This window comes from Rhinatrema bivittatum, chromosome 2, assembly GCF_901001135.1.
Source record: "Rhinatrema bivittatum chromosome 2, aRhiBiv1.1, whole genome shotgun sequence".
Classification (NCBI taxonomy): domain Eukaryota; kingdom Metazoa; phylum Chordata; class Amphibia; order Gymnophiona; family Rhinatrematidae; genus Rhinatrema; species Rhinatrema bivittatum.
The window spans coordinates 448,182,351-448,326,529 of NC_042616.1; positions in this window are offsets into that span (position 1 = coordinate 448,182,351).

Below are 144,179 nucleotides of genomic sequence, written 5' to 3' on the forward strand. Positions count from 1 at the left end.
CCAGGAGAAAGCAAACCCTTGCTAACTCGTCTTGTTAGCGAAAACTGAGACCTTTAATATCTGGAGCTGGTCATCAGGAATAGATGGTGGCAAAGGTTTTGTGAGGGCCGAGATGTAGGAAAAAAGAGCTTTAGAATCGAAAATGAAGTGGTGAATTTTTTTTTGCGACAAATTCTCTCTTTGTTTTGAAAATAGAGTTCCTGTAGGTATTGAGGGTGGATTTATAGCTTGCTAAAGTTGAGGGAGACGGATTTCTACGCCAGATATGTTCTTTATTTCTGAGTTGAAGTTTGATTGCTTTCAGTTCAGGCGTGAACCAAGGTTTTCTATTGTCTTGGGCTTTGTGAATCACCTTAGTGGTTAGGGGGCAGGTTTGGTCTGCGACTTTGTTGATGATAGAATGCCAAGAGTTAATGGCGGAGATCGCATTTGAGAGGTCTAGCTGTGGTAGTTCCTTTTCAAGGTGATTAGTTAGGACTTCTGTAGAACATGGTTTTCTGAAATGAACCGTAGTTTTAGGGAAGGATGGGGGAAGAGTATTAGCTATTTCGAGGGATGTGGTAATAATTTGGTGGTCCGACCAGGGTACTGGATTACATGTCGGAGTAGATGCTTCTGGAGGTAAAAAATTAAGGCACAACTAATGGAAAAAAAAATAGGAAGGGAGAGGAGCAAAGGAGCTAAGCAGCTATTTTGAAACAGGCAAACTAACGCCCCCCACAGCCGTGAATTTTTATTACATTAAGAAAATAATTTTCAAAGAGACTTCTGAGGATAAAACAGTGGTTAGGTTATTAAACTACGAATCTGGAAAACTCCTGGGCGCAAATACAAATCCTTCCTTCTTCTGACTCTTTGTGTAACCCTGGGTAAATCATTTTATAATTCTGGGCTTTGTTTACTCAAATTCATAGGCCAATGTTATAAGGAGCTGTGAGCACATATTAACGGGTGGTTTTGCGGATAACTGTACTCCCAATTTAACAAGGAATTTAACATTCTAACAGGCGATTTGAACGCCCTATGAGTGCCACAGCCTGGAGATATGTGAATATCTCAGGCCAGCGCGTGCCGCGCAGATTTAAGAGGTGCCCGAGTACGCGTGTATCTCCCAGTACGCACACTAATCGGAGAGTCAAAAAAGGGGCAGGGAGTGGTGGATTCTGGGCGGAGCCTGGGCTTTCCGGGTCTATAACTTGAAGTATGCGCACAAGTATTTTTTATGTGCACAAGCACGCAGCAGATTCCCCTGCTGCGTAACTTTACTTCTGCTATAGAGGGCATGTGAGTTCTAAAATTAAAAAAAAAATCAGAGCTCGTCAGCTGGGTTTGAAGGGTTATCGCTTATAGGGTAAAAGGGAGGCTGTCTAGTCAGGGGGGGTTAGGAAGTCCTATCTTTTACGGGGGCAAACTGGGAACGAACTGGGGAAAAAGGTATTTGCTTCGGCACTCATACCTAGCAAAATCCCCCCCCCCCCCACTTACATGGTACATGTAGCATTTGCACGCACATGTACGCGTGTACTGCCGATTTTATAACATGCACGCATAAAGGCAAGTATGTTATATGAAATGGCCGCATCCATTTGCGCGAGCTGGCATACACGCATACATGTATGCCCGCATGGGCTGTTTAAAAGTTACAGTCAAAATGTGTGCATACAAATTAGCATTCCTCCATGCAAATCCCATGTAAATCAAGGCATTATTTATTTCTCCTGTAACCCCCCCCCCCCCATTGTGGGGCATACTGGATTAAGGGGGGTCACATAGTTCCCGGGCAGCCCCTCAATATCCCAGACCTCCCTTCTTTTCACACTTTGTCCATTCTAGCCTCTGAGAATGGCGTGGCTCATTCAGCAGGGCATAGGTACAACCTCCTGGGAAGTAGTGGGTAATACAGTCTTAGTCTTGACCTCACATCCCAACTCTCTCTCTCTCTCTCTCTGGTTGGCAGATACTCACAGTAGAAGAGTTGTCGTGGAGGAAAGGCACTCTTGAATAAAGCACAGAATAGCAGGATGGTGTTCAACTGAGATTTACTTTCAGTTATTTACAGTATTTATTTTTCACTTATGCCTAAGCCCTAAGCGATGTACAGCATATGTACATAATGAAAAGGTGAAATAGATAAGACAAACACAGAATACACAACATTCAAAATAAATTATGCACCAAGCAGCAAATAGATTATATCACACCTATATGACCTTCTGTAATAGATTATATACATAACAACCACAGGACCGCACCTGTATAAACCACATTGTCAAACACTAAAGTTTAAGCTCTAGTGCGGCCCATAGGCCATATATCACGATGCGTCATCTGCCGGTGCTTGCTCAAACATAAAGGTCTTAAGCATCACTCTAAATGTTTTAAGGCAGTCCATTAGCCTAGAGCCACAGGTAAAGAGTTCCACATCATCAGAGCTGCCACAGAGAAGACGCAATCCCTAGTTTCTGTTACTGATTTCGTAGAGGGAATGTCTACAAGGCCTGTTTGAGATGATCTCAGTGACCACGTTGGATTATATATGAAGACGTACATTAGCCCATGGCAAAGAGCCTAATTTTGGTAAGTTATGAATAGTCATCATGACTTTATGTTTGATTGGGTAATGAGATAAGATAGGTGACATATGGTCTCTGTTTTTCCCTGAAATTAGCCAAGCTGGGCATTTTATTGTAACTGTAAAGCCATGGGGGCAGATTTAAAAAAAATATGTGAGCGCGTACTTTTGTTCGCACACCTGGCGCAAACAAGAGTACGCCGGATTTTAATAGATATGCGCGTAGCCGCGTGTATCTTTTAAAATTCGGAGTTGGCGCACGCAAGGGGGTGAACATTTGTGCACCTTGTGCGTGCCGAGCCCTGCACGCGCTGCCCGTTCCCTCTGAGGCCTCTCCGAAATCGGAGCGCCTCGGAGGGAACTTTCCTTCTGCCTCCCCCCACATTCCCCTCCCTTCCTCTACCTAACCCACCCCCCAGCCCTATCTAACCTCCCCCTACCTTTATTATAAAAGTTACGCCTGCCTGAGGCAGGCTTAACTCAAGCACACCGGCCAGCTGCTGGCGCAGAATTCCCCGGCCCGGGAGCAGTTTCGGAGGCCTCGACCATGCCCCCGAAATGCCCCCGGGCCGGAACCACGCCTGTGGCCCAGCCCTCGGATGATGCACTGCCACGACACGCCCCCTAGGAAAGCCCCGGGACTTACGCGCTTCCCGGGGCTTGCGCGCGCCGCCAAGCCTATGCAACATAGGCTTGGTGCGCGCAGGGGGTGGAAGGGGCAGCTTTTCGGGGGTTATGCGCATATCCTACGCGCGTACCCCTTTGAAAATCTGCCCCTTATGGTGTAACTGGGAAGGCCAGCAGCATGAATGTCATTATAATATTCTATCAGTGGCAGAACATGATTATAAAATCCAAGCTAGGATCGCAAAAATAAAAACTATAACAGCAAAAGCAGTTTTCTCCTCGTCCATAGCACCTCCTCTATTCACTCTTCTTTCTCTAACCAAAGCAGTTTCCAAAATCCCTTCGCTGTGGAGGGTGGGAAATGTCTCTTCAGCAACCAGCATAGGGGAAGGAAAGAGGTAGGATGGAAAAAAAACCCTTGTTCCAATAATGACATGTCTACAAATATTCTTCAAAAGTCTTTATAAATGTCTTTATAAAAATCAGCAGCCTTTACCCACTGTTTACTGATTGTGGGATAAAACAGCCAACCTCCAATTACTATAGCAAGGTGATACTGGCCTTACTGCAAAACTGGTCACAAACATTTCTAAATCCCTATCTTCAATTCCAAAATCTATGCCTTGATGTTTATTGGATGCAAGCAAAACCCCCAGTTCTTCTAGAGATGGGGGAAACTAACCTTTCTAATAGAAACAGGGCAAAAATATCTCCAAAGCGCTTTAACAAATTCCTTCCAAAAACTCACAACTCTCAAACATCTCTGGATCAACCCACCGGGTAGCAGAAAGACCCTTTGCTCACGTTCATGGGGCAATTTATACCCCTAAGACCCATCCCAAAAAAGGAAAGCATAAAAGCAAAGAGAGGATCCAAAAAATGGGGGAAAAAAATCCCCCTTCTATAGCTGGAAAAACAGGGACCCACTGCTACACTCCTCAGTGCAGAGCGGGGCAAGGCTTATGTGGGCTTAACTCATCTTTTCTTAAAGCTTGAAATGTAACTCCTGGTCAAAGTTGGAGTACAGTTTCTGGTGCCAGTAGTAGTTTATGGAATGGAACCTAGCGTTCATGGTGTGGGGGGGGGGGGGGGGGGGTCTTGTGTTCGGGATTTATATGCAGAATACACGATTTGCGCACCAAACGGATCGAGTGCCGGCAGGCTGCCAGCACCTGCAACCTACTTCAGGTTGGGCCCTGAAGTAAGTTGTGAAATAAAAGAAAAAGAAGGAGAAAGGTAGGAATCAGGGGTTGGGGAGGAGAAGGGAAGGGGAAGGGAGGTTAGGGTAGGGAGTAGGGGAAGTTCCCTCCCAGTCCTCTCCTTAATTGGAGCGGACTGGGAAGGAACTGGGGAAGGCTGCAGTGCGTCACTGTACGAAAAAACTGCTTTATTCCACCGCCCCTTGAGCCCGCATGTTATAAAATCGCACGTCCATGTGCACGCGCGTATGTTTAAAAATCTATCCCAAATTCTGTTTTCAACTCATAAATCATCTTTTTTTGTGCTGAAAGCACAAGTTGTGTGCATAAATATGTTCTCGATGCAAAAATCGTGTTTTATGCACCCTGGGGTAGATTTTCAAACTATGCGAATAGGCCTACTTTTGCTGGCGCATCAGGCGCAAGCAAAAGTACGCTGGATTTTAGTAGATACGTGCGGACGCGCGTATCCACTAAAATCCTGGATCGGCACGCGCAAGGCTATCAATTCTGTATAGCCGGCGCGCGCCGAGCCGCGCAGCCTACCCCCGTTCCCTCCGAGGCCACTCCGAAATCGGAGCGGCCTCGGAGGGAACTTCCTTTTGCCCTCCCCTCACCTTCCCCTCCCTTCCCCTACCTAACCCACCCACCCGGCCCTGTCTAAGCCCCCCCCCTTACCTTTGTCGGGGGATTTACGCCTGCCAGAGGGAGGCGTAAATCCCCGCGCGTCAGCGGGCCTCCTGCACGCCGGGACGCGACCTGGGGCGGATCCGGAGGGCGCGGCCACGCCCCCGGGCCGCCCCGGGCCGTAACCACGCCTCCGGGTCCACCCCCGAAACGCTCCCGGCACGCCCCCTAAACGCCGCGCGGTTCGGGCACGCCCCCCGACACGCCCCCCTCGGAGAACCCCGGGACTTACGCGAGTCCCGGGGTCTGCGCGCCGGTGAGCCTATGTAAAATAGGCGGATTTAGGCGAGCAGGGCCCTGCGCGCCGGTGAGCCTATTTTACATAGGCTCACCGGCGCGCAGGGCCCTGCTCGCCTAAATCCGCCCGGATTTGGGCGGATTTAGGCGAGCAGGGCTCTGAAAATCCGCCCCATTAAACATATTTTCATGTTCACATTTTCAGACTAGTGTGGTTTTCTTTTTTTTTTTTTTTAAATTCCTGATACATAGCATACTATTAAATTACTGGGAGTTAACTCTTTTTTTATTTTGCACATGAGTAAAGAAAACGTGTGCTTAAAGTTCACCACACATTATTTACTCACTTCTTATTCCTTGCTGTTTTTTTCTAGAAAGGAAATGGCTGTTCTCATTTTCAGGGCCAACCCTGGGGGAAAATCGGGCCAATCATCCAACTGGCCGCAGGTTTCAATCACGTCATGATTCTCCCCCACCTCCCATGAGTAGGAGGCACATTTTTTACTGTTGTACCTCCTCTGCCACCGCCATGCTACAGGAAAGACACCCGCGAGGGAAGGAGTTTGAAAGAGAGAGAGGCACTAGCAGTGCTCTGCTCAGATTTTGATTTGGGGAAACTTTACTGAAATTGCAAAATTTGTATATGTGTTGCCAAAATAAGACATAAAGGGGTGGATTTTAAAAGGGTTACGTGCGTATGTTACGTACGTAACAGCGAAAACCCGTTCCTGTGCGCACCGAGCCTATTTTGCATAGGCCCAGCGACGCGCACAGGCCCCGGGATGCGCATATGTCCCGGGGCTTGAAAAAAGGGGCAGGGAGTGGGTGGTGCAGGGCGGGGTGGGGGTGGGACCAAGGCCTCCGGCACAGCGGCTGTGTTGGAGCATCGCGCGCCGGCACTTGGCCGGCGCGCGCAACCTACGCCTGCCGAGAGGCAGGTGCAAATTATTTAACAAAGGTCGAAGGGGTTAGATAGGGCTGGGGGGCAGGTTAGGTAGGGGAAGGCAGAGGAAGGTGGGTGGGCAGAGGGAATGGGGAAAGCCATCGGGGCTCCCCAAATAGATTTGTGTGCGCCGGGTTGCGCGCACAAATCTACGCTAGCGCGTACCTCTTAAAATCCGGCCCAAAGTGATTAAAAGGAGAAAAAAGAAGAACAAATACAAAGTAGTATTAATAGTAATAACAGTAATTCAAATTGCAGGGTACAGAATGGTTAACAGTGTGGACAATTACCAGGTTCTGGTTTTGTTCTAAATTATCCTCGATCAAGGTAGATCAGGGTCTGCCGTGCTTAGTCTTCCCTCTATTGGCATTAGGTGCCCTAAATGATCCTTACCTTATAGCCATGAGCTGCCTCCCGCCTCCCCCCCAGCCCCTCCCTCCCTGCACACAATTAAAATGTACATATTCGTAATAGATTTTACATTGGCTAGGGCATTTAAGGTCCAGTTTTCTGAGGTAAAAATATCACTCAGAAAGCCCTGCAAAAAGTGAAAAAGACCTTTGAAACCCATATGGTATTAGGTCTATTGTAATGCATGTTGAGTGTCGGCTGTACCCTCAGAAAGCCATGAGTAAACAAAATTACAATTAGAATATAGTAAACCTCCCATACCAAAACAGTACTAACTGCCAACAACCCTACCTATGAAAAGGAAACATTACCAAGCATTAGGAAAACAGTCCAAACCAAGCTATTATAGATCCCTATGCAGAAGGTACATGCAAGCAGAATACTTCACCTCGGTCATACTTACAGAACCCAGATGGTCTCTCCCCAAATGCAGAATAGTTACTATAAAGTATAAATAAAAATATGCAGACAAAAACTGAAGTGTTAACTGCAGCATGCCAGTCTCTATGTAGTGCAACACTGGAGAAATAGCAAAATTACCATTCCTCATAAAACAAACAATTAAATCAAGAAATATAAAACAGTCATAATAGTGAAAACCATACTAATAAAACTATTTCAAAACAGCTGATGAATACAATAACATCCAATAATTAAAAACGCATGTAATTTTAAAAAAAATTTCCAACTTCCAATAAAATATTTCAAAGCAATAGACACATTAAATAACACCCAATAATTACAAATAATAGGGATTAAAAAATGCCTCTACTCTCTAAACCTGGGAACTTTTGATTTCCAGGTGCCCTGTGACTGTCAAGGATTAGTGGGGGGAGAAAAGGGGTTATTATACACATACTCTCTCTCCCTCCCAATAGTTCATTCACATACACACATAAAATCTCCCTCTCTCCCACATGCTTATTTATTCACATACACATGCACACACATACACACACTCCCTCTCTCCCACATGCTCATTCACACACACAAACACACACTCTACCTCTCTCCACCATGTTCATTTACACATACACATTTTCCCCCTTTCCTACATGCTCAATCATACAAATATATGCTCTTTTTTACACATGCTCAGGCACACACTCACATACACCCTCATGTTTTGCCTCTCTCTCACATGCTCAGTATCTCTCACACACCCATACATACACACACAGACACACACATTCACACACTCTCTCTCTCTCTTTCACACATGCTGGCCCACACTTCCTCTCCCACATGTTCCATCACACACACACACAGTTTCCTGCATGCTAAATCTCTCTCACACACACACACACTCTCTCTCTCTCACCTGCATGCTCAATCTCTTTCTTTCTCTCTCACATACACACACACACACACACACACACTCTCTCTCTCTCTCTTTCCCTCTCACCTGCATACTCAATCTCTTTCTCTCTCTCTCTCTCTCTCTCTCTCTCTCTCTCTCTCCCTCTCTCTCTCTCTCTCTCTCTCTCTCTCTCTCTCTCACACACACACACACACACACACACACACACACACACACACTCTCTCTCTCTCTCTCTTTCCCTCTCACCTGCATACTCAATCTCTTTCTCTCTCTCACACACACACACACACACACACATATACACATGCTCTCCCTCTCTCCCTCATGCTGTAGCACACACATACACACATTTACATGTTCTCTTTCTTTCACATCGGCTGGCCCACACTTCTCACACATGCTCAGTCACACACATACACTCTCTCTTTGTAACCTTACTAACTGCCCCTCAGGAAGCACAAGGGCAGCAGCAGCTTTCTTATTCAGTACCTGGATAACAGGAGGAATCCTTCGGGTGCAGGGACCCAAAATGCTCTGCCTTGTGATTTCTTCTGACTTTGCTCTACTTAAGCTCCCCTCCTTCTTTATTCTCCTCCACTTCCTGCTCTTTTTGGTCAATGTTGCTCTGGGGCCTCCTCCTTTTAGCTCATGTGGCCAATGCTGCTACACTTCCTGCTCTTCTCGGCCCCTGCAGCTAATGCTGCTCTGGGACCTTCTCATTTAGGCCCGCGTGGATGACCCAACTCCGCCTCCTGCTGTTCTTGGTCCCTTGGCAGCCAATGATATTCTTTCCATTGCACGGACCATGTGGTAGCCTGCTCCTTCCAGCAACAGCGTAATCTTCCCACCCGTGCCAGGGAAGAAGGAGATGCCATTGCCGCCACTACCCCCAGAACCATGGTGCTCCAGGAGGCTGCTTAGTCTGCCTAGCGTTTCCACTGGCCCTGTCTATTGGACAGTGCCCTGCAGAGAACATCTCTCTGCTTCCTGCTCCATCCAGCCCCTTCCCTCCAAGACAGCAGCCTACAGAGATCAGGAGAGAAGGAATGGGACTGGTACTCTGCTCTCTAATCCAGTCCCTCCCCTTCTTTCATTTTCCAGGGGCTAATTCAGAGGGAAAAAAAGATGCTGGTGCTAAGTATCATCAAGTACTGGCAGTAAAAATGCCTTGGTTGTATTTTATCAAGTTCAATGTGGGTAATTACTAATATTTATGCTAAAGTTTTCCTTGACTCCTATCACCTTTGGGGCTACATGTAATTCAGGAACTACAAATATACAGCCAGATTGTTCACCCCAGAGCGTGACATATGTATTATACTGCACCCTAGTTCCCTTTTAGGGAGCTTCTTCGACTTTAGTACACCCTTGTATGGGAAATGTGTTCCCCCAGTGAACCCCAGTATGTTTGGAACACTCTGCAAGATTATGGATGCCATCTGCAAGACATCTTAAAACCCTTGCCAATCCAAGAAGCGAAAGCTGGCAACCGAGCTCAGCCTGTGAGACACACTGAGATTTTATAATACAAAACACAAATACATAGTTTAAAAATAAGCACTGAAAAGAATCCACTTGCATTAATTTTGTTACTCTGCAACAAATATACTGGAAAGTATCTAGTGATTTCACAATATTTATCGTACCTATTTGTTACCCGACTTTAGATTTGTTTTGTTGCATTAATTAATGCACATAATTTTTTTATGCATGGAAAATCTCATTTACATGCATAAAATTGATTTTATGTGTGTAGGCAAACACATATGCATTTTATGCATATAAGTAATAAATGAAACAAAACAAATTTAAAAACGCAACAAGTAAAAAGCAAAACAAGAAAAACGAAACAACTTTTTTCCGTGCACACCCTTAGTTTAGATTTCATGGAAAATCTGCTATGTTATGCTGCCCTCTGGTGGCAGGTATGGGTAATTTTTTTCAGTAACAAATTTAAAACTAGTTGAACAAAATATTGTGGTTGCAGTCATTTTATTGGACTGACTTAATATATTTGAGACTAGTTTTTGAGACTTTTATCCTTTCATCAAGGTGTAAAAGGAGAATATGGTTGGACTTTCAGGATGGTGTCAGTTAACTTTACAATCTACACCCAGTGTGCCTGGCTCTTGTCCATTACATCTTCTTGAGAGGAAGAGATGCAAGAGTAGAGGGGAGAACATAGCATAACAGTTGTTTTTGTCTGTAAGCAGAATTAAAGAGTGAAGCAAAATCAATTGTAAACTACCTTATTTTCCAAAATTGTGACCAGTAAAATGTTTCTTTACCCATTTCTGTAAAGTCATGTAATAGGCAACAAAGGTTTTATATAAGCAATTAATTCTCCTTGTAAAATGGCTGAAGAAAATTAAAAATTGATTTGTCATACAGCATGTTGGGAATGTGTCAGAATTCTTTGATGTAGGATGTAGTCTTCCTATATCACGTGGTGGTGAACAATGCTAAAAAGAGTTTGACAATGGTTGATGACATCACAATGTGTTCTGGTCTCGCTGAACTTTGAAGGGAGGCAAGTGAACAAATCAAATAAACAAAGAGTTGGAGAGTGCCTGCCAACTGCATTGCACAAGTGGGCTTAGTAACATTAACATCTGTATATTCAGTTATTACAAATTGATGCATGTCTTGGATTTATATGAACCGCAGGGATTATTATACTCAATATTCTCAGGTTGTTAAAAATAAGTTAATTTTATAAACATGTTAGTAGATTGAAAACAGGATTGGAAGAAGGAGAAGATTCAAGAAATAAGCAGGAAGGCAAATGTAAGTAAGATATTAAAAGAAAAGAAAACTATAATGCGAAAAGAGTAAAAGCAATAAGAAAAAGAAGAGGCAGAAAACTGGAGAAAAGAGGCCAGCCCTGTGTGTCCAAAGTCAGGCCTTAGGTTTTGTTTCATGTGTCTGTTAGAGGTACTGAAAATATTTGAGAATACCTCAATATCTCAGAAGAATGGTCTATCATCATCAATCAATCTTATGTGATAAAGGGATAGAGTCGCAAAAGGCTGCTAACAGTGTGCAGGCTAACTAGCACCTACTCACTAAAGGGTACATTTTCAAAGGCTTCGGTACCTATTATGTGGGTAAAAATAGAGGAGCCAGTGGGTAGCAAAATTACTTAGGTAACACTACCCAGATAATCAGCAGAACTCAGTGGGGTAGGTCTGCCACTGAATATACTCCGATAACTTTACCAAGACAAAGTTATTCAGCTCTAGGGATGTGAATCGTGTCCTCGATCGTCTTAACGATCGATTTCGGCTGGGAGGGGGAGGGAATCGTATTGTTGCCGTTTGGGGGGGTAAAATATCGTGAAAAATCGTGAAAAATCGTTAAAAAATCGAAAAATCGAAAAACCGGCACATTAAAACCCCCGAAAACCCACCCCCGACCCTTTAAATTAAATCCCCCACCCTCCCGAACCCCCCCCCAAATAACTTAAATAACCTGCGGGTCCAGCGGCGGTCCGGAACGGCAGCGGTCCGGAACGGGCTCCTGCTCCTGCATCTTGTCGTCTTCGGCCGGCGCCATTTTCCAAAATGGCGCCGAAAAATGGCGGCGGCCATAGACGAAAAAGATTGGACGGCAGGAGGTCCTTCCGGACCCCCGCTGGACTTTTGGCAAGTCTCGTGGGGGTCAGGAGGCCCCCCACAAGCTGGCCAAAAGTTCCTGGAGGTCCAGCGGGGGTCAGGGAGCGATTTCCCGCCGCGAATCGTTTCCGTACGGAAAATGGCGCCGGCAGGAGATCGACTGCAGGAGGTCGTTCAGCGAGGCGCCGGAACCCTCGCTGAACGACCTCCTGCAGTCGATCTCCTGCCGGCGCCATTTTCCGTACGAAAACGATTCGCGGCGGGAAATCGCTCCCTGACCCCCGCTGGACCTCCAGGAACTTTTGGCCAGCTTGTGGGGGGCCTCCTGACCCCCACGAGACTTGCCAAAAGTCCAGCGGGGGTCCGGAAGGACCTCCTGCCGTCCAATCTTTTTCGTCTATGGCCGCCGCCATTTTTCGGCGCCATTTTGGAAAATGGCGCCGGCCGAAGACGACAAGATGCAGGAGCAGGAGCCCGTTCCGGACCGCTGCCGTTCCGGACCGCCGCTGGACCCGCAGGTTATTTAAGTTATTTGGGGGGGGTTCGGGAGGGTGGGGGATTTAATTTAAAGGGTCGGGGGTGGGTTTTAGGGGGTTTTAGTGTGCCGGCTCACGATTCTAACGATTTATAACGATAAATCGTTAGAATCTGTATTGTATTGTGTTCCATAACGGTTTAAGACGATATTAAAATTATCGGACGATAATTTTAATCGTCCTAAAACGATTCACATCCCTATTCAGCTCTATCTAGGACAACGTTTTCCCTGACCAGACTTATCCTGTTTCCAACAGTGGCCAATCCAGGCCATAAGAACCTGGCAAGTACCCAAAAACTAAGTTTATTCCATGCTACTGTTGCTAGTAATAGCAGTGGCTATTTTCTAAGTCAATTTAATTAATAGCAGGTAATGGACTTCTCCTACAAGAACTTATCCAATCCTTTTTTAAACCCAGCTCTACTAACTGCACTAACCACATCCTCTGGCAACAAATTCCAGAATTTAATTGTGCGTTGAGAAAAAAATAACTTTCTCCGATTCGTTTTAAATGTGCCACATGCTAACTTCATGGAGTGCCCCCTAGTCTTTCTATTATCCGAAAGAGTAAATAACCGATTCACATCTACCCATTCTAGACCTCTCATGATTTTAAACACCTTTATCATATCCCCCGTCAGCCGTCTCGTCTCCAAGCTGAAAAGTCCTAACCTTTTTAGTCTTTCCTCATAGGGGAGCTGTTCCATTCCCCTTCTCTGTACCTGCTCCATAGCAATTATATCTTTTTTGAGATGTGGCGACCAGAATTGTACACAGTATTCAAGGTGCGGTCTAACCATGGAGCGATACTGAGGCATTATGACATTTTCCGTTTTATTCACCATTCCCTTTCTAATAATTCCCAATATTCTGTTTGCTTTTTTGACTGCCACAGCACACTGAACTGACAATTTCAATGTGTTATCCTCTATGACGCCTGGATCTCTTTCTTGGGTTGTAGCACCTAATATGGAACCTATAACATTGTGTAACTATAGCATGGGTTATTTTTCCCTATATGCATCATCTTGCACTTATCCACATTAAATTTCATCTGCCATTTTGATGCCCAATTTTCCAGTCTCACAAAGTCTTCCTGCAATTTATCACAATCTGCTTGTGATTTAACTACTCTGAACAATTTTGTGTCATCTGCAAATCTGATTATCTCACTCGTTGTATTTCTTTCCAGATCATTTATAAATATATTGAAAAGTAAGGGTCCCAATACAGATCCCTGAGGCACTCCATTGCCCACTCCCTTCCCTGAGAAAATTGTCCATTTAATCCTACTCTCTGTTTCCTGTCTTTTAACCAGTTTGCAATCCACGAAAGGACATTGCCACCTATCCCATGACTTTTTACTTTTCCTAGAAGCCTCTCATGAGGAACTTTGTCAAACGCCTTCTGAAACTCCAAGTATACTATATCTACCGGTTCACCTTTATCCACATGTTTATTAACTCCTTCAAAAAAGTGAAGCAGATTTGTGAGGCAAGACTTGCCCTGGGTAAAGCCATGCTGACTTTGTTCCATTAAACCATGTCTTTCTATATGTTCTGTGATTTTGATGTTTAGAACACTTTCCACTATTTTTCCTGGCACTGAAGTCAGGCTAACCAGTCTGTAGTTTACTGGATCGCCCCTGGAGCCCTTTTTAAATATTGGGGTTACATTTGCTATCCTCCAGTCTTCAGGTACAATGGATGATTTTAATGATAGGTTACAAATTTTTACTAATAGGTCTGAAATTTCATTTTTTAGTTCCTTCAGAACGCTGGGGTGTATACCATCCGGACCAGGTGATTTACTACTCTTCAGTTTGTCAATCAGGTCTCCCACATCTTCTAGGTTCACCGTGATTTGATTCAGTCTATCTGAATCATTACCCATGAAAACCTTCTCCAGTACGGGTACCTCCCCAACATCCTCTTCAGTAAACACCGAAGTAAAGAAATCATTTAATCTTTCTGTGATGGCCTTATCTTCTCTAAGTGCCCCTCTAACCCCTCGATCATCTAACGGTCCAACTGACTCCCTCACTGGCTTTCTGCTTCGGATAAATTTAAAAAAGTTTTTACTGTGAGTTTTTGCCTCTATGGCCAACTTATTTTCAAATTCTCTCTTAGCCTGTCTTATCAATGTCTTATATTTAACTTGCCAACGTTTATGCATTATCCTATTTTCTTCTGTTTGATCATTCTTCCAATTTTTGAATGAAGATCTTTTGGCTAAAATAGCTTCTTTCACCTCCCCTTTTAACCATGCCGGTAATCATTTTGCCTTCTTTCCACCTTTCTTAATGTGTGGAATACATCTGGACTGTGCTTCTAGAATAGTATTTTTTAACAATGACCACGCCTCTTGCACATTTTTTACTTTTGTAGCTGCTATTTCAGTTTTTTTCTAACAATTTTTCTCATTTTCTCAGTTTTCCTTTTCAAAGTTTAGCACGAGAGCCTTGGATTTGCACACTGTTCCTCTTCCAGTCATTAAATCAAATTTGATCATATTATGATCACTATTGCCAAGCGGCCCCACCACCGTTACCTCTCTCACCAAGTCCTGTGCTCCACTGAGAATTAGATCTAAAATTGCTCCCTCTCTCATCAGTTCCTGAACCAATTACTCCATAAAGCTATCATTTATTCCATCCAGGAACGTTATCTCTCTAGCGTGACCCGATGATACATTTACCCAGTCAATATTGGGGTAATTGAAGTCTCCCATTATTACTGCACTACCAATTTGGTTAGCTTCCCTAATTTCTCTTAGCATTTCACTGTCCGTCTCACCATCTTGACCAGGTGGACGGTAGTATACCCCTATCACTATAGTCTTCCCCAACACACAAGGGATTTCTACCCATAAAGATTCAATTTTGTATTTAGTCTCATGCAGGATGTTTATCCTGTTGGACTCTATGCCATCCCGGACATAAAGCGCCACACCTCCTCCCGAGTGCTCCTCTCTGTCATTGCGATATAATTTGTACCCCGGTATAGCTGTGTCCCATTGGTTATCCTCTTTCCACCATGTCTCTGAGATGCCAGTTAAGTCTATGTCATCATTCACTGCTATACATTCTAATTCTCCTATCTTCTTAGACTTCTGGTATTAGCATACAAACATTTCAAAGTTTTTTTTTGTTTGTATTTTCATTCTGCTTTTTAATTGATAGGGATAAGTTAGAATTTTTTAGCTCAGGTGAGTTTTTAGTTACAGGCACTTGGACTACTTTTCTAATTATTGAAACCTCACTGTCGGGATGCCCTAATTCTAATGCATCATTAGTATCCTTTAAGGATACCTCTCTCCAAACCATGTGCTGCTGAGCGACTGTCGGCTTTCCCCTTTGTTCTAGTTTAAAAGCTGCTCTATCTCCTTTTTAAAGGATATAAATTTGTAAAACTTTTATCAAACATTTTAAAGATTTAAAACATAGAAAAAAACTTTTTATAATTTAAATAAAATAAAATGGGAAAGGGTGGGACAATCTAGGGATCTAACTATATATATTTTAAAAAAGGCCCAGGGAGGGCAGGTCCAGAAGTCCTAGGAGTCTGGTTCTGTAGTTGTGGCCTCATACTGACAAGCTCAAGTGCTGCTGTGAGACACTTTTTCATGAGTTGCCACACCACTGTGACGAGACTCCTGAGGTCAACTTGGATCCCTCTCAAATACTCCACCATCTTCTGCATGCCCTGCCCAAAAGCTTCCTCAGACACTGGCTCACAGCTGGAGTAGGTGCTCCAGCCACTAAGCCAGGCTCAGGAGCTACTAGCAGATTAGCAGATGATGATGGCAGGGGTAGAGAGGAGTCTGGGCCTGCCTCAGCCAGCAAGGGCTGGCCAGCTTGAGTCGAGTACCGGTGTCCCTAGATCCTGGGGCATAAGGGGGAGGAGACCCTACCAGGAAGAATATAGGAATGGCTACAGCAATTGGCCTGGGGACTTCTGTGTGGGGAGAAGGATCTGGACTGCCATTACTGGGTCTAATGGTGCTGGCTACTGCTTCTCATCGGTAGCTTTTGCTGCAGTAGCATTAGGAGGGGGCCAGGTCTTTCTGGTTGTCCTCATCAACTTCCTCCTCCTCTGAAGATAACAAGGATATGTCATCTGTGAATAGAACACAATCATACAGGCAGTTAGAGGGCATTCTATTTCTGGGAGGGAAGTGCTCCTAGCTGTAGGACTCTCACATCATATAGGTGTGATAAGGCTATATAATGGTTACTTAATATATAGATGCTTCAGTTCAACAGAATTTTACTAGATGGTGCCTCACTTGTGATATGGGCTCAGAGGTAGACTATGTGTCAGGCTGGTTAGGGTTAGGTTGGGGTCGGTATGGGTGTTTCTAGAATGGAAGTATATATTTTCAGTGGTAAGAAATTTAGGAGTGAGTTCGAACATCAGCTAAGCCTGTAGATGTCTTCCAAGTAACGCTTCATGATAGTGCTGCCCATGACCCAAAGAAATGCCAAAGTCAACGTATGTTTGCATGAGGGTTTGTTTAAGCTCAAGGAAGAGACAGGGTTGTGCTGAGTGATAGGCCAATAGTGTGACTGGTGATGGAATCAGAACATAGAGAGATCATGTAAAAATCTCCCTGATGGCCATATAATGAACTGACCTCTGGCCCCAGCTTAGTTCGATGTAAACCGAGTTGATTTGATCTGTATCAAGAAAGTCGGTATATAAAAGCCTTAAATAAATAAATAAATAAATCCCACCTGGCATGCAGCTGGTTCAGCCACCTCCTCCATTTCTGGTGCAGGTCCAGGGCCTTCTTCTTCAGGCCCTCAATCTATACAGAGAAAAAGGACTACAAAGTTTAGTGTGCACTGTAGCTGCTACCAAGACCTCCATACTTTATGTTTTTTACTGACATCTAGCGTGAGTAGCATGACTCTTTGCACTCCCTTAATGCATCTAGAATTGGTGTGCTGCCACCAGGCCCTAAAGTACCCTAAAACAGGGATACTCCATGAACTGGCATGGTACCCCATTTCATGAGGGAGAAAGCTGGGCAGTCCAGCCAATGAGAATATCCCTTTCTGGTAATAGCTAATTAAAGAGAGATAGCTCAGATACATCAGAGAGCACACAGCTTTGGGGATTAACAGGAACTGTACAACATGGCCAAATCTGTCCATTCTGATAAAAGGACATTGCTTTGCTCTGCTATTGGGGGGCCAACATTCTAATTACATGTCTCAGAGGAAGTTCTATTTCATAAATGAATCTTTACTAGGGATGTGAATCGTGTCCTCGATCGTCTTAACGATCGATTTCGGCTGGGAGGGGGAGGGAATCGTATTGTTTGCCGTTTGGGGGGGTAATAAATATCGTGAAAAATCGTGAATGGGAAATGAAAATCTAAAATCGCAAAACCGGCACATTAAAACCCCCTAAAACCCACCCCCGACCCTTTAAATTAAATCCCCCACCCTCCCGAACCCCCCCAAATGAGTTAAATAACCTGCGGGTCCGGCAGCGGTCCGGAACGGGCTCCTGCTCCTGAATCTTGTTGTCTTCAGCCGGCGCCATTTTCCAAAATGGCGCCGAAAAATGGCGGCGGCCATAGACGAACACGATTGGACGGCAGGAGGTCCTTCCGGACCCCCGCTGGACTTTTGGCAAGTCTCGTGGGGGTCAGGAGGCCCCCCACAAGCTGGCCAAAAGTTCCTGGAGGTCCAGCGGGGGTCAGGGAGCGATTTCCCGCCGCGAATCGTTTTCATACGGAAAATGGCGCCGGCAGGAGATCGACTGCAGGAGGTCGTTCAGCGAGGGTTCCGGCGCCTCGCTGAACGACCTCCTGCAGTCGATCTCCTGCCGGCGCCATTTTCCGTACGAAAACGATTCGCGGCGGGAAATCGCTCCCTGACCCCCGCTGGACCTCCAGGAACTTTTGGCCAGCTTGTGGGGGGCCTCCTGACCCCCACGAGACTTGCCAAAAGTCCAGCGGGGGTCCGGAAGGACCTCCTGCCGTCCAATCGTGTTCGTCTATGGCCGCTGCCATTTTTCGGCACCATTTTGGAAAATGGCGCCGGCTGAAGACAACAAGATTCAGGAGCAGGAGCCCGTTCCGGACCGCTGCCGTTCCGGACCGCCGCTGGACCCGCAGGTTATTTAACTCATTTGGGGGGGGGGTTCGGGAGGGTGGGGGATTTAATTTAAAGGGTCGGGGTGGGTTTTAGGGGGTTTTAGTGTGCCGGCTCACGATTCTAACGATTTATAACGATAAATCGTTAGAATCTCTATTGTATTGTGTTCCATAACGGTTTAAGACGATATTAAAATTATCGGACGATAATTTTAATCGTCCTAAAACGATTCACATCCCTAATCTTTACTATACTTGTGACTATTGGTTTAAGACATTCCTTACCAACAAATTCACTCTTGCATTATATTACTTTGGCAACACATATACATTGATAATATTATTAATGTAATGTACATCTATTACTGTATCCATAAATACCTGTTGACTATTGCCCTACTTGTAGGCCATATTGGGGCCCTTCTAGTGAATAATCCCATGCACACTCTAAACAGCCCCCACCCCATTCCCACTGTATGCTGTTAACACCATGTAAGCTTTTAGCCGCACTACAAGTTGATCTTCAAATATAATGCACATGATTCCCATGCATTTAAAAATCATCTGGGTTTGTACAGACTGAAAAGTACATGTGTACTTCCCATTTATAGGCCCAATTGAAATGTAATTATAAAGGCATAATATGCATGACAAAGTGTCAGTAAATGCATTAGTACACACAAGGTAAAACTTAGCATGTACGCATGTAAATAGGGAAAACTGCATGCAAGGAAAAGAAAATATAATAACATCAATTTAATTTCCAAATTCAAAACAATATCATTGTTACAGAGCTTAAGCAAATCCCAAAGATTACAAATAAAGGGGAATTCCCAAATCAAAATATAAGTAAAAAATTGTAATGTTATGTGATATGATTAGTTTGCTGATCCATCCCATATCAGAAAGTAACAGAAGCCGATAAGTCTCCGAGTCTAAGAAAATTAATATCTCTATAATGATGAAAAATAGTTACTAGAAATCATCACTTCAAACATTTGTACCAACTGAAAGGAAAAAAATAGGTATTCTATCTAAACTCAGTTATTTTTAATTGAAAAAATAGCATCAGAGATGAGCTTGTACTGTACATATTCATGCTTGCAAGGTTAGACTGGTTATCTCAATAGGTCCCTAGGATGGAGATCAAGAAAGAGAATGGGTTTCGAACATCTCCTAATACAGGTGCTGTAGGTTTCTTCATCAGGGAAATCTTAAAAACTTTAGCCAGGTGAGCTCACAAAATTTGACAGAAAGATACAGAATTAGTCCAAATCATTTTGAGTTCTATTGGGCTAATTAAGATGAATTTTCAAGTGCATCTTAATATGTTGTCTGTTAAGATTACATCTTATGAACTCCAGAAGGAGGCTCTCTTTGGTACAATGCAAGTACTAAGAAAGGTATTAGCAGTAAATTTGAGAGATTGAGATCATCTCCAACATGCCCTGGTTTACAAATGAGGGTCATTCCTGTTAAGGTATGTGAAAAATAAGCCCATTTGCAGAAACTGCCATGAGAGTTGGTGGCAAGGGTGCTGTGCTTAAGTGGAGAACAGTAATATAGTAATATATAGTAAATGAGAAGAAATAAAGACTAAAATGGTCCATCCAGACTACCGAGTTGAGGTTCATTCACTTTAGATAAATGAACACATACATTTTCATATGTAATCCAACCCCAACTCCCCCCTTGCCCATGTTTTTTAACTGTCCTCTCAACCCTTTTGCCACCACTGCCTTCTATATCCATCCCAATCATGTCCAAAATCAGATGCAGTGATGGCCTCCACCATCTCCGCTAGTAGGCCATTTCAGCCCTTGCCATCTTCAACTTTTTTTCTTACAAAACCAATACTTAAGCCAACATCTAGGCCCCATTTCCATATCTTTTTACCAAGTTTTGTAATAATCCTACAACTACTAAGGTTAGTAATGTAGTTAAAAAAGAGAAAGATCCAGTCTTCCTATGCTCATTGAAGTTTGAGCTTTAACCATGATACCTTCATGTAGGTTACCCCAGCTATCTTGGAAGCCTGTGCCCATTCTAGCCAGCACTTCTTTACTGGCTATTAGCCAAAGTCTCTTGAAATTTTAATGTTGGGGCTATTAGCCCCTCTTCATGGCCTTTGGTGAAACTGGGCCACGCCAAAGAGTCGGCAATGATCCATCAGGCTGGTAGTATATGGTGTGCGGCATGCCAGTTTTAGTTCTGAAGCTTCTCCCTAGTCTACCCAAGGCCTGCTCCACGGTAGACATTATCAAAAGTTTTGGTGAAATCCAATTAAACCACATATAGTGCATGCCCTTGATTTAATTTGCAAGTCATCAGTAAAGGCAATACCTCCCCCACCCCAAGAAATCAATGATAGAAGTATATGAGCTATTTTTCTTTTTAACTGCTTGCCTGGATGCATGAGCAGCTCACACTTGTAGAGCTGGTCGTGAATCAGAGCATTTTTGTAAAAAATAGTCTGCATGACTAGCATATTAGCTTTATTTTTCTCCCACCAGTGGTAATACTAGGCCAACTAGGCAGCCACCTAGAGCAGTGCAAGTTTTGGGCCAAAGACACAGCAGGAATAAGACTGCTGTTATTCTGCCCCCTTGTTCTTTCTACTTGTGTGGCCCAGAAGATGAAGTCCTGTCACATAGGCCTGCAAAGATAGGAAGAAAGCTCAATTGCTGCGACTGACTGGAAGGAGCAGGAGTGGCATCGGTGGGCACATAGGACTAGAAGAAAGGATTAGCCTCAACTTCTGTGGGTAGCTAGAAAACGTAGGAGCAGCATCGGTGTTCCTGCAGGGTCAGAAGAAAGGATCAGTGTCAGCCCCCTCTCCCCCCCTCCATCCACACCAGAAGAGAATATCACAAGCAGTGTTGACTCGTATGGCCAGCTGAAAAAGGGGGAGACCCATTAGCTGTGCAATCCAAAGGAGGAGGCTGCTGCTGCTTTGTGCATTCAGCAGGGGGAGAAGACTGAGTATGTGAGAGAGAACGAAAACAAGTGATCATGTGTATATTTGTGAGCACATGTGTGCGTTTTGGACTGAGCATATGTGCGAGAGTGTCCCTTTAATACAACATGCTCACTCCAGATTTGTTAGAGCAAAACCCTGGCAGGGGCTTGAATAGGAATTGTAACCCTCAAACCAGCTGGGGACCTGAAGCAAGGGGAAGCAGCTGGAAAGATGACTGCTTCAGGTAGCCTGCAAGGCAACACCTTCAAGTGTCAGGGATTGGCTGGAGCTTAGTCAAAAGGGGTTCCAGAAGAACAGGAAGTTGTTCCTTGCAACCTGAAAGCTGATTCACTGTATTGCCATTGCTGCACACCGAATCTCAAATCTCCAGACTCTTTGTGCCAAGACTTTGGTTCCAGTCTATCACTGCAATATTATAGCCTCTACATCTATAAGATATGGCATAATGTAAGAAAAGGTTGAAGACAAACCTATTTCAAGAGGGCTTTGGATCAGGAGCAGTTCTATCATGAGGCAGAGTGAGGTGACCATCTCACGCAGCAACATTTTGGGAGTGGCAAAAAGTGCCCCCCAAAACATGCCCGTGGCGATCACTTTACCTTGCTATAAGACAAGAACCCACTAGGTTCAGATGCTGCAGATTGGAAGAAGTGTCCTGGTTTAGAACTCGCAGACTGGAAGAGTCCCAAGGGTGATGTGCAGCAAGTTCACATCTTTTATGGACCTGTAGAGGAGCCTCATGGTGGTGCAGCTCAATGACATGCCCACAGGGGTTACCCCCCCCCTCTCATGGGCCTGCAGAGAAACCTCGCATGGTGCAGCTTGATGATGCACCCACGGGAGTTCCCACCCCCTGTAGACCTATAGAGGAGCAGGGTTCCCACCACCTTCGGGCCAGCAGAAGAATCTCAGAGAGTTGTCAATGGTGTTGGGTCAATGGGGTTTCCATTCCACTGACAGAAATAAAATGGAGACTTATTCAGGGAGAGGAAGGGAAGTGGGCTGAGCTGGAGGAAAGGGCCTGAGGGAGAAAGAAGGGGTGAGTGTGAAAGATCAGAGGGAAAGGATGAGAGGGAGGGTGAGAAGAGGATCAATGAGTGGGGAGAGAAGAGGAATGAGAAGAGGGGTGAATGAGGAGGGAAAGGGTAGAAGGGGTGGATAAGCAGGAAGGGGTGAATGAGCAGGAAGGGGTGAGAAGAGAGCTGGGAGAGGAGGGAGGGGTGAGTGAAGGAAGGTGGTTGAGTGAGAAAGAAGAGAAAGAAAAGAGAGAGGAGATTGAAGGGAAAGAGGTCGAGAGAGGAGATTGAAGGGAAAGGGATCAAGAGAGAAAGGAAGATAAAGGCGTGAGTAAGAAGGGAAGAAAAGGAAAGGGATATGCGTGAGGAGAAGAGGTGAATGAGAGGAAAAGACGGGAAAGGGTAGGAATTAGAGAGAGAGCAATAATGTATGGGGTGTGTGAGTGGAATAGACTACAGGGCTGCCTAGGATGCTACAGTTTTGGGGGCAGCACTGTTAAGTGAGGACTGTGACAATTGTGCCTCCTTGTTCTTCCTGCCTGTGTGTTGGGCCTTTTAAAGGAAATTATGTTGGATGGGCTTGCCCAGGTGGGAAGAAGGAGGCACAACCGATGCAGCCTTAAGGAGTAGGAGTAGTGCTGGAATGCATGACTAAAAGAAAGGAGCGGGAGCTGCATCAGCCCACGCCCTAGGAAGAAAGAGGAGTCTCATCAGCTGTGTGGGCGGAAGTGGAAACTGCTGCTGCTGCTGCTTGTGAGCTCCTCAGGGGGAGAAGAGAAAGTGAGTGAGAGTGTGTGTGAGGAAACATCTGAGAGACTGCAAGCCTGTGTGTGCGTGTGTGTATGAAAATGTACATATGTGTTTTAGAGAGTGTAATGCCCCCTGGACCGTTTACCTCGTGGGGCATTCCTGGGTCTGGAACCAAGCTGGCGGGATCTCCCCTAGGGCAGACTCCTTCAATCCTCATGTTCTTGGCGCCTGGTGCCTCCACCTGGGGAAGAAGGTGTTAGTGGGTGGGATTTCCCTCTCTTCACCCCAGGAAAATAAATGGGACTGTGAGCAAGGTTGGCAGTATGTACAAAGATATTAGCCACTGTCCCGGGGAAGCTGGCATGCGGAGCAGTAAGTATGCAAATAAACCTAAATCTAGCCTAGCATGGGGCTAGCTAGGCTAGATTTAGGGGTCAGGGTGGAAAGGGAAAAAGGGAGGAAGGTTAGGTAGGCGGGTAGGGAAGTTCCCTCCTAGTCCACTCCTTAATTAGAGCAGACTGTGAGGGAACTGGGAAGAAGGCCGATCGCGTCACCACACATAATTTTAAAAATCTCCCTCTCTGCGTGCAGAGGAGGCCGCCCACCCATACATGCATGTGCGGACATTAAAATTTGGCACACATGTACGTGCGGGAAATGTATTTTATAACATGTGCGCTACTTACCCCTCTCTACCTTGAGAGGGGGGTTTCAAGAGTTTGTATATTTGAGAAGGGACAAAGTTTGTATGTAGCCCGTTTCCCCCCTAATCAACAATCAAAGTTCCAAGGTATGGAGAACTTTTAACATTTGTTTATGAATTTATTGAGTAATTATTATTTGTCAGCTGTTTTGAAATATGTATTCTTTTTTAGTGGTATGTTTTTACTATTTTGATTGATGTGTTATATTTCTTGATTTTATTATTATGTTTTATGAGGAAGGGTATTGTTTCTGTTTTTCCATTGTTGCACTGCATAGAGTCTGGCTTCTTGTGGTTTTCAATTCAGGTTTTGTCTGAATGTGTCTGTCTACACTTTATGATCACTTTATTGAATATTTGGTGAATGTCTGTATTCTCATGTGTGACCGAGGTGAGGTTTCTGCAGTTTCTTTAGATGTGTTTAGTTTCTGTATAAGGATCTATAGAAGTTTAGCTTGTTGTGTTTTCCTAATGAAAATGTATTGGCAGGGCTGGTGCAAGGGTATTAGGTGCCCTAGGTGACCCTTCTGCCTTGCACCTGCCCTGTCTTCCCTCCCCAGTCCAGGCCCCGGCTCTGGCCCAGACCTCATTCACTCAGACACACACTTAGGTTCCTTGTTTCATTCACACTTGCACCCTTACACAGGCTCCCTCCCTCTCTCTCACTAACACCATTGCTCTCTCATACACACAAAATCCCTCTCACTCTCACACACACACACACACACAGGCACCGCATGTGCCCCACCAAAATTGCTTCTCTTAGCCACAAGCAGGATGGTCACTGCTTACGTCCTGCCAAGTGTCTGCATTTCTTGGCTGTGAGCAGGATGGGTGCTATTCACAACCCGCCAAGTCTCTGCTGCTTGCGGCCCACTGAGTTTCTACTCCTTTCAGCCATGAGTGGGATGGGCTCTGCTCATGGTCCCATATGACTGCTGTTTGCTGTCCCTAATGGCTGGCGCTCTAGTCGACCATCTAGTTTGCCTATTGGGATGCGCCGGCCCTGTGTATTGGAGTTTTAGGGCCTGGTGTAATATTTGCAGTGTTGCCTTTTCATAGGTAGGGTTGTTACTGTGTGCATGTTGGCAGTTAGTGCTGTTATGGTATGAGAGCTTTACTATATTATAATTGAGTTTACTTATAGCTTTCTGATGAACAAGCCTACATCAAACATGCTTTACAATATGAGAAATACCATACGGGTTCCAAATGTAATTTCTGCATGCACTACTGTGGTTGTCACCATAGCAGTGCATGAAAAAATAATATACATGTTGTGGTGATATTTTTACTTCAGAAAACTATGCTCTGAAGGCCCTTTTTTCATGTAAAATCTGTTATAAATGCATAATTTTTAATTGTGTGGGGTGAGGGTCAGGAGGAGGGGAGTTGCAAGACTGTAAGGATCGCACAGGGCACCTAACACCCTTGGACTGGCCCAGAAAGTGCGCCACACACAGACTCCCATCATTCACACATCTCCTCCAGGGGGCAAATGCTGGGGGAAAGGTGGGAGGCAGGTCTTAGGGCTCCAGGGATTATGGCAGGTTTGCTAGCTTCCTAGAAATATTATCACTGACACTCTAACTGAACTCCTCTGGAACCCCGGCTTTCCGCCTTCTGCAGCATCATCGAAAGAGCCAAACTACAAAGAGACCCTGCCACCCCCGCCCTCGGCCCTCTTGATGATTTGATCTGTGCTGTGCCTTTTTTGTATGTGGGGGGGTCGGGGGGGAGCGGCAGGGGAATGCCATCTCATCCTTTGCCTCAGGCAGCAGTTTGTCTTGAGCCACCCCTGCTTTGGATGCAGGAGCTGATGTTTTCCCTTCCTTTTTTCTTCAAATATTTGTTTTAGGTTGTTCAGTCAATTTCCGAGTTTACCACCCTGCGATGTTGTTAATTTCTGTGTTATTCAATTTCATCAGATTTCTTTCAGCTATCAGCTATCGGCAGATTCATGTCGTTTATGTTGTTTTTGTTTTGTGTAAATGTGGTTTTATTTTATGAACGTTTTATTTATATCTCACTTCGATCATTATATGTAGATGTGATTAATACATCAATACATCAAGTAAAAAAAAGTCTTTCAGTGCCTTCCTGCATTTCTACTAGTTCTGGTATTGCATAACCTGGTTTCCTGACCCTGGTTTCTGACCTGCAAGTCCAGCCTGCTTGCAGTGCCTGGCCCAGCCTTCCAACCTGCTTGCTGATTCCAGTTCCTGGCCTGCAGCCAAACTCTGGATCCAGTTCCACTCCAGCTCTTGTTTCTGCTGACTCCGGGATCCAGGCCTCTGTCCACCTGAGTGGAACTCCTGACTCCTCGCTTATGATTGGCCTAGAATGTGCCAATGCCCAGGACTTGACCCAGCCTGAGCACTGGAATTACCTGAATGGCGAGAACCTGTAACAGCTCAAATCATCCAAATTATAGCTCCATATTTTGGCAAAGAACATTGTGTCACTCAGTGCTTGAGTCCTCTAGTATCTGTTCCTCCCAGAGCACTATGATGTTGAATCGCTATACCTCCATTAGCATTTACAATCGGGTCATGTATTTATCCATCGAGGCATTTTTCCCTGAGTATCTTGGGTCTCTTTAAATCCTTCCTTCCTCTGTGTGGTATTTTCTTTCAACAAAATAAAGAGCTCTTTTCAATACAACAGACCAAAGCTGTTTAAGTCCATTAAATATAACCACCAGCATCAAACAGATCGGGATAGAAAAAAAAGATAAGTAACATCAGCTTAGCTCCACAACGACTTTTTCAACACCCAATCGATGCAATTCTTTGCCCACCCTCTACAGCCAAAAAACATTTCAGTCATAAAAACTAAACCACACTGAGGTCACTTTTTTTTTTTTTTTTTAATATTTGCATGCTGAGGTTGTTTGTTCATTCATTAACAGCTGTAGAGTGAGAATTTTTTTTAATATCTAAAACTATGTCAAATATAATTTTTATCAGCTTTTTCCTTTTCAAATATTTTTATTCAGTTTTCCTTTTATCATATACAGTTAAAACACATTATACATTGATGAATTAAGGTTACAATAGTATTATTTTTAAAATATAATATGAACATTATATTTTATCATCTTAAACCATTTACAAGTGCCTGATTGTGCTTACAACTATGAAACAGAACTAAATTATGAAAGAAAAAAAACTACTTTTTAATGAAGTAAATTTACAATTTCCTATAATTCTCATGTATGGAAATAAAGGTCAATCAATAAAATAATAAACACAATAATATAATGACCATTTATGCAAATAGGAATACATTTTATAGTCTGGCAACAAGAATGTAATACTTTTATTGGCCAATAGATGTCCTCCATTCTCAACAATGCACTGTAATTAAAACATATTGCTTTACCATTTTGTATGGAATCAGTTTTCACTTAGGTACCTGTTAAGAGGGTTACGCTCACATTTCTTTTTTTCAGTTTCTGGGTTTTATTGCTTATAAATGTTCTGTGCTTCTGGTCTAAACCGTCAACAAATCAAGCATATTAATTCTATATCTATAATCAAAATGCAGTTTCTCTCACATAGCGCTAAGAATAATTTTCATCCTTTTATTTCTTAATAATTATTCTACTTTATAGACTATAGATTTTGACCAAACACAATTTCCGTGGATAAAAAGCATTTTACCTGCATGAAACCGCCCACCCTTTCAGCCACATTGAGAGGGGACATTACCAGGAATATGTTTAGCTGGAGGAGGAAAATATTGGGACTGATTAATTTTAAAATGGGTTTTAAAGGTGTAAATGCACTTTACCTGTGTAAGTGGGCTTTTGAAAATTGCTGCAATATATGCCATTGAATTGTCTATAGGCTATACATGTGTAAGTGTACTTTATGTGTGCAAATGGCTTTTTGAAATAGCTATGATAGTATGTTACATTTACATATGTAAATTCTTTCACAGATTCTATTTTTTTTCAAATCTGTTTGTGCACATTTCCAGCAAAATTGTACGTGCACAAAAAGCAGTGTGCACTTTGTAAACGTGGCAAGTTTCAAAATGAAAGTCCTCACACATCTTCCCTTTGAAAATTGGCGAAAACACCACGGGTAAAGAGGACGCGCAGAGTTTGCACCAACGCGGGCAGTTTGAATATTGGCCCCCGTTCCCCTAAGTTAGCAAGCTGCCAATGAATTCCAGTTACTCCTTGTTACTCCTTGTTCCAGTACATGCAAATATGCAGACATTTTCTGTAGAAGGGCCTGCACTCGGAAAGTATCATCGTGCTTTACGCCATATTTCTCAGAAGGAGCACATAAATATATTGAAGCAGCTCCTCTGTGGAAGTCTTAAACAAAGTGATTTTTAGCTGCTAAAGGAAGGTTTCCCAAACCCCTCCTGGTGACCCCCACAGCCAGGGGGTCACCGTTCATCTACAATAAATATGTGTGAGATCAGTTTGCATTAGCTAAGAGGGCAGGTTCGGAACTCCTCATGGATCTTGCAGACAGGATCTGCAAGTTAATTTTCCAAAGGCAAGCTCCTCCTGGAGTTTGCCTTTGAAAATCCTATCGACATGCACATCAAAGCAGGTGGAAAATATATATATAAGAAAGTGCATGTGAAGATTTAAAATGCAATCTCAGCACAAACATTGCTTTCTCAGGACTGTCTGCCCACTTTTTTATGCAGGAAAAGTATGCATCCTGTGAATAAGATACATACGTTTACCTGCCTTGGGGGGAGGATAAATAATCAAAACAGGATTTTACACGGGCAAACACGCATTTACCCTGGTAAAATGTTTTGATTTTTGTCCCCCCTCCCCAAGTCTCCAAGGTATGCAAACTGATCTCATGCATATTCATTGTGGATAGCCTGAAAACTCAGCTGGCAGTAGAGGATACAAGGACAGGAGTGGGAAGTCCTGTATGAAAATGAATAGCTATATCCTGAACATCATAGAAGAGTTACAGTTCAGTTTTGCAAATTAACTTTTATTGCCAGCACGCGGCCCCTTTTTAAAAAAAATAAAGTCTTGTGCCTTGATGTCTTTGAATTCCTTGTTATTTCCTAGCAGACATACAGGAAGATGCAAACATTTTACAGAGTCACCATGGTTGCATGGTAGTTACATTAATCAACCATTTTCTCAGGATAAAATGAGCAAAATGCTACATCTCTTATTCCAAATGTTTGCAAATAACTATGTTATGAATCAAGGCATTTTAGAGTTCAGTTCTAGCAGCTGTGTTTATCTACCTATTGACTTTCCAAATAACTCAACTCATATCTTGAGGGTAACATCAGTATTTTATGGCAGCTTCCTTTCTCCTGGTATTTCTCTCATTAACAACACTTATGAAATGAAATCCCAAAAGTGAAAATATGAACACTCGTATATACAAGATTCACTTAATATTTCGCTGACCCAAAAGAACACCTAAAAGTGGTGAATGTGGCCATCATTTAACAAGCACAGAAGGCACATATATCATGTGTCTATTGTCTTTATGGTGAATTTTAAAAGCCCAGCATGTGCATCAATTAGGGGATGCGCAAAGAAGTTTTTAAAATGCGCCCATATACATGTGTAAATGCTGCAGTGTGTATATCTCCAAATGTTCCAAAAAGGAGAGGGGCATGGGCATGGTCTGGGCAGAGCATACACTTATATCATGTGTCTATTGTCTTAGTGCATGCTTAGGTCACTGTTTCAGATATTTTTCAAGAATTGTTTGAAAGCTAATAAAAACTTGGTGAGACTTACCTTTAAATTGCTTTGGTTTACAAAGGTCTCTCTTGTGAACCAACAGTGACTCAGTGTTACGAGTACATTGTTTGATATGGTGGAAGCCATTACATAGAAAGAAGTGTCAGTTTTGTTATGGTTTTGAGGTGTTTGAGTGGATTCTTGGGTACTGCGGTGATGGCCACTCCCAAGGGGAGGAGCCCCGTGAGGAACCGCAGTACTAGGCTAGACTCGGGACACCAAACACAGAAGATATTGTCTTTATTATACAGCTGGAAGATACTACCAGAGGTGGCAGTAGTGAGGTGATCTGGTAGAGGCAGTCCAGGGAGCCTCGGCAGAGGGAACCCGTCCCACAATGGTAGATGGTAGCAGCACACAATATTTATTTATTTTTATTTAAAAGTATTTATATACCGCTTTTTAAAATAAAATTTTATCAAAACGGTTTACAATATGTTAAAATAAAGTAAAAATAAAATATAGTAGAGGGAGTCCCAGGTGCAGGTTCCCAGTGCTGAGCTGTAGATGAGACAGACTGACAAAAGTTAGATTACTCACTAAGTTGATAGTTGTATAGATGGAGATCCCAGCAGGCAGAAGTAGTTGGATTACAGACACCAAGGCAGGGAGAGCAGGCCCTCGAGGAGCGAGTACCTGGTATCCCAGTTAGGCACCTGAAAGAAAGCAAAGGGCTCCCGAGGAGTGGGTACCCAGGTTAGATGAATGACCCCGAAGGGCAGAGAGAGCTTCCAGCGGCAGCAAGGAAGCAGCAGAGCAGCTTAGACCGGAGGCATTCCAATCCTTGCTAACTCAATTTGTTAGCAAATGAAGGGCAGGCTAAATACCCGGATGGCATGTCGTCACTCGAGGGGGATGCCCCCGAGGTTCCCACCATGACGTGAATAAAGATGTGGGTGGTGTGCGCGCGGACCCTAGGAGGCCCTCAGGAGAAACATGGCGGATAGCCTTGCCATTGCTGTTCCGGGGATGCCGGAGAGAGCAACATGAAGACGCGGCAGTAGCCATCTTCCCAAGGCTAGTAGAGAGAGCAGGAAGAAAGGTGAGGCACAGAGGCTGAAGCCGTCTGAGACCGACGGACGCAACAGTGCCCCCCTTTAAAGGGCCCCCTCCAGACCCCCACCTGGTCTTGGTTTTTGCAGATGCAATCGGTGGAATTGACAAAGCATCTCTTTGTCCATGATATCAGCCAAAGGTTCCCAAGAGATTTCTTCAGGTCCGTATCCCTCCCATGACAGGAGGTATTCCCAAACTCTTCCTCTCTTTCTTACATCAAGGATGGCATCAACCTTGTACTCAATGTCTTCTTCTGCATCAACAGGTGTTGATCCAGCAGATGATGCTGGATGTGAGTTGATGGCGAATTCAGCCCAGGGCAACAGTTCAGCCCAGTCATTCTGACATGAACCAAAATAGGCATGAAGGAACTGCTTGAGAGTTCTATTCATTCTCTCAGTTTGGCCATTCAACTGAGGATGGTTTGTAGAGGTGAAATCGAGAGTGATGTCAAACTTCTTACACAAAGCTTTCCAGAACTTTGCTGTATATTGAGCTCCTCTGTCAGACACAATGTGTTTAGGCATGCCATATAGGCGAAAGATGTGGGTGATGAATAGTTTAGCAAGCTCCATGGCTGAAGGTAAGCCAGGGAGAGCCATGAAGTGAGCCATCTTCGAGAAACGATTCACTGGAAACCAGATGGTATTGTTACCTCCAGAAAGTGGTAAGTCCACCACAAAGTTTGTGGCAATGTGGGTTCAGGGCTTATCTGGTACTGGTAAGGGATGAAGCAGGCCCCAAGGACATCCGGGCGGAGGTTTTTGTCTGACACAATTGGAACAAGAAGCTAAGTACGCAGAAGTATCTTCCTCCATGGTGGGCCACCAGTAGTACTTCTGTAGCTTACCCAGAGTTCTTCGTTGACCAGGATGTCCAGCCAGTTTCGAATCGTGAGCCCATGCTAACAATTTCTTTCTTATATTGCAGGGTACAATGGTCTTACCCAGAGGTACTGGATGTGTAGCTGTCAGAATAACTCTCTTCAGGTCAATGATATGCTGGGGTTCATCAGGTACTTCTTCAGAGAGAAAAGAGTGAGATAGGGCATCTGCTCTGATGTTCTTATCTCAAGGGCGATATTTCAGCACAAAGTCAAATCTGTTGAAGAACAGGGACCACCTCGCCTGTCTATGGTTAAGGCGCTGGGCGTGACGGAGGTACTCCAGATTTTTGTGATCAGTGTAAACAGTGATCTGATGTTGTGCACCCTCAAGCCAGGGGCACCACGCTTCAAATGCTATCTTTATTGCCAGTAGTTCTTTATCCCCAATGCCGTAGTTCATCTCTGCTGGCGAGAAACAACAGGAGAAGAAGGAACATGGATGGAAGATCTTAGAGTCACTGGTCTGGCTTAGCACGGCCCTTATGCCTACGTCCAAGGCATCGACCCCTACAATGAAGGGCCGAGTAGGGTCCGAGTGACGGAGGCATGGCTTACTTGAGAAGGCGTCTTTTAGCTTCTGAAATGCTGTCACAGCTTCCGTAGACCAATTGGCGATGTTGGCACCTTTCTTAGTCATTGCTGTTAATGGAACAGTCAGTGAAGAGTAATTAACACAATTTGTTTTTCTTTTGTTAGAGCTAACAATTACTTTAGGAGACAACTGGTTCTCCTAACTTTACCATAAACGGTCAGATAAGTATGGTTTGAGTGTTAACCGCTATACTTTCTATATCAAGGGTTTAGCAATTAATGCTACTATGAAGAAAGTGAACCTTTGAGTCCAATTCTGTCTTGCAGGTGCAGCAGGACAAAATCAACACTCTCTAATTGCAGGTAAGTAGATAACAAGTGTTTTAGGTTTTTCTTTTCTGTGTTGTTCGACTCCCTATGTCTATTTAACCTTTTTTCTTTCTCTCTGTTTCTTTCCAGTGAACTCTCCAGTCCCTATGGATTCTGAGGCATTTGTACTTTGTCTTCTTCACTTATATCTCTCACACAATTACTTAAATACTTAAAAATAGTTAGAAAAAAACTGAAAGGAGCACCAGGCGCAAACAAAAGTACGCTGGATTTTATAAGATATGTGTGTAGCCGCACGTATCTTATAAAATCCGGGGTCGGCGCGCGCAAGGGGGTGCACATTTGTGCAACCTGCGCACGCCGAGCCCAGCGCGCGCTGCCTGTTCCCTCCGAGGCCGCTCCGATTTCAGAGCGGCCTCGGAGGGAACTTTCCTTCACCCTCCCCCCACCTTCCCCTCCCTTCCCCTACCTAACCCACCCCCCCGGCCCTATCTAAACCCCCCCTTACCTTTATCGCACGATTTATGCCTGCGAAAAGCAGACGTAAATCTGCGCACGTCGGCCGGCTGCCCCGTCCGTGTTCCGGTCCCGGTGGCTGGTCCGGAGGCCGTGGCCACGCCCCCGGAATGCCCCCGGGCCGAAACCACGCCCGCGTCACCGCCCCCAAAACGCCGCGTCACGCCCCCGAAATGCCCCTTTTAAAAAACCCCGGGACGCGTGTAAGTCCACTGGCGGCCTATGCAAAATAGGCGCACCAGCGCGCGAGGGCCCTGCGCGCGTAAATCCGCCCGGATTTACGCGCGCAGGGTATTTAAAATCCGCCCCACAATGAGCCAAAATAGTGAAAAGAAACAACCAGGACAGTTGATCAAATGCTTTCTCAATATCAAAGCTATTGGTCAGCATCCACTGGCTTTGGACTATACCAGCCAACATACGTCGAACAGTCCAGGCAGCTATATGTCACTGGACAAATCCCACTTGTTCCGGAGAGACTAGATGTGGGAGTAAACCTGACATCCGATTTGCTAAAATCTTAGCATAGACTTTTACATCTGTGTTAAGAAGGGAGATTGGTTGGTAGGCAGTTAGTTTGGTGAGGTCATGACCCTTTTTTGGTAAGACAATAATAACAGAATCGCACATTGAATGAGGGATAGTGCCTGACTGTGCCATGTCATTATATAGATCCCTTAGGGGTTGAGTCACTTGATACTGTAGAATTTTGAAAAATTCAGAAGTGAAGCCAGCTGGCCTAGCAGCCTTATGGCATTTTAACTCTTTAATGACCTGAAAGACTTCTTCCGCCCGAATAGGCTGAGATAACTGCGCCTTAGAATCTTCACTAACTTGATGGAGCCTCACCTCACCGCAAAATTCCTCCCAGGTAAAAGAGACTGGATTCCCCTTAGCATATAATTTGGCATAAAATTGTCTGAGAATTTCACAGATCTCCTTATTTGATTGAGATAGATGCCCATTATCATCCCTCAAGCACGGTATAAAGTGAGAACCCCTTTGCAGTTTTAATAAGCCTGGCCAGACTCTTCCCTATCTTATTCCCAAAATGAAAAAACTAATGCTTCTGATACAATAAGGAGTGCATTGTCCTTTAATGGATTAGAATGGCCACCTGATTTTGGATAGTCAAAAAGGCTGATCTTTTTGCCTCAGTCAATTCCTTGGCCAACCTCTTGTGTGCCCCATCTAACTGCTTAGTTAAACATATCAGGTCTTTTTTCAGCTGATGTTTCTTATAAGTCTTGCCTCTCATAATTGCTTTTGCAGACTCCCAATAAAGCTGAAGTGTGTGTAAGTGTTATTAAAAGCATAGGCTTCCCATTTATCATGTATATAGCCTTTAAATTCCTCAGAGCCCACAAGATGGGATGGCATATGCCATCTATAGGTAGAGTCTTTCCTAGCAAATACATAGTACAAGATGACAGGAGCATGGTCTGAGATAATAAAATCCTCGATATCTATCTGCCGAGTTTTGGAAAAAGATTTTTCAGAGAGTAGCATATAGTCAATTCTACTTTGACATAGGTGGGCTCTGGAAATATGTGTATATGTGCATTCCCCAGGATGTAACACATGCCATACATCTAATAACTCCAACATATTGGTCAGGAAGGGGATACCCTTTTGCTTTCCCAGTGGCGTACCTGAAACTTTGCTGTCCCTATCTAACAGTGGAACAGCAATACAATTAAAGTTACCCCCTACAATCAACGGAATGTCACCTAATTCCAACAAGAGATTCACCAATGCAGAAAACAATTTGTGATTGTAGGTATTTGGTGCATACACCAAACATAGCCCAATAGTTTCTCCCAAAATTTGACCCACCCAAACAACATACCTACCATCCTCATCCATCAACACCTTTTGTGTCGTAAAAGCCAATGATCTATGGAAAAGGATGGACACCCCGGCTTTCCTAGTATTAGAGGCAGAGGCTGCAAAACATGCACCTACCCAATCCCTTTTTAGATTATTATGTTCTTCAGGGGACAAATACGTCTCTTGAAGTAATGCTATGGAGGCATGTACTTGTCACAATGAAGACAAAACTTTTTTCTGTTTAATAGGAGAACCAATACCTGCCCTGTTCCAAGAAATTATTACATCAGCCATAAAAGAAATGATAAAGCCACTCACACCAATTAGCTGAAATGAAATAAAGAAGGAGTGTTCCCCAGCTTAAACACTACTCCATACTGTTCGGTAGAATCTGCATTTCACAGTCAGTCTTTATCCCCTATAATCCCCCCTCTCCCACCCGACAGTTCTTACCTTCCCCCCTCTCTCCCATCCCCCCAACCATTTATAACCCTGGAACAGATTACCCAAGCTTCCTTTAAGAGGCTCACATTCTCCTGCCAAACACTCATCTCACACTCTTCCCACTCACTCTCCACACCGACAGCATACATACCAATGCAATCGGGTGCCACCCCCCAAATCACACGGACTTTGGATAGCTGGGAGAACGAGAGAGATGTGGAACAACAGTGGGCCAAACTAAAAGAAGCAATTACTAAGGCAACTAATCTATATGTTAGAAAAGTAAAGAAAAGCAAAAGAAAAATGAAACCTATCTGGTTCTCAAAGGAGGTGGCTGACAAAATAAAGGCTAAAAGAACAGTGTTCAAGAAATATAAAGGATCCCAAAGGGAGGAGCACAAAGAAGAATATCTGGTAGAACTGAGGGAGACAAAGAAAGTAATCAAGAAGGTAAAAAGTCAAGCAGAAGAAAGAATTGCCAAAGAGATAACACGAGGTGACAAAACATTTTTCAGATACATCAGAGAAAGGAGGAAAGTCCAAAGTGGTATAGTGAAATTGAAAGGTGGAAAAGATCAATGTGTGGAGAGAGACGAAGAAATGGCAGAAATATTAAACAAATACTTCAGTTCAGTGTTCACTAAAGAGGACCCTGGAGAAGGACCGTCACTAGTTAACAAGAAACCGGAGGGGAATGGAGTAGTTGTAACTCCATTTACAGTAGAGATGAGAATGTATGGGAAGAGCTGGGGAAACTGAAAGTGGAAAAAGCCATGGGCCCAGATGATGTTCATCCCAGGATACTGAAAGAGCTCAGAGATGTGCTGGCGGCTCCGCTGAGTGACCTGTTTAATAGATCCCTGGAAACGGGAGTGCTGCCGAGTGATTGGAGAAGAGCGGTGGTGTTCCCGCTTCACAAGAGTGGGAGCAGAGAGAAGGTTGGTAACTACAGACTAAACATGTGGTTCGTTTATCACCAGAATTAGGAAATCACAACGAAATTTCCTAATTCGTTGTGGTTTCGGAGACCCCGAAACCCGAAAAGAATTTTCCCCGAATTTCGGGGAAATTTCGTTTTTCGGGTTTGCACGGGGAGAGGGACACTTTTTTTTTTTTTAAATTAAAAACCACCACAAACCACCCCAAACATTTAAATAAACTATAATACAACACCCCCCCCTGATCCCGATCCCTCCCCAAGACTTACTAAGTACATCCCTGGTGGTCCAGCGAGGTCCCGGGTTCCATTTGCCCTCCGTGCCCGTGCTAGTCCAAGCCGTGCTCTTTAAAATGGTGCCGAATAGCCTCTGAACTACCATGTCACAGGGGCTACCGGCGCCATTGGTCAGCCCCTGTCACATGGCCATCGGCGCCATCTTGTGCTCCTGTCATGTGACTGGAGCTGACCAATGGCGCCGAAAGCCTCTGTGACATAGTATGGGCAAAGGCTATCGGCGCCATTTTGATTACTGGCAGCCGACAACGAAATCGCTTTCGGACCCCCGCTGGACCCCCAGGGATTATTGGCAAGCCTTGGGGGGGTCAAGAGCCCCCTCCTGACCCCCCAAGGCTTGCCAATAATCCCTGGGGGTCCAGCGGGGGTCTGAAAGCAATTTGGTTGTCGGCTGCCAGTAATCAAAATGGCGCCGATAGCCTTTGCCCATACTATGTCACAGAGGCTTTCGGCGCCATTGGTCAGCTCCAGTCACATGACAGGAGCACAAGATGGCGCCGATGGCCATGTGACAGGGGCTGACCAATGGCGCCGGTAGCCCCTGTGACATGGTAGTTCAGAGGCTATTCGGCACCATTTTAAAGAGCACGGCTTGGACTAGCACGGGCACGGAGGGCAAATGGAACCCGGGACCTCACTGGACCACCAGGGATGTACTTAGTAAGTCTTGGGGAGGGATCGGGATGGGGGGGTAGTTTGTATTTATGTAGAAAACTGATTTTAAATGCTTGGGGTGGGTTTTTTTTTAAGCTTCCTTTGCCGTTTCGTTTTTTGGCCCGGTTTCGGGTTTCCTCGTTTCGTTTTTCAGAAAACGAAATGAGAAAACCAGAAATTTACCACGAGGTATCCGAGTCAAAAAACGACCCGGCAGAAAAAAACGAACCACATCTCTACTACAGACCGGTTAGCCTCACCTCGGTGGTGGGAAAAGTAATGGAGTCACTGCTGAAAGAAAGAATAGTGAACTATCTACAGTCAGGAGAATTGCTGGACCAGAGGCAGCATGGATTCACCAGGGGAAGATCCTGTCAGACAAATCTGATCAACTTTTTTGACTGGGTGAATAGGGAATTGGATAGAGGAAGAGCATTCGATGTCATCTACTTGGATTTCAGCAAAGCTTTTGATACAGTCCCACACAGGAGGCTGGTGAGTAAAATGAGAAGCTTAGGAATGAGTGCCGAGGTGGTGGCCTGGATTGCAAACTGGTTGATGGACAGAAGACAATGTGTGATGGTAAATGGAACTTACTCTGAAGAGAGAGCAGTGTTGAGCGGAGTGCCACAAGGATCGGTGTTGGGACCAGTCCTGTTCAATATCTATGTGAGCGACATAGCGGATGGAATAGAAGGTAAGGTTTGTCTTTTTGCGGATGACACTAAGATCTGCAACAGAGTGGACATGCTGGAAGGAGTGGAGAGAATGAGATGGGATTTGAGGAAGCTGGAAGAGTGGTTGAATATATGGCAGCTGAGATTCAATGCCAAGAAGTGCAGTGTCATCCATATGGGGTGCAGAAATCCGAAAGAACTGTATTCAATGGGGGGTGAAGGGCTGATGTGCACGGAGCATTAAAGAGACCTTGGGGTAATAGTGTCAAATGATCTGAAGTTGGGGAAACAATGTGACAAGGCGATAGCTAAAGCCAGAAGAATGCTGGGCTGCATAGAGAGAGGAATATTGAGTGAAAAAGGGGAAGCGATTATCCCCTTGTACAGGGCCTTGGTAAGGCCTCACCTGGAGTACTGTGCTCAGTTCTGGGGACCGTATTTCCAAAGGGACAGAGACAGGATGGAGGTGGTCCAGAGAAGGGCGACCAAAAAGGTGGAGGGTCTTCATCGAATGACTTATGAGGAGAAATTGAAGAATCTAAATATGTACACCCTGGAGGAAAGGAGGAACAGAGGTGATATGATACAGACTTTCAGATACTGGAAAGGTTTTAATGATCCAGAGACAACGACAAACCTTTTCCGTCGGAAAAAAATCAGCAGAACCAGGAGTCACTATTTGAAGCTCCAAGGAGGAAGACTCAGAACCAATATCAGGAAGCATTTGTTCACAGAGAGGGTGGTGGATGCCTGGAACGCCCTTCCAGAGGAAGTGGTGAAGACCAAAACTGTGAAGAACTTCAAAGGGGCATGGGATAAACACTAAAGTCTAAAGGATGTGAAGGAAGAGAGGGAGGCTTGCAGGGAAGACTGCTACTACCTGGAGATAATACCCTTATTCAATAGACATACACACGGTAAATGCGACTCCGACAGTGCTCTATGCTTCAACGGCAAGAGGAAATGTGAAAAAAGGATTTGCATTCACAAAAAAGTGGGGAGTAGCTTGCTTGTTACGGAAGTTACTACCCCAATCCAAACAAGCCTGATGCTTCACTTTCCATGCATATCCAGTGTTGCTCTCTGTTTAAATGGCAGGGAGAATGAAGAAAAGATTTTATATTCCGACAACAACCAACAAGGACTGAATTCCATAGTCTGGGTAAACAAATAAGCATGGGTGTAACTTGCTTGCTATGGCGGTTACTTGCCCGAATCAATTAAGCCTGATACTTCAATTTCAATACATATTCAGAGAATATCCCTGCTTCAACGGCAAGGGAAAATAAAGAAAAGTGAATTTATATTCGGATAACAACCAACAAGGATTGAATGGCACAGGCTGGGTAAACAAATAAGCATGGGAGTAGCTTGCTTATTGCAGCGGTTACAATCCCTAACCAATTAAGCTAGATACTTCACTTAGAAGCAGTTCCAGCACTGCTCTCTACATTAATGGCAGGGGTGGAAGGGAAATAGAACCAAAAGGTTACATTAATGGCGGGGGTGGAAGGGAAATAGAACTAAAAGTTTACATTAACAACGAGGGTAGAAGGGAAATAAAGGCCAAGAGTAACAGATAAGTATGAGAGAGTGAGAAAAAAAAAGTGTGAAAGCTTGCTGGGCAGACTGGATGGGCCATTTGGTCTTCTTCTGCCATCATTTCTATGTTTCTATGTAACATATGCACACTTATAATATTAGGCAATAAGTAACATTATGCTTAAGCAATAGGCTGATTATGTGTTAACAAAAGTATGAGCCAAAGTTGGCCAGAAAAGAAATTAGCTCAAAGCCCTTAATAACTCGTTTATGGGCCAGATATCAGCACCCTGCTTAAACTTAACAAGTACCCCAGAGTCATATGTGGGTACAGTAAGAATGTATAAAAAGAGAACTTCTTCATTGTAAAGACATAGATCAAGGGCGCAAAACCAATGTCTATTAGCAAAAGGGTCGCCAACATGACCCAAGGCACTTAGCGAACACTGGACCTAAAAATATAGCGCCCACATACAGTGATTAACCTCCAAATACACTGAAGGCAGGCTGCCATGCCTCTTCTGGAAATATCCACAACACAATGCAGGAGCAGAAGCCTGCACTTCAAATATTCAACACCAAACAGAGGGAAGTGCAGGTAATTCAATAAGTCCCCTCAACTTCAGATTCTTTTCATTAAAGGTTTCTTTTTATTTTACATCGGCAGCTCCATTGCTTAGACAAACACAGAATTTAAGTAGGGTCCCCCGACAGGGACCCGTGTTTCCCCAAACCCGGCTGCGTCGGGAGGGACAAGCATTTAGAGACAGGGATTCTTCAACTATAACAAAGAAAAATAAATAATATAGTAAAGGGACCATTATAAGAGGGATCCAGTAATAACCAACATTCTAAATACATTTTTAAGCACACGTAGCTTTTCAACGCTGTGCATACTTTTAAATTACAAAGAAAGCAAGGCAGCACCAGCATACCTCCGCGTTTAAAAGTACCGGAAAAATGGCGCCAAAAAACTTGGCCGATAACAGTAAATCAAATTAGCATTCTCAATCAGAATAAACAAATAATAAGTAAGAGAAAAAAATAACAGCTTTTGCTAGAAAGTACAAACAATAGAATAACAGTGTAAAAGCAGTTCAAGATGAAATCAAACCTAAGAATGTAAACAGAACAGTATTACACAGATCTTTTAAGGAAAATATTGTGCAACTCTTTGAAAGAAAAAAACAACATACTTATAGCGTTTCTAAGCACCAATGCCTTTTAATCGCTATGCTGATATTTACTTTGCAAGGAGAGCAGGCAGAGCCGGCAAAACTCAGCATTCAAGATTTCAAGATAAACTGGAACAAACATGAGAATAGGGACATCAAAGAGACTAAAAGAGGATAGAATTGGCCAGTAATGTTTAATAATAGAGGTCACAGTGTGTATATGGGTAGAGTAAGGCAAAATATAATTATTGGGGCATGTTGAATGTGAACTAAGATTTTTTGTGATTGATGTGGTGCCCCCACATCAATCTCGAGGAGGGAACTTTTCTGAAATTGTGATACGCCGGGAACAAAAGTGGATTTTTAAATTGAATAGTTTAGCTCCCCACAGACTGAATTCTGAGATTGAATGGTGTTTCTTTCTTTAAAGACTCTTGTAATACTGCTCTCTGATGCCCGTTCAATTTCTCTTTGAATTGTTTGCACACTATTATCTTACTGTACATGCCATTTTCCAGCGAAAGCCGTCAGTATCTGTGTTTACTGTACTATTTGTCCCTCCTGGTTGGTTGGATGCTAATTTGATGCGCTGTCATTGGCTAAGAATTTGGCGCCTTTTTAGGGACCTTTAAATGCTGAATTTTGCCGACTCTGCCTGCTCTCCTTGCAAAGCAAATATCAGCACAGCGATTAAAAGGTATGGGTGCTTAGAAATGCTACAAGCATGTTGTTTTCTTCTTTCAAGGAGTTGTGCAATATTTTCCTTAAAAGATTTGTGTAACACTGTCCTGTTTACATTCTCATGTTTGTTCCAGTTTATCTTGAAATCTTGAATGCTGAGTTTTGCCGGCTCTGCCTGCTCTCCTTGCAAAGTAAATATCAGCATAGCGATTAAAAGGCATTGGTGCTTAGAAACGCTATAAGTATGTTGTTTTTTTCTTTCAAAGAGTTGTACAATATTTTCCTTAAAAGATTTGTGTAATACTGTTCTGTTTACATTCTTAGGTTTGATTTCATCTTGAACTGCTTTTACACTGTTATTCTATTGTTTGTACTTTCTAGCAAAAGCTGTTATTTTTTTCTCTTACTTATTATTTGTTTATTCTGATTGTGAATGCTAATTTGATTTACTGTTATCGGCCAAGTTTTTTGGCGCCATTTTTCCGATACTTTTAAACGCAGATGTATGCTGGTGCTGCCTTGCTTTCTTTGTAATTTAAAAGTATGCACAGCGTTGAAAAGCTACGTGTGCTTAAAAATGTATTTAGAATGTTGGTTATTATTGGATCTCTCTTATAATGGTCCCCTTTACTATATTATTTATTTTTCTTTGTTATAGTTGAAGAATCCCTGTCTCTAAATGCTTGTCTCACCCGACGCAGCCGGGTCTGGCGAAACACGGGTCCGTGTCGGGGGACCCTTCTTAAATTCTGTGTTTGTCTAAGCAATGGAGCTGCCGAAGTAAAATAAAAAGAAACCTTTGATGAAAAGAATCTGAAGTTGAGGGGACTTATTGAATTACCTGCACTTCCCTCTGTTTGGTGTCTTCTGGAAATATAACAGTGAAAAACTCTGGAAACAAAGGTACAGCCAACAGCTAATTAGGCCCAGTTCAGACTCTTCCTGAAAGTGGCCCAGAGATGTTGCCTCGAGTTAGCCATCTGATCCGATCATAATAGGTCTTTAAGATCCAAGAAAACCTTTAGCCACTTCCACCGAGTCAAACATTTGAGATTGTCCATCCCAAGAGAAGCCAAAATTGCAGGAAAATACAGGAGGAACTGAACCTTCTTTTTGATGAGATATCCTCAAAATGGCACCATTTCACACTATTTCAGAAACACCCTGGCCAAATAGTTATTGAAGATCAGGATTTGGTTGTCATCATGTTTTAGCTCTTTATATTCATGGTAAGAAGATAGAATCTTTTGTTTATCTGCATAGTCTAACACTTTAACCATTATAGACTGAGGTTTGGCATCCACCTCACCTCGAGCACCGATCCTGTGTGCTCGCTCAAAGTGGATCGGCGGAGACTTTCCAAACAGTAGTAGGTCTTTTAGGAGCCATTTATACATAAGATCCAGCAATAGCGAAACAGGGACATTTTCAGAGATGCCAAAGATCTTTAGATTATTGCGGCGGCTATGATTTTCCAAATAATCAATTTTAGCTTTAGTCACCTGAACTGCCCATTCTAGGCCTTTGATTTGCCGTTACAAAGTTTAAATCTTAACCGTGGTGTCATACATACCCCCTTCGATCTCAGAAAAGTGTTTGGCAAAATCAGACAGTTTAGTGTCTGTAGCAATACCCTCCACAGCCACAATATCTGCTGCTGATATATGTGAGCCTGAAATATCAACATAGAGAGTATGGCTCAGACTATGGCTCACCCAGAATCCTTTGCTGCTTGGCCTATCTGCAAATTCTGGCCATGAGAACCTCAAATTGACCCTAGTTTGGAGAGACTGGGAGACATCTGGACTGTATTTCGGATAGTAGAAAGACTAGGGGGCACTCCATGAAGTTAGCATGGGGCACATTTAAAACTAATGGGAGAAAGTTCTTTTTTACTCAACGCACAATTAAACTCTGGAATTTGTTGCCAGAGGATGTGGTTAGTGCAGTTAGTATAGCTGTGTTTAAAAAAGGATTGGATAAGTTCTTGGAGGAGAAGTCCATTACCTGCTATTAAGTTCACTTAGAGAATAGCCACTGCCATTAGCAATGGTAACATGGAATAGAATTTTTTTGGGTACTTGCCAGGTTCTTATGGCCTGGATTGGCCACTGTTGGAAACAGGATGCTGGGCTTGATGGACCCTTGGTCTGACCCAGTATGGCATTTTCTTATGTTCTTATGTATTTGGAGCTGCCAAAACTTATGATGGAGGGTCATGAGGTCACACAGGGCAAATGGCCAAGGTTACATTCTCACAGGATACCATCTTGACTTCAGGGGCCCTAGTGAAATCAAAGTTTTACAATTCCCCCTGAGGATGGAAAGATTGACAGGACAAAGGCCTATCAGAGGATTGCTGTGAACATCTGGCTCAGGCAAGGGGGCCCTTAAAGGGGGGCCCTTAATTTGGGTGGAAAGGGATCAGGTTAACATAGTTTAGTTAAAATAAGACTGCTGAAATTTCTCTTATTATCGCCGTTGCATCTCATCCTGCTTGGTCCAGGGGCATGATTACCACCATGTCTTGATTGGAGCCTATCATTTTAGCTTTATCTTTCTTCTTCTTTGCCGTTCTTGTGGACATAATAAGCCACAGAACGTATTGTGATTGTTCCTTGGTAGTAGTAAAGCAGAATCCCAATGGCAGTGCAAAGAAAATAAGGAAAATAAGGCTTTAAGATGGGGATGGCACCCAGAGCCTCAGCACAGCACTTCTGCCTGGCTCACTGCATCACCAAAGTGTGTGTTTAATGTTTAATATATTGGATGAATCACTTTGTGTGTGTGTGTGCTGGCAGTGCAGGAAGAAGTTGGGGAAGGGGAAGGCAACTTGGGTAGGGATGATTTACTTGTCATTACTGTAATTTAAAATTTATGGTGGTAGGTTTATAACAGTAATAAAAATCTGTAGGGCCTGACATATCCTGTTATTAATGGTATTTTTAAGATTTTTAGATTTGTATTTTATAGTTTAATGATATAAGGGATATGAATATTTAAAGTTTTAGTGTATTATTTATTGTGTTTTATTATATAAGATTGTATTTTAAGTAAGATGTTTGGCACTTAATGCATTTATATTTCTTTTATACTGTTTTATATTTTGTGCCTCCTGTGAACCGTTGTGAAGGAAATGCTCTAAACGACAGTATAGAAAAGTCATCAAATAAATAAATAAATACTGTTGGTTTAAAGACACTGGCATTTGCCTCATCTCCTTAGTTTTTCCCATTAGGGCAATAATTACTAGGATATGCCCTCCTGTTGATCAGTATTATTTATGTTTCAAGACAAAACAAGAAAGCCAGGCTAAGTGATACAATTAACATTTTGAAAAAGAGCTTAGATCCTAGGTGTTACGCTCGGGCTGTGTTCTGGTGTTGTGAACACCACCTTCTGGAGTGACTCCAGGTAGAGAGAGATAGGGATGGCTGGAAAGTCTCTGATGATGATGACAGTGGAGCAGAGTAAGGCTGGAAGCAGTGTCAAATTCCAGGCTGGGTCAGGGCAGACGGCAGGCAACAGTGTCAGAGTCCAGGCTGGGTCAGGGAAGGCGGCAGGCAACAGTGTCAGAGTCCAGGCTGGGTCAGGGCAGGCGGCAGGCAACAGTGTCAGAGTCCAGGCTGGGTCAGGGCAGGCAGTAGGCAACAGTGTCAGAGCCCAGGCTGGGTCAAGGTACCTAGTAGTAAGGCAGAGAGCCCGAAGGCCACACACACCGCAGGGCAGAGGGCCCGAAAGCCACACACACACACAGTAGGACAGCGGACCTGAAGGCCTCACTCACATGGCAGAGCAAAGGGCCCGAAGGCCTCACTCACACGGCAGGGCAGAGGGCCCAAAGGCCACACACATACGGCAGGGCAGAGGGCCCGAAGGCCACACACTCACAGCAGGGCTGGGAGCCCAAAGGCCACACACACACACACGGCAAGGCAGAGAGCCCGAAGGCCGCACACAGCGCAAGACAAGGCAAAGCAGGGTAGAAGGCCCGAAGGCCACACACAGCGCAAGGCAAGGCAAAGCAGGGTAGAAGGCCCGAAGGCCACACACAGCGCAAGGCAAGGCAAAGCAGGGTAGAAGGCCCGAAGGCCACACACAGCGCAAGGCAAAGCAAGGCCCAAGGACCACAAGCACAGCAAAGCAAGGAAGGCTAGAGCAGGGAGCCCAGGCGAGCTCGATGCAGAAGCACCGAGGGAACTGCCAGGCAGGGATATAAAGGGAGGTCCAGAACATAGAGTGAACAAGGGAGATGGACTGGGCCCATCAGGAGAGCCAGCTCTAGAAGGACCCCTGGTGGTGAGGCGGTTGCACAGCAGCCATAGCCGTAACACTAGGAGCTATAAGGGGGGTCAGTGAACTAAGCCATGTTAAAATTGGCTATTAACAGAAGATTTAATTCACAATATATTACAGGCTTGAATTCAAATAACATATGTATAGCCTGCTTTCCACTTTTCAAGATAACACAAAAAAAAAATTACAACAGGGGAAAAAAAAACAATCAATAGAATTACATTACATATCAGCATAAATATAAAAAATTAAAATAAATATAAAAGCATTAAATAATCCAACAGCAATAAAATAATACAACTCACACATGATAACTTTTAAACAGGCATGTGGGTAAGCATGTGTTGGCTGGCTTTCACCTAAAGATGTATTCATTTTATAACATACATGTGTAAATGTGCTCATGTTATAAAATAGCCTGACTGCACACACATGTGCACACAATTTTAAGTGGATGCACACATATGCATGCAAATGCTACTTCTACCGCATAAGTGGGAGGATTTTAAAAGCCATGCACACTGACACAATGGTCCATTTTTGCTCCTTGGCAGGTAAGCACAAATCATAATACTTAATGTAAGTTGTTCCTAACTGCACTTATAATTAATTAGCTGTTTAGCATGCATTTGCATGCTACATAGATCATTTGAATTACTTTTGTGTTTGTCCATTTAAGTCTGTGTTAACATTAACATGGACTAATGGTCTAAGGTGTGCTAAATATCTCAAGCATTAAAGCAAGTTTAGCATGCATTAACATATAGTGTATTAGTCTTCATGAGGAGAGAGCAGGGTGTATTACATTGCTTTACTTTTTTAATCAGTCTGCACATTTTCCAATCTATGGCTTGTAGAACTGAACTAACATATGAATTTGAACACAGTGCATGGTTACACTGGCTTCTTATGACATTAATTATGAGAAGGTCAATTTCCAAAGCCATTCATGCAGGTAAATAGCAATTTGCAAGTAGAAATTGGCCATCTGAAAATTATCTTATTTCAATATGGTTAAAAATATGTGCATTGTGAAACAATGTGCATACATTTAACTACATTGAGGAGAGGCATTCTGGGGACTTGATTTAGACAGGACTGAAAAATAATTCAAGCAGTTTATATTTTCAAGTGTTATTTTCCTTGTAAAATCTACACACAAAAAAAATCTTGCAAAAGTCCTTGAGTATTTTGTGTTAGATGACTAATAGCAAAAAGTCATCCTACAAATCAGACAGAAGGGGGCGGTGTTTATTCTCCAGCTGTGTCACTGAACCTGCATGGCATTGGAAAGGGTGGGACTGTAGGGGTTACCTAGATAGGTTATAAAATGTATTAGTCAGTCTGAGTTTGCCTGACTTTGCTATTCTTTAATTTCTTGTGCTGGTCATACCAGCACAATCCCTATGAAGGGAACCATATAACCATGTATATAATATCCTGATGTCCAAAGTAAAATATCCATGAATGCTGCAACAAAAGAGTTATTAATTTTACTTGGAAAGCCGAGGGGTAACTGCTGCACACATCCTGCTCTGACCATGAACAACAAGATTGGGCTGGACTGCTGACACTCTGACAACAGGTTATGGGCCCAGAGAATTCTGCAGACCCATGGAAGAGGCTCTGGCTCCAAGTTGGGCTGATGCAGGTAGATTCTGAAATTTGCAAGCCCAGAGAGCTGATAGAAGTTTGAAGCAAGCTAGAGACAGAACCAGCACTCAGGGAAGACCACAGACTTGAAGCAGATATGCTGCTGAACTGTCCAAAAGGAACTGTGAGTAGATCAAAAGAAAATTAACTAACTCAGTGAGTATGACTTCTAGCATAGATCTCAGAGCAGCTGTAACTAAACTATATGCAAGGAGTTATCAGATATGGAAGTTTAAAATGGAAATACCCCTGAACAAGGATAAAATATGGGGTATGATATGCAAAGGCAGGGCTACTGTAAATGCAAATGACTAGAATGAGAAAAATATAAAGGTAAAGATTATGATTTCTCTTCTTCTGGAACACAATTAATTAATTCACATCTGAGGGCATGCCACCATGAAAGGAATATGAGAATCACTGGAGAGATTATATGAAAGATGTAATTTAAACAGAAAACTGTTTCTACTTCACAAATTATCCAGTCTAAGACTGAATAAATCCTCAAAATTTTGAACATATTAATGCAGTATTAGAAATCACAGAAAGGCTGAGATACATGGAAGAAGATATGAACAATAATCATGCATCAGCAATATCACTGTGTGGCTTGCCATATTCATATGACCTACTAATAAATGTATTAGAAACTAGTCCAGAATGTGAATTAAAATTGTACTATATATTAAGGGGAGGCTAATGAGTTTGTTCTCAGAGCTGAAAGACAGATACAAGCAAGTACCACAAGTCAGTTCACCAGGGAGGAGAGAGAAAACACAAAAAGTTTTCAAAATGCTCTTGCTGCTGGGAGAAGGGTTGGTGGGCAAATAAACCTAGAAAGGGCTGCAGGGGTATAGCTGATGGGTGGTCACAGCAGGGGGTGTAACTGATGAGAGGTCACAATCCAAGGTATACTACTGCTGCAGAAAGACAAACATTTGAAAAGAACCTGTCCAGACTGGAAACCTGAGAACCATCTGCCATTAGCTGAGACAATAGAAGCTGCCAAATGTGCAAAAGGCCAAAGGGATACTGAATGACTTTGGAACTGTAGCTTCAGACTCCCATCAAAATAATAGCCTTGCAGAATGGTGTATTGATTCAGGAGCAGCAAGTGGCATGATAAGCAATAAAGATTTTTTTTTTTCACAATTAAGACCTAATTGAGACCCACATGTCTGCCGCTTACTGTCAATCTTCTGTTAGTTCTTTGTCCTTTCAGTCTTTCATTCTCAGGGGGAATTAGAACACTCCAGTTACACTAGGTGTGTTTCTGGATCGTTTGCCTGTATAGTTGTTAATAGATTTGCACTAGAAACAATATATAGGGGTTTCAAGATGGCAACAGTTATTTCTTTGTTCTAAGATCTTGCCTTGCTCGCATGGCTGAGTGGTCTGCTATCACGGTGTGAATTACAGCATTTCAAGTTACAATAGCCATGGAAGTTTTAGCATTTGAAAGGCTACTGAGAGCTAGAAAATTAACTGTCCTTGACGATCAGGGGAAGAGGGAATTATGTAAATTTCAAAGTTATTTGTATGTACACATATAAACAGTGGGTCTGCGTGGAAGTTATAATCTGACTGAGTTAAAAGTTACTGAGACATGTGTTGATTTCTACAGAAAGTGGATTTAATTTAGTGGATTGTTTACACAAGTTTGGTTTCTTCGGCTTTCTCTTGACAGCTAGTATTGAATTTGGACAGAAACTACAGGGAGGTAACAACAGCTTTGAGGTTTTTTGTTCAGTTTCTCTGCATATAAGATTATTTTTTGGTTCTGACTCATACTGGCATGTTTGTTAGATGACTGTGTTATAAATTTGGATATTTTAGCCCTATTAGCTGTACTTGCATACTATAGATACTGTTTATTTAGCAGAAAGAGTTGAAACATGCAAGTATTTTTTTGTGTGTTGTGCTTTTGGAACAAAGCCAGCTATGTGTGTAATTGCTGCTACAGAGATCTGATAGAGTGGAGAAGTTTTTTGGTATTTTTTTTTACAGCTTTTGCTCTTTGGCTTCGCTGCTTGATAATTAAATAATCATGTGGTTAAAACAGACTAGAATTTCTTTCTTTTTAAGTTAGGTAAAATGTTCACAGTAGTTTTTGTGATCAGATTTAAAAGATGAATCCAATTATTCTCTGTTCATGAGAATCTATTTCTATATGTTAAGATCTTTGCTCTGTTAGATGTGGGTGTGTAAAATGCTTTGTTACTAAATAGACTATTGATTGCAGTGTAAAAGTAAAATCTGTAGATTGTTGTTTTACGGGAACAGTAGGAGTAAGCTTGCCCCCCCCCCCCCATAGGAATTTGCTTTTTTTGGAGTAGAAGAAAAAAAAAGTGTGTTGCCTTCAAACTGAATGGAAGGAGTTTTCTTGTAAGTTTTTTTTGGCTTGATACTGTAAGTTGTTTGATGGTCAGGGTACGTTAGGGGATGGAATGGGATGAGTTAGTTATGCGATGGTAATGTGTCAGAGAGGAAAATAGATTAAGGGTATGAGTTATTTAATTAAACAGATGTCAGAAAAAAAAAACTTATATGCATAGAATCCATGCTGAAGTATTTGTTAATTAAAGAACTTATGTTATATCCTAATGATAATAGATATATTTCAGTGTTGTCTATAAAAAGCTAGAAAAAGGGAAAGAATTGGGTTTTTTGATTCTGATAGGAGCACAGGTATTGAATGCTGGTATTGTGGGAAATTTGGACATTTTGCAGATGAATGTAGAGAAAATCCTGAAAGAAATTCCTCGTATACAGTCTTAGATTTGGCTAATGCATATTATTGTGTGCCCAGGGTTGTGCAAAGTAGGGAATTAACAGTTTTCTGGTCCCATAAGCTTTTGTAGAAAGCTTTTTTTTTAAAGTATGTAAATGATCTGTCAATTCCAGCACAAATATTAGCACAGGACGGATGATTGATACTAGCTGCAGAAGACTCAGAAATAATATAGGATTTAATACAGTCAGTACTGAATGCACCTATGCGGCTCTTGTTAATTTATCACTTCAGGAAATAGAAAAAGGGGTTTTAGATCTGCAGATAAAGAGCAGCTCGTACATCACAACTTGTAGTAATGCCTCCTAGAGGTATAACAATAGAGATAGGAAAATAGCTTTATGACTGCTTTTTGCTAAATTAAGGCATATCAGACTGTTTAGTTTCAAGGAAACTGTAATGTCACTTTAAAATTTCAGTTTAATCATTACATTAATTGTGTTGTATGCCAGATCTTATATTTTTCAGATTGACAGCCTTCCTGCCATGTGAGATGTAACACTTGAAGATTACATTTTTTTCCCAATTTGATTTCTTTTCATTTTTAAATAGATCTATTCTAATTTATTTATTTTATTTATTTATTTATTTATTTAAATAATTTATATACCGGAGGTTCCTGTATAATATACATATCACCCCGGTTTACAAGGAACAGTAACTATCGCTACATTTAGCGGTTTACATAGAACAGAATTAGAAACGAAGTTTTTACATTGAACAAATGAAGTAAGCAAGTTTTTACATTGAACAAACGAAGTGAACAAGTTTTACATAGAACAAACTAATCAAAGTAAGCAAATAGTGTATAATATTAAACCATTAATAAACATGCAGTTAAATAAATCAATAAATAACATGGCAATATGTAAGTCCACATGAGTATATGTATGTAGTATGTATGAAGTCATCTGATGTGTAAATATCTGATTGGATGAAGGAAGTATATAATAGAACTGGAAATATCATTGTGGGAGTGAAAATACTTTTCTTCCTGTTCTTGGCTCTAGGGGAAAGCTTGTTTGAACAACCAAGTCTTAAGTTTCTTTTTTTCCAAATATTTTATTGGACAGAATTTGCAATACATCATAACAGGGCATCAAATATACATGAAGCAGAAATCTAAAAAAAAACAATACAAGCCCCTAGGAAACAAATATCAACTACAACATCTGTCATCTTGTTTTGCCATTTCTCCCTAAGGTGTGCCCCATAAACCAGGGACCTCACCTCTCCCCCTCCCACCCTACTACCCACCCTTCTTTCCTCCCTCCCTCCCACCCCATGCTGAGTCGCTCCTAACATCACACTGCTAAATATACACATTCATGAGGGTCTCCAGCATATGTGCATATCCATCTAATTATACACCTGAAGGAGGGATAATCGTCTCCACCAACTCACCATCCCTAGTAGGAGAACAAAGGTTCTACGAAGGTTATCCTGCGATCCTCTAGGTAACCCCATCAGGCAAGGGGAATAGTTTCTGTGTACTTTCAGGTAAAGTAACGTAAAAAACTTGCCATATATCACCAAAAAGTTTTTTCTTGTTGGTGGATGCAGAAAGAAACATAGAACCATATTCCATTTGAAATAAATGGGACATTTGTGAGACCCACAAAGAACGCTCAGGGGGAACAGAATCGATCCATTTTAAAAGAATACATTTTTTTATAATTAAACAAGCTTTAGAAAAAAATACAGTGTTATCGTGATTTAACGAGGATTCCCCAAGGTCCACATTCAACAAACAAAAAGCCTGGGACCAGCGAATCTGCAAAGAAAACATGATAGACAATAATGTGCGAATTTCCTCCCAGAAGGCCTGAATAGAGGGGCAATCCCATAAAGCATGGATAAGAGTAGCTGGGCCCTGCTCGCATTTCAGGCACAAATTAGCAGAAGCCACACCCATATAAAATGCAGTTTGTGGAGTATAGACCACCCTATGGAATATCCTCCCTTGCATCTCTCTCAAAGCTATATTATTAGTGATTTTAAAGAGGAACAGGTAGCCATCACGTAGCAGTACGTCATCCAGGTCTTCTGAAATATCGGATTGCCATTTATGAACCAGACTATCCAAAATTGAATACTGCGCTATATTAAGACAGTATTTATACAATGAGGATAGTGAACCTTGCTTGACCTGGTTTAATTTAAGTAGAAAAAGAAATACCGGTGAGTCCAGGGATCCTGTCATCTTGGGTATTAACTGTGAAACAAAGGCATTTAATTGGGCATATGACAAGAAATGGACAGGTTTCAAACCCATCTGTGTTTGCTACTCCTCGAACGACTTTAACTTCCCTGAAATAGGGTCCAGCAACCCCCCTAATATCTGATATTCCCTAGAGGGGCCAACTTGTTTATAAAGGTGAGTAAACGCTGGGAGTGCCGGGTTATTATGGATCGGATAGTGAGAAGAAAAGTGTACCGGTAAATTTAAGGCTTTCCTCACCGCCACCCATGCACGGCGTGTTACAGAAATCAACTGTGATTTAACCCCATACTTTAGGATATCTCGTCCCGGTAAGTGGAGTAACAACCGGGGATCTAGTGGGTGGCAAATATCCTGAATTAAAGAAAAGTCAGTGAACTCTGATGACCCATAAAGCCAGTCCCCTAGAAATCGGAGGTTTGCCGCCCAAGCATAAAGTCTAAAATCAGGCAGGTTCAATCCTCCTTTTTCTTTAGGCGCCGCCAATGTCCTATAGGCCAGACGTGCTTTCTTGCCCTTCCACAAAAAACATGTAAAATCTTTTTGAAGCCGCTTTAGGTCCTTACCCAACAAATATATGGGCAGCATAAGCAATAAATAGAGTAACTTGGGGGCAAGTATCATTTTAATAACTGCTGCTTGGCCATGCAACGATAAAGGAAAATGCTGCCAGGCCACCATCTTCCCACGGATCTTATCCAATAATGGGGGAATATTAATCCGATACCAAGATTTCGGGTCTTTATGGATTTGGACGCCCAAATATTTGATCGTGTCTCCCGCCCACTTAACCGGAAAATCCGCCCAGCCAGTTGACAACTGCCCAGAAATGTCTAAGGCTTCCGTCTTATCCAGATTCAACTTGAAACCGGACACTGCTTGATATGTGTTAAAAAGACGGATTGCAGCTGGCAGCGATGTCCGAGCTTTGGTAAGAAGCAGTAATAAATCGTCTGCGAAAAGCAAAGTCTTGTGTGTGTGTTGGCCAATCGAAATACCCGCTATATCTGGATGTGAACGAAGAGCTATAGCCAGGGGTTCAACTGTTAAAATAAATAAGAGGGGAGAAAGCAGGCATCCCTGCAGTGTGCCCCTACACAATGGGAACGACTCTGAAAGGGACCCATTCACCATTATCTGAGCTGTAGGGTTACTATATAATAGCATAATGTATGAAAAAAAGTCTCCCGTAATACCGAACTTCCCCAACACCTGGTTCAAAAAAAGCCACTTGACCCTATCAAATGCCTTTTCGGCATCGCATGCCACGAGCATAGGGTCTTGCAAACCGTGTTGTCCACAAGCTTCTAAAGCACATAGGAGCCTATGAATATTCATAGTTGCTCTCCGACCCTTTACAAACCCAGCCTGGTCTTTTTCCACTAGTTGCGGCAAGATGCTATTAAGCCTGGCAGCTAAGACTTTCGCATAAATTTTTATATCTAAGTTTAATAAAGATATTGGCCTATATGAGCCCGTGGAAAGAGGGTCCCTACCTGGTTTAGGCAAAACTACGATATGAGCAGCTCGCATAGTGTCAGGCATCGACCCTCTTACTTTCATTTCCATAAAGACTCTGCTTAAAACCTGAGAGGCTTCCACCCTTAATGCCTTGTAAAAAGTAGAATCGAAGCCATCCGGCCCCGGAGCTTTGTGTGCCGGGAGCGACTGTATCACCTCATTCACTTCCTCAGCTGTTATTTCACGATTCAAAGCTAGACGCTGACTTTCTGAGATCTGGGGACATGACACCTGATCCAGAAACCTAGCTATACACTCCGGGGATGGATTTTCAGATGAATAAAGCGTTTTATAAAAGTGGGAAAAAATATTTGCGATGTCAGTAGGATGTGTGTGTACCTTTCCCAAGGTATCTTTGATGGCTGGTATAAATTTACTAGATTCCTGGCTCCGTAAGAGATTAGCCAGTGTTCTCCCCGCCTTATTGGCCTGATGAAACATATGAAATTTATAATATTGCAATGAGCGCTTCGCTCTTTCATGAATTAGAGTATTCAAGGCCATTTGAGTTGCTTTAAATTCTTCCAACTTAGAATCAGTGGGATGCCCAATAAGCGTTTTTTTAAGTCTTTAAGGGTCTTAGTGAAAGAAAGAATCTGGGCATCTCGTCTTTTCCTTGCATGGGACACATAACTAATTATTTGTCCTCTCAAAACCGCTTTAGCAGTTTCCCAGAAAAGTATAGGTTGATGAGTATGTTGTTTGTTTGCTTCCGCATATTCCACCCATTTATCATGTAAATATTTAGGGAACCGCTTATCAGAAAATAAAGACACCGGCAAACGCCATGACCTTGGCCCAGAGGGCGGTAGAATATCCAAATGGGCCGTCACAGGGCAGTGATCCGATATGAGCAACTCAGAAATTTGTGCCTTAGAGAATTTGGGGAACAAAGATTCAGAAACCAGGAGATAGTCTATTCTTGACCAAGTGCCATGGGCCCTAGCCAAATGAGTATAGTCATGGTTCCCAGGATTTAAAGTTCTCCAAAGATCCAACAATCTCAACTGTGTGCATAGGAATGGCGGGCCCTTGTTGTTGCCCATAGGCTGTCCTGACTGACTTGGTTGTTTATCTAAGGCTGGATCTACGATACAATTTAGGTCTCCTCCAATCATTAGTGGGTGTTCCCTAAATTCAAGAAGGTGAGCTGTCAATTCCAAAAAAAAGGGGTGGCTATATTGATTCGGAGCATAGACCGAAGCAAGTGTCACCTTTATTCCCATCAATATACCATGTGCTATGATAAACCGCCCCTTTGAATCCACAATTTGTTTTTGTAGCTGAAAATCAAAAGATTTGTGGATTAAAATCGCAACCCCACGACTTTTGGATGTACCTGCTGCCGCATATACCTGCCCAATACCCTTCTTTTTAAGTTTACAAGCTTCCTTAGGCAGCAAATGAGTCACTTGTAGAAAGATTACCTTGGCATTTAACTTATTAAGACGGGTGAGAACTTTCTCTCTTTTGATGGGCGTACCAAGACCAGCCACGTTCCACGTTACTATTTCTCCTGCCATCGCACATTACTTATGTAGAGTGCACAGCCATGAAAGGACATAATAGCACTTCCTCGCTCCTGCACATAAGGGCCCCCCCATACTGAAAAAAACCTGAAAATTATGATAAACAGCACTATGCCTATTACGAAAAACAATACATCCGGATCCCTTAGATTCCCTGAGCGACTCAGCAACCCCTTCCCTCCCAAACCATTCCCAACCCTACCCTTTTCCCAAAACCCCATCCCAAAAAATATGAATAAACACCCCTGGAGGGTCAAAACCCCTTCAAAGGGCTGGGTGGTCATCGATTGACGTGCGCAGCCGTCTCAACATACACACTATGAGCAACTGTGAGAAAGACCACAGAAAGCATGGCAAACAATAAAAGAGAAACTGTCAGCAAACGAGCTTAACTGTTCAAGCACCAGTAGAACCTGGAAATAACAGTACACCGAGATCCGGGCCTCGGAAAAGAAAATCAGGGTGAAAAATTACAGAGTTGTACTGTAACCCACTCCGGGTATCACTGCAACAAGCCATTATTCCATTCTTGAAAGCAAAAGCGCCAAGGGGCATCTTGCTGGCAAATGTCCCGTCCTGAGAACGATGGAGCTCCCGCAAACCTGCGAGTGTAAGCCCGACCTTGATAGAGTAAAAAGTACAACAAAAATATCGCCCAACCGGAATCCATGTATCAACTGGGAACAGCAATGAATGATATAAAAAGAGAGAAAGATAAAAAACAAAAAAAACCATCTCAGTTATTCGCGGATACTTCAGAGTGCGGGAGCTTGTCAACATAGTCACGAGCCGCCGAGGCAGTATCAAATCTTTGCTGCCCGCCTTGGTGCCAAATCTTCAGCTTTGCGGGATATAACAGCGAAAATCAAACCTTCTTGATGACCAGATCTGAACAGATCGGAGTATAAGTTTTCCTCAAGCTGGAAACATGCGCAGAAAAATCCTGGAAAATTAATATTTTAAGATTTCCATATTTAAGATCTTTTTCCTTACGCGAATGCTGTAGAACCAGGGACTTGTGGACGTAATTCAGGAAACGAGCAATTATTACTCGGGGCCGAGTGGCTGTCCCCTCTGCAGGCTTTGGACCTATGCGATGCGCACGTTCCATCAAGCCCCCCGACACACTCTGCAAAGCCGGTATCTGTGCCAACAGCCACGATTCAAGCGTTTTCATAATATCAGCGTCCAATATAGCTTCAGGGAATCCGACAAAACGCAAATTGTTGCGCCTTGCACGATTCTCCAGTTCGTCCACTTTTTCACTTTGTAGTTTGCAATTTTTTTCCAGGTCGATGATCCGTTTCTCTAGCGCTCCAACGTCATCCTCAAGAAGGGTGGTGCGGCCTTCCACTCTCTCGACGCGATTATCAATTTCCCCCAAAGACGATCGAACCTCAGCTATTTGTTCCGCAATTTGATGGAGTCTCCCGTCTAAAGCCAAAACAACAGCTTGTGATATTCTTTCTTCTAGCGATTCCTCCGTTACACCCTCGGCGATGTCCGGGGAGACCGGCGCCATCTTAGATTCAGGTTGCTTGGCTTTCTCTTTATCTTTTCTTTGAATTTTAGTCGCCATTGAATCACTATGCCCGTAAAAAACAGCCCGCTGAGATGTGGAAGCTTCAAACTGTGCTATCGTATATCCAAAAACTTCGCAAAAAAGCTCTCCACGTTATAAAATAGGTTGAGACGGCCGGAGCTCAGTCAACAAGCGTCTGACTGAGATCACCACATCACGTGACCTTAAGTTTCTTTTTAAATGTAGTGTGGCATGGTTCCAGACGCAGGTCTGGAGGGAGAGAGTTCCAAAGTGAAGGGCCCGCTGTAGATAGTGCACGTTTCCTCAGAACGGATTTCGCCGGTTGTGTGATTAGTCTGTTCTGATAAGCGCTTCTGGTTGGTTTCACGGATGTGTGTAGTTGAATTTGAAATGTTAAGTTGAGAGGTGCGATGTTGTGTAAGGCCTTATGTATCATCATTAGAGACTTGAATTGGATCCTGTATTTAATTGGAAGCCAGTGGAGGTGGTGGAGGATTGGGGTGATATGATCTCTTTTTTTTGGCATTTGAGAGAATTCTTGCGGAGGCGTTCAGGACCATCTGAAGTGGTTTGGTGGTGCATGCTGGTAGGCCTAGGAGGAGTGAGTTACAGTAGTCCAGTTTTGGGAGTATGATGGCTTGTAAAACCATGCGGAAGTCTCTGTATAGGAGGAGTGGTTTAAGTTTCTTTAATGTTTGAAGTTTAAAGAAACATTCTTTTGTTGTGTTGTTGACGAATTTGTTGAGACTGAGTCTGCTGTCTATGATGACTCCCAGGTCTTTAACTTGTTGCGTGGTGGAGTGCCCGGTGGTGTCCGGATGTTGGTTAGTGTTAGAATGTGAAGGGGGGGTATAGTTTTCCTGTGCTATAATGAGGATTTCGGTTTTGTTTTTGTTTAGAACCAAGTTGAGGCTGGTGAGTAGATTGTTGATAGCTGACAGACATTTATTCCAGTATGATATGGCTTTGTGTATGGAATCTTCTATAGGGATGAGGATTTGAATATCATCCGCGTATAGGTAATGTCTTAGCTTAAGGTTAGTGAGTAGTTGACAGAGCGGGAGCAGATAAATATTGAAAAGAGTCGGAGAGAGGGATGATCCTTGCGGTACCCCCCTCTTGGATTCGATGGTGTGGGACTCTTTGTTATTTATCTTGACCTTGTATGATCTGTTCTCCAAAAACGATTTGAACCAGTTAAGAGCTGCTCCTGTAATGCCGATGTCTATTAGGCGTTGCAGGAGGCACGTGTGGTTTACGGTATCAAACGCTGATGAGAGATCCAGGAGAGCGAGGAGGCAAGGTTGGCCCTTTTCTAGGTTGAAGATGATAGTGTTAATAACGATTCGGTATTCATAGTCTTACGAAAGCCAAATTGGTTTGAGGTGAGGATATTGTTTTCGTCAAGAAATTCTGTAAGTTGTTTGTTGACAACTTTCTCCATAACTTTGGCAATCATAGGGAGGTTTGCTATGGGTCTAAAGTTAGCTGGGTCTGAGGTGGGCAAGTTGGGTTTTTTGAGAAGCGGTTTGAGCATGGCTAACTTGAGTTGGTTCGGGACATGTCCTTGGGTGAGAGAGCAGTTAATGATGTCTGCTAAAGGTTTGGCTATGGTGTTGGTGATCAGACTCAGTTTGTTGGATGGAATATGGTCTGATGGATGGGAGGATGGTTTTATCTTCTTGAGGATATTCTCTATTTCTAATGTGGATGTAGGCTCAAAAGTGTTGAGCATTGTTGGTGAGGTGTTAGGTTGTTGGACGGTTGATTGCGATGGTTGTTGATCTGTTGGGAGTGGTGGTTGTAAACCAAATACGTGGTTTGGATGTGTAGATGGTCCCTTGAGGGGGGCTAGGAGTGAGGTGATTTTGTTGTCAAAGAAGTCTGCCAGCTCGTTTGCTTTATTGAGTGCTTGATCGTCTGGAATGGTAGGCGCCGGGGGTTTTGTGAGGGTTGATACATAGGAGAAAAGAGCTCTTGAATCGAAAATGAGGTGGTGGATTTTTTTGGAGAAGAATATTCTCTTTGTTGTGTTGATGTTGTTTCTGTATGAATTAAGGCATGATTTGTAGATGAGGAGGGTGGTTGAAGATGGGTTTTTTCGCCAATTTTGTTCCTTGCATCTCAACTCGTGTTTATGTTTTTTTTAGCTCCGGTGTGAACCAGGGTCTCCTGTTGTCTTTGTTTGGATTGATAGATTTAGTTGTCATGGGGCATATTTGATCTGCAACCTTTTTAGTGATGTTGGTCCATGATGAAGTTGCTGAGTTTGCGTCGGAGAGGTCTAGGTGCTCTAGTTCCTTGGCCAGGTTGGTCTGAGTTGGTCTCCTGAGCACTGTTTCCTGAACAATATAGTTATTGGTTGTGTGGATTGTGGTGGAAGTTCTTTTATTTTTAACACCGATGATATGATTCGGTGGTCTGACCACGGTATCGGAGTGCAAGTTGGAGTGGTGTGGGTTGTGATTCCTTCATTTATGAAGATAAGGTCCAGCATATGGCCTGCTTTGTGGGTTGGTTCAGTCACTATTTGTCTGAAACCCATATTGTTGAGAGAGGAGAGAAGAGTTTTACAGTTGGTAGAATGAGGTTGGATATCTACGTGCAGATTAAAATCTCCCATAAGGATGGTAGGTTTTCTGGAATTTAGGTGTTTTGCTGTAAGTTCTATGATAAAGGATGGGTCTGCTTCCAGTAATCCGGGGGGGAGCATAAATTAGGCCGATCGTCAGATGTTTTGAGTTGAATAGGGCAAATTCAATCTTTGATATGTTATTGGAAGTCTGCAATGTCAGACCCAGCGTCTGACTTTTGTTTTATTTTTTGGATCAATCCAATCACTTTATAAACATTTTCAAGTATTTTTTGGTCTAACTTTTGAGTTCAAATGTCTGTCCTTTGTTCTCTATCTCTGTGTATCATTGCAAATGAAGAATGCATGAAATCATGAATTTATGTAATCAGTTCATTGAAATATATGTTTTTATGTAATGTCTGAGTACTTAAGTAGTTTGTGGTTTGGACTATTGCATGCTACTTTATAATAATGTGGGGATATTATGCAGACTAGTAATAGGGATGACTAGATGCAGGGAGTTATTGACATGATGGAATTTTCTTATTGATTAATTTGATTTGTTTTGCTCTTATACTAGGCTCTAATCTGTAACATATGCATCTAATATAATAATGAGTTAAGAGGTTATGCTCCAATGTCAAAGAAACTGAGAAAACTGTATACGCCATGTGCCATTGATTTCAGAAATCATCCTTTGCCACAGAAGTCATCTTGCACCCTGCATTATATGGACTGAAATGCTTACAATTTATACCAGATCTTTGCTTTATGTTTTTTCTGATTCTATGGAATTGGCTTTGCCTAGAATCTGGTTTCTTTTGTTTTCTGAGGCAACATAACTTTGACATGTGTTGTCTGTCACTCAATTATTTTCATGATATACCTAGTTAATATCTAGTCATGTACCTATTTGCAGATGCCACTAGATTTTCAAGTTAATGCCACAGTCTGAATTTATGCAGTTTCTATTAGTTCCTACACTCTAAGTTTTATAGCATTTTCCAGTTCTATAACTTCTAATACTTATATGCATTCCTTTGCTGGGTCAGCTAAATGATTACTTAATATGTTCTTCTTTACGTTTATCTATGAAAGCTGGTTTGATCACACTAATCAATCACTCTATCCCACTGCTTGCCATTTGACAGTATGACATGTTTTAATGTGGATCAAATGTTCACTTGAACCCCTTTTTCTTTGATTATCTGTCTTTTTCTCTGGATCTTCCTTTCCTGTTGTGTACATTGTGGTTTCAGTAAAAATTTAAGGTTCAAGAGGGATATATATTTCTGCTGCGCAAGCATATGTTAAATATATGCTGTTCTGTTTGCTGTAAGCTATTTCTAGCATTCTCTTGCTTGCCCCACTGTTGGTGCCTCTGCACAAGTTTTTTCTCATATTCCTCCTTTTGCAGCCTGCATTTATGGTAATCACATTGCTAGTCTTTCATATTCTATTCTCCCTGCTCCTAACCTTACCCAACATACTGAATTTGGTTATCCCCTTTCTACGATGATTTCCCTGTATCCTTTTTGAACATTCCTTCCTATAATACTACCTATTAGGTTATTTGCCTAGAGTTTGTTTACACCCTCTCACAAATGTTTTCTGGTAATGTGGCATCTTTGTCTACTTATATTCCTATTTCTGCCTATGATCAGAATATGTTTTATGTTTTTCAATCTCTAGTGCTTATTATGAGATTGTCCTCCTTGAGGAGACTCACCCATTATAAATGAGGCTCACTGTCACAGGGATATGCAACCATGTTTCCTGTACTGCTATTCTGTCTTCCTTCTTTTCTTAAGGCAGTCCACTACAATGGACTGCCTCTTATTATTATCTCTGTAGCCTTTAAGAACAATTTATTCCTTCTGCAAGTTGTTTGGTATTTTCATACTGTTCTTCTATGCTCATATAATGTAAACTAAAGCTTAAGACTAATGTTATGATAATGCAGTTATACTTGCAGTTCAACGACCGAGCTGACTGACTTTCATTGTAACTTCAGCCTTAATGCTGCTATTTGCTACCTGAGGACTGCTTGCATCTATGTGAGTATCACGTACTTAATTTAGGGATCTAGAGGGACGCATACTCTGCTTGACATACCCAATACAAACCAAGGGTTAGTTGTTAGAATACACTTCTTGGCTTACTTGCCCTGGACTGTCTTCACTGACCTGTCATCTTCTCTGATGCTTTGGTGTTCCACTCTTGCCATTTGAAAGTGGCACAAGAGGGAAATGAGATATGTGTGCTGAAGTCTGAAATCAACACAGAGATTCTGGCTTAGGCCAAGCTGCAAAGGACTCTGGGTAACTGAAACTCTGGCCATAAGGACCTCAGATTGACCCTAGCTTGAATAGACTCGGAGAGTCATCTGGACTGCATTTGGAGCTGTTTAAATATGATGGAAGGTCATGAGGTCACAAAGAGCACATGGACAAGGTTACAATCTCACAGGATATCTGTCTCGACTTCAGGGGCCCAGTGTAACTGGAGTGTTTTAATTCCCCCTGAGAACAAAAGACTGACATCGGCGCCATCTTGTGCTCCTACCATGTGACAGGGGCTGACCAATGGCACCGGTAGCCCCTGTGACATAGTATGGGCAAAGGCTATCGGCGCCATTTTGAGTCCTGGCGTCGGACGGCAGGTCGCTCCGGGACCCCCGTTGGACCCACAGGGACTTTTGGCCAGCTTGGGGGGGCCTCCTGACCCCCACAAGACTTGCCAAAAGTCCAGCGGGGGTCCGGGAGCGACCTCCTTTCACGCCGTCTGTCCGATTTTGAGTCTCAAAATGGCGTCGATCGCCTTTGCCCTCACTATGACGGCAATCGGCGCCATTTTGAGTATTGGCGGGACGGCGATTTTGAGTCTCAAAATGGCGGCGATCGGCGCCATTTTGAGTATTGGGATCGGACGGACTGCGTGAAAGGAGGTCGCTCCCGGACCCCCGCTGGACTTTTGGCAAGTCTTGTGGGGGTCAGGAGGCCCCCCCAAGCTGGCCAAAAATCCCTGTGGGTCCAACTGGGGTCCCGGAGCGACCTGCCGTCCGACGCCAGGACTCAAAATGGCGCTGATAGCCTTTGCCCATACTATGTCACAGGGGCTACCGGTGCCATTGGTCAGCCCCTGTCACATGGTAGGAGCACAAGATGGCGCTGATGGCCATGTGACAGGGGCTGACCAATGGCACCGGTAGCCCCTGTGACAAAGGCTATCGGCGTTATGATGAAACTAGCACCGAGGGTCTGAGTGAGTTCCCGGACCCCACCGCTGGACCACCAGGGAGTTTTGGTAAGTTTTTGGGGGGTCAGGAGGGTGGGGGGTTGTAGTTAATTTAGTAGTAACGTATTTACAGATTGACAACTTATTGAATTCTCTATACTTCCGCATGAAACGGAATTGACCCCCCACAAATACGGATCACGTACGCAACGAAAACATTTTGCCTGCACATCCCTACGCGGTTGAATTCCGTACACTAGCCGCTCAACTGGACTGGAGGGACGACAGTCTACATGGTATATTCCTGGAAAGAATGTCCTCACGTCTTAAGGATGAGCTAGCGGCAAGGGACCTTCCGGATGTTCTGGATAGCTTGATCGACCTGGCAGGAAGGGTCGACCACCGAATCCAACATTGGTTCCGAGAAGGGAAGTCTGGCCATAGAACCGGTAACTCGGGGTCTAAATTTCCTCAACCTGTACCCTCTTCTCCTGCTTCCACCAGTGCCCAAGGGGCTGAACCCATGCAATTGGGACGAGGTCCGATCTCACAAGAGGAAAGACGCCGCCACATTCAGGGTCTGTGCTTATACTGAGGCAACGAGGGGCACTTCCTAGCCCAGTGTCAGGAGCAGCTGGGAAACGCCAGAACCTAGGTCTCATCGGGGAGCTGACCCTAGTTAATACCGCTTCCGCCTCCCCATGTACCGTACCGGTTACCCTCAGTTACCCTGGAGGTACCTTCAATACACTGGCCTTGGTAGACTCCAGAGCAGGAGGGAATTTCATTCTCTCTGACCTTGTTCGGCAGTTACAGCTTACGGTCCAACCCCGACTTCCTCCACTCCGAGTTTCTTCAATCCATGGCACGCCTCTTCCAGGGAGCATCTCCACTTGCACCAAACCCTTGATTCTACGTACTGGCCTCCTACATTCTGAAGAGATCTCATTTCTCGTACTGGACAAATCCATTTACCCCATCATCTTGGGCTTACCATGGCTTCAGAAGCACTCCCCCATCATCCACTGGGACACTCTCCAGATCTCATCTTGGGGCCCATCCTGTTTTACCTCCTGCCTGGCAACGATCCTTCTGACCATGCCTATGTCGCTTCTGCCGCAATATCAAGATTACTTGGATGTCTTCTCGAAGGAGAAGGCCAAACTGCTCCCCTAAAATCAGCCCTTTGATTGTGCCATAACCCTGGTCCCTGGTACTATGCCTCCCAAGGGGCGGGTTTACCCCTTGTCGCTTCCGGAGACCCGAGCCATGTCTTCTTACATCCAGGAGAATTTGGAGAGGGGCTTCATTCGGCCCTCCAACTCCCCCGCTGGAGCAGGGTTCTTCTTTGTTGCCAAGAAAGATGGGTCACTCCAACCCTGTATAGACTACCGAGGCCTCAACGCCATCACACGACAGGACAGATATCCTTTGCCTCTGATTCCTGAATTGCTAGACTGGCTGCAAGGAGCTAAAGTCTTTACCAAGCTGGAACTCCGGGGCGCGTACAACCTGGTAAGGATACGACCCGACAACGAATGGAAGACCGTGTTCAATACCAGAGACGGGCATTATGAGTATTTGTTCATGCCCTTCGGCTTATGCAATGCTCCTGCAGTTTTCCAGAACTTTGTGAAGGAGGTATTAAGGGATATGTTGCATACCTCCGTCATAGTATACCTCGATGAGGTATTGATTTATTCTAAGGACCTAGCCACGCACCGCATACATGTGCGACAAGTGCTACAGAAGCTTTGGGACAACCGTCTCTTCACCAAAATAGAGAAGTGTGAGTTCGAACAAGAATCGTTACCCTTCCTCGGATATATTGTCTCTTCCACGGGCTTCCATATGGACCCAGATAAGGTAGCGGTCATCAAGGATTAGCCACAACCAGTAGGGGTCAAAGCACTACAACGCTTCCTTGGCTTCGCCAATTTCTACCGCCAGTTCATACCCCATTACTCCCAAATGGTGGCTCTGCTCACTAGCCTTACCAAGAAGGGTGCCAATGCCAAGAACTGGTCTCCGGCAGCGATAAAGGCCTTCCAGGAGCTGAAGGAAGCTTTTCTACTAGATGTATGCCTTCATCACCCTGATCCTCAGTGTCAGTTTATTGTAGAGGTAGACGCATCCGATCTCGCGATGGGAGCTGTCCTGAGCCAGATATCCACGAGGGGTAAACCCCTACCATACTCCTATTTCTCTCGAAAGTTCTCACCTGCTGAGAAGAATTACAGTATAGGAGACAAGGAGCTTTTGGCCATTAAGCTCCTGTTGGAGGAGTGGCGCCAGTGGCTGGAAGGGGCACAGCACCCTGTGATTGTTTATACAGACCATGAGAACCTGGAATTCCTGTGCCAAGCCCAGCGTCTCAACCCTCAACAAGCCCGATGGTCACTCTTCTTTAGCCGGTTCAACTTCCTCCTATGATACAGACCAGCTTCCAAGAACATCCAGGCAGACACCCTCTCTCGCACTGTGGAAACGGAGGATACCCCAATCTGCCTCAATACATCCTCGACCCCACTAAGGTCCTGCTAGCAGCATAGGAGGTGGTCCCTACGGGTAAGATGGTGGTACCGGTTTGCCTGCGCAAGAAAGTTTTGTCATGGGCCCACGATAACCGCAGGTCATTCAAGGGTCGCTCAGACCTTGGACCTGTTGTCAGAATACTACTGGTTGCCTCAGGTCAAGAAAGATATCTGCTTTTACGCTGGTTCCTGCCCAACAGAAGCCTCTGCCTGGCCGTCCCTGGGGGCTTCTCCAAACATTACCCATTCCTACCAAACCCTGGACCTCTGTAAACTATGAGAACACAGAGGATGAACAAGAGAACAACTACCACCAGTTTTCTATAGCACTAGAAACATTAATGTTGGCACCTAAGAAACATCAAGGGAAAATGGCCTGTATTATGAAGGCCATGAAAACTATTGAGCACATGAAATATCCAAGCTCCAAGCTCAACAGACAGGCACAGCGTTAGAGGTCAGGCCCTTGTAGGGACGTAAGGCCTGGACGGACAGGCACAGCATTAGAGGATAGAGGTCAAGCCCTTGTAGGGACTGAGGCCTGGACAGACAGGCATAGCATTAGAAGTCAAGCCCTTGTAGGGATGTAAGGCCTGGACAGACAGGCACATAATTAGAGGATAGAGGTCAAGCCCTTGTAGGGATGTAAGGCCTGGATGGACCGGCAAAACATTAGAGGCTAGAGGTCAAGCCCTTGTAGGGACGTAAGGCCTGGACAGACAGGCACAGCATTAGAGGTCAAGCGCTTATAGGGACATAAGGCCAGGACGGACAGGTACAGTGTTAGAGGTCAAGCCCTTGAAGGGACGTAAGGTCTGGACAGAGAGGCACAGCATTAAAGGATAGAGGTCAAGCCCTTGTAGGGATATAAGGCCTGGACGGACAGGCACAGCAATAGAGGTCAAGCCCTTGTAGGGATGTAAGGCCTGGATGGACAGACACAGCAATAGAGGTCAAGCCCTTGTAGGGACATTTTGTCTGGACGGACAGGCACAGCATTAGAGGTCAAGCCCTTGTAGGGACGTAAGACCTGGACAGACAGGCACAGCATTAGAGGTCAAGCCCTTGTAGGGCCATATGGACAGGCACAGCATTAGAGGATAGAGGTCAAGGATTGGATAAGTTCTTGGAGGAAAAGTCCATTACCTGCTATTAAGTTCACTTAGAGAATAGCCACTGCCATTAGCAATGGTAACATAGAACAGACTTAGTTTTTGGGTACTTGCCAGGTTCTTATGGCCTGGATTGGCCACTGTTGGAAACAGGATGCTGGGCTTGATGGACCCTTGGTCTGACCCAGTATGGCATTTTCTTATGTTCTTATGTTCTTAAGCCCTTGTAGGGATGTAAGGCCTGGATGGACAGGCACAGTATTAGAGGTCAAGCCCTTGTAGGGACATAAGGCCTGGATGGACAGGCACAGCATTAAAGGTCAAGCCCTTGTAGGAACATAAGGCCTGGATGGACAGGCACAGTATTAGAGGATAGAAGTCAAGCCCTTGTAGGGACGTAAGGCCTGGATGGACAGGCGCAGAATCAGAGGTCAAGCCCTTGCAGGGATGTACATCCTGGACGGACAGGCACAGCATTAGCGGTCAAGCCCTTGTAGGGACGTAAGGCCTGGAAGGACAGGCGCAGCATCAGAGGTCAAGCCCTTGCAGGGATGTACAGCCTGGATGGACAGGCACAGCATTAGAGGTCAACCCCTTGTAGGGACGTAAGGCCTGGACGGCTAGGCACAGCATTAGAGGTCAAGCCCTTGTAGGGATGAAAAGCCTGGATGGATAGGCACAGCATTAGAGGATAGAGGTAAAGCCCCTGTAGGGACATAAGGCCTGGATGGACAGGCACAGCATTAGAGATCAATCCCTTGTAGGGACGTAAGGCTTGGATGGACAGCACAGCATTAGAGGGTAGAGGTCAAGCCCTTATAAGAATGTAAGACCTGGGCAGAGAAGCAAAACATTAGAGGATAGAGGTCAAGCCCTTGTAGGGACGTAAGGCCTGGACAGACAGGCACAGCATTAGAGGTCAAGCGCTTGTAGGGACTTAAGGCCTGGACGGACAGGCACAGCATTAGAGGTCAAGCCCTTGAAGGGACGTAAGGTCTGGACAGAGAGGCACAGCATTAGAGGATAGAGGTCAAGCCCTTGTAGGGATGTAAGGCCTGGACGGACAGGCACAGCAATAGAGGTCAAGCCCTTGTAGGGACATATGGCCTGGATGGACAGGCACAGCATTAGAGGATAGAGGTCAAGCGCTTGTAGGGATGTAAGGCCTGGATGGACAGGCACAGCATTAGAAGTCAAGCCCTTGTAGGGACGTAAGGCCTGGCTGGAAAGGCAAATCATTAGAGGATAGAGGTCAAGCCCTTGTAGGGACGTAAGGCCTGGACGGACAGGTGAAGCATTAGAGGTCTGGCCCTTGTGGGGATATACGGCCTGGACAGACAGGCACAGTATTAGAGGTCAAGCTCTTGTAGGGACGTAAGGCCTGGATGGACAGGCACAGCGTTAGAGGGCAAGCCCTTGTAGGGACATACGGCCTGGATGGACAGGCACAGCATTAGAGGATAGAGGTCAAGCGCTTGTAGGGATGTAAGGCCTGGATGGACAGGCACAGCATTAGAAGTCAAGCCCTTGCAGGGACGTAAGGCCTGGCTGGAAAGGCACAGCATTAGAGGATAGAGGTCAAGCCCTTGTAGGGATGTAAGGCCTCGACGGACAGGTGAAGCATTAGAGGTCTAGCCCTTGCAGGGATATACGGCCTGGACGGACAGGCACAGTATTAGAGTTCAAGCCCTTGTAGGGACGTATGGTCTTAACGGACAGGCACAGCATTAGAGGTCAAGCCCTTGTAGGGACGTAAGGCTGGGATGGACAGGCACAGCATTAGAGGGTAGAGGTCAAGCCCTTGTAGGGATGTAAGGCCTGGATGGACAGGCGGAGCATTAGAGGATAGAGTTCAAGTCCTTGTAGGGACGTAAGGTCTGGACGGACAGGCACCGCATTAGAGGGTAGAGGTCAAGCCCTTGTAGGGATATACGGCCTGGATGGACAGGCACAGCATTAGAGGATAGATGTCAAGCCCTTGTAGGGACATAAGGCCTGAATGGACAGGCACAGCATTAGAGGTCAAGCCCTTGTAGGGACCTATGGCCTGGACAGACAGGCACAGCATTAGAGGTCAAGCCCTTGTAGGTACGTAAGGCCTGGATGGACAGGCTCAGCATTAGAGATCAAGCCCTTGTAGGAACGTATGGCCTGGATGGACAGGCACAGCATTAGAAGTCAAGCCCTTGAAAATACCCAGAAGCTATTAACTGTACTTATGCACTTCAGCTGATGACAAATACACTTGAAGAGCTGTCAGAAATAAGAAAACCGCTACTCAAGTCCAATTCTACAATATCAACCTATGTTGACTTTGTAGTTTATACAATGCATCTGTAAACTATGGGAACACAGAGGATGAACTAGAGTGCAACTATAACCTGTTTTCTATAGTACTAGAAACATTAATGTTGGCACCTAAGAAAGATTTAGGGAAAATGGCCCATATTATAAAGGTCATGAAAACTATTGAGCATATGAAATATGCAAGCTCCAAATATCTTAAGCCAGCTTTTTATGTTCTTACATTCCAAATGTTGCAAAACAGGAAAAAGAATATTCTGGAAAGAAGTGATGCACAAATACATGAAACTGAAATTAGAAATACTAGTACTAAACTCAGACATGCACAGCGTTTGAGGTCAGACCCTTATAGTGACGTACGGCCTGGACAGTGGACAGACTAGCACAGCATTTCAGGTCAGGTACATGTGCTGATATTATTTGGAGCATAGGAAGCAGTTAGAGCTGCTGCAAGGCTTTCAATTGCTTTTATTCATCTTGCCATTCACAGGGAAAATTTGGAAACCCAAGCAAAGGCATGTTTATTTTCAAAAACACCAGCATTTCCATCAACTCTGGTGCCAGCCTTCAGAGCGGTGAAGGCTCATGATATCCCCTGTCATTCAAAATACACGTTCACTGGGCACACTGGTTGGTAGACATGACAGATATTGCTGAGCCACTTTGGCTATGTATGGTCAGAAAGTGGACTTGTGTGCCCAATATGCCAGTGGATCTGTCTGCATGTCCTCTGTGGGCTCTGAGAGATACCATGCCACTTACATTTGTGCTGGTGTCTCCTTTGCTTGGGTGGGCTGAGAGTCACTTATGCCAGCTGCTTTCTCTCTAGCCCATTGAAGAACAGATGATTCTTTATGGGAAGCATGGCTTTGGCGTACTGAAGTGGAGGAGGAAGTACTAGCTGTCACTGACAGAATGCTGCTCCTGCTTGGGCTAGTGGCACAACTCTCTGAAGTGCCTGCTGTTTCCTCCTCTGCTTCATGCCTAATCTGTCTCTGCCTATGGCACTCCTGTTCATGGACATTTACTAACAGCAGGTCCTTCACCAATAGGAGACAATCATACTGTAGGGCGATTTTCCTTTTCACATGGGGATCACAGACTGTGGTGAGCATGTATGTCTTGTCTTCTGTTAAAGGCCTTAATCTTTCTTGCACCTGCTTCTGCATAACATCCAGACAATGCAGCCCCTCTCCTGTCATTCCCTCTTCCTGCTTAAAGCCCTCCAAATTTTCCTCCAGAAAATTAACTATAGGGATGATGTCAGCCAAGGTGGCACTTCTGGAACTCAGCTCCTCCATGGTATCCTTGAAGGGCTGCAGGATTTTTACCAGCTGACTCATAACTTACCTATCATGATGCCCTAGGGAACTATGCACACCTATGTCCATTGCATCAGAAAGTTCATGAAGGGGTGTCTGCTGCTCCACTAACCTCTGCAGCATCATATAGGTGGAATTCCACTGGGTGGAAATGTCTTGAATGAGACGCTTGTGAGGCATCTCCAAATCAGTTTGCTTTTGTCGGAGAACCTGCCCTGCCTTCACACTTCTGTGGAAGTGTGCTGCTATGTTCCTGCACTTGTGTATTAACATATGCAGGTATTTATTCTCTTAGTCATTGGACTCCAACCCCAGAGCTGACTTCACTACCAGGTGCAGAGTATGTGCAAAACATCGAATGTTCTGAAAGCGCCCTTCGGATATTGCCTTTACCATGTTTGTACCATTGTCTGTGACAAAGAACCCTGCCTGAAGATTCCTGTATCACTGGTGTAGCTGCCAGCCCACCAGCATGTGTCTGATGCATGCTAGAATATTGGCTGAGGTATGGGCATCGTCCATCAGGTGGGTGGGCAGTAAAGCCCACATCTACCCTGATACTTATTCACTAATAGAGCTGCTGCCTGCCCATGCCTCAGCCAGGTCCCACCAGTGTGCTGTCACGGAGAGGTAAAAGTGTGCAGCATTCATGGCGGTCCAGATATCGCAGGTGAAATGCACACTCCCCTGTGCCTTAGCTAGCAGCACTTGGATGTGACTGCGAGACTGGTTGTACTGGCTGGGGATGACCTTTCTGCTAAATGTGGTTCTGGAGGGGGCTTTGTAATTTGGAACTAAGACCTTCAGCAAATGCTTGAAACCCACATTCTCCACTATCTGCAAGGGTTGGTCATCAAGGGCAATCATTTCCCCAATGCTCCTGGTTACAACTTTTGAGGCTGCCTGCCTCCTTCCCTGGGATAGCGTTACTGCACACCACCCCATTTCCTCCATGGTGGGTTGTTGCTTCTGCCACATGGCAGGGGGCTGCTGGCTTGCCATCTGACTGCTGGAAGGGGCTGAGGGCATGGGGTGACTCTGCTCCTTCTCAACCACTTTATGCTGCTGGAAAAAGGGTTCCCCTGACTGGCACTGTCACCATCCCCAGATGGCGGTACTGTTGGGTGTTGCTTCTGCACATGATGCATCATGCCAAAATTAGTTAGATGTCCCATTTGCTTGCCTCTGCTAATAGCTCTGGCACAGTAATAACACTGAGCAAAATGCGGGTCCTCTGTCACTTTAAAGTGGCTCCAGATCACAGATTTCTTTCGTGATCCCTTCTCTGAAGCCTTCAGGGTGGATGCTGGCACTGGAGCTGAAGTAGTGGGTGCACCCTTAGAAGCAATGCCAGGGGCATCAGTCACACTCTGTGCCTGTGCTGACTGCTCTTCCTCCTCATCATCATCAGTTTCATCTCTCCCCTGCAGCACTGAAGTGGAGGCTAAGACAGAACTAACTAATCTTCCTAAACCTTTCTCACCTATTACTTCTTCCATTTCTGATGATGAGAATCCCAGACAAGATGGTTCTTCATCGGAATCAGCAGCAAACAGTGCCTATGCTACATTTTCAATGCTAAGTCGAGTCTGCTCTCACACTGCTGCTTTTGACTCAGCCTCCCCTTCCCTCACCTCCAAAACTACTAGGTCAGAAACAGGTGGTGGCGATGCATCATCTTTAAATTTCATTTTTTTCTGGATGGAACTGCCTGCCCCTCCAGAGATTTTAGATTGGAACAGGTCCCTTTTTAACTTTAATGGGGGAATGGCACTGCCTTTTGAAGTGCCTCCTCTGCCAGTGCCTCCTTTTCCAGTCCCATTCAATCGACCATGTCTAGCTTTCCCTTACATCATGGATTTAATGTCACTGCCTACTAGGGATTTCAATTAACAGAATTATTTCCAAAAGAGGCCTACTGGGGATTTCGCTTCAGAGAGCACCACTGTCCCAAAATATGTGAGTCTGCAGAACTGCCCACAGGCCCATGAGGCAGTGCCTGGATGTACACTACTACTGGGACCGCTGTATGTGCACACACCAAACTTGTAACTACAAAAGAGGCCTACTAGGGATTTGCCTTCAGAGAACACCGCTGTCCCAATATATGTGAGTCTGCAAAACTGCCCACTGATGCCCAGTGCACTGCCTTCTTGGCTTAAAAGACCACTGCTGTTCCAATATATGTGAGTCTGCGAAACTGCCCACTGACGTCCAGTGCACTGCCTTCTTGGCTTAAGACCATTGCTATTCCAATATATGTGAGTCTGCGAAACTGCCCACTGACGCCCAGTGCACTGCCTTCTTGGTTTAAGACCATTGCTGTTCCAATATATGTGAGTCTGCAAAACTGCCCACTGATGCCCAGTGCAGTGCCTTCTTGGCTTAAAAGAGCGCAGAGAGACAGTCTGAGTTCAATAAAAAAAAACTGCAGTTAACAAAAAAGCCTGGCTTGGCACAGCAGCAAAAATAAAGAAATATCTTTTTCAATGGAAAATTCTATCAAACTAGCTAGAATTGAATATATCTCCCACCTACAACACCCAAATCCTGCTTGCAACCTACCCCAGGGGGTAAAGTATAAAAATAAGCAGCTAGCAGCTTGTCTCAGTGGGACAGATAGAAAGACCATCTGAGATCAATAAAAAAAAAAATGCGGTCAAAAAAAGCATGGCTAGGTGGGGCAATGCAGCAAAATCAAACAAATATCTTTTTCAATGGAAAATTCTTTCAAAGTAGCTAGCAATTGAATACAGATTTGAGACACTCAGACTAGCTCTGAGTACAGCCACCTCTCCAAACCACCCCCGCAAAGAAAGAGCATGGCATGCCGCATGCTTAACGTATAAATAGTATAGCGTCATCAGGAACAGCGTCACAGAGCACTGAGTGACCCCAGGCGATTGGCTGCATTCTCATCTCCTTGCCAACCTGTCTGACCCACTCTATGACAGGGCTGTGAGGCCACTTATGACTCACAGGAAAGGGCTGGTTTTTGCTATGGATACTCCCACATGGCCTTCTCCTATTTCAAACGGCCACTAAGAAATCACTGCGAACCAAAAGAATGAAACTAATATGATATGTTTTATTTGTGGGGAATCGCGATGCGTTTCGCGAACCCATGAATACAACGAATAGGGACTTATGCATTGCAGATTGCACATTTGTTGAAAACGAATGCACATCCCTAATAATTATAAGATTGAAACCAACATCAGGTTTTAAACTGAGAAAGGTTTCTTGTATGAAGGTCCTCAACAATATTTAGAAAATAGCAGAAGGGTCACATTATGGTGTTTAAGACTACCATGCAATGTTATAATGTTTATTATTTTTCCTATCCCAGTTTTCCAAGTAAAATTTATTTATTTTAGTAATTTTATAGATCACTGATCCAGAAACCTTAACAGTCATAACCAACCTACAAAATCATTAAAACAGTAGTACAAGCAAGTCTATACTAACATATAGATAAATATCCTTGCATTGCTGGGTGCAAGCGAGCACTGAATTATCTTCTAGGGGTGTGCATTCGTTTTGAACTTAAATGTAAAATGCTACTTTTTTTTTTTTTTTAACTTAAAAAAGTGATGAGGTGAAAACGATCGGATTTCCAACTTATTCAACATAGCTATGTTGAATACGTTGGAAATCGCGATTGTTGATCCAAAATAAAAATTTAAACCCCTCACCTTCCTTAATCCCCCCCAAAGACTTAGCACAACTCCCTGGTGGTCCAGCGAGGAGTCAGGACGCCATTTCTGAACTCCGACGTGGCGCCGACGTCACGTGATTCCCCGCGGGTTCGCTCCGGGACCCTCGTTCGACCCAAAAGGAACTTTTGGCCAGCTTGGGGGTGTTATAACTGTTATAACTTGAGATCCGACGTGACGCCAACATCACGTGCTCCTTGCAAAGGAGTTCAGAAATGGCGTCCTGACCCCGCTGGACCACCAGGGAGTTTTGGTAAGTCTTGGGGGGGGGGGGGGGATTAAGGAGGGTGAGGGGTTTAAATTTTTATTTGCACATATGGACATAGACTCAACTTATGGAATTCTCCATATGTCCATATTGACCGCAAATGACCCCCCCTTTCGACTTATGGACTTATGAACATAAACTTTTGGTCTGCACATCCGTATTATCTTCTTCACAGTAAGTGTTTTGCCCGAAGAGCATGGGGGAGGGGAGCCCTCTGCCCACACTCAGCTCTGACCTTGAACAACACAATTGGACCAAACTGCTGCCACTCTGACTTTGCTTTGTAGAGGTGGTAATTTCTAGGTGAGAAAGTACGTGTGTCCTTTCTGTTTGACACTTGGTGCAAAGTCGGTGAGTAAAACTGCCTCCCCCCCTGTAAGGTATGATGGGGGTCACAGAGACACAGGCAGATCCTATCATGCAGATTGCTTCACAAGTCCCTCATCATACTTTGTGATGCATCCTCACTGTCATACTAACTGATCGCACCAAACTGCCACCACTAGATTGAAAATAGGAATCAAATCTGAGTTGTGTTTGATCAGGTTACTAGTAGATTGAATTGTTGGTGGGGTTTCTGATACAATGTTTTGGATTTAGTCATAAGAAAATAAAATATGCCATACTGGGACAGACCAAGGGTCCATCAAGCCCAGCGTCCTGTTTCCAACAGTGACCAATCCAAGCCACAAGTACCTGGCAAGTACCCAAAAATTAAATAGATCTCAAGCTACTATTGCTTATTGATTAATAGCAGTTTATGAATGTTTCCTTTAGGAACTTATCCAAACCTTTTTTAAACCCAGTTACACTAATTTTCATAACCATATCCTCTGGCAATGAATTCCAGAGCTTAAGTATGCACTTGAAAAAGAATTGTTTTCAATTTGTTTTAAATGCGCTCCTTACTATTTTCATGGAGTGCTCCTAATCCTTCTATTATCTAAGAGAGTTAATAACTGATTTACTGATCAAGTCCTTTTATGATTTTTTAGACCTCTATCATATCCCCCCTCAGTCTTCTCTTCTCCAAACTGAACAGCCCTAACTTCTTTAGCCTTATCACATAGGGCAGTCGTTCCATTCCCCTTATCAGTTTGGTCGCCCTTCTCTGCACTTTCTCCAGAATTGCAAAGGTGCAGTCTCACCATGGAGCGATACAGAAGTATTATGAAATCTACCATTTCATTTGCTATTCCCTTCCTAATAATTCCTAACATTATGTTTGCTTTTTTCACGTCACAGCATGATTTCAATGTATTATCTGTTATGAGCCCCGCCCATGGCCATCCCGCACACGGGACCGCTCACCTGCATAGTTCCTCGGCGGGTCCCGGGACGACCTCCTACGCGGTAGTTGCTAGCCCAGCTAGGCCCCGGCGTCCTGCGGCGGTGGTCACCGTGCCTTCCACTCCACGCCAGGCCTCAAGGTTCGGCGTCTCCCTCCATGCTAGCCACGCCCATACGCTCGTGTGCGCGGCCTGCCCCAACACTTGTAGGGCTGAGGGCGGGCCTGGGTTCCGTGGCACGCCCTGATTGATCTACAATATAAGGAAGTTTCTGACTTCATTTCCTTGCCGTGGCATGTGGTGCAGTGCCTAAGGTGAAGAAGCCGACCGTGGAAGCCTTGTCATCACCAACTCCGTTCTGGTTCTCCCTGCTCCAGCTCGAATCTGACCATGCTCCTTTTGTGTCTGTGGGCATGCCAGACTTCCATTCTCCCAGGAGACCCTGCAAGGCCCACCTATCTCCCAGGAGACCCTGCGAGGCCTGGGTCCCTATGGGCTCCTCCTGAGGGGACCTTGGGCTTCCAAAAGCTCTTCCTAGCCTCTGTCTCCTTCACTGCTCCACCCCCTGGGGCCCGTTACCTCCTGTTCCTTTTCAGGAGCCATTCCATCCTTGCTCCAGGACAAGGGTCCACCCTCGAGCTCAACATTATCCACTATGATGCTTAGATCTCTTTCCTGGGTGGTAACTCCTAAGATAGAACCTAACATTGTGTAAGTACAGCAAGGGTTATTTTCCCCTATATACATCACCTTGCACTTGTCCACATTAAATTTCATCTGCCATTTGGAAGCCCAATCTTTCAGTCTCACAAGGTCCTTCTGCAATTTATCACAATCCAGTTGAGATTTAACTACTCTGCATAATTTTATGTCATCTGCAAATTTGATCACCTCACTTGTTGTATCCCTTTCCAGATCATATATAAATACATTAAAAAGCTTCGGTCCAAGTACAGATCCCTGAGGCACTCCATTGTTTACCTTTTTCCACTGTGAAAACAGATCATTTAATCCTACTCTCTATTTCCTGTCTTTTAACCAGTTTGCAATCCACAAAAGGACATCACCTCCTATCCCATTACTTTTTAGTTTTCTTAGGAGCCTCTCATGAGGGACTTTGTTGAATTCCTTCGGAAAATCCAAATACACCACATCTACTGGTTCACCTTTGTCCACATGTGTATTCCCCCCTTCAAAAAAATGTAGGAGATATGTTAAGCAAGACATCCCTTGGGTAAATCCAAATCCATGCTGGCTGTGTCCCATTAAACCATGTCTTTCTAAATGTTTTATGATTTTATTCTTTATAACAGTTTCCATGATTTTTCCTGGCACTGAAGTCAGGCTCACAGGTCTATAGTTTCATTTTTTAGTTCTTTGAGAACCCTGGGATGTATACCATCTGGTCCAGGTGATTTACTACTCTTCAATTTGTCAATCTGGCCTATCAGTCCAAGTCAGGAGGTTAATTTCTCATTGGTTTGAGCCATAGCACCATGACTTGTTGGGATTCTGATGTGTAAATCTCCTTTTTTTTTTTTGCTTCATGTAACAAAAAGCAATGCTTCTCAACCTAGTCCTGGGAATACACCAAGCAATCAGATTGTCAGGATATCCAAAATGAATATGCATGAGATAAATTTGCATGTATTGCTTTCATTGTATGCAAATCTATCTAATGCATAATCATTGTAGATATCCTGAAAACCTGATTGGCTAGGTGTGCCCCGAGGACTGGTATTGAGATGCACTTATATAGAGTTCTCGAATAAACTTATAGCACAGGCATGGCCAACTCTGTTTCTCACGAGCCACACAGAGGCCTGGTTTTCAGGATATCCACCATGAATTTGCATGAGATATATCTGCATACAGTGAAAGCAGTTCATGTAAATATATCTCATGCATATTCATTTTAGATAGCCTGAAAACCAGGCCAGTGTGTGGCTCATGAGAACTAGAGTTGGCCACCCCTGCTATAGCACATAGAAACAGAGAAATGACGGCAGAAAAGGACCAAATGATCCACCCAGTCTGCCCAGCAAGCTTATGTTTATGCCAGTATCTGCTTCACTGTGAAGGTTACCTCCATGCTTATCAATTTCCAAGACCGTAAAAGTTAGGGCCCTCGGATGGTGTTTGATTCCAATTTCCCTTAACCCTTGCTATGGAAGCAGAGAACAATGTTGGAGTTGCATCAAAAGTATTAGACTTAGTGATTAAGGGTAGTAAGCACCACTCAGCAAGTTACCCCCATGTTTATTTGTTCCCCAAACTAAAAGTCGGGGTCCTTGTTAGTTGCTGTCTGAATCCAATTCCCCTTTTCCCATTGCCGTTGAAGCAGAGAGCAATAATGGAGTTGCATTAACAGTATCAAGGCATATTTGTTAAGGATAGCAACTGCCACACCACCAAGTTACCCCCATTTCCCCCATGCACTCTTTTCTTTATTTCCATCCTCTAGCCTTTAGGGATCCACAGTATTTATCCCAAGCTCCTCTGAATTCCTTCACTGTTTTTGTCTTCACCACCTCTTCAAGAAGGGCATTCCAGGCTTAGCCAATCAGTCAGAAAGGGAAATCCTTTAAGATCCATTCAGTACAAAATTCTGAGCCTTTCATTTAGAGACCTGTTTTTGACTACATGTTTGTAATAGCAAAATCAAAAGGAGATGAGGATCTTTAAAACATTTTTAGAGAAGAGTGGGGAGTGACCTTTAAAAATTTCCTCAGGATAGGCTTATGTAGCTAAGCATTGCACACCTGATCCTTGTTATTGTGGAAATAAATATCCCACAGGTATGCTATGTGGACAAATAGATGTCTTTTATCAGTCCTAAACCTTATTTCTGATTGCTTCTCGGAGCCACTAGGTGATGCAGTGCACTCACTGTTTCACAGAATGCTCGTGCTTGCTGGGGAAGCTGTTCTGATGCTTGCCTTCTCTACTTATGTTTGATAGTGCTGTGCAAGTGAAATGAAATTACATCAAAATAGCTGAAATGCCAGGAATGTCAGGGCAGTCTGACTCAGCCCAGCAACCTTCCACGACTCTGACCTGGAATGGTTCAGATTTTATCAAAACCTCCATTTGACCCAGCCCAGGGTGATCTCAAAACCCAAGGTCACTAGGGATAGGAAAGGATAATGGACAGACTTTATCTGTCATGATATTCTGTTTCTGTAACTTTCATGTGTACAAATTGAATTGCCAAAATAGCTACACCAGGTCATAATATTACCATAATTAAACTGGAGTGCCTGCGACACTGAATTGTAAAAGTCATAGTATATAAGGATCTATTAAACAGGGAAGTGAAAAAAAATCCCATATTAGATTTTCTTCTTAAAGCAGAACCTTTTTTTTTTTGCCTTCATGATGATTGCTTAATAATGTATTTGCGTATAAATTGAAAAAAGCAGTGGAACAGAGCACAAATACATTTGCTAGCTTCTGTGCCTTAATTTTAGTTTTTTTGGTCTTCACTGCACCTATTAAAGCAAGAGACCCGGTGTGGGGCCTGTCCAAAGACGAAGGGGGCACAAACTCAACTCTAGGGCCAAGTCCTAGTCTTCTCTATATCTGCCCTGAATGCGGGTCCTCGGCTGGGCGTGAGGATGGAGGTGCAAGAGGGGCAAACTTCAAGATCCTAGGTGTTTGGAATATTCTGAACTTTATTAGTATTAGAGTCACCCAAAGATTTTGCTACAGCAAACAAACATTACAGAGAAAAATTTTAACTTAAATGGAGTTAAATAGAGAGACCATCATACTAAGCACTACTGGTCCGAAAACCTTCATTGCTTTTTAAATAATCATCAGTCTTCCAAGCTCATAACATATTTTTTTGATATTTTATATGCACAATAAAATGAGAGTGAGCAACACTTATCTTTGTTTCTTTTTTTGTCTTTGATATGAAAATCTCATCAATCCCGACACGTGCCATGTTTCGAGGTAAAGCTTTGCTTCAGGGGATTAACTTATGACACACCAATAGGGTCACAATGCTTTGCCACTTACTAAGGCCATGCTGACAACGCCGTCAATTTCAATGGGGCAGTGCTGCTTTTCTTTTCCTGAGGACCCGCTGGAGGCCGGCCGTACTGCTCTCATTGGTGCCTTTGGTAGTGCCGCCTATGAGGCACGCTACGGCTCCTTACTTTCCAGGATACTAAGGGAGCTCAGGGATGTGCTGACAGGTCAACTGAAAGACCTGTTCAATAGATTCCTGGAAATGGAAGTGATACCCTAAGATTGGAGAAGAATGGTTATGGTCTCGCTTCACAAGATTGGTAGTGGAGAAGAAGCAGGAAGTCATTCCCTTGGCCATGGGGGATGAAGAAGGAGATTGCTGCTGCCTACTACAGTGAGAGAGAGAGCATGTGTGCAGGAGAGTGAGAGTGAGCATGTGTGCTTCTGTGTGGGGAAAGTGAGGGAGAACGTATGCATGTGTATGGGAGAGTGAGGGCATGTGTGCATGTGTGTGAGAGTGAGAGAGCATTTGTGCTTGTGTGTGGGAGAGTGAGAGAGCATTTGTGCATGTGTACGAGAGTGAGAGAGAGCATGTGAGCATTTATGTGGGAGAGAAAGACCATGTATGTGGAGAGTGAGAGAGAGCATGTGTGCTTGTGCATGGGAAAGTGAGAGAGAGCATGTGTGCTTGTTTGTGGAAGCGAGAGAGAGCATGTGTGCGGGAAAGTGAGAGAGCGCATGTGTGCATATGTGGGAGAGTGAGAGAGAGCATGTGTGCTAGGGATGTGAATCGTGTCCTCGATCGTCTTAACGATCGATTTCGGCTGGGAGGGGGAGGGAATCGTATTGTTGCCGTTTGGGGGGGTAAAATATCGTGAAAAATCGTTAAAAATCGTTAAAAATCGAAAAATCGAAAACCGGCACATTAAAACCCCCTAAAACCCACCCCCGACCCTTTAAATTAAATCCCCCACCCTCCCGAACCCCCCCCCAAATAACTTAAATAACCTGCGGGTCCAGCGGCGGTCCGGAACGGCAGCGGTCCGGAACGGGCTCCTGCTCCTGAATCTTGTCGTCTTCAGCCGGCGCCATTTTCCAAAATGGCGCCGAAAAATGGCGGCGGCCATAGACGAAAAAGATTGGACGGCAGGAGGTCCTTCTGGACCCCCGCTGGACTTTTGGCAAGTCTCGTGGGGGTCAGGAGGCCCCCCACAAGCTGGCCAAAAGTTCCTGGAGGTCCAGCGGGGGTCAGGGAGCGATTTCCCGCCGCGAATCGTTTTCGTACGGAAAATGGCGCCGGCCATACGCGTATGGCCGGCGCCATTTTCCGTACGGAAAATGGCGCCGGCAGGAGATCGACTGCAGGAGGTCGTTCAGCGAGGCGCCTAAAACGACTGCAGGAGGTCGTTCAGCGAGGCGCCTAAAACGATTCACATCCCTAATGTGTGCATGTGTGTGGGAGAGAGAGCATATATGTTGGAGAGTGAGTGAGAGCACATGTGCTTGTGTGTGGGAAAGTGTGAGAGAGCATGTGTGCTTGTATGTGGAAGCGAGAGAGAGCATGTGTGCTTGTGTGTGGGAAAGTGAGATGGAGCATGTGTGCATGTGTGTGGGGGAGTGACAGAGAGCATGTGTGTGTATGAGAGGGAGCATGTGTGTGCACAACTACCCTAGTTGCCCTTTGTCTGCTAATCTATGACAATTTCAGGGCATCTGGAAATCAAAAGTTCCAAGGTATGGATAACGGGGAATTTTTTAAAACCCTTATTTTAGTTGTTGGATGTTATTTGATGTGTCTGTTTTGAAATATTTTATTGATGTTTGGAAGATTTTTATATGAGTTTTTATTTATTGAATATTATTCTTTTCATTAATTGTTTTGAATTATTCTTTTTATTGGTATGGCTTTACTAATTTTGTTTTATGAGGAATGGTAATGTTTCTGTTTTTTACATTGTTGCAGTGCATTTAAAATTTGGCTTGTTGCAGTTTCCAGTTCAGTTTTTGTCTATACATTTCTATTTATACTATACAGTCTCTTTATTCTGTATTTTAGGGTCTATCTGTGTTTTGCATCTGTGACTGACGTGAGTTATTCCATTAGTGTGTAGTTTCTATGTAGGGTTCTAAAGCAGCTTGGCTTGTTTTGTTTGTAGTATTAACTTTCATATGGGCCGATACAGTACAGTGCGCTCTGACGGAACGCACTGTTAACCTGCCATTGGACGCACATTTTCCCTTACCCCTTATTCAGTAAGGGGCCGAAAACGCGCGTCCAACCCGCAGAACCTAATAGTGCCCTCAACATGCAAATGCATGTTGATGGCCCTATTAGGTATTCCCGCGCGATTCAGAAAACAAAATGTGCAGCAAGCCGCACATTTTCCTTTCAGAAATTAGCGCCTACCCAAAGGTAGGCGCTAATTTTTTCCGGCACCGGGAAAGTGTACAGAAAAGCACTAACTGCCAGCACTTAAACAGCAACAAACCTGCTTATCGAGCAGATTCAGTAAAGTCCGCGGGTCCGTTTCTACCGCCAGGCCTCATTTAAATACTGAATTGCATGCACAAGCGCGTGGCCTGTGCGCGCCGGGAGAGCGGGTGTTCGCCCCCTCTCCCGCGGACTTTACTGAATCCGCCCGATAAGCAGGTTTGTTGCTGTTTGAGTGCTGGCAGTTAGTGCTATTTTTATATAGAAAACTTTTTTTCTCGTGCCTCTTTGAGGGTCATGCCCATGCCCTACTTCCATATACAGTCTTGTCAATCAGCATCAGTCCTTCTCCGGGGTCATCTTTAATGAACACTGAACTGAAGTATTTGTTTAATATTTCTGCCATTTCTTCATTTTTCATGAAACATTGCTCCTTGTCACCTTTCAATTTAATTATACCATCTCGGGCCTTCCTTCTTTCTCTGATATATCTGAAAATGTTTTCTCACTTTGCTTTGGCAATCCTTTCTTCTGCTTGACCTTTTGCTTTCCTGAGCTATTTCTTTATCTCCCTCAGCTTTACCAGGTATTCTTCCCTGTGTTCCTCTTTTTGGGATCCTTTGTACTTCTTGATCGCTGTTCTTTTTGCCTTTAATTTTTCAGCCACCTCCTTTGAGTGTTACGATCTTGTCCGTGGACCCCATCCCGCGGACAGGCCCCCCCACCTACCGCCATGCCGACAGACTCTCTTGTGGCCTAGCGACGCTCCCGGGATGCCCTTGCGGTCCTGGCCGTTTCTGCTGCAGCTGGCTTCGCTTTCAGCGACTGGAGCCGCCGGCGCTGACTCTTCCACAGCGGGGAGTTTCCCGCTGGGATTCCCTCAGGCAGCTCGAGGTCACGAAGCCAGTCTTCTCAGCTTCGGGGCAAGAGGTCGCCCTCAGCAAAGCTCCTCTTTGTGGCAGGAGCAGCCTCCAGCCTGCTCCCTCTTCCTCTAGACAGCAGGACGCTGCCACAGGCCTTGGCTCCTTCCAACTTCCTCCGGGGCTCCCTCTCGGCACGGGCGCACGCCTCTCTTCATATCTTAAAGGGCCAGCAGTGCTAGACTGGAGGCAATCACTGCGTGAGTACATAACCAGCAGCTCAACAGTAGCATGTCAGAAAGCATGTTTGTGTGTCTATGTCCGAGAGATTGAAAGAGAGATTCACACCCATACACACTTTATCTGTGAGAGAGAGAGTGTCTGTGAGGGTTTCTTTTTCTCTGACACAGACATCTACTCTCTCAGTATGTGGGTATGTCTTTGTGTCTCAGAGAATGTGTCTTTGTCAGTGTGTATGTGCCTATAAAGTTTATGCAATCTAAAAATCTGGTTGTGACTGAGTGTGTGTGTGTGTGAGTTTGACACTGGCTAGTAGTATCACTACTTGTAATTGGTTCAAGAACCAGACCGTGAATCCAGGAATCATCACTATAAAAGATATAAGAAAATGTATAGGGGGCCCAATCGATTTGCATGGATGAAATGGGGGCTGCAGCTCTGCTCACCCCTGGTCTAGAATGTGTTCAACTTCTTAGTTATTCAGTAAAGATGAAGTTTATTTGGAGATATTTTGGCTCGATTCTGCCAAGTTCCAGGGTTTACTTGGTGTGCTCTTTGAGTTGTTGACACATGTGCTGCAGGGAAAATATATGAGTGTGTCAGTTACCCCCATGGGCCAGTTTTGAAAAAAATCCCCCAAGCCAATATTTTCCTGCAATTCTCCCCTGCCCATCAATATGAATTCCAAAGTCGTTCCTTTTATGACCGACTCTCCCAACAGAAGAAGCTTTCTTTTATTACATTTGATAATGTTAAAGGTTTCTAGGTGACTTCATCCCTTTCAGACATCATTTCACTTTTCTATTGTTGGAGTTTCTTCATTTTCCAATGCAGAAAATGCGTTATATAAGAGTAACAGTGGGTAGAATGGGTATCTCTTTATCATAGGCCTTATTTTGCCAGAGCCACTATAATTCATTTATTCCTGGATTTCTGAATCCTGGATGTCTGACTCCTCTGTGGGAGTGGGGACAAATATCCATGATGCTGCACAGTTGGTAAAATTGATTGTCTTAGAGTCACAGGTCTTATTCTAACACAGCCCACTGTAAACCATTTATTCTCGGGTTTCTGAATCCTCTGTGGGAGTTGTGGGAGATATTGTAGATGTTGCAAGGTAGGGGAGGTTTTTTGAAACCTGGACAATTCCTCTTTCAAATGATACAGCTCCTTTTCATTGTAGATAGCTGAAGGCAAATTGATCAACCCTTAACTCTCCAAATGGTAGGCCTTGAGACATAAGTACCACAATTGTTACACTTAATAAAAGACATTATCTTTCTGATTGTGTATTTCTTATTATGTCCTTGTGCCCGAAGGTTTGCAGAACTCCTTTCTGACCGGCAATTACTGTCTGTTACACAAATGTTTGAAGAGGAATGCACTGGTTTGAACAGTTTATCATAAGGTTGTTATGTGAAAAATTGCTGTCACAAGTCTGAGGTGGGATTGTTGTGCCTGCTCAGGGCTCTCATTTGTTGTATTTTAATATGTCATTTTCAATAAACAGATTTAAACATAAAAGACATTCTGCTAATAGTGACTAATATGCAAGTTGTTAGATTGGTACTTGGGTCTTATACTATTCACTTAACCTAAGTCCTTAGAAGAACTATTCAAGAAGCAACTACTTTAGGGGTGCATGTGGGTGGGGCAATGTGGGAGGGAAGAATCAACTCTTGTAGATACCAGTCCTTTTATTCTCCTTTATTAAACACTTAAATAAATACTAGCAAGGATTCTTAAAATTATATATAGCTTGGAAAAATATAAAGGCAATTCAAACCAAGCAAACACAGATAATGCAGAAAATTGTCAGCAAGAAAAAGTTCTCTATGTTATGGCTAACAAAATAAAATTAAACTCAAGGCTTATCTAAGCAACAAAGTCAGGTAGGTATGTGGGTCTCAATAGAGCCACTTGTATGCCTTATTTTGTTCTAACTTGGTTGATGACCCCCCTGCAATTCACAGTGAATTCCTAGATCCAGAAGATACCAACCCTTTATTTTCTCCTTAAAAACACAGTAACTTAAATAAAGACTAATAAGGATTCTTAAAATTCTCAACAGCTAGAAGAGATGTCAAATCAAGCAAAACACATTATTCAGAAAATTGTCAGCAAGAAAAAGCACTCTTTATTATGGCTACTTAAAGACTAGTAAAGATTCTTAACATTTTATATAGCTAGGAAAAAATATAAAGAGATTGCAAACCTCCTGTTCCCCATAAGGATTTCTCTGAAATACCTGGGATCCAGTGCTTGCTCTTGAACTATCTCCAGTTTTCTCCTCTGCTCTTCTTTTATATGTTGTGGGCACCTCCTTAGCTTTTTGCTTTTAGGGAGTTCCTCCTCTCTCCTTCCCGTTATTGTACCACCTGGGTGTTCACTAGAAATTTACAGGAAACATTATTTTTCATTTTGTTTTGTGTTATTCTGTTTGTGGGGGTGGTTTCAATTTTTGGGTCAATTTTCCATTTCATTTGATTTTAGTGTGTGCAATTTTGCAATACTACAAACTAAAACCAAACCCTGGCCACCATTTTTAAATAGCTCCCCCAGGTTTTTTCTCACTCCCTATGGCCCAACAGACTCACTTTCACTTCCCAAAAGCCACTGGGGGCCCTGCAGGCTCCACCTTACAATATCTAAAGCTGGGAGCAAGAGCAATCTCAGGTCACTCCTGCCCTGCTGGTACTAATTCTCATAATGACTCTGAGCTTTGCCATACAAAAAAATGGCACAAGCTTGTCTTTTGTTGAGTATGGTAAAGGCTGGTGCCAATATGTGAAATGTCATCAAGGGGGCAGGAGCAACTGAGGATTGCTTCTACACTTGGGTGGGTGATTTGGTTTAAAATTATAGTAAAGGGGAGTCTGAGGAGGTAGAGGGGGACATGTGGAAGGGAGTCTGGGGAGTCCCACAGGAGATGGGAAAAAGCCTAGCAGTGCTATTTAAAAATAGTGGCTGTTTTTTTGTTTGTTTTTTTTAAAGATGGGGAAAGAAAACGAAATAAAAACAAATGACATGTCATTCCATTTTTCTTTCATTTTGTTTCAAAAACCAAAACAGAAAATGTCACAAAAAACATCCACAAAAATTCATGATAAAAACAAATAAGACTGTATTTTCTCCTGCTGGATAAAGAAAAGTACCAAGTCTTCTCTTTCCCTCTGTGATCATCTGATTGTACCCCTCAAGCAGAAACTTTAATCTTCTCTTCTTTAGATCGCCAAACTCAGACTTAAAGCTCACAAATCTGGGATCCCGTAAGCAGAGTGTCAGTCCAAAGACTTCATTTGGGGTTACCAGCAATCAATTGCAAAATAATCACAAATTACCAAATGATGAATCAACAGCAGAGATGAGCAGCAGAGAAAACAAATACACACTTTACATTTTCCCTTCCTCTAGTACATCTTCCAGTTCTTAATCAAGTTCTTGCCATCCTAAGTGACTTAGTACCTTTTCAAGAAAGCTCTTATCAGTACTCACATCCCTTCACAGGAACCTGTCTCCTCAATATTCTCAGCAGAACATCTCAGCCTGTTGGCATTTCCACAGAATGTTATGGTCCTTAGGTACCTCTAATTGCACAGGGCACTACTTAGGAGCCTCAAGTTGTTGTCCTTCCTTCCATGGTGCTCTGCCCATGCTGGACTGAGAAGACCAGCAGACCCACCAGGAATAAGAGCAGAACAAAGCCCCCAGATCTAAAATCACAAATCCAAGTCACACATCCCACCCACCCACTCTAAGAATCACCTTAGATTGAACCAGGGAACACTCACCCCAGAGGCCTTCTCTCACATGTTTTCTTTAAAGAGGCAGATAAGAGCCATACAATATTCTTTTCTAATAGGAAAAGCCTTCACCCCACCAAACACAGAGGTTAAGTGACAAAAAAATAGGATTAACCATAGAGCACATACATGGTGGCATATGTCAAGACTTAGGACCTTAGCCACACAAATAAATCTTGTAAGTAAGACTCCTCAGCCAAGGCTTTGGATATCTGTTCTATGAAACCTTAAGAGAACTGAAAAGAAAAGCTCCTATTACAAACTAAAAAAAATCCACTCAGATACAACGGTTATTTGCTAATAGGCAAACAGGAATAGGCCATTGCAGCAGCCTCCAATGGGGGTGCTGTGGCAAAGATGGCAGATTCCTATAATCTATTCTACACTGCATGGCCTAGTTACTAGGCCTCACAGTTTAGTAGTGATCCCAGTGAGGCCCTACACAAGTTAATATCAAAAGCTGAAATGTCTTAGTCTGCTGTGCACTAGAATTTTTAACATTCTCTTTGAAATAAGCCTCTATGAGGTTGTTAGTCAGAACCCAAGATGCCTCTTATCTGGATAAAAAGCATCACGTATCCAGATAAAATGACTTATTTGGCTATACATAGTATTTTCAGTGGGCGTCACTCCGAATACCTTGCTGAATAAAAAAAAAGAGGCATTTTGGGGCGTGTTGGGGAAGTCACCAAAAGTTATCCAGATAAGTAAAATATTCAACTCCTGTAGCCATACAATTGATGATGTATAATCCAGCTAAACTTAGACTACTGATTTAGACATCTGCAGAAGCAGGCCTTTTAAAATAACCAAATATCCTTGTCAGAAAGCATTTAATATCACCTTCACAGCTTTACCTGCTGTTTCCAGCCTTTAAAAAAAACATACCATGCTGCCAATATGGTGGTTTTTATACAAAAGACTGCAAAGGAGATGGGTTTAGCAGGAAAGATGGCAAAGAAGACGGAGATACCAGCCACAAAGGGTGTACAGACCCAGAATTAATTTTTTTTTAAATTATATGAGCGCAGGTATTCACAAGGTACAGGTTAATAAGCAAACTATATTGGATCTGTGTGACTCAGTCAAAGAGGATCTGGAAATTTGCACGCAAAGAAATCAAGCTCTGCCTGTGCATATAAAAGTCATCACTGCCTTGGCCTTCCTAGCCACTGGCAGTTTTGAAAGAACTGTAGGTGACACGACTGGTATAACACAGTCTGCCACATCCCATTACATACACTAGTTTATTGCAGCTCTTTGCCAAAGAATTAAGGGCTACATTTCTTTTCCACACACACTAGACATCAGAGAGAGGAAACCATGCTAGACCTCTTTAATATTGCTGAGTTTCCCTCTGTGCTGGGTGCAACAGAATATACCCATGTGGCATTCAGGCCAGAACGTGAGTGTGAAACAGGAAAATGTTCCACTCATTCATATGCAGGTAGTCTGTAATGCCAGGGGGATTATCACATGTCATAGCCAAATATCCTGGGTCCATCAAGGCTGGCACAGACGTTTGAGAGTGGTGAATATCCAAAGGCATGGCTTTTAAGGTAAATCTAATCATCTTATATTCTCTTCTTCAAATGCTATTGTATCATGTAGTTTTGGGATGTAACCCTGGGAATCACACAGCAAAGCCAGCTATTTAGCCTCTCCTTTGCACTTACCCCTAAGGGCTTCATTTCCTCTGTGCATAACCGAGATGTTACCTTGTGCACTGTATGGATTACTTGCATATTCACCTCTGATCAATGCAGGAGCTTCCTGCTGTATGTACCAGTGCACCACATCAAACTGACACAACATGCATAATACTGGAGGCCTACCTTTCAGCGGCTGCACTTCAAAGCCTGCTTGTCTCCATAAGGAATAGCTGCTGAACTGAACCTCTGTTTTTCTCCACTGCACAGATGGTAAAGGCTACCCACCGAAAACTTGGCTGTGTTCATCCCTCTTCGAAATCCTCAGACTCCAGCAGAGCAAAGGTACAATAGGTCCCAGCAACATACTAGATAAGTCACAGAGTGAACCTTTGCTATTTTGAAGAAATGCTTTAGATGTCTGGATAAACTGGAGACATCCTGCTATATAGCCCAGACAAGGTCTGTCATATCTTTGTGACCTGCTGTATTCTCCATAACATAGCCACTCAGTAAGGAGCTGCACCAGAGGAGGAGAATTTGTTGCCCTGTGCGAAGTTACTCCCCTCCCCCCCCCCCATTCATTCATTCTCTGTCCCGGGCCCAAGAAAAAAATGCCCACTCCCTTCAGTGACACAAACTTTGAAAACTGACACCCCCCACCGAACCCATGGTTGGTGCAAGGTCAAACTTTATAGCCTTGCACAATGCGCTCCCCCCCCCCCCCCCCCCCCCCCACACACACACACAGTTAAAAGTTATGCATTTATATTTTACATAAAAAATATCAAACTACAGTAATATCACTTACATTATATTTAGATGCACTGCTGTGATGCCAACCAGAAATCCTGCAAAAAAGACACTTGGAACCCATATGGGATTAGGCTTATTGTTATGTGGGCTGGGTGTGGGCTTGACCCTCTGAAAGCCTGAATACACAAATACACTTCCTAATAGGAAAATGCTTCATCTTAGTCACACATGCAGAACATAAACAGACCCTCGCCAAATACAGAACAGAGCAACCACAAAGTAGAAATACAAATGCACAAACAAAAACTGAACTGGAAACCGCAAAACACCAGACACTCTATGCAGTACAACAATGAAAAACAGAACTATCAGCATTCCTCAAACATCAAACAATAAAATAAAGAAATAAAATAAATACATATATATACACGAATACTAAAATACACAAATATATATACACAAATACTAAAAACATTCTAATATTATTTTTAAAAAGCTAATGAATAAAAAAATCAAATAATAAAAACTCATATATAAGATTTTTAAATGTCACAAACACCAGTAAAATATTTGAAAACAGCAGACACAGCAAATAACACCTGAAAAATAAAACTAAAAAGGATTTAAAAATTCACACTCTCCATACCTGGGAACTTTTGATTTCCATTTACCCTGGGATTGTCGTGGAGTAGTGGGAGTGGGATGCACTACCTTTTTCTTCTCTTTCTTACACACATACACACAGACACACAAAACCCAAGCAGCTCTCATTCTCTCTCTCTTGGTGTGTGTGTCTCTCTCTCATACACACACACACATACACACCAGACAAGCTCCCATTTACATCCACACACCCCGGGCAGGCTCCCATTCACATCCACCCAAATCCCAGGCAGGCTCCCAATCTCACACACACCCTCTGTTCATCCCAGGAAGACTCCCATGCATTCATGTTCATACACACACACCCCAGGCAGTCTCCCATTCACACATCCACTCATTCCAGACAACTTCCCATTCACACGCACACACACACACACACACCCATCACAGGCAATCTCCCATTCACACACCCACTCATTTCAGGCAGCTTCCCATTCCCAATACACATACATACACACACACACTCATCATGGGCAGCCTCCCATTCACTCACACACACATGCACACCAGGAAGTCAGGGTCCATGGGTTATTCCTCCTCTGCTGCTGCTGCTGCTGCTGCTGCTGCTGCTGTGTGGAGAGCAGTTGTTCTGCAGCTCCTCTTCCTGTGCTGGCCTTGAAGTAATTCAACACTCCTGGTGCTAGCAATTCCTGTATTCTTATCTTGCTAGAATATAGCACTGTAGCATTGTAGCACTGAGAGTTGAATACCATGGGGTCAGCAGCAGAGGAGGAGCTGCCAAAATGGGCTTCCTCTGCTGTGGCCTCCTGCTTCTGCCACAGGTAGGATCAGGTCCACCAGTGGCACCAAAGGCCTCATTCTTCCTCTGCCAGTGGGATTGGGCCCACCGGCAACACCACGGGCCTCCTCTTCATCTGCCACCAGTGGGATCGGGTCCACTGGCGACAGTACAGGCTTCTTCCTGCTCCTGATGTCGCCTCACCGGGTGTGCCGCCCTGTGCAATTACATGGTTTGCACACCCAGTGGCACCGGGCCTGAGGAGAATAGAAAACATTCTGATGCTGACTCAGAACCTGATGTACCAGACATACCAGATTCGGCACCTGCTGGAGCCCAATCTCTAAGACAAAGCTTGATTGAGGAATACTTCTAGGTAATTATTCCATAATGACAGTGTGAGGCAATGTAAAAGGTACAGGAACAGGAATGTTGACCTGATATTAACTGTGCTCCCCCCCCCCCCCCGCCTGTTATTCCACATGTGGGGTCTAAATGAGTAAAAGCAGCATTTAATTAGCACAAGCATATTACAAATATAGCCAAAAGTAATGCACTCAGCAATGCTGGCGATCTCTTGAAAGCTGGTAGGAATATAACTGGCTAACAATTGAAAATGAGATGCTGGCCAGATAAATTGGCACCACATAGCTGGATAGGTTTTACCTGGTTATCAAATGAAAATTGTATAAGGCAAGTACCTCTTGATCCAAAATGTCAGCAACACAACAAAACTAAAAGGATCAAAACTAATGTTAGTAGTGAACTGGTATCATAAAGGGTATGGACAGATCATGTATCGAAGGCAACAACACCAAAGGTTTGATTGTGTACCAAGCTGTTTTCCACTATTTGAGTATCTTGTAATGCTTGCTTTGAAAACTTCTTTTTTAATTTTTAGATGCAAATAAAACCAATATTGAGAAAAATCTTCTCTTTCACTATTCGATCATTATCCATTGTGGGCTCTCTTAACAAGCCATGACTGGTGTCTCTAAAAGTTCATAACCCCACTGTATGTTTAAAATTAATTAAATGAGACTTAAATGCAGGGTCCTTAAATCACCATCAGAGTCCAAGACAATCTTATGATCATGCAGGCAAGGGGTATTCGAAAACTGACACTGCAATGTTTCAACAATGATTGTCTGCTTCAGGGATCAGTCGAATAATATGGTAGTTTCAAACGTTTGCCAACATGCTGCCATTCGGTTGTTGAATACCCCTTGCCTGCACGATCGTAAAATTGTCTTGGACAATGAATGAATAGTGAAAGAGAAGATTTTCCTCAATATTGGTTTTATTTGCATATAAAAATTTAAAAAGAATTTTTTAAAACAAATATTACAAAATATTCAAATAGTGGAAAACAGAGTTAAAAGTACTGGAAAGGAAAGGAAATATGAAGGGACCAGTTGGGACCAGAAAAGAAAAGCCTGTGCCTGGTTCAATCCTGGAAACAGGGTTGAAAGTCTCCCGTTTCCTCCTGCAACAAGGAGATGTGAGTAGCTTGCAGCCATCTGAGATCTAAAGTGAGTACATTGAGATTTGCTGGTTATGGGAAGAGAATTTAAACAGTGTGACCTAGTTCAGGCTGAAGAGTGGTGTATATAGACTGTAACATAAGTTTCTTAGCATACGGACAGATGAAAGAGAATCAGTGGGTTATGCACCTCTGCCAGCAGATGGAGACAGAGCAAAGTGATGTTTCAGTATATATACTCCTGCAGTGACATCAGCCTGCCAGTATTCTCCATCTACAGCAGATAGTAGAAGTACATTTCCCTACTGGGGATTGCTGCAAATTTAGAGGAAAATTAAATGTAGATTTTATTTGACCTGCTTTCCTGTGGTGATACCTAATGGTCCCTCTCCCAGATGAGAATTCCTGAGGTGATTTCCATGCTCCCTCAGATGAGTGCCTTGGTCCGGCAGATGGTTAAGGCTGGCGTGGACTTAGCTGTTTCAACAGTTTATAAGCAGTGGGTGCAGGAAGCCGAGCCCAGCAGTGACAGTATATGCCCTCGTTCCCCGCAGCCAGAGACCATCTCTGTACTCAGCCGGAAAGGCTGAGCTCAAGTAAGTTTAAAAAGAAAAAAAAAGAGAGAAACGGTCAGAGACAGAGTGGCGGGGTTAGTGTAGGACTTCCTCCGTGCTCAGTGTGCCCTACTGATGTTCACTCCCACTCCCATGGGGGTTAGGGGAACTGGGCAGCCTGGTGGGTTGAGCAGCCTGGGTGGGCTAAGCCCCACTGTTTGGTTTCTTTGGGTGTGCCGCATGGTAGGCCATGGCAGTTTTTTCATGCACTTTTCTGTGCATTTAGGTACCCTCTACAGGATCATCGGTGCGCGCAAGTGTGTCCAGCAGTGAGGATGAATTATGTGCCCAGTTTGTTTTATGCGTGCATTCTCTTACCTATTGCTGTGCCTGTTAAGTGAACTAATAGTCTAATGGCACCAGTGGCTTTCCCTCTGTGTTGTCTGTCAAATTTGGGCATCTCAGCCTGGAATGCCCTCTAACTTGTGCCAGTGTTGCTTAGAAGCTCAGAGAGAACTATCTTCATCTGATTTTACTAAGCCTGGGTCCTCCCAGCCTGATGATGGCCTGGTTAAGGATATTTCAGTAGGGACGCCTGAACTTGGAACTCCCTAGTCTGTTTCCTAGGCAAGGGATGTCAGATTAGTGGGTTCCGCACAAATGCCTCCTGGGTTTGGCATGGATCCTTCTGCCTTTCCTTGGATAGAATTGTTTCAAGGATTACAAGCCTTTATTCAGGAACAGTCCTCAGCCCCGTCCAATCCAGTCAGGCCAGATCCTCAGGCGGTGGCCTCTCCATCTTCCGGTTCTATGTTTAAGTGCCGAAGTACACCTCAAGTGGCAGGTGTTTTGGACAGGAATCAGGATGGCACTGATGATGAGGCAGATCCTGACTCCTTAAAGGATGGGGAATTCCCCTCAGGGTCTGGAACCGTATTGGACTATGTTGTGGTTCTTTCATACGGATGAACTGCCGGCCCTAATTTCCCAGACATTGAAGATGTCTTAGAAGATGTCTTGGGAGTTCCTGGGGTTGTTTCCATGTCTGAACCAAAGAAAAATCCCATTTTGGTCTCTTTGCTTAAAGCCTCTTCTTCTTTCCCTATATGGAAGCCATACAAGAATTGATTGATTTTGAGTGGGACCCTTGCAGGCAAATTTTAAAGGGGGTCAGACCTTGGAAGACCTGTACCCCCTGGGTCCAGTAGCGAGAGAGCATCTGTGTTTTCTAAAATGGGATGTGTTTGTCTGTGCCGTATCTAAATGGATGACTATCCCCGTGGAGGGAGGAGCGGCCTTGAAGGATATGCATGATAGAAAGATTGTGGCCATTCTTAAGCAGGCATTTGAAGCTGGGGCAATGACATTGCAGAAAGCTTCTTGTTGTTCCCTGGTGGCTCGATTTTGTTTGCTTCTTTCTCAGGAGGTTGGTGACTCTGGGGTGAATTTCAGGGCAGTTATGGAACCTGCAGCTGCCTTTTGAGTGGATGTGGGCTGCAATTTAGTCCACATTTCAGCCCGAGGAGTAGCTTCGGTAATAGCGGCCAGGCATCAGTTATGACTGAGAAATTGGTCAGCAGATGCAACCTCCAAAAGCTAATCTTACAAAATTTCTCTTTAAAGGCTCACTCTTGTTTGGGACCGAATTGGAGAAGCTGGCTAGTAAGTCAGACGAATCTCTGGTTCCTCGGTTGCCAGAAGATAAGAAGCAGTTACCATGCCTCTTAGGTGTGAGGGGTCATCTCAGGGGTTCCAAGCGGTTTTGTCCTTACAGAGGGGCAAACTTTCAGAGGATTTGGTTTTTTGCTAAGTCTCAGTCTTTTCATCCCAGACAGCCCAAGCGAGGCGCGAGCTTGGGTAGTGGATCCTCCTGAGTCTCCCAATGAAGTTTTTGCCGTCCCACCCACGGGAACAGGGGATACCTCTCTCTCTCTCTTTTATCAGAGGTGGGGCAAGATCATATTGGATCAGTGGGTCCTGGAGGTGATAAGAGAAGGATATCCACTGGAGTTTTGCAGTGTTCCTTGGGACTTGTTCTTGGTGTCTCCCTGCCATTCCCCACAGACGAGGCAGGCAGTGGAGTGTACATTATCAAGGCTCCTCAGTCTGAGGGTTGTTGTTCCAGTACCCATGTCTCAAGAAAATATGGGGTGATATTCCATTTATTTCATTGTGCCCAAGAAAAAGGGCTCCTTTCGTCCCATTCTGGATCTCAAAGGGGTCAACCGTCATTTGCGGGTGACTCATTTCTGCATGGAAACTTTGTGCTCAGTGATATTGGCTATGCAATCGGAAGAATTTCTGACCTCCTTTGATCTGTCCGAGGAGTACCGCCATATTCCCATCCCACCAATGTTTTCTGCATTTCATGGGATTGGGATGCCATCATTTTCGGGCATTGTTCTTTGGTCTGCCACTGCTCCCAGGACCTTTTCCAAGGTTATGGTGGTGGTGATGGCAGGTTTGAGGAAGAATGGGATCCTAGTACACCTGTATTTGGACGACTGATTGATTCAGGCCAAGTCTCTGGAAGAGAGTCACCTGGTGATCCACAAGGTGATTTCCTTGTTGCAGGAGCTCGGTTGGGTGGTGAACCTGACCAAGAGCAATCTTCAGTCATCTCAGTCATTGGAGTATCTGGATGTTCAGTTCAACATGAAGCAGGACAAAGTTTTTCTGCCAGAAGCCCATATTCAGAAATTGATGTCACAGGTGCATCTCTTGGTAAACACTATACACCCGACAGTGTGGTCCTATCTACAGGTACTCGGTTTGATGGCGGCGACCCTCCATGTTGTGCCGTAGGTGAGGGTGCATCTGCATCCTCTTCTGCGCTCCCTACTGTCTTAGTGGAACCCGCAGTCTCAAGAATATTTGGTTTGGCTCCACCTGCTGAAAGAAGTCTACTCTCACCTCCAGTGGTGGTTGCAAGTGGATCATCTAAGAAAGGGAGTTTCCCTGGCTTCACCAAATGGTTAGTACTCAAGACAGATGCAAGTTTCCAGGGTTGGGGAGCTCACTGTCAGGAACTAATGGCACAAAGGTGCTGGAATACAGAATAATCTCTCTGGAGCATCAATCGACTGGAAGCATGGGCAGTGTGAAGATCAAGGAGTGCTTCCTCGTTCAGTTAAGATCCTGCTCATTTTGGAATTTTTGCAAAATGGATTGAATAAAGGGTTCATTCAGATGTGGCCTGTTTCTTGAGAGGAGTGAAACAACTTTGTCCTCGTTTGTGGTTACTAGTTCCTTTGTGGAGTCTTAATCTGGTGTTGGATTTCATGGCGGGCCCTAGTTTTTTACCATTATGTAGTCTTTGCTTGTGGTTACTGACTTGAAAAAAGTGTTTCTGGTGACGATATGTATTGTACGTTGAATTTCCAAGCTGCAGGTTTTGTCTTGCCGGGAGCCGTTCCTTCGGGTGACTCCAGGAGTAATACAGCTGTGTACTGTTCCTTCCTTCTTGCCTAAAATGGTCTCAGATTTTCACTTGAATCAGTCCATTTCCTTACCATCCTTGGATAAGGAAAGAGATACAGAGGAATACCACCTGTTGCGTTCCTTGGATGTCAAGAGATATATCATGAGGTATCTGGAGGTTTCTAAACCTTTCTGAAAGTCATATCACCTGTTCTTCCTTCATGGTGGAGGAAAACAGGGTTTACCAGCTTTGCGGGCTACAATAGTTTGCTGGATTAAGGAGGTGGTCATGGCTGTGTATGTGGCTGTTGAAAACCTGTTGCCTACTCATATTAGGGCTCATTCCACTAGGGCTCAGCAGTGTCATGGGCAGCGGTTTGATTGTTGTCTTCCATTGACATTTGCCAAGCTGCGATGTGGTCCTCCTTAAACACTTTTTCCAGGTATTATCATCTGGAGATGCAGACCCAGATGACACAGCCTTTGTATGTGTGGTTTTGACTGGACCGTGGGCAGCCTCCTGCCCTGTTCAGGAGTAACTTGGGTACATCTCACTGGTTCTGGATTCATCTGTCTGGATGGTAAGAAATAAGAAATTACTACTTATCTGATAATTTCCTTTTCTTTAGGACAGACAGATGAATCTAGCTTCCTGCATTTGATTGCCAAATGATTGTGCTATGGTCCTCCTGCATGGCTATGTGTTTCCAGGGATTACTGGTAAGTGTTAATCCAGTCCCTAGACTAGTATTAATTAGGGATGTGAATCATTTTTTAACGATTTAAATTATCGTCCGATAATTTTAAAATCGTCATTAATCGGTAAGGGACTCGATACAATAGGAATTCCCTCGATTTATCGTGAAAAATCGTTAAATCGAGTACGGGAATTATTTGGGGAGAGGGCGGGAAAACCGGCACACCAAAACAACCCCTAAACCCACCCCGACCCTTTAAAACCAATGCTTTACCCTCCCCCACCCTCCCGAACCCCCCCAAAATGTTAAACTACCTGGTGGTCCAGTGGTGGGGGGGGGGGTGTCCCGGCGCGATCTCCCGCTCTCGGGCCATCAGCGCCATTTTGGCTACCACTGATAAAAATGGCGCCGATGGCCCGATAAAAAAAACCCACCCCGACCCTATACAAATTACCCCTTTGCTTCTCCCACCCTCCCCGACCCCCCCCCCCCCCCCCAAAACCTTTTACATGTACCTGGTGGTCTAGCGGGAGGTCTGGGAGCCATCCCTTCAATCATACCCTCGGTGCTGGTGCCGGTGCTGGACTGGTTTCAAAATGGCGCCGATCGCCTTTGCCTTCACTATGTCACAGGGAGCGACCATCGCTCCCTGTGACAAAGCAAGGGCAAAGGCGATCGACTGCCAGTATGGCGCCGACAGCCTTTGCCCTCACTTTGTCACAGGGAGCGACCGTCGCTCCCTGTGACAAAGTGAGGGCAAAGGCTGTCCAAAGGCGATCGACTGCCAGTATGGCGTCGATCGCCTTTGCCCTCACTATGTCACAGGGAGCGACGGTCGCTCCCTGTGACATAGTGAGGGCAAAGGCGATCGGTGCCATTTTGAAACCAGTCCAGCACCGAGGGTATGATTGAAGGGATGGCTCCCGGACCCCCCGCTAGACCACCAGGTACATGTAAAATATTTTTTGGGGGGGTCGGGAGGGTGGGAGAAGCAAAGGGGTAATTTGTAAAGGGTCGGGGTGGGTTTTTTTTTTATCGGGCCATCGGCGCCATTTTTATCAGTGGTAGCCAAAATGGCGCCGATGGCCCGAGAGCGGGAGATCGCGCCGGGCCCCCCCCCCCCACTGGACCACCAGGTAATTTAACATTTTGGGGGGGGGTTCGGGAGGGTGGGAGAGCAAAGGGGTCATTTGTAAAGGGTCGGGTGGGGTTTTTTTTATCTGCTCAGGCCTCACTAAAAAATTAACGATGTGAATTGGAATCGGAACCGATTCCAATTCACATCTCTAACGATCTGATTTTTTTCTCTGAACCTGATCGTTAAAACGATCGGGCACACGATTCACATCTCTAGTATTAATACATTTTTTTGTCTGAGTTCTGTGTTTTTTGTTGTTGAATGCAGAATTGGTTGTGTATTTTTAATCACGTTTTTTGCTAGTCTGTCCATAGTTGCTTTTGAAGAGAATACTGGCAGGCTGATGTCACTGCAGGAGTATATATACTGTGATGTCATTTTGCTCTGTCTCCATCTGCTGGCAGAGGTGCATAACCCACTGGTTCTGGATTCATCTGTCTGTCCTAAAGAAAAGAAAATAATCAGGTAAGTAGTAATTTCCCATTGTCTGGGAGATTGAAAGAAAGGTCTTACTGGATTTGCTGTGAATCTGAAAGCTACACGCTTTCTACAGTAACTGAAGATACTTTTTGGAGCACAATTTGGATATGAACAGTGGTTTGTTTTTTTTGAAGTGCTTGTGTGTGTCCTGTACCCAGTTTGGTCTTGTAGTGTAGCTGTCCACAGGCCAAGACCCAATTGAGATTTATTTTCTCACTTTGGAAGAGTTACTCCAGGCTCTCCGAAGCACAGACGGTGATCCCCAATGGACAGGGGGTTACACACATTTTCGAGATTCCACATCATGTAGATAAAAATTGTAACCTGCAATAATTTTTTGTATCAAGGAACAGCTTATCTCAGTGTGCTACGCAATAGCATGTCGCATACCCACACCAGGAGATATGCGCACAAGTTGGACCGATATGCACAGAATGGATTTTAAAAGCCTCCCGAGTAAGCATGTATCTCCCGCTATGCACACATGTGAAAGTATCAAAAAAGTGGTGGAGCTTAGACGTGTAGGGGAGGCCAATAGATGTGCACGTATATAATTAAGCATGCAAGCATGAGTCTGGGTCCCCTACTTTGTAATTTAACAACTGCTATGGATGGCATGCAGGATATAAAAGCTAACGGGGGAAAGGAAGACAAAAAAAGTAGGGTGGTTTGAAAGTATTATCCCTAGCCTGGGAAAACTGATGAAACTGGCAATGGCGTTGGCATGCAAAAGTAACCTTCAGAGTGCAGTGTGTCCTATGCACCCCAAAAAAATATAAAAAATAAACATTTACCATTTTCACCTTCTTGTTTACTCTCAACCCACCACACCCACTTTCAGCCCAGAACAAATCCACGTTACTCCCTATCCCAACCTTAAAATCTCCCCACTTATGTGGCAGAAGCAGGATTTGTGCACACATTTCAAATAGGGCACACATGTAGGCTCTTTCAGCCTATTTGATACCATACGTGCATGTAATAAAATGGCCGCAACCATTATAACATAGGCGCATATATGCATGCTTGGTATCTAATAGACAGAAAGCGCCTTCATGTGCATCCTATTTGAAATGTGCATGCACATGTGCGCACAAATCCTGACTCCATCTCGTAACTGGACCAGAGAGGCAGCCAGAATCCCAATACTGGTACACTTCCCCCTAACATTGAATATTTTGGAAGACAGGGCAGGTAAGAAAAGGTATTTTATTTGGCAAAGCTGGGCTGTGTAGGTGTGTGTGTGAGAAAAAACCCTTGTTTTTTGCGATATTAGCCGCCATTATAGCCACAACCCGCGATAATGATGGCTATCCCGTGATAAAACCTTTTTTCTCCTCGGCTGCACCAAAAAAAGGTGTTATTTCTGATGTAAAATCCCGCGTTAGTGTGCATTAAATTTTCACGACATGCGGTAGGAGACCTTCATTTGTATAAAAAGCTAGCTTTTGCATACTCATTATCAAATTTGCATACAAACATGCGACGGGATACAGATCACACCTGTGTTGTTTGGTTAGGGGGCACAGTGGGCAGTGTAAGGGTTTTGGGGACACAGGTGGGGTGTGTTGGGTTGGGAGTATTAAAGATTTTTGTTAGTAGGTTGGGTGTTCAGCTGCTTAGGGTTCATAATGGGTGGAATTAGGGGCATGGTGGCCAAAGTGGGGGTGATTTGAAGGGTGTGGGGTGGTTTGAAAGGTGAAGGACTCCTGGACAAAGGTTGCAAGAAGTGCAGAGCGTCCATACTCAGACTCCCTTGGTGATGGGGACATAGACTCAGCTGCCTAGGTATGGGATGCTGAAATCAGGGCCTAGGGTGCGGGATGGGTGAGCAGAGTCAAGGGGTCCAGAATCGGTGAGTCCCCAAATTGGGAAATCCATATCCAGAGGTTTCTAACTTAGGCTTCACAGGTCTGTGGTAGCTGATTTCAAGACTTCCATTTCATTAAAATGTTACTTCATCTTAGGGCCTGAAGTAAGGTTTCAGCATTAAAACAGAAGTAAAAAGGTGGGCGTTGCAAGTAATTGCATATGTAGCTCATTAGCATGCAAAAGGCCTCTGTTAGGGAAATGGCTCTTGGGATGGCCCCCGCGAGCCACTGTATCCACCCAGATGAGAGAAATCCAGGATGCCATCTGCACACTCCTGCAACTGAGATGCCACCACCTCCTCAGCGCTGCAGGGATGGCCCCACACTCCACCATGCTGCTCCTGTCTCAGAATCTCCTTAGGCGCATACACGCACATATGCACACATTATATGTGCTCCATGGTGGAAAATGCTGAGTGGCGCTCTCCGATGAAGTAAGGCCAACTGGTCTATTTAAGCCAGAACCTCACAGTATTACCTCGCCTCAGCAACCGATATGTTGCCTAGCGTTCCTGATTCCTATGTTCATGTTCCTTGTCCAACCTTACCTCGCCCAGCCTTGCCTTCCTGCCCTGCCTTCCAATCTGGTCTTGTCCAGCCTTGAATTCTCCAGCTTTCCTTGTCCAGTCCACCTTGTCCTACCTCACTTTATCTTTTCTGTTTTGTCCAGTGTCTTCAGTGTGTTTTTATCCACCCTTGGCCTAACTCTCCGGATCTCGACCTCTTGCCTGGGCCTGCCCATGATTGGCTGCTGCCTGAATCTGACCCCTTACCTGGACCTGACCACTCTTGCTAGTTGTCTTCCCGACCTTGGCCTGTCTCTGACTCCATTAGTCTGCTGCCTGCCCTGACCCCTGTGTGCTTTTGGACTTTAGGTATCTTCACCACCCTGGGGGTCCTGCCTATATCCTGCCGGTCACCAGAACCCAAGGGCCCAAACTCGGAGGAGGCGGCTGGTAAAGGTGAAGCTCCAGACTGTCCTGCTACAGGGCACATTCACCAGCTGAAGGCATAGGCCTCATGGGTACGCCCTCAAGGCTGCGTAAACTATGCTTAAGCACAGAAGGCTTACATACCCATTACCCTTCACAGCCTCATTCTTTATGCATTTTTCCCATAGACACAATGGTAGAAAAGCCTTAGTAAATCAGGCTAAAAGTTTGTTAAAATTAACTCACATTTTAACTTCCAGTTTTATGCACTAAATTCTTTATTACTTTGAAAGTAATTTTAGTGTACAAAAATATGCTCTTCAATAGCCCAGCCCACTTTATTATATTTGGCCCTTTGAATGCCATCCTTCCTCAGACCCCAGCATAGCACTGAAAGTACCTTGTATGGTAACTCTAAGTTCTTTCTAGTTGTGGCAAGTAGAAGAAGCTGCAAAATGTAGTGGGACTCTTGGTACAGGATAGCACTGTATCACAGTTCTTATTTATTTTATTTTATTCCACTGATATGCATTTCCATGAAAGGCACAAAGTGGATTCAATTTAAAACAATAAAAGTAAAGATATACAGTAAAAATATATAACATGAAAACGAAACTGAGATTCCCCCTAAAATGGGGAGCTCAAAATAAAAGTAATTAACTAAATGTATGGATAAATAAATCAGGCTTTGTTTTCTTCCTGAAAGATAAAAGACCTTTTCAAGATGCAACTTCTTTCTTGTTTACCACGGGGATAGCTAGGGAAAGGAAAGGAAAGGTTATCTTCCAGAGCTGCTATTACTGGGGCATTTGGCTATAACTTCTGAAAGAAGCAGAATGTGATCAAATCAATTCCCCAATCCTTACAGGAAATGTGTTAGGTGTCACAGTGTTCCCTCTAATTGTTTCCCAGGCATATGTGAGTGTGTTCTACTGTTAGCCAGTGGCAGAGATGGGATTGGCATTATCTGGAAATATTTTGAGTTGCATCCTAAGATTACAGTTGATTAACAAGGTGGCATGGGAATGTGTATCAACTTTCTCTATTTCATCACTCTAACCCCTCCCTCACCCCTGGCTAATACACACACACAGAGACACACACAGACACACACACACACACACACACACACACAGACACACACACACACACAGACACACACACACAGACACACACACACACAGACAGACACACACACACAGACAAACACACAGACACACATACAGACACACACACACACACAGTCTCTTTCAGCTCCCTGACTTGTGCGCCCCAATGCCTCTCCTTCCTCTTTCCGCAGTCTGTCCTCAGGGTAAGTTCCAAGTGATGGGATCATACATGGCTGCTGGCTGAGCAGTGTTTATATTCCAATCACTCCCCTCCTGTTTCTCCCCACTGGCTGCCTGTTGACACGTGAGTGGAGGGAATGAAGCTGGAGCTGGCACATCAGAGCAGAAAACAATGTTTCTGCTCCCTTTTCAGTCCCTCTCCACCAGTGTCTCCTCGCATGCTGCTTTCAGTATCTGCCCCAGACTCCCCCCCCCCCCCCCGCCCCTTCCCCTAGTGGAGGTCACGGGGATGGGGGTGAAGCTGGCGCAGACACTGTAGAGGAGAAAACAATCGCTCTGCTCCAATCCCCTTGCCCTTCTACTCCTGTACACTGTCTGAAAAAGCAGCGCCCCAGGTACTGAATGGGGACCGGATGGTGCTTTCAGTATTTGCCAGTGTGTAAATCTGGGCCTGTCTACATGCCACCTGTTGACACTTTGCTTAGGAGACACTGGTTCAGTATGAACTGAACAGAAAGAGTGCCACTCCCCTTCACAAACACAATATTTCTTTTCAGAAATATTTCCTAAAAACTACCCAGATGATGGCAGAAAAAGGACCGGACAGCCCCCCCCCCCCCCCCCCCCCCATTCTGCTCACTGTCAGCATGAGAAGTGCACTGCGCTCCATTTTATTTTACAAACGAAGCTTAACTTTCCTACACTTGGCTCTTTTCCCAGGGGACAACAGAGGTCGGTTCTAATCTCCATCTTTCGAGGTAATGAACCTTTATCATCTGTCCAAAGTGGCTCCTTTCTTCACCATCACCAGTGATAACATTCAGCATCTTTACCTGAGGAGACATAAAGTTCCCTATTGTCAAACTGATGAAGAGATGTGGCAGGCTGTATGTTAGCCTTTTCTGCATCCTTCAGCGTGACTAATGTTCATTTTCTGTCCGGCTGTCACAAATCTTTGGATATGTCTGTTAACATAAGAATAAAGGCTCCTGTTTTCGCACACTTATGACTCGCGTCCTGACTTGCTCTTCTCGTCCTGAAAAATCTGTCCAGGGGTGCAATACTGCTCTGGGTATAAAATCCAAGTAAACAAGCTTGTGTCTCATACAGGAGGCTATTGTTTCGCGTCTGTTGTTTAATTTTGATACGTGCTTCTGCACTAAGCCTTTTGTCTGGTGCCTTTCTCCTATTCATGCTTACACTTTGTCCCATTCTCCTTTTGTATTCTAATATCATACACCCCGTGCCCGGTGTATACAAGAGACGAGGATGTTTGCCATAGCTGCACTCCCACTAAAAAGCCACCTCCAGCCGGCTTTTTCCCCAAGCTTGACTAAAATGCACTGACTCGCTCCTTCAACAGAGATCCCTAAGTTTCTTACGCATTCCTGAATCCGGGGTTTTTACAATGCTTTTTAACTAAATGTATTTCTTTTGAGGATCCCATGCCTTCCCAGTTGCTATGTGGTGATTGAAAAATGTTTCTTAATTTCTGGCTAAAAATAGGCTGACAGAGGGGAATGTGGGCTAGGCATGAGAGCCTGTGCAAAGTCAGTTGCTATGGCAACCCACCAACCATTTAGCAGCGTTGCCAGCCAAGAATGCGATAACTTTGGAATGGTATGTAAATAAGAGGGCTTCTTATTATGGATGACGATAACACCCGTAAGCCCAGTCACCCAAAATTGGTATAAGGTAGGAGAATAATAGTTTATGGTCCATGAGAGATAGTGAGAGTGTGTGGCAGCGGGTATGAGACACTGAGTTTGCGTATTTGAGTTTGTCTGCATGTGAGTACATGAGAGAGACAGAGAGAGCATTTGTGTGTGCAAGTGCATTCAACAATATATGCAAGCATCATTGCATGAGATACTGACCGTACAAGAGCATATACAGTGACTGCCTGAGCGTGGGAGTGTATGGCATGGTGACCGAATAAGAGTATAGGTAGGCATTATATGAGGGTACGAGAATATGAGACAGGGACTACAGAAGAGTATGAAATGGACTTGTTTCACCCTGGCCTTTTTGGGCTCCGAAGGGCAAATATTTGGCAATATTCAAGTGTTGCCAAATTTAACTTGTAGTTAGAAAACATGCAAGGTGTTCCAAAACATATTCAGCACAGCTCAAAAAGATTATTTCAGGGTGCGGAAGAGGAAGAGCCACCATAGATAATTAATGCTCTTTTTTCCACCCACAGACTGGCCCACAAGGAGTTATTTACCCACACAGACCATTTATGTTTGCCTCCTGGGATACAGGAGGCAAACCCCTTAACCCCTGCCTTTTCTCCAGAATGTCTTTCTGCCACAGCCAGGCACGTTCTCCTTTTTAGTCTATGGTCTCCTATTTCTGTTACAAAGGGAAAAAAAGTAACAAAATCTGCTGTTCTCTGAAAACCAGTAGCCACATTTGTTTATGGCCAAAGTTGCTTTAGAAAAGAAAAAAAAAAAAAAAGACAGTACCACTTTCTCTGTGACATCTAGCCAGACCCTCCATTCTACACAAGTATCTTAATACTCTCCCTCCCTCCCAGTCTGACTTTATCTTCCCATTTATTTTATTTATTTATTCAATTTATATTCCTCCTTTCAGACGCTTCAAAGCGGATAACATGCTCTTGCACATACACACACTATTAGCACGTAGATTGTTTCACATACAAGCGCGCTGTTGCACTTACAGCCGTTCAGATGCATTCAGGATCATGCGCGTCCTTAACCATTTTCTATTATTTACCCTCTCATCATCTGCTCTCTTCTAAACTCTCTTTGCTGGTTTCAGCCCTGTACGAACCAAGCTCCCTCCTGCTTTTGAGCTTTTATTCTCTTTGCGACATTTCTACAGAATAACCTCCCTGCTGATCTCAAAATACCTCCTTTCTATCCCTCGTTCAATCTAAGCTAAACGCTGACATTTTCTGCTTTGCATTTGGATAATTCATCCACCGGTACTTGGTTTGTATGATAGCTATTGTTACCGCTCCAGCTGCGAGGCATCCTGAACAAAGGTGCCACAGGAGCATTGTAACAAATAAATAAGCAAAATACATTCCATGCATTTTACCTGTTTGTACTGTTTTAACTTTCTTTTTATTTGCACTTAGAATTTTTATGCATACATCTTAAGACAGACAGAAATAAACAGTGCAAGGGCGAAAGAAAGAGAAAAAAAAATACAGTGAGCCCACAAAACAGAGAAAGAATCTAAATCACAGTAAAAACAGGAGTGAAAAATTGCAGACCATAAAAATACCTAATGACCTTACTTAAGTATTAACAGACCATAATCTAATTGTGAATATAAGAGCTAAATAACTTCACCTCCTCCCAAAGACTACAAACACTCAAGCCAACTGCCACGAATACTAACAAAGAATAAAGAAGGCATTATTCACTGGGGTGGAGGGAGAGTTGATCATATCTCTCATAAAGGATTCCAGTTGCACTCCCGCTGAGTAAAATGGGAGCAGCACCAGGACTGGCTGAATCTTTCCCTGTTGACCTGAAGTCATCTGGCAATCCTATTCTGTACCCAAGTGCACTGCCAGCTTTTCAAACTGGTTCTTGGAGGAGAAGTCCATTACCTGCTATTAAGTTCACTTAATAATTTTCACTGAAATCGTCACTGAATCGTCACTGAAATCGTCGGTGCAGTGTGCTGCGTGTTGTGATCAGAGTGGTGGACCCTTGGTTCGATGATGATCGATTAGACCACCGTCAGTAGGCGAGGCTGATCCTCGGGGTTGCAGATGGAAAAGAAGATCTGGACGCAGGCGCCTCCTGCTGGTCGTGTAATCCAGATGCTGGCGCCTCCAGCAGGTCGAGGAACAAACCCCGAGAATCTCTTGAAGAAGTCCAATCCAGAAGTCGTGAGCCAGAGAGATCCGCAGCCAGTCCAGGGGTCAAGAGCCAGAGAGGTCCGCAGCCAGTCCAAGGGTCGAAAGCCAGAGAGGTCCGCAGCCAGTCCAAGGGTCGAAAGCCAGAGAGGTCCGCAGCCAGTCCAGGGTTCAAGAGCCAGAGAAGTCCGCAGCCAGTCCAGGAGTCAAGAGCCAGAGAAGGTACGTCGACAAGCCAGGAATCAAAGAACCAGAGGGAACGTCAGCCGGACCAGGAATCAACTTGAGAAGACAAACAGGAACCAGGAACAGAACAACGCAGGAGCCAAGAAGACAAGGCAAGGTCTGGAGGTCCAGACCTTGCTTAAATAGTCCCCAGCCAATAGGGATCCGCAGGAAGGAACCAACTCACTTCCTGTGAGTGTTCCTTTAATTGTAGGGCCAGAGCCGCCCGCGCGGCCCTAGCTGAAGTCAGGGGGCGGAGCTAAGCCGCGCGGGGAGAGAGAGCGTGGCCATCTTGAATCGGCAGCGAAAACAGCCGCTGAGGAGCCCCGATGAGCAGCCTAGTGCCGGCGGTCCGACCGGCCCCTGGGGATGGCGGTAAGTGCCGTTCGTGGCTTGCCACGGCCGGCCTTTATAACACTGCGGCAGTCAAAAAAGCAAACAGAATGTAGGGAATTATTAGAAAAGGAATGGTGAATAAAACGGAAAATGTCATAATGCCTCTGTATCGCTCCATGGTGAGACCGCACCTTGAATACTGTGTACAATTCTGGTCGCCACATCTCAAAAAAGATATAATTGCGATGGAGAAGGTACAGAGAAGGGCTACCAAAATGATAAGGGGAATGGAACAACTCCCCTATGAGGAAAGACTAAGAGGTTAGGACTTTTCAGCTTGGAGAAGAGACGACTGAGGGGGGATATGATAGAGGTGTTTAAAATCATGAGAGGTCTAGAACGGGTAGATGTGAATCGGTTATTTACTCTTTCGGATAGTAGAAAGACTAGGGGGCACTCCATGAAGTTAGCATGGGGCACATTTAAAACTAATCGGAGAAAGTTCTTTTTTACTCAACGCACAATTAAACTCTGGAATTTGTTGCCAGAGAATGTGGTTAGTGCAGTTAGTATAGCTGTGTTTAAAAAAGGATTGGATAAGTTCTTGGAGGAGAAGTCCATTACCTGCTATTAAGTTCACTTAGAGAATAGCCACTGCCATTAGTAATGGTTACATGGAATAGATTTAGTTTTTGGGTACTTGCCAGGTTCTTATGGCCTGGATTGGCCACTGTTGAAAACAGGATGCTGGGCTTGATGGACCCTTGGTCTGACCCAGTATGGCATTTTCTTATGTTCTTATTAGAGATGATGACCCTCAGGTCTCTCTTTTTTGTTTAACTGCTAGTTTTTCATCTCCAAAAAGGAATTTGGCCTTTTAGATTTCTGCATCCCAAATGCATAATTTTGCTGCTTTTTTTTTTTTTGGGGGGGGGGGGGAATTAAAATGTAGTTGCCAACCTTTGAACATTCTCCTAAGTTGTTTTTTTTTGTCTGGTGAGTTCCTCTCATTCCTTCGGTCTTCCATTTCAATCAGAGTCAGCCTCTATTGAGCTGTAGTCACCATGAACTTTCATTCACAACTACCTGGTTTTTTTCCCTACTTTTAATTAAATCTCCCTACCTAACTCAGCCTAGTCGTCGGCCAGGGGCAACATACAGTGGACCAATCTGGAACTGAGCCAACGTGGACACTAATTCTGTGCACTAGTGGGGAAATTTGAAAAGGCCTGCAGGGCTTGCTGGCCTGTGGACCTACAAACTAATTTTCAAAGGGAGGTACCCCCTAAGTCCCGCAGGGTTTCCCTGTGAAAATAGGGTTGGCAGCACACAGCAGGTATTTAGTACCTGAGTGCATTTATGTGTTTATTTAAAAGAATTTCTAGACTGCCTCCCCGGATCAAAAGGAATACCTGAAGCAATGTACAACAATACAAGTTCCAAACATCATAAGGCCGTATGGAAGATTCATGCACACTTTCCTTGTCTGCATTTGCATCTGCAAAATATGTCCTGTGTGTACTCTCCCCTCTCGTCACCTAATCCCTCTCCATTTTTTGCCATAAACAGCATGGGTACTTTTACTCACACTGAGGGGGAAGGCAATTTTCATTATTGTTCACCCATGTAAAAAGGTTTGAAAATTACCCTATCTGTGTCATAGTTGAGTGAGAGATCAGACTCCTCTCCAGAGGCTCTGAATTCTACTACTTCTGCAGTGTCCTCAGCCCTAGCTGGCCCAGAAAGCAGAAGCCTGGCCCAGGCATCAAATGCAGGTCCTCTGCATGACCCAATGGCATGGACAGCACTTGCCACTCAGCCACTGAGTCGGCTCTTTCCCTTCACCTGTCTGGACTCTATTGACCACTACTCCCCGATTCCTGTTGCACAACCAGTTTCTCGCTCCATTTTATACTTTTCTTCCAATTCTGACTAGCTAGATTTGCTCACTAGTCTTCTATGTGGAACAGTGTCAAGGGCTTTAAGGAAATCTAGAGAGACCACATCAACTGTACCCCTGATCTACTACTTTGGTCACTGCATCAAAGTGTGCTTGGCAAGATTTGCTCCTTATGAAACCATGATGATTATGATCCTGAGGCCCAGTGGCTTCAAGGTATTGCACTATTCAGTCCTTCAGTAATATTTCCATTATCTTGCCCACTACTGACATTAAACCCTCTGTGGTGGGGTACTATATCTGCACTTCTTCAGTCTCACATCATCTCTCCTGTTTTAAGTGGTAAATTGAACAAAGCTGTGAGTGGTATAGTCAGCCTACTTTAGCTTCTTCTGTATTCTGGGATGGAGCTATCAGGTACCATAACCTTGTCCACTGTGCCGCACCTTACATTCTACTTCCTTAGTCCCTTATGCCCTTGTCATTTGCCTTTGGTCTATCACTATCTTCTACTAGTGTGAATACTGAACAAAAATACTTGTTTAAGATAATTGCATTTTTCCCCCTCTTGTTTCTCCTGGTAATTTTTCCTGTCTACATTTCCTGAATGCTGTTCTTTCCATTCTTATTCTTCCTCCTAATTTTTTGGTGAACCATAATAGTCTCTTAAGTTTCTTCCCCTTGTCAATATGCCCAATATAAAAATGTGTTATTGCTATCTATAGATCCTGTACTCCTGATAGGGGTCCTTAATATAGTGATTCATTTCTTTTTTAAGTCAACTTTCTGAAGTCCAAGAGCCTCATTCTAGTATAGTTTTGGTTCTGATCCAGTATTTATGTTGACTCGCACAGTATGATGATCACTAGACTCCATGCTGTCCCTACCATCACCTCAGTGACAATGTCTCCTTTTCTCAGTGTAAGGATAGCTGAGTAAAATCTTTGTCAGCTGCAGCAGGAACCACACTGACTCCAGCCTTTCTTATTAATGTAATCTGCAAACAACATAACAGTAGACTGCCTACCTTTGCAATGCACTCACAGCACAAACTTCCCAGAGAGGGTCAGGAGCTCCTTCTTCTGGAGTTGCGGGGCTTCCTAATCCCAGCTGGGCTAACACCTTTATTCACCCTTCCAGCAGGATCCTGCCCACAGAGCTCTCACTCCCTTTAGGATTTAAGGTGGACCAGAGTCATTCGGATTTTCAAGTTATCCACAATTAAGTATTTGCAAATTTATTTCATACATATTTATTGTGGATATCCTGAAAATCAGACTGGCTGTAGGTTTTGGGACAGGATAGGTTTGAAAAGCCCTGCCATAGGTTTTTTTTCTAGGCCAGAGGAAGGCAACGCTGGCCCTCGAATGCAGCAAGCTAATTGGAGTTTTGGGATGTCAGCAATGAATATGCATAAGACTATAATCTGCATGCAGCATAAAAGTGTATTCAAATGCATCTCATGAAAACTCTGTATGGACATCTTGAAAACCTAACAGACATGCAGCACTCGAGGATCGGAGTTGCCTTCTCCTGTTTTATGCAACCCACAGCAGCTCAACTGCATCTTGCTTACTTTGCACCTCAATGGCTTTTATTTTGTCTCAGTGATGCAAGGGGATGGCCTGGTGTGTTCCACTGAGATGAGTCACCATATTTGGAGGAATTTCTTTTGTAAAACATGCCCAGGATAATGAACGTGGGATGGTGCTATCATGAGATAAGAACATAAGAAAGAACATAAGAAATTGCCATGCTGGGTCAGACCAAGGGTCCATCAAGCCCAGAATCCTGTTTCCAACAGAGGCCAAAACCAGGCCACAAGAACCTGGCAATTACCCAAACACTAAGAAGATCCCATGCTACTGATGCAATTAATAGCAGTGGCTATTCCCTAAGTAAACTTGATTAATAGCAGTTAATGGACTTCTCCTCCAAGAACTTATCCAAACCTTTTTTGAACCGAGCTACACTAACTGCATATATATATATATGTAACCAGATATATATTTCATTGCCTTTCACACAGTTCTGCAGAGATGAGATAAGAAAATGCTATACTGTGTCAGACCAAGGGTCCATCAAGCCCAGCATCTTGTTTCCAACAGTGGCCAATCCATAAGAGCATAATAAAATGCCATACTGGGTCAGACCAAGGGTCCATCAAGCCAGCATCCTGTTTCCAACAGTGGCCAATCCAGGCCATAAGAACCTGGCAAGTACCCAAAAACTAAGGGCCTAGGGGGCTTCTTTCAGGCAGTTGGGAAACATCCCAGACAGCCTGTTTCAGGGAGAGGGAGAGGGAGAGGGAGAGAGAGAGAGAGAGAGAGAGAGAGAGGAGGAGAGAGAGAGAGAGAGAGAGGAGAGAGAGAGAGAGAGAGAGAGAGAGAGAGAGAGAGAGAGAGAGAGAGAACCTTACTATAGTGCCTATGCCCTACATAGATATTTGAATCCCTATGGGAGGGCTACCTACTAACTCGGGGTGGGGATTAGGTATGAGCGTCGGGGGTTGGGGGCCACTTTCGCATTCCACATGAGACCTACGGACAGAACAGTGGTCTCTAGTGCAGATTTGCTGGCCGTCGGAGTGAGGACGCTCACTCCAAGAAGTGGTTTGGCCAACGTTCTCTCTACCTAGCTTGATGGACACTCTACCTGGGCAACAACATGCTAGGTGGAGAGAATGTTGGCCAAATCTCCTCTTGGAGTGAGCGTCCTCACTCCGACGGCCAGCAAATCTGCACTAGAGACCACTGTTCTGTCCGTAGGTCTCATGTGGAATGCGAAAGTGGCCCCCAACCCCCGACGCTCATACCTAATCCCCACCCCGAGTTAGTAGGTAGCCCTCCCATAGGGATTCAAATATCTATGTAGGGCATAGGCACTATAGTAAGGCGCTCTCTCTCTCGCTCTCTCTCCCCCGGGAGCCTGAAACAGGCTGTCTGGAATTATCGTGGATGGCGATAATCCTTTTCTGGCCCGTAGCGCAGTCCATAACGCGAAGTTGGAGTTGTAGTTATTAGCCGCGATAGCAGCCGCGCTAACACTGCGGCTGTTTCGCCGCACACGATACACAGGTTCCCGCTTTACATATGCTCCGCCCCAACTCCGCCCCCCTGAATACCAAATGACTAATTTGCATTCGCAAATCGCGTTAACAGCTGTTAACGCGATTTGCGAATTTATCGCACGCGGTAAAGTGCTTGGAAAATGAGGCCCTAAGTCTATTCCATGTAACCATTGCTAGTAATAGCAGTGGCTATTCTCTAAGTGAACTTAATAGCAGGTAATGGACTTCTCCTCCAAGAACTTATCCAATCCTTTTTTAAACACAGCTATACTAACTGCACTAACCACATCCTCTGTCAATAAATTCCAGAGTTTAATTGTGCGTTGAGTAAAAAAGAACTTTCTTTGATTAGTTTTAAATGTGCCACATGCTAACTTCATGGAGTGCCCCCTAATCTTTCTATTATCAGAAAGAGTAAATAACCGATTCCCATCTACCCGTTCTAGACCTCTCATGATTTTAAACACCTCTATCATATCCCCCCTCAGCCGTCTCTTCTCCAAGCTGAAAGGTCCTAACCTCTTTAGTCTTTCCTCATAGGGTAGCTGTTCCATTCCCCTTATCATTTTGGTAGCCCTTCTCTGTACCTTCTCCATCGCAATTATATCTTTTTTGAAGTGCGGCGATCAGAATTGTACACAGTATTCAAGGTGTGGTCTCACCATGAAGCGATACAGAGGCATTATGACATTTTCCGTTTTATTCACCATTCCCTTTCTAATAATTCCTAACATTCTGTTTGCTTTTTTGACAGCCGCAGCACACTGAACCGACAATTTCAATGTGTTATCCACTATGATGCCTCGATCTCTTTCTTGGGTGGTAGCACCTAATATGGAACCTAACATTGTGTAACTATAGCATGAGTTATTTTTCCCTATATGCATCACCTTGCACTTATCCACATTAAATTTCACCTGCCATTTTGATGCCCAATTTTCCAGTCTCACAAGGTCTTCCTGCAATTTATCACAATCTGCTTGTGATTTAACTACTCTGAACAATTTTGTATCATCTGCAAATTTGATTATCTCACTCGTCATATTTCTTTCCAGATTATTTATAAATATATTGAAAAGTAAGGGTCCCTGAGGCACTCCACTGCCTACTCCCTTCCACTGAGAAAATTGTCCATTTAATCCTACTCTCTGTTTCCTGTCTTTAAGCCAGTTTGCAATCCATGAAAGGACATCGCCACCTATCCCATGAAACAGTCTAACTTCAGTTAGTGAGCCAGAGTGACTCACTGCTCTCTTGATTATCAAATGTTGGTACCTAAACAAATCAAAATACACTACCTCAACACCTTTCCAAGGTGAGTAACTGAACTGAACTTTTCAACCTTTTTACTTAGGTATACACTGCTCCTAGCTTATTTCTAGCTTCTGGCTACTTTTTTTTTTTAAATATAAACACTCAGTTCCGCTTACTAGTTGCCTTACAGACTTTTAAAAATAAACACACTAACTACTGCTTACTAGCTGCCTTACTGACTGACCATTTAAAATTACAGTCTAATTTGTTTATTACTGACTATTAAAAGCACAAACACACAAACTCACTAAATAATATTCCCAAATAGTTAACTTTGCCCCAATACTTTTGAAAAAGACTATGTCCCAAGCAAAAACTTACTGATTCCTTTCAGCCACCAGCAAGGTGATCCTCTCCTCTCAGTGCTCCCATTTAATTGAAATTGATGAGTGGACATTTGGACAGAAATAGCTTAAAGACACTAAGACAGGAGAAAATAAAGGAGTCAATAGGGGAGGAAGGGAACATTGGCTTTGTGCACCATTTGCTTAAGGATGATATGCCAGGTTGAAGAAAAAAATTAAGACATCCAAGGCCTGATTTATCAAATGAGTCTCCAATAGCATATAATGGGAGAAAACTCGTCATCAGTCACAGTCTTAGTGGCAATATTATCACATTATCGCCGGCAGCAAGGTGGGAAATAACTATACTTTTTTCTGTGGCGCTATGGGGATGCTACGGCGGTGAAACCGCACCGCTTCCCATTATCCCTCCCACCCCTTTTTGTTTCGTGACTCATCATTCTGCTATAAATATAAATATAGCAGAATGATGAATCTAGGGGTGAGATTGAAAAGAGAGGAAATAATAATAATGTATAAGGAGTAAATAGGAAGAGGAATAAAGGAAAAAAGATCTTTTAACTTAGAAGGAAAAGGGATTTAAGGTGAGAACAAAAAAAGCACAGCAGATGTAATTCTAGGATTAAACATTTTCTTTAATGGGTATGGACAAAGTGTATCAGATTGCAAATCACTGGGAAGAGAGGTGATCAAGTTTTGCCTGCTTTTCCTAGGGTTTGTGACTCGTACGGGAACAGAGAGATTGGTAAGTAGTTACAAAATTAGAATTGATCGAGGACTTTTTTTCTCGAGTAAGAAAATTATAATAGCTTGCTTGAAAAAAACTAGAAAGGCATCAGATGGTAGAAGATTGTTAAGTAGGTGTGAAACAATTATAATCAATGTGACTCCCCCCCCCCCCCCCCCCCTGTATTTTACCCTTGCTGAGCAGAACTGAGTTTCTGGGCAGTTTAGAATTAAAGTGAGTCAGGAAAGAGTATCATTTGGAGACCTGCCCTATTACAAAGCTAGAATACAGAGAGAATACAAAACCAGACACATGGTGCCCAATATTCAGAGCTGTTCAGATAAGTAACTTAGCCAGATATAACTTACCTGGTTAAGTTACAAGGGATATTCAGTGGCACGACTATGCTGGTAAAAATCCATGTGCAATTCACTACTTAGCTGGATAGGTTATTTTTATGGCAGGTCTAACTTATCTAGTTGTAATGGCTGGGGAGTGTTTAAGGTTGCTAGATCGCTCTTTCTTAATTTTCATGATGCAAACAGAAAATATCTTCATACTGTACTTAACTGATTCTCACATTTATTGTCCCAGTAAATTCAGTATATATATATATATAATAATCTAAGACTAATAAAAACTGCAACGCACATAAGAATAAGGTATAATGTAAACAAGGGAAAAGTACAAATGTAATAGACGATAAGTATAAGGCAGATTTTAAAAACCTTGTGCATGCAAAAATGGCCAGATACACTTGTAGGTGGGCCGCATGGGAGTTATGCGAATTTTAAATAGCAGGGAAGGGTGTACATACATTGATGTACGTATGCCCAGAAAAAGTGGGTGGGAAAAGATGCAGGGCATGGGCATTCCAGTACTAATGCATGCACATTACTTTGTTACAGCTCCTATTTAGACACAGGAATCTGTGAACATTGGAGGGGAGAGAAAAAGAGATTCTCTTTATAGGGCTCAGCCTGACACTCAATATATGGACCATTGTAAGGGGGTACTTTGATTTGGGGTGAGTTTTCAGGAGGTGGCTTGGGATTAGGTGGGGTGGTGTTACAGACACATTCAGAGATATCCATTGTAAAATTGATCTCATTAAAGAATTTTAGACCTTATAAGTGATGAAAAGGTGTTGATTTGTACAATGCAGTTAGCATTGTACAAACCAACACCCCACCTCCCGAAAACTCACCCCAATCAAAGTGCCCCCTTTCAATGGTCCATATATTGAGTGTCAGGCTGAGCCCTATAAAGAGTCTTTCTCTCTCTCTCTCTCTCTCTCTCTCCCCCTCCCTCCCTCCCTCCTGATGTCCACCAAATTCCTGTGCCTAACAAGGAACTGTGGCACTATGAAATAGCATGTATTTTTGTGTGAAATACACACTCATGCAGCCCTTAAAATCTACCTTTATATATGTATAAAACAGGTAAATCAAAACCAGAGAATATATTTATAATGTGAAAACAAATCTGCTTACTTCCCTGAGATCGTCCCATGAAACTCAGCCGTAGAACAAGAATTCCAGGGACTCAGCACTGGGTTTGGCATGCCCATTACTGCCAATACAAAGGCATTTGTCTTGTGAGGTGGTTTATATAGATTATCTCATTCTTTGTCTGATTTTTCCCACTAGTGCTCAGTCATAAATCATGCTGTATACCCTTTCCTCTCCCACGTATTCCAGCTCTACGGCAGAGGAGCCCTACCAGGTGCTGGCTCAAAAAGGTCAGTGGAATGTGACCTATAGGTTTCCTGAGGACCTCAGAGACTCACCACTAGCACACATAATTTAGTGGTTTAGTTTTTTCAGAGAAGACAGAGAATTTAACAGAAAAGAGAAGCCAAAAGACTTAACAATTCCTGAATGTATATATTCATTATTTATACAGCTCAGTCAGTGGTTCAATTCTTCAGAGGCCTAACTGGTCCTGGCTCCATGACACCGAGAATTTTCAGTTGTCGGTCCCTGTCTAATACACTGGTTAACTTAACCAGCTAAAAGGAATATTACTACTTATTTGGTTAACTTAACTGGATAACTTAAGTTAACCAGATAAGTAACACCACCCCGATTTGCCCACTGCTCACTCACAAAGTTCTCTGGCTAAGAGATAGCCAGATAAGTGACTTATACAGCTATCAAATGGCCACTGAATATAACCAAATATTCAGCAGCTGCTAGATAGCCAGATAAGTCACTTATCTAGCTATAGAACACTGAATGCACTTTAAATAGTGGGCCCTTCCTATTTGGGACCAATTCCCCAAACTACTTCCCCTAATTTACAGTGGTGCAAGATATGCAGGATAACTCTCTCCCCAACAATATCTGGTGCTGTCTCCCTCTGATCCCTGGTACTTTCTACCTTTTTTCTCCTTTCTTAGTTCTTCCCTCTCCTCCCCCTCCTCTAACACACACACACACACACACACACACACACACACACACACACACACACACACATACATACATGCTTGCTGGTAGAAGGCATTGTGTTTAATATCACATCTTCCACTCAGAGACAGTCTTGCAGTTTCAACCACTTGAAACCCCAGAGATCTCATGGTTCATACCATGAGATTGGCCCTGTGCCTCAGAGGAGGAGAGTAAGAGGGAGAAAGTACTGGGAATCTTTGGGGGGAAGATTTGGCATATTATTGGGGATTAGAGGAGAAAAAACAGATACTAAACTTGGAATGTTAAGCAGGGAGGTGGATGCACAATGGGAAGATTAAGAAGGAGAGAGGACTAAGAATGAGCTGATAGAGAGACAGAGGGGACCTAAGGGAGTGAGAAAGGACCAGGGCTGATTTTGTATTTGTTATGATGAATTTTGGGAAAGATATTGCGCTAAATAAATAAAGGAGAAAAGACATCTGATGGGGGAATGAGAGAGAAGATGGGAAGAAGCAACCTGGGATGGGGCAGACTGATGGAAAGATAGAGAGGGGGGATGAAGAGGGAAAGAACCGAGAGTGAGGGTGAGGAGAAAAAAAAGAGAGAAGTCCTTGGATTGGGGGAAGAATCTAGGGAGATAATATATGAGGAAAGGGATGAGAAATGGAGACGTATATGTAGGAGAAAGAAGAGAGGCAGATGGAGAAATGGAGATGGGCGAGCAGGCAGGAAGAATAGGACAAGGAGAAATAAAGAGAGATGGAGGATAAGGGGTCAGAAAGAGAGAAGGAATTGAAAGCACTGAAGTATTTATCACTGAAGGAAAGAGACAAGGAAGAAACAGAACTGAAACAGAAAAAAAATGAGAGAAAAGCAAAGAGATAGACAACTTGAAGAGTAAAGAACAGAAAACATTAAAGAAGAGATGCTGAACCAGAAACAACAAAGGTTAGAAATAATTTTATTGTCTGATCAAGAATATTAATTGACTAATCTTTGTAAAATATCCTGTTATGCATGATTTGGATGCTTCACAGAATTAACACGTTGGGAAACAGCTGGATTTTATTGGCAGGTTTGGCTTTTTCTGGGTACATAATTTTTTTCCATGCAGAAATAACCACTAACCTTGAGACATTTTTGTACTGGGTCCTAAATATTTTGTAGTAAAAAAAATCTTAATGCATGAGCTTTTAGGTATCTAAAAATTGCACATGTTGAGATTGTATTGCTGTAGATTTCCTGGGGGACAATTATCCAGATGCCTCAAATAACCATCTCACTCACTAGTGGTACCATGGAGAACACATGTCCCAGATTCACTCACCAAAACTCTGCTGATCTTAAGGAAGAACTGTGGAGGGTGGTGAGGGAAGAAAGACTGGAGCAGGAGAGACTTTAGTAAATTGAATGAAGTAAAAGGTAGCTAGAACAGATTCATGGCAAATTGTTGGAGGACTGGAAAGAGAAGCGTAAGGCAGAGGAGAAGTGATGGAGAATTGGTGTGAGAAACTATGTTGGAAAGGGGTGATGGAAGAAGGAGGGTAAGATGAAAGACTTGGGGTGAGAAAGAAAGGAAGAGAAGGGTTCATAAAAGAGAGACAAGACAAGGATAGAGATAAGTGAAAATTAGAAGAGGTGACAGGGAGGGATGAGCAGAAGGAAAAAATTAATTTCAATTTGGTTTTTGTTTCGCTGGGACCCAAATTCGTTGCATTAGTTTCATAGGGGGGGGGAAACCAATTCATTGATTAGTTTTATTTGTTGTCTGTTTTCCTATTAAAGTCAATGGGGGAAGTATTTGCAGCCTATTTTTGGCTGCAGAATTGGGGTTTTCTTATCAATTCTGATGAAACTTCTGGGGAGCAATCATCAGAACAAGAAAAGAGCTCCAAGGTACTTAGACTGTGGCAAAGTGGCACCAAAGTGGCATGAATAGCCTAAGGCACTGTAAAGGGGCAAAGGGGTACCAGGAGTGGCAAGAGTGCTTTAACAGAGGTGCAAAGCAGCAGTGCGAGTGTCAAAAACAGACCATAGCTTCAAAAGAGAGCACCAATAACAGTTGCATGAACCCTCAAAGGCAGCATGACAGGCAAAGTGGCAAGACAAGTGGCATCAACATCCTACAGCACAATGAAGGGGGAACATAGCAAGCAGAAAGAGTGTCAGAAAAAACCACAAGGCGCCGATAAAGGAACAAAGCAGCAGAAAGACTAGCACCAACACACTGAGGAACCATGATAGTGGCAAGAACACCGCAAGGAGTAGAGTGAGTCAACTGATGTAAAGCAGCAAGGCAGAGTGGCAGAAAGTTGATAGGGGCAAGACAGGCTGGCAGAGCGGAGGAAGTCTGGTCCCTGTGGTTTTGATAGGGGCAAGACAGGCTGGCCCCGGGGAGAGTTCCCTTTCCTTTGCAATGGAAAGGGCTCCCTAGAATGGGTTCGCCCGTAGAGTGGGGTGTTTCCATTGGCGTCTAATGAGCTCACGCTGGTCTTTTAAAATCTGCTGGACATAGCAGATATACAAATGAGAATTTTGAAGGCCAAGGCGGAGGAGGTTTCCATGTGAACAGCTGTTCAACATGGGTCAGTGGGTATTAAGAGATAGGGTGGCTACACCTGGGGAGAGTTCCCGTTCCTTTGCTCAGGAAAGGGCTCCCTAGAATGGGTTGGCCTCTAGAGGGGAGCACAAGCCTTCAAAGTGTGGTGAGTCGACATGGAGGAGGTTTCCATGTGAACAGCGGTTCAACATGGGTCAGAGGGTGCTAAGAGATAGGCTGGCTACACCCGGGGAGAGTTCCCTTTCTTTTGCGCAGGAAAGGGCTCCTTGAAATGGGTTGACCCTTAGAGTGGAACACGAGCATTCAAGCATGGTGAGTCAACGTGGAGGAGGTTTCCATGTGAACAGCGATTCTGGTTCAGCATGGGTCAACGGGTACTAAGAGATAGGCTGGTTACACCCGGGGAGAGTTCCCTTTCCTTTGCGCAGGAAAGGGCTCCTTAAAGGGGTTGGCCCCTAGAATGGAGCATGAGCCTTCAAGTGTGGTGAGTCGATGTGGAGGAGGTTTCCACGTGAACAGCGGTTCTGGTTCAACATGGGTAAACGGGTACTAAGAGATAGGCTGGCTATACCCGGGCAGAGTTCCCTTTCCTTTGCACAGGAAAGGGCTCCTTGAAATGGGTTGGCCCCTAGAGTGTGGTGCTTCCAATGGCATCTAGTGAATATCCAGAAGCTATTAACTGTACGTATGCACGTCAGCTGATGACAAAGGAACTTGAAGAACTCTCAGAAATAAGAAAAGTGCTACTCAAGTCCAAATCTACAATATCAACCTATGTTGAATTTGTACCCTACAGTGCCTCTGTAAACTATGGGAACACAGAGGATGAACTAGAGTACAACTATCACCAGTTTTCTATAGTACTAGAAACATTAATGTTGGCACCTAAGAAAGATTTATAGAAAATGGCCCATATTATGAAGGTCATGAAAACTATTTAGCATATGAAATATCCAAGCTCCAAGCTGGACAGACAGGCACAGCATTTGAGGTTAGGCCCTTGTAGGGCCATAAGGCCTGGATAGTGGGTGGAAAGGCACAGCATTAAAGGTCAAGCTCTTGTAGGGATGTAAAGCCTATATGGACAGGCACAGCATTAGAGATCAAGCCCTTATAGGGACATAAGGCCTGGACAGTGGATGGACAGGCACAGCATTAGAGATCAAGCCCTTGTAGGGATGTGAGGCCTGGACAGTGGATGAACAGGCACAGTGTTAGACATCTACAATATCAACCTATGTTGACTTTGTAGTTTACACAGTGCCTCTGTAAATTATGGGAACATAGGATGAACTAGAGTGCAACTACCACCAGTTTTCTATAGTACTGGAAACATTAATGTTGGCACCTAAGAAAGGTTTAGGGAAAATGGCCCATATTATGAAGATCATGAAAACTATTGAGCATATGAAATATGCAAGCTTCAAACATCTTAAGTCAGCTTAAGATTTTGGAGCTTGCACAGGAAAAATAATATTCTGTAAAGAAGTGATGCACAAATACATGAAACTGAAATTAGAAACACTAGAACTAAACTCAGACAGGCACAGCGTTTGAGGTCAGGCCCTTGTAGTGACGTAAGGGCTGGACAGACTGGCACAGCGTTTCAGGTCAGGCACATGTGCTGATATTATCTGGAGCATAGGAGGCAGTTGGAACTGCTGCAAGGCTTTCAATTGCTTTTATTCATCTTGCCATTCACAGGGAAAATTTGGAAACCCAAGCAAAGGCATGTTTATTTTCAGAAACACTAGCATTTCCATCAACTCTGGTGCCAGCCTTGAGCGGTGAGGGTTCATGATATCCCCTGTCATTGAAAATACATGTTCACTAGGCACACTGGTTGGTGGACATGACAGATATTGCTAAGCCACTTAGGCTAGGTGTGGCCAGACAGTAGACTTGTGTGCCCAATATGCCAGCGGATCTGTCTGCATGTCCTCTGTGGACTTTGAGAGATACCGTGTCACTCATATTTGTGCTGATGTCTCCCATGCTTGGGTGGGCTAAGAGTCATTTATGCCAGCTGCTTTCTCTCTAGCCCATTCCAGAACAGATGATTTTTTATGGGCAACATGGCTTTGGCATACTGAAGTAGAGGAGGAAGTAGTAGCTGTCGCTGACAGAGTGCTGCTCCTGCTTGGGCTAGCACTACTCTCTGAAATGCCCGCTGTTTCTTCCTCTGCTTTATGCCTAATCTGTCTCTGCCTATGGCGATCCTGTTCACGGACTTTTACTAACAGCAGGTTCTTCACCAACAGGAGACAATCGTACTGTAGGTCGAGTTTCCCTTTCACACGGGGATCACAGACTGTGGCAAGCATGTATGTGTGGTCTTCTGTTAAAGGCCTTAATCTCTCTTGCACCTGTTTCTGCAAAAAGTCCAGACATTGAAGCACCTCTGCTGTCATTCCCTCTTCCTATTTAAAGCCCTCCAAATTTTCCTCCAGAAAATTACCTATAGGGATGATGTCAGCCAAGGTGTACTTCTCGAACTCAGCTCCTCCATGGCATCCTTGAAGGGCTGCAGGATTTTTACCAGCTGACTCATAACTAACCAATCATGATGCCCTAGGGGACTAAGCATACCTATGTCCATTGCCGCAGAAAGTTCATGAAGGGGTGTCTGCTGCTCCACTAACCTCTGCAGCATCATATAGTTGGAATTTCAAACGGCCGCTAAGAAATCACTGCGAACCAAAAGAATGAAACTAATATGATATGTTTTATTCATGGGGGATTGCGATACATTTCGCAAACCCATGAATACAACGAATAGGGACTTATGTGTTCTGGATTGCACATTCGTTGAAAACAAATGCACATCCCTAGTGAAAGATAGGAGATGACTGATTAGGGCCTGTAGGTCCACAATCTTTTTTTTTTTTTATTAGCACTTTACCACTAAACTGGCTATATTCTTTTAAATATACCTAGTTAAATCTAAAGTTATCCAGGAACACTTTCCTGGATATCCCAAAAACCAGGTCTGTTTGTGGCTCCTGAGAACCAGAATTGGCCACCACTGAGTTAATGCCTTCATTAGCATGGGATTTAAAAGGAGGAGTGCTAATTTGTATGCACAGATTTACACTAGTTTGTGTGCACATATTTTGTCTGTAAAACTCCTTGCTGCATGGAGAATAAAGTCAGCACACAAAAATTCATATTTTGGGGTAAAAATGTACACTCAGCCCAGTGCACCTTATTACATTGTGGTCTCTTCTTGCAACTGTATGTACAAAGAAAAAGAGTTGCAAGTGTAATCCTTGCAGTAAACCCTCTTCCTTTCCCTAGCCTGTACTTTTTTAAAGACAAGACATGTTTCTATGGAAACCATAAGGAGGGATCTAGCTAAACTTGGAGAATGGTCTAGAGACTGGCAGCCAAGATTTAATGCTAAAAAATTCAGAATCATGGGATGGGCAAAGTTTTGTTTTTTTTTTTTTTAAACTGGGGCCACATTACTGGTTCTCCTTTGTTTGAACACCATTTTTGTATGGACTATATTTTGTGCTGGTGATCCATTTGGCTTCATAGATAATCCTGCTCCCCATAGCATGAATCTGTGCCTGGGTTTCCAGAGGCTGCAACTTCTCAAGTATGACTCCTCACTTGTCATAGAAGGAGTGGGGGGGGGGGGGGGGTTACTTAAGTTTTGGAATTATTTTTTCTGGCAGTTTCTTCTTTCTCCTTTGGTCTTCTAGATCAATTAGAACCAACTTCTTTTGAGATATGGAGTCATGAACTTTCATAAAGAACTACTCAGGATATTTTCCCCCATATTAACTCTTTTTTACTCCTCTCAATTATCAGGGAAGGGCCACAAATGTGCATTTGTTTTTCCTGAATTAGACAATTTCACCGAAATTGTCTAATTTGGCATGGTTCGGGGCGACGAAAAATGAACAGAATTTTCCTGAAATTTCAGAAAAATTCGCAGTTTGTGTTAATGGGTGCTAACTTTAAAATGTTAGTGCACACTAACACGAAAATCGGGACCCCCCCTCAAAAAAAACAACCCATCCGCGGGAAAAACAAAATTTCCTGCGGGGTCCCGAAAACGAAGCCCGAACCGATCGAAACAAACAATGCATATCTCTACCACAGACCAAAGCTCCTGCTGGAAACCATCATGGGCGTCTTGACTGAGCTCCAAATGTCAGAGCTCTGCAATGGGGCTGACACTCCCCTCTAACCATTCTCAACCCCAGCCCAGTCCAAGGCAGGCCTGGATTTGTCATTAGGCACCCTAGGCCTGTGCCGAGGGCAGGAAAAATCTGGAGAGGCAGCAGGCTGATTGAATCTGTCAGCAGAGAACAGCCCTGTGTTTCCTGATCTAGCTGCTCCTTTCCCAGGCAGCATGCAGGGAACAAAATGGGAGGAGTTTGAGTCTGAAGCGCAGAGAGCAAAAGAGGATTATTTTAGTAAGAGTAAGGGGGGCTGAGTTGAGGTGGGAAGAGAGGCTGGGAGATTAAAAAAAGGATTGGTTACGGAGTGTATGTTCCAGTCTTGCAAGGTCTTCCTGTAATGTATCACAGTCTGCTTGTGATTTAACTACTCTGAATAATTTTGTATCATCCGCAAATTTGATAACCTCACTCGTCGTATTCCTTTCCAGATCATTTACATATATATATATATTGAAAAGCACTGGTCCAAGTAAGATCCATGTGGCACTCCACTGTTTACACTTTTCCACTGAGAAAATTGTCCATTTAATCCTACTCTCTGTTTCCTGTCTTTTAACCAGTTTGTAATCCACGAAAGAACATCGCCTCCTATCCCATGACTTTTTAGTTTTCTTAGAAGCCTCTCATGAGGGACTTTGTCAAACGCCTTCTGAAAATCCAAATACACTACATCTACCGGTTCACCTTTATCGACATGTTTATTAACCCCTTCAAAAACATGAAGCAGATTTGTTAGGCAAGACTTCCCTTGGCTAAATCCATGTTGACTGTGTCCCATTAAATCATGTCTTTCTATATGCTCTACGATTTTGATCTTGAGAATAGTTTCCACTATTTTTCCCAGCACTGAAGTCAGGGAGTGGGTTCCAGATCCTGGAACCCACTCCCTTCCTATTCCTTCTTCCCCTTTCTCAATCCAAGAACCTCCCACTCTCCCTCCTCTTCTCCATTCCAGATTCCTAATATTCCCCATCTTCCATCCTCCCCATCCTAATCCTCTTTCCTTCTCACACTCCTCCCCCTTCGTCATCTCCCCATTACTGAGATTGCCTCCCTGTACTGATATTTAGATCACTTTTCTTCACCAATAAAAATAAAATAGATTATACTAATTATACTAATAAATATACTGTAAAACAAATTAATTTTATAATGTAATATAACAGATGGAAATGTTTGCCAATTTGCTTCAGCAAGTTTTAATTTTTGCTCCAAAATCTATCCCTGAGCTGCCACAGGAAACTAGAAGACTTTGCCTTAGACCAGTGGCATAGCTATGGGTGGATCTGGGTGGGCAGTTGCCACCCAATTTGGACCCAGGCACACCCAAATGGAACCAAAAGAGGAGCGCCGGAACTACAAGGCCATCACGGGATCCCATCCCCACAATGGCAAAGAGGAGGACCCAGGCCCAGTGTGACCAGATGTGCCATTCCATGCACAAATGGGGAAGCATCAGGCCGGTGGCAGCAGGAGAGGCTGCAGGTTGGTGGCTTGTTAGATTCCACCAGCAGCCACTCCTGCTGCTGTACAGGCCCACCGATCTTCCTGCTTGGGGGGGGGGGGAGCAAATGCACCTTGCACAGCTTCTGCTCCCTCCCCCGCCCAAGCAGGAAGATTGGTGGCTGTATGGCCCAAACATAGCAGGAGGCCAGCAGCAGCAGGAGAGGTCAACTGATCTTCCTGCTTTGTGGGGAGTGGAAGCTGTGTGAAGGCTTGAATGTGTATATGTGGGTGAGAATGGGAGCTTGAATATGTATGTGTGTGCGTGAGAATGGGAGCCTGGGTTTGTGTGTGGGTGAGAATGGGAGCCTGGGTTTATGTGTGGGTGAGAATGGAAGCTTGAATGTGTGGGTGAGAATTGGAGCCTGGTTGTGTGTGGTGAGAATGGGAGCTTGAATGTGTGTATGTGTGGGTGAGAATTGGAGCCTGGTTGTGTGTGGTGAGAATGGGAGCTTGAATGTGTGTATGTGTGGGTGAGAATAGGAGCTCTAATGTGTGTATGTGTGGGTAAGAATGGGAGCTCGAATGTGTATATGTGTGGGTGAGAATGGGAGCCTGGGTGTGTATGTGTGGGTGATAATGGGAGCCTGGGTTTGTGTGTGGGTGAGAATGGGAGCCTGGGTTTGTGTGTGGGTGAGAATGGAAGCTTGAATGTGTGAGTGAGAATGGGTGCTTGAATGTGTGTATACGTGGGTGAGAATAGGTGCTTGAATGTGTGTATGTGTGGGTGAGAATTGGAGCCTGGTTGTGTGTGGGTAAGAATGGGAGCTTGAATGTGTGTATGTGTGGGTGAGAATGGGAGCCTGGGTTTGTGTGTGGGTGAGAATGGGAGCTTGAATGTATATGTGTGGGAGAGAATGGGAGCTTGAATGTGTGTATGTGTGGGTGAGAATTGGAGCCTGGTTGTGTGTGGTGAGAATGGGAGCTTGAATGTGTGTATGTGCGGGAGAGAATGGGAGCTTGAATGTGTGTATGAGTGGGTGACAATGAGAGCTTGAATATGTGTATGTGTGTGTGAGAATGGGAGCCTGGGTGTGTGGTTGAGAATGGGAGCTTGAATGTGTGGGTGGGAAAGGGTGTCTGTGTTTGTGTGTGTGGGTGAGAATGGGAGCTTGAATGTGTGTATGTATGGGTGAGAATGGGAGCTTGAATATATGTATGTGTGGGTAAGAATGGGAGCCTGGGTGTGTATGTGTGGGTGAGAATGGGAGCCTGGGTTTATGTGTGGTGAGAATGGGAGCTTGAATGTTGTATGTGTGGGTGAGAATGGGAGCCTGGGTGTGTATGTGTTGGTGAGAATGGGAGCCTGGATTTGTGTGTGGTAAGAATGGGAGCTTGAATATGTATATGTATGGGAGAGAATGGAAGCTTGAATGTGTGTTTGTGTGGGTAAGAATGGGAGCCTGGGTGTATATATATGGGTGAGAATGGGAGCCTGGGTGTGTGAGTGAGAATGGAAACTTGTATGTGTGGGTGGGAAAGTGAGTCTGTGTTTGTGTGGGTGGGTGAGAATGGGTGCCTGGATGTGCATCTGTGTGTGCATAAGAATGGGAGCTTTGGGAGGGGTGAGAATGTGAGACCTTGTATGTGTGTCTGCAGAGAATGTGAGCTTGTGTGTGTGTGTGTGTGGGGGGGGCTGTGGGGAGCATAAGAGAGTGAGAGCTTGAGTGTGTGAGGGATTCTGTGAGAGAAAGTGTATGTGTGTGTGTTTGATTGTGTGGTAGGGAAGAAGACAGTAGTAGAAGAGAGATACTGAAAAGGAATTAGGAAATGAGCGACAAGGGAAAAACACAGGAAAAAGAGACCAGGACCAACTGATTAGGAAAATACAAAGATCAGAAAACAAAGGTAATATATATATATATATATATATATAGAGAGAGAGAGAGAGAGAGAGAGAGAGATGCTAGCAATTGGAATATGCCATCTTTGGGAATGTGCATTTCTTATATTTTTGTATTTTGCTCTTTATTCAATATTCCACTGTTCAGAGACTTTAGTTTCTCAGGCTTTCTATGTTGGTTTTTATCTGCATGCTTCTGTTTCTAATTTGTAGTCTCTTATTTCTATATAGGTACCGTAAGTGTGGTCTCTGTTTTGCCTGTGTATGACTGAAATGCAGTATTTCTGCTAGTGTGTAGTTTCTCTGTAGTAATCCAACTTGTTCTGTTCTCCAGTAAGTGATGTATTAATTTCTAGGGCCTGGTGTAATATTTGCATTGCTGCTTTTTCATAAGGTTACTCTTATTTGAGTCCTGAAAGTCAGTGCTGTGACTGTATGGCAAGGTTCTAGATACATTTTTTATTTAGTTATTTAGTTTTATATACCTTCGTTCGGTTTCACCATGACAATGGTTTACAAAGTTTTAATGTTTAACAGAGTGATCAAAGAATCATAAGCTTGTTAACAAAGTTATCTCAGTCATTATAAACATAGTTTGTTTGTTAAATTGTACAGGTTAAGTTATGTGCTTTGGATTGGTACTGGATGTTTATGTGGGCCTGTAGGGAGGGAAGGTATAGCATAGAGTCATAGGGTGTTTTGGTAGGCTTTGGTGAACATCCAAGATTTTAGTTCTTTTTTGAAGGTTTTTAAATTTTGTTGTGTTCTCAGTTCGGTTGGGAGGGAGTTCCATAGTTCGGAGTTTCCTAGGAATATAGCTCTCTTCCGAGTTGAGGTAAGTTTTGTGACGAGCAGGTGGAGTTTTTAGTAGACCTTTGTTAGCTGAACGGAGGTTTCGGTTTGGTGAGTGAAGGTTTATGGATGCAGTTAGCCAGTTTGTTTGTTTTTCATATATTATTTTGTGTATTATGGATAGTATTTTGTAGTCTATCCTGTATTTTATTGGGAGCCAATGTAGTGAAATGAGAGTTGGAGTAATGTGATCGTATTTTTTTGTTCCTGTGAGTATTCTGGCAGCTGTATTTTGAAGGATTTGGAGAGGTCGGATGGTTGTGAGAGGTAAGTTGAATAGCAGAGAGTTGCAGTAGTCCAGGTTGGAGAAGATGAGTAGTTGGAGGATTGTTCTGGAGTCGTTGGGGGAAAGGAAAGGTTTTAGGTGTCGTAGGGTTAGCAGTTTGTGATATCTGTCTTTGATTTTTGTGGAGATGTGGTTCTTGAAGGATAGTTCCTTGTCAATTATGACTCCTAGGTTGTGGGCATGGGTGACAGGGGAGATTGCAGTCTTTTGATTCATTATGTTGAGTTGTAGTCTGTGCGTAGGGTTGTTCTTTCTATCTAGTATGATTATTTCTGTCTTATCAATGTTTTTCTGTGCAGGAGTTTGTGTTACTTCCCAAAATAGCAGTGGAAGGATATTTTTTGCTGAGGTGACACCAGAATTCGAATTTATTTTTCATGTTAGTTGTAATGCGAATTGTCCTAGCTCTGCTTTCTGCAAAGATGTCCTAGCTCTGGCTTTCTGCAAAGATGATTCATGAAAGAATACATTTGTTTTTGTTTTATTGCATGATTGATTGGATTTTATTGTTTTCTTTGCTTTTTGCATGATATACTTGTGAATTTATAAACTGCAATAAATATAAAATAAATTCAGATTAATAAGGGATTTTTAATGCTGGTAAGTGCTTGAAATGATTGAGGTAAATTATTTTAAACTTTCATACATGATGCATAATGGCTGTTGTAAGCTACTTAGAAAAACATTGTAGGGTGCAGTATATGGCATTATTTTCAATAAGAAAACAACTAGTAGGTCTCAGACCTGCATGCCTACAGCCCACCCATGTTAACCTTGTGCCCACCCAAAAAATCAATTCTGGCTATGCCACTGCCTTAGACCATCTGCCTATTGTCCAACCTTAGGGAAGAGGAGGGTGAAAAAGGGCAATAGCACCAAAAGTGCCTAGAGGTGTCAAAATCCTAAATCCATCTCTGGTTCAAGGGCAGCAGTTGGGCTTGGGAATCAAAAACAAGCCTACCACATGGCAACATCACTAAGCCACCAAGCTGGCCCTTTGAGCTGTGGTAAATGAGTTTATGATCTTAGTCCAGTTCCCAGTAGACAGGCGCCTGCATTACTAAAACAACCATCATAATATAATATGGTTTATACTGTATTATTATTACCACTATTTAATTATACATTTTATATTGTCTTAAAAATACTAATATGATTTTGATTGTACTTTGCTTTGAGATGTTTATCAGAAGCAAATAATCAAATTTAAAACTAAACTAAACTAAATTATAGGAATCATCATGTGCAATCTCTGCAGGGAGGTCAAAAACTGTACAGACTTGAACACTGAAATCTCTTCCCCCCATTTGCTCTAAATCAGAGTCAAGGCACATTTATAGGGCCTTGACTCCCTAACCTATACTGTATTTGCTCTGGAGTTAAATGGAAAACTTTGATTTTCAGTGATCTCAATTCAATTCCTTTCCTGAGCACTAAATTTGATATTTAAAAAACACCACAAAAATATCCATGCTTTAGGATAAGATTCTAAAACAGGACTGTCACAGTTTTTCAGTAATGATCTGGAACCATTCAGAAATGACAAAAAAAACCCCAACCCAAAACAAAACATATTATCACTAAGGCTGCAATTCTGTCATGGCCAATTTGAGTAATTTGTAGACTGGCAATATTAAAAATGTCAAAAGTCATAGAAAGCAGGATAAAATTCATGAAAAGTCCTGGAATATGTTCTTTTTCAATAATAGAACTGCCTTTGTTTTGCAACATTTGAATTCAAGGTACCTTTTCTAAATAAATTATTTTAATATGGAGACATTTGAAAAGAACAGTATGTTTTAAAAATGATAGGCATTTTATACCATTAGGAGAAGCTGCTTGAACGGAAAATGATCTTCAGATCAGCAGATGGCTGACTGCTCCCAGCAGCAGAAATGTTAGAAAATTATTAAGAAAGCATAAATTGTGTAAAAACCATAGGAACTGAAGAAATCAGGGCAATAATCATGGTTTTAATTACTCAGGCAATGATTGAGACTAACATACGGTCTTATTCATCACTCTAAAGCCTGGCTGTTCTATACCTTATGCTTGATTTACTTAATGGGATGTAATCACTTATCATACGATCACCTATAAATTCTGCATAACTTCCTTTTGGGCACTAACTCACAAGTTGAAAGTTCTGTTGCTTCTTATCTACATTGTGATGTTGCATGGGGGTATGCTAGTTGAACCATTCTATTATACCAGCTGTGGAAGTCTGAGTCTCCAATACATGTATATCTATTTATATCTATATCTGTCAGAGAACCCTAAAATAGGGTAAGTAACACCATTAATGTTTTAAATGATTTGAAAGATGATTAATGTTGCAAGCTTTATTACACAAAGAATATCTAAACAATTCAAAATATAAAATTGGCACAATAACTCACACATATATTGATCAATTGTAGTAGTCAATTATTCCTCATTCACACCACTTCTAAACTCTCTTTAGAGTTAGGCATTTATAGCCTAAATTTCAACATAAAACATTGCCAAAATATATATAGAGTGCTTGTAATGAAACAATAAAACACTTGCAATAGAGTTGAACTTCAAGAAAGATACTTTGTGACTTGCAAATGAGTGACATGAAAAATACCTTCATTAAAAGGGATACAGTTGAACCTCAAGAAACGATACTTTGTAATTGTTTCACAGGAATGTTGCGTAGAGTCCCATGCATATCTCTATCATTTCATATAGGTTCCATCATATCTGTGTCCTGCATTAACTCTGTCCCAATGATTTTTCTGTATTCTGTGTAGTCTCTGTTACACTTCTGCTATGTCCTGTATTCTCTCTGTCTCTGTACTATAGGTTTACTCTCTCTGAAGAGGAGGGAGGTTTGACATGAAGCCAGGACATAAAGAAGCAAGTAATTGCTGATATATGGGCCGAAACAGTAAAGTCCGTGGGAGAGCGGGCGAACAACCGCTTTCACAGCGCTCACACAGGCCACTCTCCTGTGCGCACGATGCTCTATTCAAATGAGGCCCGGCGGTAAAAACAGGCAAAAGGAGGCGCTAGAGACACTAGTGCGTCCCTAGCGCCTCCTTTTGGACCGAAGCAGCGGCTGTCAGCGGGTTTGACAGCCGACGCTCAATTTTACCGGCGTCGGTTCTCGAGCCCGCTGACAACTACAGGCTCGGAAAACCAGATGCCGGCAAAATTGAGCATCCGGTTTTCGAACCGACAGCCACGGGCTGACTTCAAATTTTTTTTTTTTTACTTTTCGAAACTTTCTGGACCTCTGACTTAATATCGCCATGATATTAAGTCGGAGGGTGCACAGAAAAGCAGTTTTTACTGATTTTCTGTGCACTTTCCCGGTGCCCGAAGAAATTAGCGCCTACCTTTGGGTAGGCGCTAATTTCTGAGAGCAAAATGTGCGGCTTGGCTGCACATTTTGTTTTCTGAATTGCATGGGAATGCCTAATAGGGCCATCAACATGCATTTGTATGTTGCGGGCACTATTAGGTTCGGCGGGTTGGTCGCAAATTTTGGCCCCTTACTGAATAAGGGTTAACGTTAGCGCATCAAAAACGCGCATCCAATTGTGGCTTAACAGTCCGTCGGAGCGCACTGTACTATATTGGCCCGATAGTGCTTAAGGAGTCCTGAGTTAGACTATGGGGTGGATTTTAAAAGGGTTACGCATGTAAATCCTCAGGATTTACATGTGTAACCGCTCCTGCGTGTGCCGAGCCTATTTTGCATAGGCCCGGGATCGTGCGCAAGCCCCCGGATGCGCGTATGTCCTGGGGCTTTGGGAAAGGGGCGGGGTGGGCGGGGGTGGGACCAAGGCCTCCGGCACAGTGCCCGTGCCGGGGGATCACACGCAAGTTACGCCTGCCAGAGGAAGGCATAAATAACAAAATAAAGGTAGGGGGGATTTAGGTAGGGCTGGGGGGCGGGTTAGATAGGGGAAGGGAGCGGAAGGTGGGGGGAAGGTGGGCGGGGGCAGAAGGAAAATTCCCTTCGATGCCGCTCTGATTTCGGAGCGGTCTCGGAGGGAATGGGGCAAGCCATCGGGGCTCCCCTAGGGCTCGGCGCACAAGTTATAACATACACGTGGCTGTGCGCGCATGTTATAAAATCGGACGTACATTTGTGCGCGCCGGGTAGTACGCACAAATGTAGGCCACGCGTGCAGGTTTTAAAATCTGCCCCTTAATTTATAGTTGACTTCCTCTAGCCAAAAATTTGAGAACGGAAAGTCACTGTTGCCTATGGGTTGTATTCCCAAGTAAACAATTCATATAAAATTAAAGACAGTTTGGAGCCACCCTGTGGTACAGTCTACTGATTTGGCATTAGCTGCCTAGTTATGCACTCATCACTTCTATAACTGATGGACCTAAGACTGATTAGAGCCACATATCTGTGTAAAGAAAATAACTATCTTGGAAGCCCAGTCCAGATGTATTCCACACATTTAAAAAAGTGGAAGAAAGGCCGAATGACTGCAAGTATGGTTAAAACATGAGATGAAAGAGGCTATTTTAGCAAAATGATCTTCTTTCAAAATTTGGAGAAAGGACCATTTGAGGAAAATTGGAAAAAGTGTAAGCATTGGCAAATTAGTTATAAAACATTGATAGGGCAGGCTAAAAGAGAATTGAGAAGAAATTGGCCTTAGAGGCAAAAGCTCATAATAAAAACTTTAAAAAATATATCCAAAGCAGGTTGGATCATTAGATGATCGAGGGATTAAAGGGAAACTTAGGGAAGATAAGTCCATCGCAGAAAGGCTGAATGAATTCTTTGCTTCAGTATTTCATGAAGAGATAGCTGTACCAGAAATTGTGTTCAATAATTCTGAAGAACTGATATAAATCATGGTGAAGTGGAAAGATAGCAAATTGAGTAGCAAATTGCCCAGACCAGATGGTATACACTCCAGAGTTCTGAAAGTATTCAAAATTGAAATTTCAGATCTGTTACTGGTAATTTGTAACCTATAATTGGGCTCATCCATCATGACTGAAGATTGGAGGATTTCCAATGTAACCCCGATCTTTAAAAAAAAGGCTCCAGGGGTGATCCTGGAAACTATAGACCACTAAGGCCTGGTTTTGCAGACCTTACAGAATCCAGTGGTAACGGGGGGGGGGGGGGGGGGGGGGGGGGAAGCAGGGGGTGGTCCTGCGATAGCCAGCAGTGATCGCACCTCTGCATAAAAGGTGTAGTTATTCGGCGTGAAACTGGCAGCGATAAGGAATCTTACCTTTCGCCGCCAGCGATGTGTCCACAGTGTCAGCCCCCAGTGCTGCGCCTACTCCTCCTCTTCCGGGGCCAACTCCACCCCGAGCTAGCTTTCGCATGTGCAATAGCATTAGAGTATGACCCCCTAAGTCTGACTTTAATGCTGGAAAAAATTGTGAAAACTATTCTAAAGAACAAAATCACAGAACATATAGAAAGACTTGTTTTAATGTGACACAATCAGCATGGATTTACAAAAGGGAAATCTTGCCTCACCAATCTGCTACACTTTTTTAAGGTGTTAATAAACATGTGGATAAAGGTGAATCGGTGGATGTAGTATATATTGATTTTCAGAAGACGTTTGACAAAGTGCCCCATGAAAATGAAAAAGTCATGGGATAAGAGGCAACATCCTATTGTGGATTGCAAACTGGTTAAAAGACAGGAAACAGAGAGTAGAACTAAATAGTTTTCTCAGAGGAGAAAGGTAAACAATGAAGTGCCTTAGAGATCTGTACAGGGACCAAAGCTTTTTAATATATTTATAAATGATCTGGAAAGGTTAATGATGAGTGAGTTGATCAAATTTGCAGATGATTATTTCTAGTTGTTAAATCTCAAACAAACAGTAAAGGCAAAGCCAAGTAAGAAAGCTACAGAGAAACTCAAAGATTTTCTGTGAATAAATTTGAAAGTAAAAGTAACTAAAAAAAATGCCTGATAATGCTACAAATTATATTGAAATGCTAAATTCCAACTAATCATCCAAACTGGACATTTAAAATGAAGATTCTGCTAAAAACTAAGGGGTCGATTTTAAAAAGTCCACATATGCATCCTGTGCACGCTGTTCCTGGCGCACGCACATGGACGTGCCGATTTTATAACGTGTGTGCATTGGCACATGCATGTTATAAAATCCAAAATCGTGCGCACATGTGCGCCAGATTTTAAAATCCATGCATGCATGTGCAGGTGACCCACGACTCGGCATATGGGGGGGGGGGGGACTTTATCACCTACGCACGGCAACGCAATTGGGCCCTCCACCAGTTCCCTCCCGGTATGCTCCAATTAAGGAGTGGGACCAGGAAGGAACTTTCCTATCCATAACCCTACCCTTCCTACATCTTCCCCTCTCCTCCCCAACCCCTAACTTAACCCTACCTATTCCTAATTTTTTTATTTTGTTATTTACTGCTCCTCCGGAGCAGAAGTAATCTGTATGTGCCAACCAGCTGCCGGAGCGCAATTCCCGGGGACAGCAGCTAATGGTGCTGTCCAGCACCCCCCCCCCCCCCACCACACTCCCCTGTGCAGGAAGTGAAAAATGCCTGGAAGAAAAGCGATCAGGATACCATGAATATAATTGACAGGACATAGGCACTTCACAAACAAGTTATGTTATTAACCAGACAATGGCAAAAGGCATTTGGCAACATTTGGAATAGGCAAATAGAAGACATAATCTTGAAAAGAAAAGCTGATCCTTAAGCATGAGATAAATACTTGAAGTGGGAGAAAGAAGTGCCTGCTACTACATGCATGTAACATGTGGAATCATTGGATGAACCACTTCAAACCCTAGGAGATCCAAAGGAGGAGGCAGAAGTTGTATCATTCGCAATTTAAGGGCTCCCTCAGGCATACTATGGAGTGGCCAGAAGTTTTAATATGTGCAATGTGTCTGAGCTAACTTCAGAAAAAGGCTGTCATGCATGTCTACAAGAAGAGCAACACCAGAAAAACCTTCAGCATATAATGGGCCAGATTTTAGTAGGTACGCGTGGGCGTAGATTTGTGCGCGCAACCCGGCACGCACAAATCTATGCCCAATTTTATAACATGGGCGTGCAGCCGCACGCCCATGTTATAAAATACAGGTTCAGCACGCGCAAGGGGGTGCACACTTGTGCACCTTGCATGCGCCGAGCCCTAGGGAAGCCCCGATGGCTTTCCCCTTTCCCTCCGAGGCCGCTGCAAAATCTGAGCGGCCTCGGAGGGAACTTTCCTTCCACCCCCCCCACCACCTTCCCATACCTAACCCGCCCCCAGCCCTATCTAACCCCCCTGACCTTTATTGAATAAGTTGCGCCTGCCTCCGGGCAGGCATAGGCGTAGGTTGCACGTGCCAGCCGAGTGCCGGCGGGCGATCCCCCGGCATGACTGCTGTGCCGGAGGCATCGGTCCTGCCCCATCCCGCCCCCGGACCGCTCCGCCCCGCCCATTCCCTGCCCCTTTTTTCAAGCCCCTGGACGTACGTGCGTCCCGGGGTTTGCGCGCGTCGCCGGGCCTATGCAAAATAGGCTTGGCGTACGCAGGAGCGGGTTTTCGGGGTTATGCGCGTAACCCTTTTAAAATCCGTCCCAATGTGTGGAGAGTCTGGAGAAACTAGAGAAAATAAAATATCATGCAAGAAATTTGGTCATTTTGGAAAGGATTTCCATTTTATACCCAAAGGAAATAAAAATCCTCAAAATACAAAAGGGACTAAATATTTTTCAAGCAATGAAATGGATAAAAAAAAAATCACAGAGTAAAAATAGCCAGAGTCATCTAATGACAAGAACACCAGTGGAATATAGAATATGCATTTCATGTAAAATCAAACTATATAGATCAAGAGACAAAGACACTTTTCAGTAGATTCTAGTGCCTCAAGTCATCTGGACAGCATGAATTACTCAATAACTACACTGCAGTACAGGACAGATCTGTAACAATGGCAGATGGCACATCCAAGGAAGTAGTGGGTGTAGGAAGCATTCAATTCAAACCATATGGAGACCACAATTATGAAGATGTACTATATGTACCTGAATTAGCTGACAATCTCATATCAGATTTCACATTAACAGTTACAGGACTGAAAGTGATTTTTGACAAAGATAGTTGCAAACAGAAACAAACTATAGGTGAGCCCACTGCAATCAAAGGACAGCACAATGGGAGCAGAGATAAATGGCAAATATATGAATAATGAATAAATAAACAAAAATAATATTAAGGGTATGAGGACCTAGATATTTATTATAAAAAACAATGATGACAAAGGTGGAAAAGTAAACTATCAATGTAACAATAAAAAATAAATTACATTATCATTGATATACAAAACCATTCATATAAACCATATAATAATATTAAATAAAACCTGACATGGCCAAGTTTTGGAATTTTTCTTCACTTGACTTGTTTTTTATTTTTTTTTTGTACCATCTGGTGGTTTGTTTCTGCTTTCTTATGTTTGGTTTGAGTTTTGGCATCATTTTTGTTAGAGGCAGGAGGCAGTTCCCAGTTCCTGTGATAATGCAAATCATACAAATTGATTGAGTTCTTTTAGTCCTCTCTTTTAATTTGTATTCAGCTGCCAAAGGTGTTTGGAGTATTGACTAGATAAGTAACATTTACTTTTTAAGTAATTCATCAATTTAACTCATTTTTAATTTCCCACATTTTTTTTAATATAATACAATTAGTAATAAAATATTATGTCTTTTAGGGCCTTATTTTCCAAGTGACTCGCATGTGATAAGGGACATTTCACACGCAAAAAGTCTCTTATCGCATGCGATACCAAAATGGGGGCGGAGTCGGCCCCAGAAGAGGAGGAGTTGGGGCATCACTGGGGCCAACTCCGCGAAGACGCCGTGGACGACGAAAAGGTAAGGCCCTTTTTGCGTCTGAGTTTGCACCCAATAGCTACACCTTCTATGCTGGCGCTACTGGGTGCGAAACCGGCAGCGATTGCACCGCGACGGTTCGATCGCTGCCGGCTAGTGCAGGCCCACCCCCCGTTTTGGCCCCCTGCCCCTCATTCCCTAAAGTATTGCAGGCCTGCGATACTTTAGAAAATGAGGCCCTTAATGACAAATCTGAAAGTTTTTACCCATGGGATCATTTATTTACATTGTGATGGAGTGCAGCGCTGCCAGAGGCAGGAATGGATAAGATTCCATAAGGCGGCTGGTAATACTAGAGCCAGCCAGCAGGAGGAGCAGGTGAAGGCGAGAACTACAAATCCCAGGTTCCTAGAACCACCACCTGACCTGTAGGGAGAGCCTGGAGGCAAGCAGGTGGCAGACTCTGACACTAATGAGTCACACAGGTGAGCCTGGGGAGCTAGAGGAAGAGGGCGTGCCTAGGTAGCGGCAGTGGCCAGAAAAAGCCAGTGCCAGGAAGCAAAGAGAAGGAAATGGAGGTAGGTTCCAGGGGAGAGGAATCCTCCAGCTGTCTCAGGGGCACCGCCTAGCCTGAAAAGGGAAACAGAGAACCTGTACCCTAAGGGAAGTTAGGGCAGGTGTGTTTGCGGGTGGACGGGAGAGCCAGGGGGCTCAAACAGTGCCTTTGCTCCAGCCCCTGTGTTAAGGGGTTAGACTGCTGGAGAGCGGGGGCAGGGTCATTTGTTCAGCTCCTGAGGGGACGGAGCCAATGTAACAGATTCAGCTACTCTCATTTATAAAAATGCTTTGAGGAACCTCTCTCTCTCTCTGTGTTATCTTTGGGGGTTGGGGGACTGCTTCAACCCCACGCCACACAAAGAGAACCCAGAGGCCCAGCAAAACCAGGGCCGGCGGAGACCTGAACCCAGGGAGTCCTGTGAGACTGAGAGACTCCAGGGATATCCAGGACTCGCGAGGGGCCTGAACCGGAGGCAGCGGAGCGGCACCCAGGGCAGCACGGGCGGTGAGCCTTCACATATGGTGGCAGCAGTGGGATCCAACGGAACTCGCCGTATAGAGGAGCCTTACGGAGGAGAAAGACAAACCAGGGCATTTACTGACCTGGGGAAGGTAAAAGTACCTCGAAAGCCCGAGAATAGGATTGCCAGCATGGTGGGGGGAAGAGGCTAAGCCACAGCAGGGGCTGTAGTTTAGAAAAAAAAAAAAAATTCGTTTTTTTTTGGTTCTCTCCCCTTTGTCTTACTTGGTTTGCTACCAAATGAATAGCAGCTGGTAAACCCCTAGAGTTGCGGGGTGAGGGGGCAGGCTACCCCAGATAAGGAGCCAGAGGGGTCAAGTGTTGAACGGCCGCACTTGGGTCCAGTCTTCTTGTTTTCTGGCAGAGCGGGTGTCAGAAGAGGTACTGAAGGGGGATAATCGAATCACACGAGGATACAGCCCGGACGAGTGCCCAACTTACAGACGAGGTTGCTGAGCCTGACCAGACTGCTGAGAGGACCGGACGGGATTAGGGGGAGCAGACCAGGCTGGGGATTAGCCGTGGAGAGCTCTGGATGCCTGTTGTGTCTAGGTTCCGGTAAGCGTACCTGGGGCTAGCCATACCGTCGGAAGGAGAAGGGGCTCCGGGTACTGTGGTGTATGGGGGTGCCAAGGAGACCTCAAGGGGTTATGCAATCGATGGCGGGGATGTATACTGCAGAAGTGCTGGTGTAATTTGTTCCTCTGGCAAGGGTGCAAGCAAAGCCTGGGGGCCGGCAGAGTTTGGTGAAGCAGTCTGCACTCGGATCCCCTTTTACTTTCGTTACCAGGTACCCAACGACTACCAGGGTGTACGAAGAAACCCTGGCCAGCAGCGAGAGGCACCACGTAGAGAGGATGCGGAAGCTGGCTGTGATGGGAAAAGAAGGCCGGACGACGATGGAAAAGCCAAAGGAAACGGACACCTGTGATTCACAGAACAGAAGCTATCACAACCCACTGTGGAAAAAGAGATGGGACTGTGTACCTTCAGTTAAGAAATCACTGGGACTGTTTCAACAGGTTGTAGATTGTGATGTTGAAATTGGTGATTTTATAGGCAGCCAGGGGGGCTGGAATAAGGAGCAGTGTCCTTGTGACAAAGGGATATACGGGGAACTGCAAAAGGTTTATGAGGTGGAATACTGTGTGTCACGTGATTTTATAGGCAGCCAGGGGGGCTGTAATAAGGAGCAGGGTCCTCAGGAGAAAGGGATATACGAGGAACTGCAGGAGACTGACACAGCAGGGGCCAAGAAGGCTAGATCCCCAGGGGGTGGGACTGAACCCACCAACCAGCGGCCAAAGATAGAAATGGCCGGGAAGGGTCCTAAAAAGGAGAAAGAGGAATGCTTATGGGGCCCGCAGCCAGACCATGTTAAGGAAGACTGCCCGTGTGAGGAAGTACACAGAGAGGGGCAGGAGATTAATGTGGCAAAGTTAGGGTCCGGCGCAGGAAGTGTCGTACATAGAGGAGCCCGAGGGACACCCCAAAGAAAGGGAAAAAAAGGTAGAAGCCGGAGGGGCAGTACCTCTTGCCAGATTTGTGGAGAAGACAGCCATGTAGGGGAGACTTGTCCCAAAGACCCACTAGAAATGCTATACAGAGAGTGGGTTGGGGAAGGGACAGCTCTTGAGGGGTCTCCGCATGGAAGGGGTGAGAGTATAGGCACCCTCAACATTTGTACCCAGGTTGAGAATAAGGGTGGTTTTAAGGTGGAACAGTCAAGGAGTGTTTTGCACGGTTTTAGTAAGGACAATAAGACCCAGAAGATGGAGGGCGGTCACGCGAGGCAGATAATGATGGGGGAGGTTGGCGAGAGTACCTCACAGTCTCCAGGTGCAGGTGACCCAGATTTCTTCATGGGGGTTTGTCTTTCAGCAGGATCCCACGAGGTAGGAGAGGCACACTCTGGGCAGGAAGGGACAGTAGAGGGGAATAAAAGGGAGGAATTTCTCCAAGCTTGTTTCCCAGCCAGAGAAGGGGGCATGGCTCCGGAGGGGTTGAGCACTGCTGATACTGAACAGGAAAGCAGCACCAGTGACAAAGTAGTAAAAGACTCCCTTTGCAGTGATCAAAAGGGAGAGGGTTATTTGAAGATAGGGAGTGTGGAAGGAAGCCTAGAAGTAGGCAAGACCCCAGGTTTAAAGGGGAAGAAAGCAAGAAAGAAGCAAGCTGATTTTAAGAAGAGGGTAGAAGAGGAGAAAGTTTCCTCAGTACAAGGCATCCGGGTTGAGCAGGAGAGTCTGCGCAAGCCAGGGGGAAGAGTGGATCAGGACTCTGTAGGAGGGTCCTTGGCCCAACAACTAGCGCTAGCCCTTCAGGGGAAGGTGAAGGTAGAGCTGGAGTTGGGGACGGCTCTGAGTTTATTGCAGCAGCAGATAGAACAAAATCAGCAGTTGCAGTTGCTAATGTCCGGATTACTCGATAGCCATTCGGCCACTAAGGGGGAAATTGCAGGCCTACAGGGGAAGCTGCAGCAAGCCCACCAGAGCCATGCTGAGTCAGAAGAAAGGTGGACAAGGGTGATAGAGGAACAGAGGAGTATGCAGGAAGCCTTTGTGAAAAGGTGGGAGGCAAAGTGCCAGGAGCTCTCTGACCTTGTAGCCACCCAGCAGCGACTTAGGGAAACTGCTGAGGAGGAAGCTGCCAGATTAAAACAGTTATTAGACCAGGAGGCAGAGCGGCATGCTACTCAGCAACGGGAGATGGAAGGCAGGATCAAGGGGCTGCAAGACCAAAATTACAAGATTTTGGAGGAAAAGACAGCAGTAGAAGGTGCAGTTGAGGCTAGGGTCAATCAGCTAACTCAGAGAGAAGGGGAAATGCAAGTCCAGGTTACTGCACTGCAAGAGGCTCTGGAGGCAGAGAAGTTGTTGCACTGGGAAGCGGAGCTCAAGAAAAGGAATTTGAATCTAGAGTTAGAGAAGTTGAAAGAAGAGCAGAGAGCTTGCTTAGATGCCAGGGAGACTCAGTGTGTATTTCACTTGGGGTCTACCTGCCCAGTCAAGTCAAAAGCAGTGAGGCCAGAAGTTAATGAAGTATCTGAAGCCCAAGGTCATCATGTTCAGAATCTTTCAGGGGTGTTGGAGGATGGTCCCTACCTTGGGGAGAAGGGTCAGTGGCCATTGAAGTTAGACAAGCAGACTTTGGGAATCCAGGATGAGGAACAGCCCTGTTGCCTAGTGCAGTCGGTTGAGGAAGGCCAGGCATTGCAGAGGTGGGGAGACGAGACTAATCAGCTTCAGGGAGAACTGCAAGAGATTTCAGGGGGGTTGCTGAGGGAAGAGGAGATTATGCAGCTTGCTAGAGATCACACACTATTAAGAGCAGACTCACAGGAACCCTGCAAGCCAGATCAAGAGGAAACCGAGCAGCCTCAACCAGCTGACAGGGGAAAAGGCCAGTTTCAGGAGGGAAAGGAGTCCTCATGGTTTCAGATAATAAAGGGAGTGAGCTCGTGGAGACAGAATAGACTAAGAATATTTGGCGGATATAGGCGTTGGTGCCAGTTACTCAAAAGTCTGGGTCACAGCAAAGTCCCAGTAGTAATCTTTGTCACATACTCTGCCTGGAACAGAAAGGACAGAGGGTGGTGGACTTTCAAGAAATCAGAGAAATTCCTTATGGTGGAGTATCAAAGACTCAGAACAAACCAGAGGAGAGTAGATGAGGCTACTGCTTATAAAGCCTTTCTACATATCCCTATTGGTAGCGGTTGGGAAGAAGGTTTGGTTTGTTCTTGTCTCAGAGATTTTTTGTGTTTAAGTTTGAAATTAAAAGGGGATAGGAATACGGCATACCCTGTGCAAAGACTTTTGAGGGACAGGGTGTGTGGTGATTTAACTCAGAGGCGAGTCTCTGCACTGTACAACTGTAAGAGGTTTGAAGAAAGGGATGGTAGGCTCTCTTCTAAAGGAATGGCTTTTTGTGTTCAGGTTAGAAGCACTATACACCCCGTGCAGAGACTTTTTTTAAGGGGGAGGGTGTGTGATGGAGTGCAGCGCTGCCAGAGGCAGGAATGGATAAGATTCCATAAGGCGGCTGGTAATACTAGAGCCAGCCAGCAGGAGGAGCAGGTGAAGGCGAGAACTACAAATCCCAGGTTCCTAGAACCACCACCTGACCTGTAGGGAGAGCCTGGAGGCAAGCAGGTGGCAGACTCTGACACTAATGAGTCACACAGGTGAGCCTGGGGAGCTAGAGGAAGAGGGCGTGCCTAGGTAGCGGCAGTGGCCAGAAAAAGCCAGTGCCAGGAAGCAAAGAGAAGGAAATGGAGGTAGGTTCCAGGGGAGAGGAATCCTCCAGCTGTCTCAGGGGCACCGCCTAGCCTGAAAAGGGAAACAGAGAACCTGTACCCTAAGGGAAGTTAGGGCAGGTGTGTTTGCGGGTGGACGGGAGAGCCAGGGGGCTCAAACAGTGCCTTTGCTCCAGCCCCTGTGTTAAGGGGTTAGACTGCTGGAGAGCGGGGGCAGGGTCATTTGTTCAGCTCCTGAGGGGACGGAGCCAATGTAACAGATTCAGCTACTCTCATTTATAAAAATGCTTTGAGGAACCTCTCTCTCTCTCTGTGTTATCTTTGGGGGTTGGGGGACTGCTTCAACCCCACGCCACACAAAGAGAACCCAGAGGCCCAGCAAAACCAGGGCCGGCGGAGACCTGAACCCAGGGAGTCCTGTGAGACTGAGAGACTCCAGGGATATCCAGGACTCGCGAGGGGCCTGAACCGGAGGCAGCGGAGCGGCACCCAGGGCAGCACGGGCGGTGAGCCTTCACAACATTTACAGCACATTTGGACACAATGTTCCAATGCCACCAAGGATAAGTTGTACCCTGGCTAGAGACATAAACTAAGGATAAACAGATGGTCTATATGGATAAGAATCTATGAAATACCCTGAGTTGCACTCATATTTGATATGTAAATAGATCTTATGGATTCTTTCTAATAAGAAATTAAACACAGACACACATATATATTACTCCCACTTTTTTATTTTTATTATTTTTTATTTAAATGTTTTATGTATTAATATTTTAAATTATTGGTTTATTTTTATTAATTCTTATCAGTTATTTTTATTCATTCACTCATCAGTTCTATATGTTTTTATATCAGTTTCTTATTATCATATATTTCATACCATTTATTATTACTTCTATTTATTTATTTATTTATTTAGCACTTTTATATACCGACTTTCCAATAACAGAGTTACTGATCAATTCGGTTTACATTCTAAACAGAAACATTGACAAGTTAATGTCTTACAATGAACAGGTAGCAGGAACTTGGATACAGATATATGGGGTTAATAACATAACGTAAATGCTACGGAGCCAAATGTTGGCTAAGGAAATAGGTGATAGGTATAAGGCTGGGTATTTGATTTTTAGACTGCCAAGGATTCATAGATGACCTGATAGTTCTTTGGGGGTACTAGAGAGAACTAGAGATGATTTATATAGTTCTCTACTGGTTCTACTACTTTTCTTTCCTATTTATTAATATTTATTAAATATTTATTAAAGAAAATATTTATTTATTATTTTTATTTATTATATTTATTAATATTTATTTATTATATTTTTTATATTTAATATATATAATATATTTTATTATATATATATATATATAATATATATATATATAATATATATAATATATTTTATTATATTATATTTATTATATAAATAAATTAATATTTATTTATTATATTTATTAATATTAATAAAATATATTTATTAATATTTATTAAATATTTATTAAAGAAAAGTAGTTCTACTACTTTTCTTTCCTATTTATTAATTACTTATTATCTTTTATATCATTCATGTATTTATTTTGACTTAGGGACCATAGTTTTCTATTTGGTGCCTTATTATTCTGTCCCATACATATCTGAACATGCAATGTTCTCCATAGTTCTGAGATATCTTTATGTGGGGTTTTTTTTCTTTTTTGTCTATTTTAAAGATTATATCAGTGCATTTTTCATTTTTTATAGGTCGCCTATCATTCATGCAATTTCACTATTGGTTTTGGTTTTATCAAAAATGAACTGGATGATTACTTTTTATCCTGTTCAGGTATATATGCAGAAACATCTGTTACGCTTGGGCTCCGGACAGGAGTCGTGCACACCACCCAGCAGGGTGGCTCCAGGTGGAGAGAGACAGGAAGCTCGAACAGAGTCAGGTACCAGGCTGGGTCAGGGCAGGCAGCAAGAATCAGAGTCAAGTTCAGGCTGGGTCAGGGCAGGCGGCAAGTGGCAGTGTCTAAGTACAGGCTGGGTCAGGGCAGGCGGCAGTCAGCAGTGTCTGGGTCCAGGCTGGGTCAGGGCACAGTAAGCAGGGCAGGGCAGGTCAGAAGGCCCGTAGGCCACACACACACACACACGGAAGGCCCGTAGGCCACACACCAATAGCGGGGCAAGGCAGGTCAGAAGGCCCGTAGGCCACACACACACACACGGAAGGCCCGTAGGCCACACACCAATAGCGGGGCAAGGCAGGTCAGAAGGCCCGTAGGCCACACACACACACACGGAAGGCCCGTAGGCCACACACCAATAGCGGGGCAAGGCAGGTCAGAAGGCTCGTAGGCCACACACACACACACGGAAGGCCCGTAGGCCACACACCAATAGCGGGGCAAGGCAGGTCAGAAGGCCCGTAGGCCACACACACACACACGGAAGGCCCGTAGGCCAGGTATGGAAATCAAGGAAGAAGGCCAAAAGGCCGCACAAGGCAAGGCAAGGAAAGGAAAGGCCCGAAGGCCACGCAAGGCAAGGCAAGGATAGGCCCGAAGGCCGCGCAAGGCAAGGCAAGGCAAGGATAGGCCCGAAGGCCGCGCAAGGCAAGGCAAGGCAAGGATAGGCCCGAAGGCCACGCAAGGCAAGGCAAGGCAAGGATAGGCCCGAAGGCCACGCAAGGCAAGGCAAGGCAAGGCAAGGATAGGCCCGAAGGCCACGCA